The sequence below is a fragment of the Halichoeres trimaculatus genome, unplaced genomic scaffold, assembly GCF_033239565.1.
Source record: "Halichoeres trimaculatus isolate MK-OKI-2021-1 unplaced genomic scaffold, fHalTri1.1 fHalTri1_scaffold_17, whole genome shotgun sequence".
In the NCBI taxonomy this organism is placed as follows: Eukaryota; Metazoa; Chordata; class Actinopteri; order Labriformes; family Labridae; genus Halichoeres; species Halichoeres trimaculatus.
Genome location: NW_027437195.1, coordinates 2,881,100 through 2,991,624, shown reverse-complemented (window position 1 = coordinate 2,991,624; position 110,525 = coordinate 2,881,100). Strand labels below are relative to the sequence as shown.

Below are 110,525 nucleotides of genomic sequence, written 5' to 3'. Positions count from 1 at the left end.
ACTGACACACAGTGGTACACTTTAAAACATCCTCTCACAAACCCAGCGCTAATGTAACACACACTTTATTTTACTCCACTCCACCAAAAGGCACTTTCTGAAAAATGACAGAAAATTGGGTTTGATACCAGCTGAACTTAATGTGTGAGAGATGATATAAAGAGACTCAACACACCCAGGAACATCGAATAGACACACACACACACACACACACACACACTTTAAAATAATGCACTGAATTTAAATTTACCTGAAAGCTTTAAAGAAGGGACTGTGTAGATTTATTCAGTCCCAATATTTGGTCTTTTTTTCCATTCCAGGATGTGTCTGCTGGTCTGTCATGACACCAGTTTCTGGTTCGACTCTGTTTCTCTGCTTGTTTGTAAACTGGAAACTGTGGGGTCTGAGTTTCAGAGTATTGTGTTTGAGTTGCAGCAGATAAATGTTAAGCAGCAGTTGATCATCTAGCGGTTGTTGCAAAGTTAAAAAAAAAAAAAAAGAGGGGAGATGTGGAAGAAGGATGAACAGCTGATGAATCAATCTACTTTCCTTTGTGTAACTTCATCTTCTGCTCTCCGTCTCTTAAATCCTATCATAAAGTTTTTTACGTTTGCTCCTGCAGAGGTAAAGTTCAGCACAAACCTGCTCTGAAGTTCAGCACAGGAGTATAAATCATGCTTCACACTGTGACTTAAGAAGGACGAATGGGTTATGACTGCTAATTAGGAATGGGTACCGAATTAGATACTTTTACAGGTACCGACCAAATTCTGTCAAAAGTACCGGGTACAGATTCACATAAAATCAAAAGGTATCATGTTTAAGTACCTAAACGTATCCTTGTGACTGTGAGAGAGTAGAGGAGTTGGCGACTTTCCACGCCGGGCATGAACACAGCATTGCAAGGTTGTATATTAAAGAATAAATTTGTTAATTAGAAAAGTTATTTTTTTTATTATTATTAAACAAATTGATATTTTTTTACCACGTGAGCACAAAAAAAGTACCAAAAATTGGTACCAGTGAGTACCAGTACTGATTGCCAGGTACCAGGCATCGGTACCGTATCGTTTCAAATGTGAAAGGTACCCATCCCTTCTGCTAACACCTAATCGGTAAATAACAGAGGTGTCTTTGTCATTGTTTTTCAGCTTCTACAAGCCGCAGTTCCTTCAGTGTCCACCAGAGGCTGGCTCTGGAAGTACCAGAAACCACATACACACCAATTAAAAATAGTCAATATTTACAGTGTGGCTCAAAAAATGACTTCAGTCTGAAAAGTTTTTTTCTCCAACAGCACACACAGGCTATGATTACATACAGTTGTTAACTCGTTCATATTGGGAGTATTAGCAATAACCTGGCTGTGCGCAGCCATGTAAACACCAATAACCCTTTTGAAAAACTGAATGTGCTCATATTCTGGTTTTTAAAAATCTGAAAATCCCCTCTGGGCTTTTTCTAAACTGAATATTTTGTCTTTGGTCATGTATACATCAGGAAATCACCATCCAAAGGAGCAATGAATACCATGTAAACAGGAATAACCCTGATTGCTCACGTATGTAAACTGAATGTCTCAGAAACTAGAATATTGGCCTTAACCTGATTACTGACTGCATGTAAACGTAGTCACTTTGAGAGGCTGATTTTTATTTTTTTATTTATTTTTCTATACAACTCAGTGGTTTTGAAGATATTAAAATTGTGAGTTTATCCAATCAGATGCCTACCTAAAGCTAAATCTCTGTGCAAAACATCTTCCTTCTAGGTTTGGTTCCGATGACACTGGGCACTATGACCCACACCTCCTCTGTCTGAGCCAATGAATAATTAGTTACCACAGAAAAAAAAAAAAAAAAGACTTTCCTCATCCATACGGTTTTCATTTAATGTACAGCAGTGGTCCCATCTCAGTGATGGATAACACAGTGTGACAGCTGGAGATGGTCATGGCTGAAGTCATGTATGGGTGTTGATGGAGTCTACTGAGAAACCTTTGGACAAAAGACAAAAGACAACTCAACAAGCACCACACATTGGCTTTTACAAGGCCAGCTCCAGGTAAGTATTGGTGTTCTCTTTTAAATCCTGAACTTCCACATCTAGTGAGGACCACAGCCTGTAATTTCTCTGTGGTGGGAATGCTGTGAGTTAAATTACAGAGAGGCAGAGAAAATATTTTATTCCCCACCACCCCCTGAAATGTTAATCCGCTCTGAATGGGACTTAAGGCCTGCTTTATCTTCAGTGCTGTTGTAGAAATGACCTATTTCTGTAAAATTTGTGAGATTTTCTTCATTGAATTAATATTTTTTTCAGTTTTTTATTAGAATGTGGCTGTGGGGTTTGAGGTGTAGTAACAGAAATCTTTTAAGAGGAAGTAAAAACAGGTCTGATTTAGAATGGACGACACAAGCAGGGTGAATAAAGTCATTATCACTGTGAGATCCGTACCCACTCTCACCAAGCTCTGATAAAGATCTGACTGAAGCTGTGAGGCCTTCCTGAAAACTCCTGCCGTCTGAGTCCACAATAGACTTTCTACTGAGGAAGCAGATAAACCCAGCTGAAACAATGAGGATTATCGCGCAGAGCTTCAGAGTGATAATGTAAGAGACCGAGCCAGATACTGGCACGCATGAAGATGAACACAAAAACACGTGTTTGTTGGCGCTATAGAAATGTAAGATCACGTCTGAAAACAAGCCAGCAGCGTTAATCTTCACCTTAAGGCGACGACAGGACACAGAGTAAGTTTTCCTCACAGATATTTCTAGAAATACATCTCAGAGTTGCTTCGTTTTTCAGGATAGGTTTTTTTTTTTTTTTTTTTTTTTTAAACAGCAGTTTGTGAAACCTGTTTTGATCTTTCTGTGATGGTAATTTTTATTTTACCTCTGCCTTTTTTAGTAACACACTTAAAATACACATTTATCTACACTTTCCTGCAGTTTGTACGTATGTAAACCCACTCACGGCTTTTCTCCTCCCTCTCTGCCATTTACATGGAGGGAGGCGTGGACGTGCAGCTCTGTGCTCCTCTGCGCCTTGACTGCGCCTCTCTTGGCACTGCAGGAAACTTGCAAAGTGCGCTGGTCACGCCCTGTCTGCGCGGTGAAGGCCGGTGCAGGGCAGGTGCACCTGCGCTTGTGCCTGGTCTACGAAATTAGAGCCCCATGTCTCACTTTGTCAGGATTAAATTTCACAAGACAAACACAAATTTATGTAACTTTTTCTAACTTTTGGAACCTATAGAGGGATTATTTGTTTATCAACAACGCCGGATGCGCGTAGAACTCCGGTGCAGAAGCACTGTGGAGTATAATGGTTTGTCAACTGAAAGAAGAGTGGAGGAGTTAACCATCGAAAAACAGATTTTTTAAACTAAATATCATCACTTTAGCAGATGGTAAACAGCTCCAAGGTTTGTGAAATAGCAGTGAGTGGACAGAAGAGATCATCAAGTGGACAGATATTAGGTGGACAGATGTTTTTAGAGGAGAAATCCGGCGTGCAGAGGGGAGTTTAAACACACAACTGTCACTGGATGCTCATGACTGCATTATCCTTGTACACTTACCAGACTGTGACAGACCAGGACGTAAACATGTGTCAATAAATCAGAAACCCTCCCAAACCAAAAAGAGCACACAGACTGCTGAGTCTGAGACCATTATAAAAGAACCAGAAACTACGTCCAGAGAACTGCACCAAATCAGATAGACGGCACATTCAATTGTTTACCCGCTGATGTTGCTGGTGTTTCGGTGCAAAGTGTGACCCTGTAAACTGGTGACTCTTGGCCGTTAATCAGGGATACTGTCCAAGGGTCAACATCTGGTTGGTTTAAATAAAGCCTATGCCGAAGTGCTTAAAGTCACTGTGTGTCGAGAATCCGTTTGAGGCTGGCTGCGGAAAGACCGGAAGTCACGAATGCACCCAGCCGTAAAAACAGACTTTTACGGCATTGAAAACATATTTACAGCCTGGTTCACAAAACAGCTTGGGTCTAAAACGCTGACTTCACTACCAGCACACACTGTATGGTGAGTGAATTTTTCTCTGTCTTCAATTTACAAGTTATTAGGACCGTTTGATTCTCCAATTAGAGGCACTGCTCAGGTCACGTGACCACCAGACACCCTGTAGCTGCTCGAAGAGAAACTCACAGCTGGTGTCATACCAAATGTGGCAGCGTCTGTGGATTGGCTTCGTTTCACAGTTTCAGGAACAGACGAGTGACATCGTGGATGCTTCGTCCATGTTTTATACAGTCTATGATGCTGTCGGCTGAGAGTCACCAGTTAGCATGGTCGCGATTAACTCCTAAACACTGGTTGCTCTGTGATGGTCAAAACTTGATAAGCGTTGTCTCTGTTGTATAGTATTGTTTCTATAAGCTGACCAAAGAACAACCGTACATTTTGATGCTGATGACAGGTAGAATTTGGTGTTTAAAAAACGCTGACTCGTCTGAATGAATGGAGCTGAACCCTGCCTCTGCGGTCAAGATGCGTGCACAGCTTTATGATGACGTAGACTGATAATCCCTCTGTAGTGCAGCAAAGCATTGTTATTTTCCCTCAAACCACTCGCTGAAACCAAACTTCGAGTACTCATTGTCCTGTTTGTTTTATGTGTGTAGACAGCAAAGGGGTTTATAGACCATTGTAGTCATGCTGAAGCATCCCTTAAATTTGAGAGATTTCTTCATATATTTATTTTCCTATATTTTCTTTATTATCAAGCAAGAGACGTGAGAAGCGTCAAAACCACAGAGTAACTACTTGGTTGAAACACAACATTTTAATGAGAAAAATACAGCAGCAGCTCTCCGCCTCAAAAATGGTTTGAACCATCATTACCAGCATCATTCCCTATTTTTTCTTAACATCGTGTTGATGTTGTTAGGTAGTTGTAGGTGACATTTTTACTCATTAGGAAAGGTTACAGGTGGTCAGACAGTACCACTGTCCTCTCTTTGAATTAGGATGGGAGAAGCTAGCTGCTGTCGTGTACATGTGTTAATATTAAAACCAAAGTGATGCCAACAAGAGGAGAAAAGGCAGAGACAAACAGGAAAAAAGTCCATCTCTGTTCACGTGTTTTGCACACTGTGCTTTGTTTTCATAAAACGTGTTTTGGTTTGACAGCTGAGACCTGGGTTATAATAAAGGAGCCAAGAAACTACATCCAGACAGAGAACAGCACCAATTCTATCAAAATATTGACTGCGTTATATTTTAAAACCACTAATAATACTGGTTAATATTTTGATAATATACCGCAGTTTCACTTTGAAGTGAAATCAGCAGTTAATATGGTTTATTTGCAGTCAAACCTGGTTAACTGACGTTGGATAAGAAGACACATTTAATTACACAGCCACAGACATCACTGGTGTTTCAGAGTAAAGTGTGACCCTGTTAACTGGTGACTTATCGGCTGACCATCACTGACACGTTTGGCAGAGAGTCACTCTCAAATAACTCTAAAACTCTATTCCTGATTATACGTAACTAAAGGTGTACGGATCGATAATATCGTTACCAACATTAAAATTGATGTTGAATGATACCAGTGTAAAAAGATTGATACTCTTTTTTTTATTATTTCATCCTGCATGCACTGATTGCTGCGGTTTTATAACAGTCGCAACCTGACTGTGTCTGCTCTGTAGCAAAAAAAAAAAAAGTTTTTATTTCTTCTCTAGTGATAATTTTTCACTTTGCTTATTTAAGAAAAAACAGAAGTGCACTAGAGGAACAAATAAGCCTTACTTTTTTTAATTGTTTCAATAAACAACTCTACATAAAAAAGCAGAGTAACAATGGGAGAACTTTTATTATTATATATTTTTTAATCTTTAAAAAATTTTTTAATTTTACCATAAAGTAATACTTTTTTTGCACTTCAGAATTCCACACATAACAAAGTTTAGGGAATTTTTTTTTACTGTTCTATTGTATCTGAAAATAAATGTTAATCATGACACTTAAGTATTTTGTAATCACCTTTAAACTTTGCCAAATTCTGTACTAGATTTTAACAACATAATCAAAAGAAAAAACACAAAACACCTAAAGGTCAGCAGTTTGATGATACATCAACCTTCAATATTAAAAAATATTGGTATCAGTATCGCTATCAGTATCAGTATCGGTATCAGTATCGGCGATACTGGCCCTGTATTTACTTCCTATCAGATCGATACCAAAATTCCCAGTACTGCTCACCTCTATACGTAACCATTCGTTATATAACTAAAACAGATGCATTATGAGAAAAATTAGCTGTTTTAAGGAGAAATAAAACCTTTTATTTTTTTTGAAGATTTATCAGGTGTTTGCTAACTGCTGCTGTAAAAATGATCAGTTTTAATCTAAAGGGTTTTTTTTCTTGGCTTTCAGAGCCAGTCTGAAGTGAACTCTGGAAGAACTGCAGATTTATTTATTTTTTTTTACACTTCTTCTGCAACAATGGCCTCACTCCATAACAGACTGTCACTTTTTCCAAACGCACAGCAAGAAGGGCAACTAGCTGTACAGATCAAAAAGGTTAGCATATGAAAAAATGATTGCACCACCCACATCACTCACGCACAGGTGACTTCTGGGAATTGGAGTTCAAAAATCAACAGCACTAAAATCCCAAAGAGCTCCAAGCTAAAAACAAAAGAAGCCTAACATACCATGGTCAGGATTCAAAGGGAGCGCAGTCTTTAAACTTCAGACTCATCTGGTTTACGTTGTTAGTCAAAGAGAAGAGTGGGAGATTTTTTCAGCTGAGGTTAAACAACAGCCCAACAGCTCAGCTCCTCAACCAAAACCCATTAACATTCCAGGCTGCAGAGACCTCAGCCTGCTCTCAGAGCAGCATACTCATAAATTACTCTGACAATCTTGTTGACGGAGTCAGATAAACTTGTCCATTGTGTGTGCACTGTGGCTGCGCTGAGACACGTCACTCACAAACACTATTTGATTTGACTGTTTCAGGCTAACGGAGAGCAAAACAACGCAGGACAAAAACAACACAATACGCCCGTGTATAAAACACCCGTTTGGGTCAGACAGCCAACTTTTTCCTGAGCTTGGTTTCTTGCGTCAGGTGGGGGAGGCTTTTGTGATCTTCCACGAAAAACAAGCAGTCCAGTAAAAGTGGAAGGAACACCAGGCTCCTGTTTATTTGCGAGCTGCAGGTGGTTGTGTTGACCGCTCGCAGAAGTCCCCCGACCACTCACGCTCCTTTCTTCTTCTTCACAGACCCTGTTATTTGTTCACTTCTTCCACCACATGCTCCAGCATTCCCCCCTCTCTCTCAGTCTTTTAGCTGTTTTTGCCGGAGCTGCGTTCCATTCTTCTTTGTCTCGAGAAGCGGCGTGTCTGTGACGCACTTCCTTCCATTGTATCAGGAACTGATACCTTACTGCTTGTGAAGTTACTGTCAAGTGTGATTGAAAGGCGCTGCGTGTTGAGTGCAGGTAAATATGTGTCTCCACTCGTCTGTTAGTCTGTGGTCGCTTGATTAAACAGAACTGCTGGATGAATTACAGAAATAGGCCAAGCTGTACTTTAGATTTTCCAGCACAATGACAGAAAAACAAGTAGTAGCTGAAGCTGAGTCAGCAGAGGTCACTTGGTTTATTTTCCCTCAGCAGTAAACAAGCAAGAAAACATTTGGTTGCTATGTGATGGCATTTAATAAGATGCTCCTAACCCCTAATTCAGACCTAATGGTGAATCCAGGACTGCTCCTCTTTTAGTTTGGCATCCAGAAAGCAAACCCAGAAAAAAAAACTGTCTAATGTAGAAAAATTAACAGTAAAGCTTCATTTGTTTACTGTAAAAACAGCTGTGGAAAGTTTTAGGTTGCAACTTCTGCAACACATCTCACCTCAAAGAGGAAAATGCCCTGTTCAGACTGAAGAGTTAGAAAGCTGCATCATAACTGCACAAATATGAGCTTTATTCATTTATTTATTTATTATTCATTTTTTTGATACAAAGCATCTAGAACAAGGGTCTTCAACCTAAGGCTCTGGAGCCTCATGCAGATCTTTGATCATTTAAGTAAGTCAAGATAAATAAGATAATTAAATCTACAAAAAGACAAATCTGGAAGAAAATATAGATTTTAATTCTGTGTGAATGGATTCATTTAACTGACAACGTGCCAGATTAATATGCATGCCTGATATGTGGCAAGACAAGACAAACAGAAATACATTTTTTTTTTTTTTTTTTTTAATGTTTGCAAAGTTTTGAAGTTTCAAACATTTTTTGAAATTTTTGCAAATTTTTGAAATTTCTTTTTTGGGGATTTCTGCTAATTTTGAAATTTCTTTATTACCGAAATGTTTGCAAATGTATTAAAATAATAATAATAAAAACGAAGACATCACATGTACAATTTTATAAACTAAAAAAAAATTCTAAATTCATATACGTAATTATTCTCTCTATTTTTACTGTATATAGACTTTTATATACTTAATTGTCTTTATCATGAAGATAAAGTAGATTTTGTGGCTCTGGACTGTCTTTAATCCAGGTGAGCTGAGGTAAATGTCTCCTAAGAAACTGAAGGTTACAGACCCCTGATCCAGAAAGTTCTCACAGCACTTCACTTTATCAACAATGTCTTATGTTACTGCCTCATTTAAAAATTGAAAAAGAAAAAAAAAAATCCTAAAATTCAACAACCAACACTCCATAATGACTTTTTTTTTTTTTCAAACTTTTCAAAAATAACCAAGAAGTCACATGTACATCTGTATTCACAGCCTTTGCCCAGTACTCTATTGATGCACCTTCAAGGCCCATTTAACCTCCGTTTACATGTGAAAACGTATCCGTCCTTTTCAAAACCTGTTACCACCACTGCTCACATTGTTCCGTGCGTCCTTTACTGACAGCATTGCTGTTAACCAACACATTCACCAACAAACGTGGCCACTGTGGAAGAGATGTTGCTCATGAACTTCTTGCATATAAGACAAAAACGGAGGCAGTGTAGTCTTCAATACAATAAAAGTTAAATACATCGCGAAAGTTCCACCGTTATTGTTTCTCCTTCCTGTCTCACCAAAGCTACGTATCTTATAGTAACAGCAACACTGCCTCCACTGTTTCCAGTGGTACTGCTCCGTTCGCCTGTATCCGTAAGCTTTATGGAAACATGGGAATATACAGGTTGGATGGGGAGCTTCGGTGGACAGACATTTTCAGATCTCTCCAGAGATGTTTGATCAGATTCAGGTCTGGCTCTGACTGGGCCCCCTAGGACCTTCACAGAGATGTCCTGAAGCCACTCCTTTGATATCTCAGTTGCGGTCTTACACCTTAAATACACCAGATACGTCTACAGTCCGACTCTGTTTCATTGCGTGTTGACTGCGTTCATCAACTCACTGTTGTAGTCAAGCTAAATACAAACTGATTTTGACATGTTTTTTTTTTTTTTTTTTTGAAAGTCACTTGGTATTTCTTGGTAGTTTCAGGTTATGACTTCCTGTCCCGCTTGATCTTCCCTACGCTCAGTTTATGCATCACAGCTCCGTGTCCGACAAAAATAGGAGAGCTGGGTATTACCTGAGACATGATGGACCAGCCACACAGACAGGCTGCAACAGAACAGATCCAGTTTAAGTTGACTCATTGTCCTGAATGGAAACCTATCTGATCTTTCGCTGTGATGATGCAGACACATCTGGTGTATTTTAGCCTTAAGAGTCCTTGTCCTGCTGAAAGATGCACCGTCATCCCAGTCTGAAGTCCAGAGTGCTCTGGAGCAGGTTTTCATCCAGGATGTCTCTGTAAATTACTGCTTTCATCTTTCCCTCAATCCTGACTGGTCTCCCAGTTCCTACTGCTGAAAACCATCCCCACAGCCTGATGCTGACACCAGTGATCCAGTGATAAAACAAAAGTGTGGAAAAAGTGAAGGACTGTGAGTACTTTCTGTATGCACTGTAACAGGATCTATTCAAATTCTGGACATACCTCGTGTTTATTGATGGATCCTCTTGATTAAGTTTTCCATGCATCATGGCAGTAATGATCTTACATCAACAAGTCTGTTTATGACGTGGAAAAGTCTCAGATTTTCTTCAAAAGACCTTTTTGTGACTCAGGGGTCAGTGTGGAAAAAAAAAATTCCACCATAAAAGTTTTAAAGTGTTGAGGTAAAGGCAACCCTGATACCGTGATACCATCAGTGAGATTTTTACTCAAAAGATTCAGAACAAAAAGAGAACAAAAAGCTGATTTCAGAGCCTCTAGGAAAACTGCTGATATGTTTTCACAGGCTGAGTAGTGGGACTGCCCCCTTAAAGTGAAGTATTCGAGTCATCTCCTGGGGAGACCCTGAGCAGACTCAACTTTTCCCAGTCATGCAGAACAAACAGCAAACCAGGGTGTTAACTTATCAGTCAACCCTACAAGAACGTATCCTCTCTGCAGCAATCTGCCTCCTGTGATTAAAAACTGTGACATAATGATTTATTGTAATCAGATTATGTCATTATTCTTTGTAGTTTTGCTGGATCTCTCTTGAGGTCATAATCTGGTGATCTCAGTGAGAAACAAACACTGCATGAGGCAGTTTCATGTCTTAATCTGAGTCTGTGATCCTCGTCAGGACTTTGTGGTCTGCCTAAACAGATGTTTTCAACTATTAAAGGAACAGTGTAGTACTGGAAATCACAGTCTTGCTCACTGCCTGTTAGTGGAACAACGGTAGCCTTAGACCAGTGTTTCTCAATCCTGGTCCTGGAAGATCCCCTGCCCTGCATGTTTTTATGTCCCAACTCCAACACACCTGATTCAAATAATCAGCTCGTCATCAAGCTCTGCTCGAGCCTGATAACGAGCCATTCATTTGAATCAGGTGTGCTGGAGTGGGGTCACATCTAAAACATGCAGGGCAGGGGGTCCCCAGGACCAGGGTTGGGTAACACTGCCTTAGAGGACAAGAAGCTTCTCTAAGGCTGTATTCAGACCAGAAAAGTCCTTTGGTCCACTTGTTTGGTCCGGAACAAAAGCGGACTTTATTTTTTTGGTTTGGTGCGGTTCGTATTCAGATTGTACTTTTTTCAAGTGGACTATATTCTGTAAACACATCCACATGTGTGAGGATCGGTGCTCTCATTGGACAGCACTGACAAAGGCGGCACACAGAATACAGACCTGGAAATGGAGGTAAACATGTGTTTGTGCTCTTATTAGAGCTGCTAAATCATTTTCAGTTTCAAGAGCAGCTCCTTCAAAGAAGGCTTAACAACATCGTTTACAATTTAGGAACAGCGAAGACGAATGCGTGCAGCAAGGAGACGCTATGCTCTGTGTGTCCTGACCCACAACATGTTAGCAACAGCGTGGCTAAACAGAAAACGGAGGATCAGGTATGAACTAAAGACGGTTAGGTTACGGTGGCTTTATAGGCCCAAAAGGCGCATGTATCCTGTTGTTAGTTTGGATGGACCTTGGTTTGTATTCAGACCTGCACCGGAGAACCACGAACCGCACCAGAGTTAGTTTGGAAGCGGACCGAGACCACCTCAAAAAGTGGGTCTAGGTCCGACTGTTTGGTCCGCACCAGGGTTTGTTTGTGTCTATTCACACCTGCATGAAAAGTCCTGAACAGCGTGGGAAATGAACCCTGGTCCGTTTAAAGTGGACCAAATAGTCCAGGTCTGAATACGCCCTAAGTCTCACCTGAGGTTAAGTTATAGTTAAAACTTCAATTTGGCCCAGTGGTTTAGATTAGACCTGTGAGTTTAGCCCTCCAGCATGTGGCCCAGGTTTAAATCCAGTCTAAGGACTCAGTCACATTGGCCATCCAAAACGTACCGTGCCTAAGCACGATTGCCCCCCGCAGCGCCGATCCCCAGCTGGAGAGTACGGCCAGCGGTCACACTACCTCACTATGAACCAGACTTTAGCGGGTATCAGACACGCGCACAGCCCGCCTACATCATCGTAAAGCGTCTGTTTACATGAAGTGCGATCTCATCAGAGTCAGCACAGTGAGACACAGAGAGCACTGCTACAACTTTAGAGACTTTTGGACTTCTATTAAGTCGTTCTCGCCCGACACAGCCCTCTAACACCCCCGCTTTGTTTGAAATGATTGTCTAGAGATGCGCTCGCGGTGATTATACGTAAAGGATCGCACACGCTGTCCGCGTGCTTGTGCTCGTGCATGAAGTAAACCGTGCCGAAGCCCACCTCTTCGAAGCGTGCCGAAGCACGAAAGTGAACCGTGCTTGAGCACGGTTCAGTTGCGGTCACACTGGCCATTCCAAACGTGCTTTAAGGCTGAAGCGTGCTTAGGCACAGCACGATTGGCCAGTGTGACCGCGTCCTAAGGTCACTGCCCCACTGTTTACCAAGCTGCCACTAAAAAAAACAGGATCTGGTTAATTTACATGACACTGTAAAAATTTCGCTGTGAAATGATGTTAAAATACTGGAAGCAGAAATGGTCCTGCTGTTATTTTACAGAAAAGTAATTTTTGTTGTGACAGTGTTTTGTACCGCAGGGGTGGCCAACCTGTGGCTGTGACGGAACGTCTCCTCTATATTTGGGCCGATGCCAACATAAAAAGTATGCTAGAAAAAAACATAAAAATGCATAAAAATCATTACAAGCACAACGAGTGCAGCACATCGAAGCTCCGTGATTGTTTACTTCCGTATTTCATCGCAATACCCCGCCCCAGGCCGTTTTGTCCAATGATTGAATGATCTTTGCACACACCTGGGTTTGTTGTCAAATCCTGGGACTCTTTCGAAAATTGCAATGTGAAAAGGAACCACACCAAACCAAAAAAGATACATTGTATTTTGGTCCAGACCAAAGAAAGTGAACTATGGACTTTCCTGGTTTGAATACGCCCTAAAATATTGATAAATTGATGCCAACGTTGGGATCAGTATTGATCAATATTTGGGTGTACACGTTGATACTTAAGTTTCAGTTTCTTTTCTCTAGTACAAATTTAAACACAAACACAGAAAACCTTGCTTTGAAAATTGGAAATGTGTTGATTTTCATTTTATGTCTTAGCATTTATGTGTGAGAGGAAGTGTATTTGTAAGACCACATGTGTGACAAGGCTCTCCATAATACCACGGTAATGTTTGGGGCTCTTGGTCTCTGACTGGTTGGCCACCCCTGTGTTACCTTGAGTGAGGAGGGAACGCAGTGAATACGAGACCCTGCAGTACAGTGATATGTTACACTGCAGGTGGCACAGCTGTCTGTGCTCCACTGCATGGACAGGCTGTCTGTGCTCCACTGCATGGAAAGGCTGTCTGTGCACCACTGCATGGACATGTTTTCAGTGCTTCAAATAAATTAGTCTGCAAGTAGTGGTCATTTTAAGGTAAATGAAAAAAAAGTACACTTCATCATGACATTTTAACAACATCTCATTAACATATAAAACACTGAGCACACTGTAAAAATGATCGGGTACACAGGTACACAGACAGCTGGTCCATGCCATGTGGAGCACAGACAGCCTGTGCCTCCACAGTGTAACCTGTCAATGTGGGTCATATCCTCCTCACTAATGGTTACCAAACACCATCACAACAAATTCACTTTTCTTGTAAATAACAGTAAATACTTACCACTACTTTACTGTAATTCTACAGTGAATTTTTTGCTGTGCTGTATTTTAACAAAATAGGATTTTGCTGTTAAAATTTCCTCATACTTTGCAGGAAGTTGTTACGATGTTAAACACCATGAAACCAATGACGGGAAAAAATAAAAACTAGCAGAAGCTTTTTTTTTTACTTACAGTTGATTTTTCGAGCTAGGTAAAGCCAAAGTGAGTTTGACCATGAATCAAAATTTAATATGTGATCTCATTTCACATGGTCTCTGAAAACTCATTTGACACTATCCATGTTGATCTGACACTGAGGCTCAAACGTCACTTGAAGAAATGTCTCTGGTTGTTTTAAGCAGTCAGGACAGACTCCACACAAAGCAGAGGCAGAGCACTGAGCAGCTGAAGCACTCTCTGCATACCTGGATGTGATTGGCCTTATTGGATGATATGCAGCCAATGAATTCATTTTCTTCTCTGCACAATCCCACACTCCAGAGGTCAAGAATGATCAAATTATCCCTCAGCGCTGTTGTGTTTGACTCCTTTACGTGAGTCACCACAGCAACCAGTTAATGAAATCATGAAGGGATGGTTACTTTAATTCACAGGAGCTGGTTTCTGGTTTTTCTCTCTGAAATGTTCTCCCCCAGTGGGCATCCCGATAAAACTGCTGTTGGAGTTATCTTGAGGAACTCAACAACAGGAAATTAAAGCCTGTTTGCCTCGGTGTTGTTGGAAGCAACAAGTTAAGAGGAAACAGATTTGTTAAAGACTCCAGAGTGGAGCAAAGAAAAGGTCGAGCATGTCCGGGGATTCTGTTTACAAGCTCCTTGAATCCGACATGTTTAGATGAACATCAACTGTGTTAATGAGCCACAAGTACAACAACAAATCCCTCAGTCGGTCAGTCACACTGATTGTTCTTTAACCCTCTGTCCTCTCTCCGAGTCAGCACTTTGCAGCCTGCGTGTGTCCGGCACCTGAGCTGAGAGATAAGCCGAGTGGATCATGTTGAGCTTTTATCCCGGTGAGGGTGTTACAACAGGACGTGAGTGAAGCTGAAGGAGGGGAAACAAAGGAAGGCAAGGGCCCAGTAATAAAGACAGATGTGCCAGGAGGAGTAACTATTTGAATTCAATCATTTCTCTGATAAAGCAAAGAGATTCTTACATCGACAACATATAGATCAATCACTCATCTTTGTTTCTGAGCTTCCTAAATGTCATCCAGAAACCGCAGCTTGTGCCGCCCAAACAGATCCATCAGCATAACTGTGTCATCTGCACTCAAGACGGTGTGGAGGTTGGTGAAATGTCTGGAGAGGGTTTGAGTGTGTGTCAGACGCTCTGTGTACGGAGACGTGTTATACTGGGACCAGAATGAAGAGTTAGGGTAAAGGACGGGTAATATATATTACCCCGAAAAAAACACCTTAGGGACACAAGTAAATTATTTTGGGGGTAGAAGATATAATCTTCTACAACAGATTTGATCTTGTGTGCATGATATTTTATATATTCTTGAGAGGAAAATTAATTATTGTATTACTTTTATAAAATATCCACACAAAACAGTAACTTATAACTACATGGTGATTTTACTGTGTGTGTGTTAAATAATCATCTGTTCCCATTAAATGATAACATTGTGCAAACAAGTTTTCTTCTTGTGCAAGGAGTTGAAATCTTGTGCACACCAGTTAACTAACTTGATTTCACCAGATGATAACTCGTGCACACACTATAATTGTCCTGAGTGCACACTGTAAGCACAAGATAAGCATCTAGTTCCCATGTGATGATTATAGTTTTGTGCATAAAGTATTTTCTTCTGTACAAAATATTAAAAAATACAAATTTTAAGACTTTATGGGACATGTGTGAACAGGCTTTTGTTTAAAAAAACACCCATGCAAAAAGTAGGATTTTTCTTAAGTGGCACCAAAATTAATCTCTCTGTAAATTAATGAAATTAAAAAAATACAAATGAAGCAGCAAATGTTTTTCTTTTTACATCTTATGATGCATTAGTGTTGAAAAATTTGATATGGTAGGCAAAGTGGGATTCATGTGTGTTTAATTTAATTAAAGTTTATTTTTATGATTTTAATATTTTAAACACTGTGTACACACAGGGTAATATATTACCCTGAAAAAAAACATCTCAGGGACACAAGTAAATTATTTAGGGGGTAGAAGATATAATCTTGTGCAGCAGATTTGATTTTGTTTGCATGATATTTTATACATTCTTGAGAGGACAACTAATTATTGTACTACTTTTGTAAAATATCCACACAAAACAATAACTTGTAACTGCATGATGATTGTACTGTGTGTGTGCTTATGCGAGAAGTTGAAATCTTGTGCACACTGGTTAACTAACTTGGTTTCACCAGATGGTATCTTGTGCACACACTATAATTGTCCTGGGTGCACACTGTGAGCACAAGATAAGCATCTAGTTCCAACATGATGATTATGTTTTTGTGCACAAAGTATTTTCTTCTGCAGAAAATATTTATAAAATACAAATTTTAAGACTTAATGGGACATGTGTGAACAGGCTTTTGTTTAAAAAAACAAAACAAAAAAACACCCATGCAAAAAAAGGAGGATTTTGTTTTTAAGTTGCACCAAAATTCATCTCTCTATAAATTAATTATTTAAATTAAAAAAGTACAAATGAAGCAGCCAATATTTTTCTTTTTATGAACATCTTATGATGCATTAGTGTTGAAAAATGTGATATGGTAGGCAAAGTGGGATTCATGTGTGTTTAATTTAATTAAAGTTTATTTTTATGATTTTAATATTTTGTGTAGACACAGAATTAAATTAACTGCAGGAACAACATAAATGTAGAACATTCTTTAACCTAGTTAAAATGTAAGTGTTTTGTTTTTCACTGTAAAAACAGGATAGATTCAAAGATGGTTTCTTTTTGGTGTAAATGATCACACGCTGGCGAAACAAATTCATAAAACAGCAGCTCTTTATTAGTAAATGTCAAACCCTTAAAACATTACAAGCAACTATAAATGCATTCAAAGATTTTTTTCATGACTGTTGAAAAAAATTGACCTAAATGTTACAAAATGTATTAAATATGCGACACCAGGCTTACTATAACCTGTTGAAGGGAACAAGTCTTTTCCTTCTGAGTTTATCCAGTCATATCCTGAAAAAGGGAAGAAACAGGGAGTGAACAGTGCCAGCACTTTACAGAAAGAAGGGCAGAATCCTTGTCACACGAGGCGTTTGTCAGTTTGTATTTTATAATCTTTATTTTGTCAGAGTCTTCATTCATATTCAAATGCCCTGACATGGAGTCCTGGCACTGCTGGGTTTTTTTAAACGTGTTTCAGGAAGCATTTAATGCCAAGATGTGCACATTATTGTTTCAACTGACTCTTCTTTTGCGCCCAAGAATATTTTCAGAGATGAACGTAAATTCGCCAAAGCTGCACACAGCTCCGCAGCGTGTAGAGCCAAAAACCTGATTTTCTTTCTCTTTTTTCTTTCCTACAGCATTACTCTCCTCTTAAAGACTTCACTGAATCCATTTGACACGCGGGTTCCTGAAGGCAGCATCAAACATTTGCGTCACGGGCACCTGTAGCACGTCGACCCCGGCCAGGTAAGCCTCTTGTTTCTTTACCGTAAGTCCTGTGAGAAGTGACGGTGGATGAGGCGCACGAGCTGCGGATAAGTGCGCTGACCTACAGGCCTCCGTCTCTCACCCGACCTGACCTGACCTCCTCCTCTGGCTGCTGAACTTCCACAAGTTTTCAAGGAAGTCCCTGAATGTGCCGTGAAACATCAGCATCCATGAAACTTGAGATAAATCGGAGCGCTGAGGCCTGACTGACAGGCGTCACATCCTGCTGTTTGTTGTCTATTCCAGCTTCTGCGTGATATCTCATTATGTTCTTAAAGATCAAAATTGGACTCGTGTAGGAAGAGAACCTGTCACTGTGCCATACCTTGCTCTGCCCCAAATTGACGCCGGTGGGTGCATCTCAAATGATATTAGAGCATTAATTATAGGACTACGGCAGATTAGATTTCCCTGAGCAATTTAGCAGAAACTCGGTCGCTAGGCAACACCGCCGCCGTTCAAGAAGCGTTGTGGTTTGTGGATGATAAACATTAATATCATTAATTAATATCATTCAGATCAAGATTTACTGAACATCTGCGTGTCTTCACAGAAGCAGCCCCCGGAGCTCTGAGTGGTTTTGTTCTCCACGCACGCTGAAGTCAGGGATCAGTGCGCGGGGCAAAAGGTAATGCAGCGAAAATGACACCCAGTGTCTTTGGAAAGGGTGACATATCGGAGAGCTGGAGTAGCTACAGTTGCAATTGACGTGTTCGCGTTATGAGCAAGCAGTAAAAAAAGCCAGTCCCTCCGCGGCGAGTGGTCACCTCAGAAAACCCCCTCACAGATTATTTCCCTCCACAACTTCCCCGACTGCAGACTGCAGCTGAAACTTTTTGATGGGAGCGACTCTTTCTGGCAGAGAGATGCGCGGCAAACAGCTTTAAGAGAGCTCAGCACAACCAGTTATGGTGATAGAGATTAAAATAGGAACCATAGCAGATTGGATTATACTTAATACGCCATTTCATATCGTGTAACGTGTCACATTCTGGGCGCTGCGCCCTTGTTTATGAGGTGCGTCCGAATTACAATTAGCCCACATTTCACTGAGATTCCTTTGAAGCAGCCGTGCTCGATGCTGTGCAGACTTAACCAGTGGGCCACATTAATTTGACCGTTTGCATTGGATCATGCTGCGTTTTGTGCCATCCCTTTACGCTCCATACCAACACTCCAAATTACGCACAATGCAGCGCAGCCAAATATCACAAAGACACCATTGTATAAAATAGTGCATGTCCAATCTTTTTCTGTGCTCTGTGTTCGCAGAGAGGAAGCAGATGAAAGACGATGGATGTCGAGCTCGCGTGCCTGTAAGCTGTACGTGAAACGGGCACGAGGACACACGCAGCACCCTCTCCTCTCCCTGAACGTGTAACCATTCTGAGCCCAACACAAATGCGGATGTTAGATAATTCTGGCGCAAGTGAAACTTTCACGAGATCACTTTAAAGCTCTAAAATCACTCGTGCTGCGTGTGCGCATGTGCGCCGATCGGCTCTGACCATTCTGGGAGCTCAGTGTCTTCGTGTTTGTGTTTAGAGCGTTTGTGTCGTCGTTCTCCTGTAACTGGTGAGGAACCGAACCGGGAACCGCGCGACGAGCGCTCCGGGTCCGGAGTGCAGTGCGCGAGGGGAGGGAATCCCTCCAGTGTCTGACGCTGCCTTTACCAAGGAAACCCACACGCGCTCTCTGACGCAACTGCCCATTTTAGGAAACATGCGTCAATGGACCAAAGCAAGTCAGACAAATAGTGAACTCCACAGCTGGCACTGACGTCCGTATCAGAAAATAAATCTCTCCACACACATTTCAGATACTTTGACTGCATCCCCGTTTTTCGGTTATGTCTCCGGTGTCCGCTGGGTGCAGGCTAGTCGAAGCGGATCTTTCCTTTTCACTGCCTTATCCAGAAAACGACCCCTCCCTGGATGAAGTCGCAACGCCCAGGCGTGACGTAGGCTGTTTCGTTGGTGTTGAAAAGCAGTTGCAGTTCTCTATAGTGCCATTGAAGTGAGTCATCTCTAGGAAGTGTGGTAAAAAGGAAAAGAAAAAAAGTTAGAACTGTTCCGTGAACAGCAGAGAGCTCAGTTAGTGTGTAGTCGGCAAAGAGACGGAAAATACTCAGAAGATTAGCCAGGCAACAGGCTTTAAAGCGAGTGTTAACCTGCGTGAGTCACTCTGTAACTACAGGTTCACTTGTCTCAGCTGGATTTGACTGCTGAAGGTGTGCTACTGACTTTAGGTTCAAGTCCTCACCTGAGAGGATCTGCGAGTGTTGTGTAGGTTTACCTGCGGCGGGAGAATAATAAAAGCACAAAAAGTGATAGTCTTTACCAGCAGGGAGAGCACATTAACGAGAACTGCCGCCTGTGAGATGTTTTAGGTCAGTGTAGTGAAGCATATTTGCACTTTTGTCTTGCAAACTTTTTTTCTCCTGGATATCCTGAATTAACAGCGTTTCGAGTCAGAGGATTTTCTTGGTGCCTTTCCAAAGCGAGGATCTTAAAGAGAAAAAGGTTTCAGCAGAGCTCGTACAGTTTACTGAAATCTTCCTTTTTCCTGGATCATGTACCAGGACTACTCCGGGAACTACGACACGTCGTCCCGCGGCAGCAGCACCTCTCCGGCCCAGCCAGAGTCCTTCACAAGCGGCAGCAGCACGATCGGAAGCCCGATCTCTACCTCAAACTACCAGGTAACAGCGGGATACCGAGATATGTTCAATCAGTAATATCATCTTATGTTTTAATTGCGCAGCCTCTTGCATTGAAAGCTCCTCTGTGTTTAAGTCTTCATTAATAATTAATCTGCGTAAAAACACTGGTTCTCTGGGTTGAGGAGAAACAGACAAATTGAGAACACAGCGCGCATCTGTGGCTGAAATGATGCCAGGCTGGATGTATGCAAAGTACATTAGACTCATAACAGCTAAATTCTCCAGCTTCTAAATGCAATCGGCTGCTGCACTAATGATAAAATGAACATTTTACGCACTGACCGGTGATTCCCGGTTTATTCAGCCGTTTGTCTTGTGGAGAAAGAAAACTTCCAAACGCATCCTACAGGTTACACTGACATATGTGAGGTGATTTGTGCTCTGCAGTACGAGAGGGACATATTAATACACATTTGAGGCAGATTTCTCCTCCTGTCACCTCGTAAAGCTGTAGTATTTTTCGGTCTTTGCGCCTGTAGCGCTGCGCTGGATACGCGTTTTATGCGCATGTATCATAAAGGCGATAAATCCTTAAGAACGCCTACATCACATACCCTGAGCTGTTTACACAGTCCTCAAGTCTGGGTAAAGATTAAACCCTTAATGGAGAATGCAACAGGCATGCTCTGCTTGATAGCAGAATTAACACGCCATGACTCAGGTGAGTTTCACTCCAGTCCACACAGGCTGGAGCGCGCATGAAAACCTGCCAAATGTGTCCGGTTAAAGTCCGACTACATGTGTTAAATGCAGCTTACTGGACTATCAGAAAATGTGCGATCAGAGAGGAGAATACTGTGCCCTCGTTCCTCACAGGGCTGATTTCCTCCAGCGGGAAGCGGAGAGCGCAGAGCAATGAAACGCTCTGTGTCCCTCTGCGTATCGAGAAAAGGCACAAAATGAAAGCGCTGCTCTCACACAGACTATCTATAAACACAATCCTCTGCAATCTGCCTCCTCTAATCAGTAGAAGTGAGGGCGACAGACATTCCCATTATGATATACATTACTGTAGGCGTGCCACTGTAGTGTAACAACGAGGACGCCTTCCCCATAGATTCACAAATAATAGGATATAAATCCGGGTGGAGGAATGTTGTTTACCCGCTCCCTGTCTTGTGTAAGTGCAATTCTGTGGAAAAATCCTCGTCAGGCTCACGCACCCTGACGGTAAACGACTTTTGGCCGGTGCCTATCATTGCCCTGGTTCCCTGTAATCACACACCAGTTGCCTGTTTCTCATTACAGCCGGCTGGGACATGACCTCAGGTTTATTGAGACATATCAAAACAAGGCATTTATTCCTCTTTTATTAGACCAACAGACCCAGAGTCTGTGGGTCAACCCGAGGCTTCTTTAAATGTGAAGTTTAGCGGCTGCACTGCTCGGCCCTGCGCTCATGGACACACATTCCTCAAAGTGGAATTTAACGCTCCCGTATTGACGCCAGAAATATAATTTTGGTGAACTGCTTGGCTCGTTACAGCTGACTGCTTTCCCCCCTCCTTTACTGGAACTGAGCGCGTTTCACATGTGCTTAACAAATCCCATACACAATGACTCACCAGATAAACAAAGTTCCAATAGACTGCCGGGATATCCGACGGAAAGTCGGGAATAACGGGGATATGGGGACGTGCGTAATTTACGCACACAGGCAGGCAGTCTGCCCGGCTCTTTGTGGACTCCAGAGACGTGAAGGAGAACACATCTGACACCAGTTCCCATACTGGGATCACGAGTTGGAGCCAGCTTTGCAAACACTTGTGACTGAAATTATGTGAAGGAGGATTCACACTCAGAGCTTTATTATTATTATTTTTAAGTCCTGAATTTATCATTTTATTACTATATCTGAAACAGCTTCAATGCAGATATTCCTTTGATTAAAAACTATTAAACATTTTTGAACCAATATTTAGATGACAAATGTGTGCAACAATAAATCAGGTGCTTCAAACCAAAAAAGCTCTGCAGCAGAGGATCTACGCCCCCTCATGAGCCCCACATCACCTGTACATGCACTCCAATGTAAATAATGTGTATGTTTTACCTCCCTGCCAGTCCAGACATGTGTAACACTTCCTCTGCACTGTGTTTTGTCTCATGGTTATTGTAGTAAAGTGAGCTACACTGGACACCCTGGGCTTTCCCATGATTCACAGCATGTGTCACTGTTCCACTCCAGGGGTTACATACACACTGTTCTGCCTATGTGAATTGAATCATTACTATAAGCTCAAAATGTGGAAAATGTGTGAATTTGATAAAGGTGGGTGGTGGTGGTGTGTGTGTGTGTTTCTGCGGTTGTGCTGACAGCTAACAGAAGCAGACTCGTCTTCCTGATAGGATTTAGTCATTTAGCCGTTCCAGAGTACGGACAGGTTCACAAATGTTCTCCAGAAGATGAATCTGAATCCTCACGCGCTCCGTGTTTTTCTTGTTTTCAGAAGTACAGGGTTGACATGCCCGGCTCCAACAGTGCCTTCATCCCCACCATCAATGCAATCACGACCAGCCAAGACCTGCAGTGGATGGTCCAGCCCACCGTCATCACCTCAATGTCCAACCCTTACTCCCGCTCCCACCCGTACGGCCATCACCTGACCAACGGCCCGGGGCTGCTGGGACACAACACGCTGGCTCGGCCTGGGGTCATCCGCTCCATCGGGGACGCCAGGGGCCGGCGCAAGAGGGATGAACAGGTGAGAGAATATGAAAACATAAAATCAACAGAGACCTGTTAGGGATCTTTGTGCTAATTGAGCTATTTTGTGTTCATAACGCAAAATAAATCAGATTTTGTTTAAAAAAGGACAAAAAAAAAAAATTTAGGAAAACAATCAGGAAATACTCGTTAAAAATGTCTCAGTTTCTTTTCTTTCTCCTCATCGTGCAGCCAACCTGTACCAAGCCTTTGTTTATAGCGTCGCTCCTGATTATATTTGTTTGATCAATATCTTATTTCACCTCATGTTCTTTCTTGTCCTCAGCTCACACCAGAGGAAGAAGAGAAAAGAAGGGTGAGGCGTGAAAGGAATAAGTTAGCCGCCGCTAAATGCCGCAACCGCAGGCGAGAACTCACCGAGATGCTGCAAGGGGTGAGTCTCCAACCTGTTACCCAACGCAAACTCATCAAAATGCCTTTACATCAAAATGACACGAAAACCAGAGAAAGTTCCTCTCGTGCGGCAAACCAGTGCTTCCTGTTTCGGTCCAGAATGTGACAAAGTTTGCCTGGAGAATCTAAAAAAACCAGAGCTAAAGCAGCGTCAGAAAAGGGAAAGATGTTGCACAAGCAGAAAAAATAATTCAGTCTTCTGCAGAAGTCTGGCAGGAGTCCAGGTTTTTGATGAGTGATTGAACTCCACACCTAAATTTACAACCTCGCAATACTGGTTCGCCTCTCGCTGCGTCTCTGAGTGCAAGGTCTGAGTGACGAGCTGACAGGCGATGAAAAGCTTTTTGTCTCGGGCAGCTGTAGACAGAGGTAGGGCTGTCTGCAGCGGCCCTGCCTGGCAGACAGTAACGGCAGCTAAATGGACTAATTAGCCGAATTACAGTGAGGTTGAGCTTGTCAGGCCTTAAAAAACCCCCAGGAATGGAATTTGCTGTAGGCAGCTGTCTCCATGAATGCGGGACATTTTGTAAAAAGGGGCCAATTGCTTGTCTCACAATTCCACAGAGGAACATGCTACACACACACACACACATACACACACACACACACATCACAGACATTGCTTCCAGGGAAAATAAAAAAACGCTCCTCCGTCTTCACACGCCTGTTTTTAAAAGGCCAAATAAGGAAGTGCCGCTTTCCTGTGAAACGAGGGATATTTCTGCGTCGTGTCCTCTTTGATCGAACCGTACGGCCTCGACTCTTTGGGCACGGCTTCCTCATACCTTTGCCCGTGAGTCAAAGTTCTCAGACGGCATGTCAGCTTATCTGCCATGTCTCGATCTGACAAACAGCTTTTATGGGGATCTGCCTCGGACTTGTAATGTGACGCATTAATGACACACCAGACACCAATGGTGCAGACTCGATTTTATTAAGCTTAGATCGAAGCAGGAGGCTTTAGTTCACACATTACAGTTTCAGACGGCTCAGGACAGTTAGGGGTTATTTAATGTGTCGTTTGTGCTACTTTGGAGAAACTGGAGCAAAGTAATAGTGCCCTCTTTTGGTGCTCCGGGGAATAGCCTAACAACCTGGCCCCAAACCTTTGAGGAAAAGATTGAATGTTTGCCTATAATTGATTTCATCAGGCAGATATGCTGCATCAAATATCTCAGCTGTCTGAGGCGCTCTGATACTATAAAATGCAGACTGTCCCTAAAAAGAGGTTTTACTTCAAAAAATGTGAATTACCTAAAAATAATAACACCTTTATTTCATCTTTCCACCCACAATCCTTTTCTGTGTCTTAGTCCTGCAGTTTAATTTAATTTCTGTGATTTAAAAGCTCGACCAGCTCATCTGTCACTTGTATAACTCTTGTTGCGCTGTGTTCAGAGTTTGAAGTAAGAAACTATACTGAAAATAAAAGTAGAGCAAAGCAGCAAATTTAAAAAGACAAACACAAAGAGCTCAACCTCTCTGCCTGTTTCTCCTCACAGGAGACCGAGAAGCTGGAGGAGGAGAAGGCCGACCTGCAGAAAGAAATCGAGAACCTGCAGAAGGAAAAAGACAAGCTGGAGTTCATGCTGGTCGCCCACAATCCCGTGTGCAAGCTCCCCATCGACGAGCGCCACCAGTCATCCGGGCACCAGCAGCACCAGCAGCACCAGCAGCAGCAGCAGCAGCAGTGCGCCCCACTCCCCCTGACCATGCGCAACAACATCGGCCCCCGCGCCCAGATGAACCACGTGGTGGTGAAGCAGGAGCCGCAGGACGAGGATGTGGTGGGCAAGCCGCAGCGCTCCGTCATCAAGCCCATCTGCCTGGGTGGCGGCGGTGGAGTCGGCGTTGGGATGTACTGCACAGATGGAGACAGCCTGAACACGCCAGTAGTGGCGGCGTCCACACCGGCTGCCACGCCCAACGCCCCTAACCTCATATTCACCTACCCAAGCATGCTGGAGCCCGAGAGCCCCTCGCCCTCCTCTGAGTCCTGCTCCAAGGCCCACCGGCGCAGCAGCAGCAGCGGCGACCAGTCCTCAGACTCCCTGAATTCGCCCACCCTCCTCGCCCTCTGAGCGCCGCTCAGCTCGGCTGAGAAACAAACACTGTGGCTGAAGGCATCACGAGGATCACCGCGCCCCTTCCCTCCCCTTCAGTGTCTTTAAAAAACTCAAGAGCAACAACAGTCCAGACCAAGCTGACCGTGTGAGCCGTCCCCCCTCCGCAGGGAGACCCACAAGGGCTACGCCATGTGTTTCTTCATGTTCTGCTTCAGTGTCATCTTTTTTTGTAAAAGCGTGCGCACCGGTTCCAAGAAGTGTCACCCCTTCACCATTTCAACTCCAGAGTGTCAACTTGTTTACTGAGCAGACGGTCCTGAAGAAATACATGCCTGAACCTGGCAGATCGTGAGTCCGTGTGACTGACTACAACTAGAGAGCGTGTTCTTAATATATACATATATATTTTTAAAAATGTTTAAAAGCCATGCGGCCGACACTTGCACTCCGCCAAGACGAATCAATAAATCACTAAACGAGGTCAGCGTTCGACTGGAATCTTCAACGAGAGAAAGAGACAATGAGCGAAGACTTCCTCTCAGTGTTTTTTCCTTTTAGATTTCGTAACACGGACCTTGATTCAGGAATCGTTACTTTGAGTGTGTACACATTTCTGACGCTATTTCCATCTCTTTAATTGTATTTATGGCCTGTGCTGATAAATTTTATAAAGTGTTTTGTTGACGACATTGTCTTCTCCTTTATCTGCCTGTAGAAAAGCAAAACGGCCGTCCTGACCGGGCGGCCGGAGCACTCCTCAGTGTTGCAAAGGATACGAGCCAACTTTCAATGACTAGTTCCTCAATACTCTATACCTTCTATTTTTGCCATAGTGGCTTGACTTTACAGTAGTGTTGGTGTGCTTTTCCTCAGTGATTCTGTACCTGAACTTTACAACCTGTTTATGACAAAGTGTATGTGATTTACATTGATGTCAGGGATATCTCTCATACGTAGTAGAACCCCATCGTGAAGAGCGTTGCAGGACTGCCGGCTGTGGAGTGGTCTAGCCAAAGTGTTGCAGAGGTGGTACTGAAAGTTGTCGCTTTATCGTGTCACATATAGAAGGTTTCGTCTTTTTTTTTTTTTCTGCGCAGATGATGTAAAAGTTTGATCAAACTCCTCCTGACACTGGATTCTGCTCTTTGTCTTATGTTTTTTTAGTTTTTGATAAATAAAGGTCTAACCTTTTTCCAGCACTGCCGCTCAGGGCAGGTCAGGTTTCAGAAAAGCCAAAAAGGGTTTGTGTGACACACGTTATCCTGTAATTTGTTCGTCTTTTGTCTAAAAGGAGGGATTTTGCTCAAATTTGAAAAAGCCACTGTGGTCTAGACTGTCGCCAGCTGCCAATGATGTCAACCCTGTTTATACTGTGTTTTGAAAATCTGTCACTTTTAGTAAAGAAATGTTCAAATTCAACTCAGATGTGCTGATTTATGGCTGTATGAACATTCGCTGACGCTAAGGTACTCAGAAGTCTTTGAGCCCGGGCCGGACACAGTTGACTTTTTGACAATAAGGAAGGGAAAACTCTCTACAGCTGGCCTGACGGGATAGAGGGAACATGTTGGGAATAATTCTGAGGTTCTATGAAGCACTTGTTTTGCATTATTTTTACACGTGTGTATCTTTAAAGGGATGAGGGTTTTTAATGCCGTGCACTGAGAGGGACACAACAGCGATACGTTTGGGAGTTCTTTGTTTACTTCAAACATTCCTAATAAATACGCCGCGGGGAAATGTTATCACAGGAATAAGAGTTGTCATTGGAAGACGTTTTGTTGTGCTGGATGCAGAAAAAAAAAACAGACTTTTTGATTCAATACAAGCTGCTGCTACTCTGGAAAGAACCCGTCAGCTGTTTCTGGTGCGATGATGTGGGTTTAACATCACGGGATGTGATTTGCTGTGGATGCAATAGAAATAGTCCCATCCGAACATTAAGAGGTAACCAAAAACAAAACTGTGGGCGAGTCTGGTTTGTGTCTGTTTGTTGAACATAAAGTGAAGCCCCTCGACACACATAGGAAAGCCATTGACTGTAGATCTTCTGCTGTACATGTCATCTCAGTCTGTCGCCTGTTTTCAACTATTTCTTCTTTTCCAAATGCTTTAACTGTTTAAAATGATTCAAAATTAATAAAAAACAGCAATATGTAAAGCAGTGTTTGTTAATTTAAATGAATAATAATAAATCATTTTCAACCTGATGTTGTTGTTTTTTATTTATGGGAAAACACACATGATGAGTTTGACTGATGCTGTTGTGGAGACTCTGAGCTGGTGATGGATCAGACTGACACTCATCCTCAGACACATTCAGCAACAAGACTAACTGTTTAAACATGTTTTTTTAAGATGGATTTTTATTTACTTCTTTGATTTTTTCTGACCTAATAAATTACCTTATAACAGGATAACATCTGTGACATTAATCAGCCTATCACTCAGGAACTGTTGGACATGCTTGTTTCTATCAGCCTGAAATCAGTTTAGTATTCAAATCATTTCCACCGTTCTCTGAATCTTAATCACTGCAAACAAGATGTTGGTTTAGGTTTCTTTAAATTAAAGCGCTGGAACTTGTAGAAATGTTCAGTTAGATGTAGAAGTCTTTGTGGAGCCCTACTGGAAGGGAGGTTTGACCTCAGTGTGCAGTGAGCCAAGCTTCAGATTTTATGCCCAAAAAGCCTGCCCCATAGAAAAATGCCCAGAAATTCTTTCTTCTTTTTTTTTCTTTTTTTTTTTTAAATATGAGATATTTATTGAATCTCTTAACAAATTCACAGAAAAAAATAAATCCTTTTATTTGTCATTTGTTTAATTACTTTTTGTATCACTTCTGAGAAATTGAGCAGGTTTTTTTGGTCAAGTTCTTAGAGACTATGTTTTTATTGAACGCAAAAAAAAAAAAAAACTCTTTTATTTTTGTAAAAAAATTAAATTAATAAAAAAAAAAGATGTTATTCTTACTACAACTTCTTTGAGATGTGTAATGTCACTGAATATAAGTGTGTGGGGGGCGCAGATGGCCTAGCGGTCTAGGTCACACCCTATGAGGTTCGCCCTTAAGTGGGTGGCCTGTGTTTGAATCCAGCCTGTGGCATGTTCCCAGTATCTCATTCCTTCTCCTGACTGATTAAAGGAAAAAAACAAAAAAATAAATGAATACCTCAAACAAACAAAAAACATGTAGGATAAAAGTGTGAGGATGATTCCATGAGAGCAGACATTCTGAAAAGGGCCATAATAAGACTCCAGCTGCCTGTAGTGGAATGATCATCCTCATGGATGTAGGGTTCATGTTGGAAAATGTTTCTAAAAAGTCTTAATAAAATTATTTCTAATGTTGATGAGAAACTCGTTTCAAATATGAACTGTTTGGAAATATACGGTTAAGAGATGGACTCACTCTCCCTCCTCCTCTTCCTCCTCCTTATACTCCTGTGGCTTATTTAACTATAACTACCAACTTCATAGTTAATCATCACAGAAAGAGCTCCTCTCTCCTCAGACCCTCTCATTCCAGGACCTCTCAGTTTTAGGTGAGAATAATCTACAGTGGATCCAAAGCATGAAGTTCTACCAGTATGAGCCTTTAAAGCTCAGAAATACACAGAGACTGGAGCCTCTTCATGTTGAGCTGTGTGATACTGACATAAAACCACCAGAGGACAGACGTCTTTGTTCAACACTGAACCATCAGTTCATCAGCAAACCATGAAGAAAGTCCCTCCATCATGAACATTTGACTGTTTCCTTCATGCAGCGCTCTTTATGCTAACAGAGGAGACGCTCATACACCTGTTTCTATATTTCAGATTCTAGCTGTGGTCATCCTTAATATAAAAATACCTTTTTATGACAGTGAATGGAAAATCATTCACCATCAATTTGATCATTTAAATACTTTACTGTGAGAATCCAGATAATCAGGATTCCATTTATACCTGAGGGTGAACACAGTCCCTACAGTTGCTGTTATTCATGATGAAGCAGAATCAGAATATAGGAATGAGACTGAAATTTGATAAAGGAAAATTTAAGATATTTTTGTTTTTTAAAAAATGACATAGAGCACAGAGTGTTGAGAAAATAAAACACACAACAATTAGCCCACAAAGTAGTATGAGAAGGTAGGTTCACGGGAAGTATATACATCTGAAACCAGGTTTTACTGTTTTATTTCTCTATTTTTACCCTTCAAAATACTCTCTGTTAATTACAAAGTCACATTTTTCAGCAATAGATTAAAAAGAGGCTTAACAGAGCATTTTCCATGAGCTGAGTTTAAAAAGAGACACAATCAGAAACCTTTTTTCTTCTCATTGCTGAGCGACTGCGTTTAAAGTAACACCTCCAACCTGAGAGGAAAAAAAATAAAGTGTCTCTTACTTTTTAATATCATATTCACCTTCTATTACGATGGAACCTACAGGTGTTTTAGCCTGTTGTTGAGCAGGTTCACTAATGACGAATCATGAGGGCATACTGCCCCCATGTGGACACAAACAAGTATTACAACACCAGGCTTAAGCTCTGTTTGATTGACTGTCATGATGAAAAGTAGATTTAGCTTCATTTCTAATTCTGCTCTCACACAGGCATGCAGCTCATAGTGCTTCACATCAGGACAAATAAAGAAAACAATATCACAGTGGATGAGTTTCATGAAACACTAATCATTAAAGCCTCTAAACTACTCCCAATCAGAGGCTGATTAACAGGGTGGTTTAGTGTACAGATATCACATTGTAGGCCTTAAATCCTTAAACCCAAGACGCTAATAGTTATTTTTAATCAGCGAGTTGTAAATTCTCTTTAAACAGAAGTTCCTCCATTTATCTTCAGTGATGAAGAACCCAGCAGAAAATTAAACCAAAATGATGAAAAACATCCTCTTATCATTTCGATAAGCCTCCCTGAGGATGGGAAGGAAGCGTTGAACTCTGCTGCTGATGTATTTTCAGTTTCCACCAACCTGCTGTGTGAAAAATGAAGCTGACCTTCTATTTCTCCTTCAGACTGCTCAGCGTGTTTACTCTTGACTGAGCTGTTTTAAGAGCCCGAGCAGTCAATGTGTTGATTCAAGAGAGGATCAAACAAACCGAGATGTTCCCCTGCAGCCTGCGCTCTGCTCAGTCTCAGCCTGAACTCCTCTGTCGTTCACTGACTTCCTATAATCACCTCTTGCCTGTGATTATTTTTAAAGATATCTTTTGGGATATTCTATGTCTATCTTGTTAGAGCTAAAGCTCTGTACATCCTGCAGAAACTCTTACAGCTGACGTCTGTGAGTAAATATATTTATCAGGATGTGAAAACGTGCTTCATGAACATCCAGAGTTAAAAATAACATATTTAGCAAAGACAAAACTAGATTAAAGTTATGAAATGGAGCAGAAAAGGCTAAACATGGTGCATAAAATCAGGGTCAGAAATATTTGTGGCTAAAAATGTTGTCTGAGTAAGAAAGGTTATCCTGATCAAACCCAGATCCTGATCCTGCCATAAACCATACTGAAATATTTTCCCACATCGCCCCCTAATGGAGAACTTTTTCCTTTGACCACTGATCAGCGGTCAAAGGAAAAATTAGGAAAAATCCAGTATCAAGACACACCTGAGGGACGCGTGGATTTTGATTTCATCAGTCTGTGATGATGGAACAGGGAGGTTTGAGCAGATGGAGAGACCGATTTTTACAGAGACCACTAAAAGAAAAAAGTTCACAGACAGAGCATTCAAATTCTACTTTCACAGTTAATAAATATGTCAGTAAGAGCTGCTGGTTCAAGATCACCAATCAAATGTGGCTTTGAAAACAGCCCTGCTAGAGATTGTTTCAGTAGATGATCAAGGTGGTGGTTCTCCTTCATCTGTGACTTGACTTAAAGATGATGTGAGGTGTATTTTAATTAAACTGTAGCGCCACCTAATGGCCCGGAGTCTCATGTACACTGTTGTGAAGACATGACTCTAACAAGGTGTGTGTTTGTTTGGAAATGAGAGATTAAACTAGTTTTCTTTTTTCGAAAACAACTTTTTACCAACAAGCAAACTTTGTCAGTTTGTACCGTAGTTTAGTAGCCGCTTATATTTAGCTCTTCTCACAGCCCGGTGCTCTAAGACGTGTCTGTAACATGTGACGTTTGTGAATCCTGGTTCTTTCCTACCAGAGCTCATCTACCAACTCCAACCTCACCAATCAGAGCTAATGAAACCTCACTCTTCATTTATTGATAGACTCTCAAGTTTGAACAGACCACTGCAGAATAACTGCTGACTGTGGGTTGGAATCAACATTAGCACAAACAGTTTAGCCCCTATGTAAGCCTTTAGTTCGTCTTTTAGCCTTTAGCTCGTGTTCAGCAGAGAAAAAAACAGATATCTCTTCTCTCTACTAAACTTCTTGTGCCGGTGTGGTGTTGTAATAGAGATTAAGACTTGCCGTAATTCAATCTGGTCCTGTTTGACCTGATCAGGAAGCTAGGAAGTAGCATTTAGGAATAATTTATATTGGTGTGATAATCACATTTTAAAGTGTGGATTAGAATCAGGCATATATCTCAAAGAAAGACTTTTTCAAGATCACTTAGAAACTCCTTACAAGGAGTTAAAGTATTCGGTATGTGGATTAACCTCTGCGCTGAAAGCAGCCCTGATGCCTTGAAGAGAATCTGATTCTTCCGATCTACAGCTGGTCTCAGTTTCCACATCCAGAGGCAAAGAGAGTGAAAATGTAAAATCATCTTGATACGTCAGTAAACTGTGGGACAGGATCCTGAGGTTATCAATAGCTGAAATTCAATCTCAGGCACTGTTTATGAAATCAAAGCCTGAGTTTCTGGGATGTTTCAGGCTGAGTCAGATGAGAGAACAGAAATGTCGTGTAATTGAATCTTGACAGGGACTCAGTTTACTCTGCAAAGAGAAACTTGTGATAACTGAGAGCACTTCATGAGACGTGTCAGCACATTGTTCTATATTACATTAAAGGATGTTACTGATAATACTACACAGAGAGAGGAAGGGTTGGGTCTAGGGTGTTTCCACCATTAAGGAAAAAAAAAGTAACATTTGGTTTTGAAGAGAATCCTGAGAATCAACAAGTTAGGTCAAAATTCTGAGATACAAAGATACAAAATGATGACATCACTCATAATGATCACGAATCTCTCTCTCTCTCTCTCTCTCTCTCTCTATCTATCTATCTATCTATCTATCTATCTATCTCTCTCTCTCTCTCTCTCTATCTCTCTATCTATCTATCTATCTATCTATATATATATATATATATATATATATATATATATATATATATATATTATAATATATTATATATTTTATAATATATTATATATTTTATAATATATTAAATATATTAATATATATTATATTTTATTAAATAAAGTACTTTCTATTGTATTCTCTTCTATTCTATATATATTCAGAACTATGACCTTTATCATAGTTGTTTCACAGTCCTGTGAATGACTTTTTGAATCTTGTAATCTCAACATTTTTTTCTTCATAACTTTCAGTTCTTAATCTCATGATGATAACTTTTATCTCATTATTTTATCATCATTTTAATCTTATTTTACCTAATGCCTCAGTGTTTGCTGCCTCATAACTTTGACTTGAATCCTGTAAGTCCATTCATTCATGGTAAGGGTTGGTTGCGTGCTTCAGGCCTCTCTTCCTGCTGTATCAGGTTTATACAACTACATGACAATAAACAACATCTATACATACAGATTTCTTTTCCTGTCACTGTCATGAACACCATGAACGATTCCATTTCCTGCCCTGAGCTCTGATTACAGATCTTGGACTCAGATGTGCCAGCGTATCAGAAACCTTTATATTCTTCCTTCCTCCTCTTCTTTTTCAGCCTGTGGTTCAGCTAAGGCGCTGCTCTCTCCTCCTTCAGTGTAAAAGTTGGAGAACACGTCCTTCATTTGAACACAACACGTTCACTTGGGAGAGATTGTAAATGTGCTGAGAGAGCAGAGCAGCTGATAACCCTCACAAGGGTAATTAAAGGGAGATTGATTTTAGTTTTGGAAGCTGTAGAAGCATTAAAAGGCCAACAGTAGGGCTAATGAATATAAAACATGGGGGTATTGAGTTGTGTGGCCCAACTTGTTATTGTTGTGCAGGAGAGGAAAACACCAAGTGTCCAAACTGAGGCTGTTAAAGTTTTCTTGATTTCCTACTTTAGAAGAAGCACAGAAGGTTGGTCCACACTCCAGGATAAGCAGAGGACAGTGATGTGGCTTGTTTTATGCTCATCTGCATCCAGAAAACAATAACATAAATACCAGTCTCCATATTTCAATCAGACCGCATTTTAAAATGTTTGGGAAAACAGATGACCTGTGAGTACAAAAATGATTTGAGGATAACAGTAGTGTGATTCTGAGCCTCTGCATGTGGACTGCATGTGGACCACAAACCGGTTGTTCCTGGTCGTGATTCTGATTTCAAATATTTATCATGTCAAATATAAAGACACAGTTATTGTGACTAGAGCAGTGTGTTTTCTTTTTTACCTTCGAAATTCCTGCACTTTTCCCCAGAAGACTCACGTGGTGGTGTCTGTCCACTGACTCAAAGCTGTGGTTGTCCTTCCTGAGCGGCAGGTTGGCCGCGCCCCCTGCTGTCCGACAGTCTCAGGACAGTGTGCCGTTGGACGGTAAACTGGAATCAGGGACCTACGTACGGTCACGTCTGGGACAGGCGCGTGGTCGTCATCGTGTTGCTTCTATAGATTAGCTGACATACAAGTCACAACAATACCACCCGACTCTTCTGAGGAGGACTGCAGGAATTAACATGTCAAGATAAAACAAACAATGAAAAAAAAAAAAAGATAAAATAAAACACTGGTTGGAAGTGCTAATTATACATGATAAATAGGAGTTTAAAATTAAGACAGTCTGTGGTTCTCGTATTCCACATGTGTTGACTCCATGATTGCACACTGATGAGTTTAAATAATTTCAAAAGCTTTACTCTTTTGCACTTATTGAGCATCCTCAAATACCATTTGTGTTTTTTTCTCTCCTCTGAAGTATTTGAAAGTGCATTCAGATTTAATAATGTAGACTAATAATAGTGATAATAATATGGTCAATAAATTAAAAAGTTGTTTTTCATTTCAAGTTAATGTCAAAGGGCTTCAAGCACACATAAAGGATTAAAATAAAATCAAAACACTGAAGTTAATTCAAAGCCTTTTTAAAGAGAGGGGTCTTCAGGTGTTGATCCTGGTCTGTGGGGTCCTGAGGTGGCTAAGCAGGGAGTTCCATGGACGTGGTGAAGCAGCAAAGAGGGCCCCTTCTCCCATGCTCTGGAGCCTGGTTCTGGGAGGATGGAGGAGGTTTCAATGTGCAGAGCTCAAACTGCAGGTTGGGGTTTTCTTAGTGGGGAGTTCTTTGAGGTATGGTGGGGTGTTTTCATGAATGCACAGTGGCCTGTATTTATTTTCTTGTTTAAAGGATGGAGACTGGTGTACAAGTTGCATCACTGCACCCGATTTTGCTGGAGTGTGGATAAGAACCTTTCAGAGCTTTTCCAAAGTAGGGGATCAAGAGCACAGTGATGTGATGTGTTCAAAGGAGGCAGCTACAAGAGCCAATGTTTTGTAGTGACTCAGAAGAGATGGTTCCCATTTTTTCCCCTTTTTTTGCTCAGCTCCCACTCTGTTGCTTAGCTCTGCTCATGGCAGAACTTTGTTTTGATTGTGTGCAGTGTTTGTTTGCTTCCCTGTTTGTTGTGCAAAAATTGTTTGATGAAAATATTAAACAAAATTACGGATACCTGCTTTTGTAACAGAAAAAAATGCACCAATGATGAGGCTTCTCATATTTGCCAGGTTAGGTTAGCGAGTAAGGCTATGGAGTGCAGATGGCCTAGTGGTAAAGGTCGTGCTCCATGAGGTTTGCCCTTGCACAGGTGGCCCAGGTTTGGCCCCACTCTGGCCCTGTTTCCTGCTCTATCCACTGTCCGTTTCTACTATCTAATTAAAGGCATAAAAGCCCCCCCAAACTTAAAAAAAAGTGAGGCTATAAACATTACTAAATTAGGAGCTGTTTGAGAGCCAAAAGAACTGACCCTTCTTTGAGAGCTGAGCCAAAAGAACCAGCTCTCTGAAAAGAGCTGAACTTCCCATCACTATGAGAATAGACAGCCTCAGTTTGGACACATGGTGGTTTTCTACTCCTGTACAACAATAACAAGTTGAGCCAAACTTGGAAACATGTCAAAATGAACCACTTTGGACAAGTGACCAGAAATGTCCAACTATGTTATACAGTTTCAGATTAAATGAACCTTTTGGGCTATTTATCATGTTATTTTATTATGGCTATAGCTCATAACACCTGGATTGTAGACATTTGAGCTGAGAATTTGAGTTTCAGAGTAATTCGTGTTTACTTTAAATTAGATTAAAGCATTAAAGCACACCACAGGGAGTCAACGTAAATCAAAAAGTCAGTCAGCACATAGGAATTTTGTACATTAATGAGAATAGAATAGAATAGTATAGAAATCTATTTGTCATTGCAACAAGCCTGATGAAATTGCAAATTTTAATTCTATTCTTACATTGTAGAATACTGTTTTGGGTATCTAAGATTAAGACCCAACAGACATGAATAACAGACTGCTGATGTTTTGGATGTTGTGCATTCTGAAATCAGAATTGTTGACCGTGAGCGTCAGTTTAAATATCAACAACACCTCACGATCAAATACAGTTCAGTCTTGGCTGCTATGGAGCTAAGTTTGAATTACTGATGAGATTTTCTTTGGTTTCAGCATTAAAGTGCTGTTTGTGCATGTGTGTGTATATATAGCATGTTCAGAGAGTAAAAAACAGAATTTCCCCCAAAGGGATTAATAAAGTATATCCTCTTCTTCTCCTTCTTGTTTTTTTTTTCTTTTTCTTCTTCTTTTTTCTTTTAAAACAGTATCATCTATGTATGGGGCCAGCCTGCTGGAGTGCTCTCACTGAGGTGGTACCAAGGGGCAACTCCCATTCAGTAACAATGAAGCCTAAGTCAAGAATCCTCTTGAGTCTGGCTGCAGAAAGACTGAAAGTCATGTACACACCCAGCCATAAAAAACGACTTTTACAGCATTGAAAACATATTTACAGCCTGGTTCAAAATGGCTACATACACTGTATGGTGAATTAATTTTTTCTATTTCTGTAGTTTAGAAGGTATTAGGATTGTTTAATTTTCCAGTCAGTAGTTTTCACAGCTCAGGTCATGTGACCACCAAAAACACAAACTTACAGCCAGCCTCATGGTGAATATGGCTGTGTCCATGGATTGGCTTCATTTCACGGTTTCAGGAACAGAGGGGTGATGTCGCGGTTGCTTCGTCCATGTTTTATACAGTCTATGGGTGGTACCAACCATTACACAACTGCACCAAACTGACTATGGGAGCATTATTGGAAATGTACCAGAGTTAATCCTTACTTCAGAGGTGAACTTGTGTTTAAGGTGTTAGCTGAGCTCAGTGAGAGCAGGACCACAGTGAAGAAGGAAATCCTTGAAGTCTGGATCACGGGTTTGAAACCATGTTACTATCTCTCTGCAGCTGTCCGTCAACAGAAGCAAGAGCCCAAGGAAATCTGACAAATGTCCATACCTGTATTTTTTTTAAAATGTTTCTATGTTTTTATTTTAAGATCATGTTTTTTTTTTTAAGATTATTATTCAATACCCATTTTTGATTTTGGGGGTTTTAAGAGAGAGCCATGTTTCTGGCCCAGAAACTGCTCTGCAAACTGATGGCATATGATTTCAGCAAGATGCTTCCAGTGATCTCTTCCTTTTTCATGCATGTTACCATCCTCTTTATCTCCTTTCTCCAGGAGAGATCCTGCTCAACAAAACCACCCTATCTCTGCACTCCTGCATGGAAAACCTCTTGGCCGTCCTTCAGGTCTGACAGGAGCACGTTTACTGCTGACTCTCAGCGTATAGAGGCTGAAGTAATGAACTGGATCGGAGTGTGTCACTCTGGGCGTGAAGGCGGGACACATGGAGGAGGGACTTGAGCTTAGAGGGTGACCAGAGCCCTCAGTGCTGAGTCAGGTTTTTATTTCAGGGTTGATGACATGAGGTACTTAACAGGTACCCCACAGCTGACAGCTGCAAAATGTTATAAATGTTATCAGCTCAGAGAGGTTCACCTCAGACAGACCTCAGCACAGACAGCAGAGAGGAAGAAATGCCTCAGAGATGATGGTGAATTCTGCACAGAGGATGTGTGTGTTGGAGCAGCTGTTTGTGATCAATCAACACAAAGTTGCTCGCACACAGTACCAACACAAATGAGAAATGTAAAGGCTGCATGGATCATTACAGACAGTCGATACTCATCTTAGGATAAATTGTGAATTCAGCTCTTTGTAAGCATTTTTATTGACTCGAACTGTTGTGAAGCCAGGCACATTGATTCAGGAATCTCTACACTGATGAGCGGACAAACAGCAGGAATCCTCTCAGCAGATTAAGCAGGAAAAAGGCTTTTGAGGCAAACTACAGCTGGGACGTGAGGAGACAAGCAAAGACAGAGGACATTCACAGCTCTGCAGGCAGCGCTAACTTTCAGATTTAAACAGAGAGAACATTATGTCTATATTTGCAGAAGGTGAATCTGATCCAGATCTATAGGCTGTCACTGTAGCTACCATCTGTATTAGCACATAGATTCTGCCTTAGCTGCTCATGCTGCTCATAACAGCAGTATGCAGTATATATAGAAGGTGTTTCCAAAACTTTTTCTGCACTGTAACTGACTTTTTTTTTTTTTTTTTAATTCTAACAGTATTTTACCGTAATATCTGCAGTCACTTAGTAGTGGCCTTATCGACACACATCTGGTCAAAATTTAAAGACCAGTTAAAAACACAAACTTACATTTTAAAGTGTTGGATAAAAAAAAGGTTTTAAGTACAAACAACAAACAGTTATTTACAAGTAAGTAAATAAAAAAGTCTGTTCATCAGCTGATCAAAAGTTTAAGACCACAGCCTTTATAAGACTAAACCTGCTCTAAAATGTGGATTCAGTGTGATTTCCTGTCAGGTATTCTCTCTGTCATGACCTCCAGATGGCAAAGGCTACAAATCTGTCTCTATTTGAACGTGGTCAGACTGATGAGCTGCATCAGCAAGACCTCTCACTTCATGTCATCTCTGCTGAGACATTTTGGATTTCTTCAAGGATCCTGATGGTTATGGAAAACAAAAGTCCCGAGGTAGACCCAAAAAGCATTTCACCAGAGCTGAGCTGGAGGATCCTGCTAATATAATAACCATCAGACGCCGTCTGAGAGAGAAGAGCTTTAAGGACAAAACACGTCTTCAAAGGTCTCGTCTCCTTCATCGCCACAAACTCGCTGTTTGGTCTTTTTCAGAGAGCAGCAAACATGGGACACTGAAAGGTGAAGAAAGTTTGATTCTCTGAGAAAAAAACTGAACCTTGACGTCCTGATGGCTTCAACGTTACTGACATGATCCCACTGGAGATGTTTTCTCGGCGGCACAGTGGAGGGGGCGCCATCATGATCTGGGGCTTTTTCCTTCAATGGACCAATGGAGCTTCAGGTTGGTCAGGGGCGTCAAACGGCGGCTGGCTCTGTGGAGATGTTGCAGGGGGCCTCCTTCATGACTGAGGGCCCTGGTCTGTGTGGGAATGACTGGGTTTCTGGACTTCTTCAGAGGAATCAGATCACTCTTTGGACCATCCTGATGTTGCCCTGATCTAAATCACTCTGACAACATTTGGGGATGGATGGAGAGGGACGTTTACAGAAATGGACATCAGGTCCAGACAGTGGATGATCCTCCATGAAGACATCTTCATCACTTGGAGCAACGCTCACACAGCCTCCTGGAAACACTCAGGTCAACAACAACAGCAACAGAGGAGCTCCTCCTCATCACTAGGTCTTCAAAAACTTTTATTTCTGTTTTAGTGAGAGTTTTTTTTTTTTTTTCCCGGTCTTAGACTTTTGATCAGCTGATGAACAGAATATTTCACAAAATTGTTTTATTGTTCTGCAAATTTTTAATATCCAACAGTGCAAAATATAAGTTCTTGCAATTTTCAACTGGTCTTAATTTTTTTTAATTTTAATTTTAATTTTTTATCAGGTGTGTATGCTACTGTAAACAGCAAAAGAAATACAGTAATGACGCTATAGTCACCTTTGCAGCAGCCTTTTTACAGAGTGTGTTTCCTAAAACAATCAACTTCCATTGATAATTCAGGAAAAACACTATAAAAAGCGTACCATAAATTTTACAGCAATTGTCACCTCGCTTTCAGTAATTCTCTTGTTCATTATTGGTTGATCCAATGTCCAGTTGTACTGGAACTAATTCAGCTTGACTTCTACAGAATAATGACTTTTCCACACATTCATGTTTGAAACCCACACACAACACAGGCTGCTTTGGGTTTAAAGAGGCTGTGAGGAAATATCAGTGGACCGCAGCAATGCCTTTGGTTAGAGTCTCACACACTCTGTCATGAAGACGGACTCTAACAAAGCGTGTGTTTGTTTTGGAAATGTATAAATTCCAGATCTTCTACTGACAGGTGCTCTCATTCTGTGATGTGAAACATTAGTAAATCCTGGTTATGTCCTGCCAGTCATCCACCAATCAGAGCTAACGTAACCTCACTCTTCATTTTATTGATAGACTCTCAAGTTTGAACAGACCACTGCAGAATAACTGCTGACTGTGGGTTGGAGTCAAAATTATCACTAACAGTTTAGCTCCTGTGTTAGCCTTTAGCTCGTGCTCTATCTCTTCCCTGTTTATCTTTTTCTGCTCTTCTGTCCTTTTTCTGTCTGACAGTTAGGCTCCAGTGTCCACCATCACTACAAATTAATCACAGAATATTTGTCAGCTGGCGTGATTTGTCATAAATCAATGTGGTCCTGCTCGACCTGATCAGGAAACTAATAAGTAGCATTTAGGAATAACCCACATTGGTGCTGATAATGGCATTATAAAGTGTGGATCACAATCAGGGATATATCTGGAAGAGAGACCTTTTCAAGACCACTTAGAAACTCTTCACAGCCCCTTTAAAGACTGACCGATGTGAGATTGGTTCGTTTCATGATCAGTTCAACCCCTATGAGTTTTAGTCTGTCATTTAAAAATGCCTGCACTTAGTAAATCTCTTGAGATGTACTCTTAGTCTAGCTCTGGTGACTTATTTTTCATCTTTTTTAGCTTAAATCTGCTTTGCCTCATGTAACCAGCTCCAGGTGTCAGCAATGCATCGATAAAAAAATATCCCTAAAACTTAAACTAACAATGAACTGAATGCTACCCCTGCATTTATTACAGAGCAATTGGCATTTTCTGCATGGGGCCCTGCTGTTTTACAGCTTCTCCTGTGGAAAAAAATGAGTTTTTTGGGGGTGAATGTTTGTCTGACTGGCTGCTCCACTTGCTGCTGGTTCATTTAAAGCTCTGTTTGAGGTCTATCTGCCTCTGCCGCTCATAAAACTTTGAGAATTTGTTGAATATGTTAGTTATGGGCAGAGCGACTATCAGCAGTCCACAGATGATGCACACAGTGCCAATCAGCTTCCCTGTCAGAGTAACAGGAAACGTGTCCCCGTAGCCCACCGTGGTCATACTGATGGTGGCCCACCACCAGCTGATGGGGATGGTCTGCAGCTCTGACTCTTTAGATTCTCTCTCTGCAAAGTAAATGAGAACAGAGAAAAAGGAAACACCCACGGACAAGAAAAGCACCAGCTGTCCGATTTCGCTGGCACTGTGTCGCAGCGTGGCGCCGAGGGATCGGAGACCAGCTGAGTGGCGTGCAAGCTTCAGGATGCGAAACACTCGCATCAACCTCAAGATCTGCACCACCTTGCCGACATTCTCCAAATCTGTGTTCTCACCTTCGTCCATCGCACCACATGCTAAGGTGACATAGAAAGGTAGAATCGACATCAGGTCAATGATGTTCAGAGCACTGCACAAGAACTTCCTAGCTGATGGTGCGACGGCCAAACGGAGGACAAACTCAGCGGAGAAGTAGAGAACACAGACTGTCTCAAAGAAGGTCAGCACTGGGCTTTCAACCCGCTCCTCATCTGGATCCACCTCATGAGAGTCTGGGAGGCTGTGAACGCACATGGCAATAATAGAGACAATGACCACACTGAGGGACACAACGGCTAAAACTTTGGCTGAGGTGGAGTGACCTGGGTTCTCAAGAAGGATCCAGATTTTCCTACGATTCTCGGCACACCAAGAGCCTTCAAACGTTTCTGTGTTGTCCTCTGAAGCTGAAAGATCCTCCACAGATAATCCTGAGCTCTGGGGCTGCAGATCATCACTCCTCTGATCCCAGCTCCTCTCCTCTGCCATCTCCTTCAGTTCATAGAATTTATTAGTGCAGCAGAAGTCCAGGTGGCGCTCTTTGATCCCCCAGTATTCAATCTCTTGAGAGAATGACACAATGCACAGCCCGTCCACCAGGTGCATTTTGCCCGTGAGATAAAAGTTGAGAACATAGCAGAAAAAACGTGGGTTACGGTCGAAGTAGTACTCCATCTCAGAGGGACTGAAGTCATCACACAGCTCCAGGATTGCCTCTTTGGAGCTGCAGCAGAGAAGGCGACCAAGGCGTGTCTGCGGGAACCGCCTCAGGACGGCGTGCTCCAGCCGCTGCCTGAAACCACCGACGTTGACGGTGATGCAGCAGTCGTCAGGGCTGTGTGGACGAAGGATCTGTCCGTGCACCATGATGGAGCCGCTGTTCAGACGTGTCTGCTGAAAATCTCAGAGGTGTTGTTGCCTGCACACAGAGAAACTGAAATTAGCACAGCCCATGCTTTCTTGTATGTCATCTGATCACATTGAAGTGTTTTATGTCGAGGCCGTCGAGCATCGAGTTGCATCTGGGTTTCTGTGACATCCTGGAGCTGAATGGCAGCTGAGGAGGCTTTATTTACAGTGGACAGATAACTGCACATCATGAGTGGGGTAAGAGGAGCCGGACGATAAAATGAGCCACCTGCAGAGCCCACTGACATCAAACTTTACTCATTGAATTAAAGAAGAAAACCGCTTATGACTCAGCACAGCTTGGACCTTAGAGCACATCAGCAAACCTGCAAACCAGAGTAGTTGTAATGGCGTGTTCTGCTATCATGTGATTGTCTCAATATAAATAATCAGACGTTATAGTTTGTCTCATTTAATGTATTCAACAAAAAATGACTGAATTCAACTAAACTTTAGATCTAACCCCGGCCTATGACAGTGCTCATGGGTAAAGTTAAAATCAACACACATTTTTGTATTTTAGAGGAAACATCGACACATTAAGCCTAAAAGACCTACAGAGAGCTGACAGATCAAAAGCATTTGAAGCAGGTCAGAGTCCAGGCCCGTTGTCCTGCCAGAGAGCAGATCTGACATTCTAAACCAGCATTTCTAGAATGTGTCACACTAGGAAAACAAAATCTAAAAACATTTCTGAGGCTTGTAAGAAATAAAACTTATATTTGAATTATACAAAGTCAGACAGGCAACTCTACACTCTGAAAAAACTGGTCCAGGTTCTCAGGACAGTACTTTTAATTTTCCCCAGTGTAACATGTTAACATGCCATCTCTAACCATGTCAAGGTCAGGTCGCTGGCACTGACAGAAGGATGGACTATTCTTAATGTGTCATTTTCAGTGGCCTGACCTTTTGAATGGCAGGGTTGAAAAAAAAGGCACATGCAGCGTGTTCTCAACACTGTAGAGGGCACTACATTCTTCGTGTTATTGAGGGCCATATAGCAGCGTTTTGGCTCCCAAGTGGGAAATTTATTATCTTTTAACCAGACAAGGGGGCAGTTTTAAGTCTTTTTTTAATCACACAAAAGGGTGGTTTGGTGTGTCTTGCCAAAGGACAGCTTCACTGTGTGCTTTGTCTCCCAACAGGGCACTTTGGTTCAAGTTTTTACCGAGGGAGGGCACTCTAGCATGTGTTTAGGCTTCTCAGAGGCCATTAAAGCGAGCATTTTTCCCTCCAAGGAGACGCTTTTAGCACGTTTTTGCCAAAGGAAGGCACTTAAGCATACATTTTGCCTCCCAACAGGGCACTTTGGTGCAAGTTTTTACCACAGGAAGGCACTTTAGCATGTGTTTTGGCTTTTATGAGGGCACTTCAGGGCATGTCTTTGCCAAACAAGGCCTTTTTTAGCATGTGTTTTGGCTTTTATGGGGGCACTTTAGTGCACGTTTTTGCTAAAGGAGGGCACTTTCGCATGTGTTTTAGCTTCTAAGTGTGAACTTTAGCCTGTGTTTGGCCTCGTAAGAAGGATTTTTTTTTTTTTTATCACAATTTGTACTTCCAAAAGGGCCATTTATGACATGTTTTGTTTCAAAGTGCAACTTTTTGCCCAGGGAGAGCACTTAAGTGTGAGTTTTGGCTTTCTAAGAAGGCAATTTAGAATGTGTTTTTTTTGCCTCCAGAGATGGCACATTAGCGCATATTTTGCCAAAGAAGGGGACATGAGCACATTTGTACCAAAGGATTTGACTTTCTGGAGGGCTGGATCAGAAAAATCAAAGAAAGGTACAAATATTGCGCTTTCAGCACTTAGGAGGACACTAAAGTTCGCGTGTTTTGTCTCCTAAAAGGACACTTCAGTGCAAGGTTTTTGCTAAAGGGGGCAAGCTAAGGACATATTTTGCATGTACGTGCAAATTATTGCCAAAGGAGGGCACTTTAGTGCACATCTTGCCTCCCTAGAAACACTTTGGTGGAAGTTTTTGCTTAAGCAGGGCACTGAACCGTTCTTTCTACTGTCCAAGAAGGCACTTTGGGGTGTCTTTCGCCTCCAAAAAGGAACTTTAGATCACATTTTGCACTTCCAATAGAGCATTTTAGGACGTGTTTTGCATTTTAGGACGTTTTTTGTCTAAATGAGGGCACTATATTGCGTGTGTGTTTTTGCCAAAAGACAAAAGTAATTTGGCATAAAAAGACAAAAGTTATTTGGCATGCATTTCTGGCTTCTAAGAGGGCACTGATGGTGCGGTTTACCTCCAAAGAGGGCACATTAGTGCATGGTATTGCCAAAGGAGGGGGCATGAGCAGATTTGTGCTGAGAAATTTAACTTTTAGGAGGGCAGGATCAAAAAAATAAAAGGAAGGCACATACAGTATGTTCTCAACACTGAAGAGGACACTAAATTCTGTGTGTTTACCCTCCTAAGAGAACACATTAGGGCATGTTTGTGCCAATGGAGGGCACTTTAGCACATTTTTTCCCAAAGCAGGGGACATGAGCACATTTATGCTTAAGGCGGTCATATTTTTTTAACCGATGGAGGGCTCTTTAGCACACATTTTGGTCTCACAAGCACTTCTGCATGCATTTTTGCCACGAAGGGTCTTTGCACACCACTGGTCATTTCCAAATGTTTGTTTGTTTCCTGTATGATCTGCAACATACACACAACAAACCTGATGCGCATGCTCAGTTTACCCAAAATGTGGTAATTGGAGAAGCCATTTAAGATGTTTTTATCCTTCACTATAATAATTTACCTTTTTTTCTTCTGTGGATACAAGTGTGAATATATCATATCTGTGACTTGATTTTTCAAAATAAATAAATAAATAAATAAAACTTCATGACTCACTTTCGTTATCAGACATAACACTAATAACAAACAAATCCTCCAGTCTGAGACAAAGGCAGAGACTCCGCACGTTGACATCAATGACTCAAAACACTCGACCTGATGAAATTTGAACGCAGCCCTTAAGTTGTGACACAGACCTCTGTGATACAATAACTGTCAGGACCTTACACGCAAACACCGTCTTTGTCCACAGTCATCCACACCTGGTGTCTCCCTGCTCCCAGCTCCTGAACAGGGTGCACTCTTATTTGGATTGTGTTACGCGCGGACAGATAGCGTTTCAAATTGCTGCGAAACGGCAAACCAAGGTCAGAATAGACACGTTTCCCTGCAGCAGCAGCAGCACAACTGAGCCAAAGCTCCACAAAGAGTCGTTGGTGAACTTAGAGATAGGAAGGTAAACACACTCTGTGAGATGAGCACAGCCGCACCAGGGGGTCAGCGGGTGCAGGAAAAATGACATTAGTTCATGCATCCCTGTGTAAACTTGGTCACCCGTGGAAAAGAGGAGAGTTTCTTACCTGTGCATGTCGCAGATGTCCTGTGTGTAGTTCACTTGTCTCAGTCTGAGGTCTCACGGCGCGCTGCAGTGTGAGCGCAGCGCAGGGCGGAACGCAGCTTCCAGCAGGACAAATGATGAGCAGCAGGCGCATCATCCCCGCTCACAGGCTGACAAAGTTTGGTGTGTAAAGGCTTTTCAGTGGTCAGGCTGAGCCCTGCTTATTTAAGGTGTGTCTGTTTATCTCTGTTAATATTTAATGTTTCTTTGGGCTAAGTGCTCACATTCTTCTTTTAAGGCAGCTTCTTGTTTCTCCTGACTTTTCATCTTGTTTGTGGGAGTGCCCTGTGACATCTGTGTGATGGGCTGTTATTGGTTCAACTTTATGAGCTTAAAGCTGCAAAATTAAAAGTCAGCAGAAGGAAAGGGCATCATAGAGAAATAACCAGAGCAAAGAAATTGACCTGTAGACTCTGTAAATGCTCAGGAAACACTTTTCAATAATGAATATGTTACTCTAATGCAGAGTCTAATACAGACAATGGGAGATCAAATGTGTGCAGGGCATTAGAGAGGATCTGGTATTGAAAAATGACTACCACTGGTTTAACTTGTTCAACTTTTAAAAATGCTGCATGCTGGCTTTGTTTGGAGCTGAAGTCCTGGAATTTAAAGTCAGCATCTATACGCACTTTGTAAAGCTGTAACATGGAGAGTAATTGAGTTTGTGCACTAAAAAAGAGGTGATATCTGTAAAACAGGTTTTTGAAGAAAGAAATGTAGAATATTTCTTCATATTGACAAAAATAACTCAAAAAGTAGGGGAAGATGGGGTTAGTTGTCACATTTAGTATATTTTACCACCAGAGGGCACTGTATCACAAATTGTGGTATGAGAATTCATGGAAATTTACCAACGCAGTCTTTTAGGGAGTAAGACTCTAAGGCAGTGGTCCCCAATCCCCGGTCCGTGGGTCAATTGGTACCCGGCCGCACATAAAAAATACTCAACTTACATTATTTTACTTTGATTTATTATATGATTCTGAATGATGTATTATTTTGAAAAATGACCGGATTCTCCCCGTCATACCCATCTTTGACTCATTCTTGATGCCAAACCTCCTAAGCTAGCAAAATGGACAAAAAACCCCAACATCTTTAGAAAGTTTCTTTAGCCAGGGTAAAAGAGCTGGTGAGGAGACAGATGAAGAGCCAGTCTGTGAAAATATTGTCCGACTGTAAACCGGTCAGCTGCACAAAAAACGTTGGGGACCGCTGCTCTAAGGGGTTGTTGGGGTTGGTTGTCATCTATGTTCATGTTACATAAACAGTAATCTGGCCAAATATGTGTTTCCTGTTCATGTTCTTCACTCCTTGTGTGTTGAGATGCATTAAAGGGGACATATCATGCTGATCCCTGATTTAATACTAACATATAATACATTTGAAAACAAGACCTTTCACCCCCTGAATTTTCAAAAAAAGAGATATTGTATTTTTCTGATATCCTAGAACAAGATTTGATGCCTCTGAAAATAGGTCATTGCCATTTGGCCGCGAGATTTCGACCTGAGGATCCTTTCTTTTTATTGGAGTAATCTGATAAAGCAGCGCCTCCTCTGTGATGTCAGTTAGTCACACAACCGCCACCGAGGGATACACCCACCAAGAGCCGACTGACTGAGTGCTGGATGCAGGGACTCTGCTCTGCTGAGCAGCTCAGCTTTACATGGTGAATTAGCAGTTAAAACACTGTAGTTTAAGCAGACGTCGTAATACTTGTGAGACTGTGATATTTGCATGCTTATTCTGACATGCACTGTGAACCTGGACCACAATAATGCTGTGGTAATAACATAGTGAGGAACTGACGGTAGAGGCGATCTCTCCCCTTTAAAATATTTTTCTCCATTAAAATAAGACTGTGACAAACAGCCCCACATTGTGAGACAACCATCCCCATGATGGGGCTGGTTGTCACAGTGCTTCAGAGCGTCTTCTTTGTTACACTGAGTTGGAAAACAGAAGGGAGACACATTCAAGCCAACTGGCGCAGTGTGTCGAAGTTGTCAGCATTTGGCCGAACAGAAACGTCGGAAAAGAGATATGTTTTCAAAGTAAGTAAGTGAACATTAATCCCCAGAAAGCGTTACATTACTGTGGGTCCTGTTCACAGAGGTAGACATAACAAACAGCTGTGTTTGTCTACAGCAGATTTTGGGGACAGATAGAGCAAAACACGGTTTTCAAAACCTGGACGCTAGTCCTGAATCTACCTGGAAGTCAGGCAGAGAAGAAGAGAGAGAAAGGTTGTTGTTTTTAGAGAAGAAGCAGAAGACAGTTGTTCTTCCTGTTGTTGTTGTTGAAGAAGAGAAAGAACATTTTTGTTGTGGTACACTAAAGAATTGGTTTTGAGAGTATTTTCTGATGAAGAATGACAATCAAATGAAGAGAAACCAGGACAGACAGAGACTAAAAGGAGAGTAAACAAGAGTTTCAGAGCTGGGAGTCATCAATGAAAAAGTTGGGTCTGAAGGACGATGCTGAAGTTAGCTGTTTTCTGCTCCACAGGTAAAGGAGCAACATACGGTCGGAGAACTTTTCCATATTAACATTTATTGGTTGTAGAGGTCATTGTTTATGGTCTAACCTCAGTGTTTCTCTGTCTGAGAGTTTTCTTTCCTCTCTGACAGTCAGAGGTGGATTGGTGCTTCATTGTTGAAGGTTAGCTCTGTCAAACAGAACATGAGCTATCAGAGGGTGATGTGGCTGTCATGGAGCTTTCTGCCTGTTGTTTCTCCAGATATGAGACGTGTCCATCAGCATCAACACCATCAACATGATGATCAGAATAAATGAGGACATCTTCAGGATCCTGTTTGATCTGCAAAGGCTGAGAGTCACTGTGTGATGGGATGGTTTAGCAACAGATGGACTCGTAAAAACTGAAGTGTTCCTTTAAGCTTTAGTCTACTTTAGCAATGCCTATTAATGGATGTCTTGATGATGAGCAATTTACAGCCCTCTACTCTGAACAGACATCTTTACTCATTTCAGTCTCTGTTGGTAGAAACTCAGTCTGTAAACAAAGGAGAATAACTCTCCTTCCTGGTTTTTACCTGCTGGTGCTGCATACTGACAGTAGATGGCAGAAGGACGCTGTAGAAGAGGAATGTCAGCGCACCTTCAGACTGCAGTTAAGCCAGGAGTCCATGATGATGCCAAGGAAAAAAAGTTTTAAACAAACATTAAACACACATTTTATTATCATAAAGCCTTATAGCAAATACTGTCTTGCATGAGATAGAGTAACAATGATGGGAGAGAATGATGTGCTTTGAATCCTGAACTGATCATCAAACAGTTCAATAAGGACATGAAGCATCTGCTTTAACATAACCAACACACAGATACAACTTCACCAATATTTCTAAAACTATGTTTTGTTCAGTGAGCGTTCATGTTGTCTTGCTGTTTCCTTTCTTTCCAAAGCTCTTTGGTCAGACGTGGCTGTTGAAATCTCTCCTCTCTGACACACTCTGAAGAGGCTCAACATACACCCCTGTGCTGGCTGTTAGGGAGCAAAGCACAGGTGGAGCCTAAGTGTCCTCAGGAAATACTTGTTTAAACAGGAGGAGAGTCCAGTGTTCATATCCTCATCATCTAGACCCTGTTGGCTTGTTTGACCGTGAAGCCAAAGGATTCATTTAAAGACCAGAAGTGTTTCTTAACTAAATGTTAACAACAGAATATGTTGAGTTATAGGAGCAGGTATGTCATGGGAGAAATGTGTAACTGATAATTTTTGGCCTTTTCCCTCTTTTGTTTGAATTCCAGAAACATGAGCAGTAAAAAAACACAATATGCTTCAATTTTCAAATGTCTTTAATCATGATGTTATCAAATATATATCAGCTCAGGCCTTCATCTATCTTAAGTACAGCAGTTTGTGAATGCACCATGTAAAGAAGGCTGTGAGACAGAGTCACCTTCACTTCATTATTCTATACGCTGGAGAGGTCACAGGACTAGGTTTATGGGACTGCTGAATGAAACACTCATTATTCATCAATGATGCAATTTATCCTTGTTAAGAGTTTTCTCTCGTCTTTTAAACTTTTTTTATACTTCAACAAGATTTACCTGTAGCAGAAACATCTCTCTGGGATTATTTTAGGTTTTAAAAACCTACTGAAGGAGCTGTGTATGATTTTCTTAAACATTCAGCATGGCAAACTTTGTCTTCTTTTGTCTCCAGAAGTTAAACGACAGTAAAATCATCTCTGTCTTTTTGGACCAGATGAAGCACTGATTTCCACATTAATACTGGGTTCAACACTGTGTGTCTGTTGTTAAACAATGTTTTTTACAATTTGAAAATCCAGTTTGAGATTAGAAAAGTAGGCGTCAGGGAAACAGTTCAACATTCAGATTGTATTTAGTTTGTCATATTTAATTCATGAATTACATTCATATAAAAATACAAGACAGTTACATTTATTGAAGTACTTATCAATATTTAAGGTTAAGAAAAAGCATTATTTTCAATACAAACTATTAAAGACATCAATAAAGACTTGTTGCATTAACTGTACTATGTTCAGCAAGCAGCCACCGTGTATTACTGTTCCACTTTAACTGTTTGTTCTGTATGTTTATTTTGAGAAAATAGAGGCTAATGCAGGATTTATTTCAGCATTGTTTTATCATAAACTCCACAATCAAAGAATAATAAGAGAACTCTTTGTATATACGCTGTGGTAAATCTCTGCTGAAAGAATGAGGACGAAGCTTCATGTGATCTGACAGTGACACAGAGGGCAGCAGTTGTATTTGCTGATCTCCTGCTCTAGAGCGCAGTGTTTACACACACTGCACATCCAGAACTGGTACTCCTGGATCTGCAGACCTGTCACGATGCATGTGGGGACTTTTCCTTCTGACCTGAGGAGAGGAGAACAGAATCAGTGAATATTGTGCTAAAAGTAACACCTGGTGTCCTAGTCCCTCTGCAGCTTCACGTCGTGACTACTGTTCTTTAATGAATTTACAAAATAAATCTTTTTGTTTGTCTGAAATAGTCCTAGAAATGAAATTCTTACACTAAAATGAAAATATTTAACTCATTGCTGGCCTCACCCCTCCAACGACCCGTCCAGCTCCAGCGGGCGGCTGTCCTTTGGTGTGTACTTGGTAAAGATCTCCAGAGCGAGGTCTTCATAAAGCTGCCGCTGATCAGGGTCTAAACTCTCCAAGGACTCCAGCTTGATGAAGGCCTGCGAGCATGTGCCGAAGGCTCGGTTTGTGATGGAGCAAATGGCAAGCAGAGAGTAGATATCCACCGCTGGGATGATGTCTTCATACTCCCGCAGGTGGAGGCCTTCAGGAAACAAGAAACAGTGAGAATTAGTATCTAAGATACTTAAACTGATCATTTTTGTGGATGACACTAACATGTTGTGTTCTGGTGAGAACTTGCAGCAGCCGGCCAAAATGGACAATACAGAGTTACAGAAACTTAAATACTGGTTTGACAGGAATGGTCTGTCTGTTGATTTAAGTCAAACTGATGTAAAGTTATTTAGAAATTGTAATTTAAAGAACTCAAACTTATGGATTTAGTTGAGTTTAAAGCTGTTAAGTTTACACACAAAGCAAAGCAAAAAGCTGAGAACTGCCTGTATGACACAAGTTCTAGTTATTTAAGTGTGGTTAAATCATGAATATGTTGCTCTGCACAAGTTTGTAATTGTTGTTTTTCTGTCAAAGGAATGGGTTATGTTGATACAGCTTGGACTTTATCTTGGTGTGGTGCTTGGCTGCAGATTTTGGGACTTATGTGAGTTACCATGGCGTTGGGAGGGGACTGATGTGGCTGTGGCTTGTGCGCAGTTTAGTATAACAATAGCCAGCAGTGGAGTACCATGGTTTTTACACCGTGTCTGTGTATTGTAGCATATGCAAAATTTTGATTTACTGAAGCTCCTGGATAAATTTGTGACACTTCTTAAAATAAAAGTTTTTGTGTTCCAAATCTAAAAGAAACGTGAAGTGGATTAACGCTGCAAGACGCAACAAGACACGCATATACTACAACTATTGGCTATCCAACAGTTTTTGACTCTTACACTGCCAAAGAACTTATTAAAATGTTGTAAAGCAGACAAGGGGAGTATTATTTGAAGGATTTTGGATTGAATTTTGAACCAACTGCAGTCCGGACACATCAAAAAAGCATGTGCATCTTGGTTTGTGCAGTAATGCTTTGGAACAGCCTTGGTACTAAACTTAAAAATCGCAATAGCACAAAAATTTCAAGTCTGGTTGTAAGCAGATATTAATTGATTACTGCAGAATTCAAGAATTGCATAGGTGGGTAAAAATGTGTAGATGTGAATGTTTACTTACTAAGAGTGTAGGCAGTTTAATTATATGTGTATAAAGTGTTGTGTATATAAACATATAAACTACTCAGGGTTCAAAATCTCTCAAAAAAAAGAAGCCTTAATAACATCTATACAGTTGCGTTTATGTCTAGACACTTTTGTTTTTACCCAGATTGAACAATTATTTTTTATATAAAAGTAATATTAGTCAGTAAGAGCAGGTTCAGATAAGCATGTGAGCTTCCACCTGTCCCTTCTCACACATTGCAGAAACTCGTTTTTTCTTCATTTTTGTTCATTGAGTCTGGTTTGACAAGTGATACAATTTTCATTAGGCAATGAATTTTGTTTTTCTGTTGTTTTATATTTGGGATAAATAAAGATCAAATCAAATGAAGAAGTCAGACTCGTGCTGTATTTGACTGTAACTACTGAAGCTTTAGTCCCATTCTGAGCAAAAGTAAACTAAGATGATCACAAACTCACTGTTTGCAGCATTTCAACACTTCTTTGAAAAATTTTCTCTGGTTATAAAATTGATCATGTTGTTGGTAACAGCTGTGCAGTAAATCTTGACCACAGTGTAGGAACTTAATTTTTGTCATTAGGGAAGTGTGTAAAACACTGCATATTAATCATAACATCATGGTGTAAAGAGATTTTACATGTGCGGATGGCCCTCTCCATGTAGCCTTCATACAGCTGCCTCTGAGCCAGCAAAAAGAAGTGATAGGCCTCAGCTCCACGCCAGGCGTTGTCGATAAAACGGTTGTCTGAAGAGGTGGCGTCTTCCTCAATCAGCCCAGCGAGAGACGATGTCGCCTGGTAGAAAAAAAAAACACCTGATGAATATGGAATCAAGTGAAGAAAATGATGCTCCTCTCAATATATTCTATTTAGGAGAAATATTGTAAGAAAGTTGTGATTCTGTATTAGATTATTTGATCCGTTACCTCAGACTTCTTCCCTTTGGCTTTGCTCTGCTGTGACGTCTTCACCTGCTCGTGGTAATCTTCAACAAGAAGTGCAGCGAGCACATAAAGCTTCTTTACCCGCAGAGGTCGGGTCCTTTTGTCTGCCTCTGCCTCAGCTATCTGTAACACAGAGCACACACACACACAAACACACATTCCAGAAATGAGTGCAGCTGTAAGGCCTTGGTGGAAGATGAAGAGCGTGATTAACAACCACCAGTGGACTTTATTCCCGCTCAGTTTCTTGTTTGTGATCGTCACTGACTGTCTTCTTCTCTCAAAGGAACATCAATTCAACATGAACAAACTCTTTTAAAGTTCAGGGATAATGAGAATTAAAACTGAACTTACCTTAAACATGAGTTGAGCTGCGTCTAGAAAGTGGTGAGCTTTGCGATACAGTTCAACCGCCTCTAAAATTTTGTTCTTCTCGAGGAGATGTGAGGCATATTTGGAGAGAAGGGATTTGATCTCCTTCATGTTGTGTGTCCTGGCAAGTTCCACTGCTTTGTTCCACTGTGAGGAAACAGCAATTATTCAGAAAACAGACATCAAATATTTGGCATTGATTTCATAGTTTGTTCTCTAATGAATCTGAAATAATCACATTGTTTGAAAATCTAACGAATAATATGAAAAGCTTTAGTAGGCAGAGATGGCAAGTAACAAAGTACATATACTCTGTTACTGTATTTAAGTAGATTAAAGTACTTTGTACTTTTAGAAGTATTTATTTATCTGACAACTTTTTACTTTTACTCAATTACGTTTTCAACATAAATATCAGTTCTTTCTACTTCTTACATTTCCCAAACAGGCTCGTAAATTTATATTTAAAGTCTGGGCCTATATATTTTATGTTTTTATGCACTGCAACATCAGTGTCAGAGCCGGCCTGCCGCTCTGCCCACACCTGTTACAGTACTAAAGCTCGAGCAGCTGGTTTTTGGTTTGTGTTTTTCTAGGTTTTCTTGTATTTTTGTCCTCTTGCGTTTCTCTGTAATTCTGTTCTTGACCTGTGTCTCTGTGTTAATCTTTGTTTTTCTTGTTGAATGTTCAGTGTCTCTTGTTTTTGTCTTTAGTTCATGCTTCTTGTGGTTTCGATTTGTCTCTTGTCTTGTGTGCGTCTCTTTGGAATTATTCTTAGTGTTTCTGTGTGATGTATCTAGTATCTGTCTGAGTTTCCCTGTATTTGGTTCAGTTCTCCTTGTGTTTCCCTTGTGGTTGATTGCTCCTCATGTGTTTCACCTGTGTCTTGTTCCACACCCCTGGTTAATTACCCTTCAGTGTATCATGCACTGGGTCCCCCTCATGTTTTTCCCTGGGTTTTTCACTCTTTCTTTTTCTTCCTTCCTTTTTTCTCTTTCTTTTTTGCTTTCTTCTTTTCATTTCTTTATTTTATCCGCCCTTCCTTCGGTCTTCCTTTCTCTTCATTTTTCTTCCTTCCTTTATTTCTTTCCTTTTTTTCTCTTCTCCTTTTAAGATGTCTTTTTTCCTTTCTGTCCTTTTTCCCTTTTCTTCCTTTTTATCTTCCTTTTATTCTTTCTATTTTTTACTTCTATTATTTTCTCCCTACTTCCCTGAAAGTTCTTCCTTCCTTCCTAGTCCCCTTCCTGTGTTTTTTCCTTCTATTTCTTCTTCCCTTCCATCTTTCCTCTCTGCCTCTTAGAACCTAGTCTCTCACTTGCTCTTTCTCTTACCGTATGTATTGTGGACCCTGTGTGTGTGTGTGTGTGTGTGTGTGTGAGAGAGAGAGAGAGAGAGCATGTTATATGTGTGTTAGGTGTGTATAGAAACGTCTGTTAGTTAGAACTTTCCTTGTTACGGATATTGGTCACATGGGTTGTTTTATGACTAAGGAGAAACACAGGCGGGCTTATTCCTGTGAATTACTGACCTAATTACACGTTTCATAGAGTGACAGCCTGTTCTTTTCCTGGTCAATAGCACGACATTAGCACAGCAGGGGAACCTGCAGAGAGGAGGCAGTTCTCTCTCCTCCAGCGTTATCTCAGACTCCATCCCTGAACTGTTACAGCCAACATCCATCAATCAAACTCCAGCTGTTGTTACTCTTTTTTACTCAGCTGCAGCTTACACAGCCTGTTCAGAGATAGCTCCACACTTTGAGAACAAACCTGGCTGCAAATGAACAGCTTCTTATTTGAGGAAAACATTTACATCAGTGGGGTGTACTCTGAGAGCAGCATTCACACTTCAGGGCTAAATATCTCAGGAAGAGAGTGGGGTGAGAGGACAGTGGGTGTAACACTGACTGCTGTGGTTCAAAGATTTCAGAGCCTGTGTTTGATCCAAAAATCACTGAGCTGCTCTGCGAAACTGGCGCCACAGTCCGTCTCTCACCTGGTTCAGATGGACACAGGTGTCAACGGCAGCTTTGGGCTGGTTACACTTCAGGTAGGCGTTCACAGCCTGCTCACACATGCCCACGGTGGCAAACATCTGGCCGATCTCCTGCAACAGAGACACAGAACAGCCGTGTAGATCCGTTTATGTCTGGAAACTAAACTTGAAGCACGGAAAGAAAAAGGCTTCATGGTTCACCGGTAACAGTTTGTGGTTCTCTGGTAGCACAGTGCTCAGGTCCTCAAGGCCGCTGTAGTCCTCCAGCATGTAGTAACACTCTGCCAGTCTCTCCTGGTTTCGACCCTGACGGTAGTACTGCACTGCGTTCACCCTTCAAAAGAAAAGATTCATGTTTGAAACATGATGAGGATTCACTATTCTGTCATTCAGTTTAGTCATAAACATTTATAACACCACATAATTCACAAACCTGTTGCATAAAGCTAATTAGTTGACTTCTGACTTTTAAACATGTTTTATCAAATGTAGGCCTGTCACGATAACAAATTTTGCGAGACGATAATTTTTCAAAATATTATTGCCAACAATATTATTGTCAATATTATTTTGATTTTTTTTCCCATTTTTTCATTGATGTAATTATGATAAATGGGATAATAAAGTGAGTACACCATATCAAAAGCAAGAAACTTTAATTTCTTAAGAGTATTTAACTGTAATTAAAAGGTCAGGATCTTTTAAATAAAATAAATTAAACAAAAAATATAATAAATGTAACAAACAAGAAAGAGAAAAAAAGATACAATGAAAATGAAATGGACTCTCTTTTAGAAAAAAAATACATGTCAATAAAAATAATTAATACTAATCAAAAACAATAAAACATAGACCCTGTCTCTAGAGAAAAAACGGAATTAAAAAAAAAAAAAAAAAACCCAACAAAAACTATAGCCTAAATAAAAGGGAGTTTATACAGTTCCTGAATTGTTTGTAACATGTACTTTTTCCCAGTCAATCTGTACTGTCTGTCAAACATTTTGAACATTTCTGGCTTTCAACCGTATTGAAGGGCTGCGTCTCTTTGGCAATGTATCTGTCTTTGAACGCCCACCATTTGGTGCTTTTATTTCTATTTACTTTGCTGACCAAAAGCCTCAGTAAGAGCGGAGTGTCAAAGAACAAGACTCCGCTGCACCTCCCCTTCTTCTTCTTCGTCGCCACTAATTTCAAACAAATGCGACATATCAGTGTTCATTCTGATAAAAAACAAAATATTCCCACACTGGGACTGTGGCAGGCGGCTTAAGATTCGTATCTTATTAGCGTGGGTTTCCTCCTTACCCCTCAGGACACTCGCTTCAGCTCTCTTCGTGTGTACGCTGGAGCAGCCCTGTCTTCACCCCAAAGATCGCATTTTTGACAGATGCTCACTCCGCTATAAATCCGCTATAGAACCTATGCACCCCGATGTTAGGAAAGATAGACGTAGTGAGCCATCGTCTCATTCAGCCTCTTTGGTCGAAAAAGAGGAGGAAAACAAACATGCATCCACGTGTCAGTGTATCGAGGCTGGCAAACTTACTGAGGACGTTTTTATTTATCGTTCGGTTAATTGATTTATTGATTATCGTGACAGGCCTAATCAAATGTATTAATCAACATAACAGCAGAAGAAGCCAAGTTAAATAAAAGGTCAATACCACTTCTGTCTGTCAGCAAAGTAGTCTCCAATTGCATTGTACGCCTGCTCCATCAGAGTATCATCACAGTCACCAGAGCCTGTTTTGAGCAGCTGAAGCACTCTGAACCAGTCTCCCAGTTTCATCCTGAGGCCGATGGCAAGGTCCCTTAAAAAATCAATCATCCAATTGAATAAAAGTAAAAAAGAGGTGAAATATTTCGATTTTTTCCAATCTCTAATTCTATAATGAAACATGCTTCAACATATATGATTACCTGCGATCCATATCCAGGTACATCCTCTCAGCTTCCTCAAAGCTGCTGAAGTAAGCTGCCACCTCCGCCTGTTTCATGGGCTCACTCTGCAGGTTTCCCAGGCGCTTGACAAACTCTATGCCCTGGTAGTCTTTGCACCGAACAAAGGCCTGCTCAGCTGTTTTTAGGTCCAGTTTCTGGAGGGCTGCCTCAGCCAGAAGTCGCCTGAGAGGGTGATAATGAGGAAGGGGCTCATTAGAGACTCATCAGTCAGGCAACATGGGGATAATATTTACACACAACCTTTAATGCCTGCTCCATGTTGCTGTGTAATAGTGCATAAACATGCTAAAAATGTTCAGTCATAATCCGTCCTTGTTGAACTTAATAGTCCTATGACTCCATCAGTACGGAGTGAGGGCAAATTTAATCCTCATGTCAAACTGGATCACGCTCTGAGAGCAGGAGGGGAAATTCTCTGATGTTGCCAGGTTTTGAGAGATGCTGCAAGAAGTGACACACTATCCAGAGAACACACAGTGATCACACTGCTGCTTCAAATAACATAAATCTCATACCCTGCTGTGACCCTCCCACTGCAGCAGAGCTCAGATAGGTTTAAATAAAATTCAGGGACAGCAGCTGGAACTTAGAGATTACCTCATCCGTGTTTGTTCCTATCCAGGGGTGTAAATGGACAAATTCTATAGAAATAACCTTCATCACGGTGTCAACACATGAACCAAAATCCCTCAGTCTCAACAAACTAGTGTGTCAACCAAATTAAGAATTGGAAAAGTAGCCAGGCTTCCTCATTTCTTTGTGTCACAGCCTCATTTTTCTTTTCTTTGTTTTAAATCTCAGGGTTTCATGCAGGAAAAGCTGATGTTCTCTGTTGTTTGCACAGTTTACAGGAGGATGATGATGAATTTAATTATGATTAGAAGGCACCAAGCTGATTACATCATATACCAACTAAATCCTCACATTTAGTTACTCTTATTATTAGAATAATAAAATTAACAAAGAAAGAAAAACATTCTGTTTGCAGGCTTTGGTTTCATGACTTTGGAGACACTGTGTGCAGCAGTGACCTGCTGTTTCCACACTGTGCGTAATAAAACAGGGACTCCACAGGCAAAGAAATGACTTACCAGAGTCTCGGGTGTGGATTGTCTTCAATGAACTGTGAGGCATCTTCAATCCCCACTTTCTCAATCAGAGCACGGCTGTCTCGCAGGGAGCGGATTTCAAAGTTGATGAGGTTGTCTTTATTCGGCCTCTCTGGATCCTGTCAAAGACGAAATAATGACCCGGTGTTTAATTAAATTTACAAACTGCATACTGCAGACTGAAGCACTTTCAGGGTTTAGCAAAGTTCAGCTTGTGTGAAGAGTCTCTCTAGATGCCTGTTCACACCTCAGTGGAGTAAATAACTTTAATTTGGCCATGTAAGCTGAAAAATATGAACAAACAATGATTATTTAGTTATTCAAATTTTACCTCCTTCAGAAAGAGATTGAAAATAAATCCAAAATTAAAAAGTGGTGTTGTTTCAGAATGAATGTATTAATCCTCTACCTTCATGATTTCATCAAGCAGGACAGATTTGATTTCCAGGTCCTCAAAGTTACAAATGTATCCAGAAGTTTGTATTGGTTCCTGTTTTCAGAGAAAGATATTGTTATATTCCAGGCACAAGGGAACAGTGTAGTTTACCATCGTACATCAACACCTGAGCACTCACCTCTGGGTCCAGGTTCCTGAAAACATACATCCTGGTCTTCTCCATCATAGCAAAGAGATCAGGATTATCATTCGCCCACTTCATGTCCCAAACATCTTTACGCTCAAACTTGGATGGATCGCCTGCAGACGCCTGGCTTCCTGTTGGGTCGTCCGAGGAGGAACGAACCTCCAGGTCCAACAAAGTCAAGACACCTGCGATGTCAATGGTTGCCAGACGACTGTGGAAGACAATCATTATTTTTTACTATTTAATATGACAAAACTCATCATGAACAATGCTTAAAGATGCATTGAGGAGGATCTGTTTTAATTGGACTACCTCGCCACCTTCTGGCCCGGAGTCCCCGCTTACTGTCGTGAATTACTTTTAGCGAGATGTGTGTTTTTGAATTACATGAAGATTGGATTGAAACTAATTTTTGTTGTTAAAGTCAACTTTTTACTGGATGCAATGCGCCGAGGTAAGGTATTTATCAGTACAGTTAGTAGCACTGTGGTTTGAAACGCGACATCAAGCAAACGTTGTAGCAGCAGGCTATGTGTAGTGCTATCGGCAACCCGGTGCTCTAAGGTATCTGTGGGCTAACGTGACAACAAGTAAACACTGTCTGTTCGTACAGTGGCTGTCTAGTTTATTAGCTGTCTTTATTTAGCACAGCTGGTAGCCCGGTGATCTAAGACATGGCTGCAACGTGTAACGTTAGTGAATCCTGGTTATGTCCTGCCAGTCATCTACCAATCAGAGCTAACGTAACCTCACTCTTCATTTTATTGATAGACTCTCAAGTTTGAACAGACCACTGCAGAATAACTGCTGACTGTGGGTTGGAATCAACGTTAGCACAAACAGATAAGTTTGTATTTCAGCCTTTAGCTTGTGCTCTATCTCTCTCCTGTTTATCTTTCTTCTGCTCTTCTGTCCTTTTTCTGTCTGACAGTTAGGCTCCAGTGTCCACCATCACTACAAAATTAATCACAGAAATAGTTTTCAGCAGAGAAAAACACAGATCTCTCTTCTCTCTACTAAACTTTGTCCAACTTCACCCTACCCAGAAGCTAAGAAGTAGTATTTTGAAATAACCTGTAATTTGTAATACTGATGCTGATAATCTCATTTTAAAGCATGGATTACAATCATATATCTAGAAGGGAGACTTTTTCAAGATCACTGAGAAACTCCTCACCGCCCCTTTAAGATAGCCAATAACATGTATCTGTACACTGTTGTTTTTCTTGTATAGAACATTAATAAACACTTGCCTGGAGTTGCAGTTCAGGGAAACATAGTAGGCTCTGTTGTTCAACGTGTATTTGTTGATGAGAACCACATTTGGGAGGCTGTATCGATGGATGGTGCCAGACTCCCGCCCCTGCAAGTTACGCAGCACTTAGTGACTTGATTTAATTTTCAATATTTAGATTGAAACAACAAAAATCCAAGCAGGTGTGTTCTTACTACAATCAGAGTCTTATCTGTTGCTGTAATGCAGCAAATGGGATCTCGGGTTGCCTGGAATAGAAAGACAGAATCTTTACTAATTCACACCACTTGTCTCTGAGAAATACTTTACTTTCATTGGCTGAATCACTTTTATTAGAGAACAGCTGGTAAAGATAAAATAAGGAAACCTTTGGAGGCCTTAAAGCAAAACTCTCTGACTATGCTTTTTCTGTTATGCTTTGTATTAAGATCAATTTAAATCTGAACATGTGACTGACAGTTTTAACAAGATCTAAAAAGTGACAGTAGAAAGTAAGCAGTTTTTTTAATCAGGATTTAATGTCAGTACCTTATTAACAAACCAAAATGGAAGTCTCAAACTCAGAATCAAGAACATCGACTTTCTGTTCAATATCCAAGTTCTGCTGCTGATCCCGAAGTGTCAGGGAGACTAATTTGGGAACCTAACCGATCATCATTAAAACCTGGGTCTCTTCATAGATAACTAATGTCTCTTACTGTGAAGGCCTTTGCAAAATCTGGAGCGTTGTCATTGGCTCCAGAGGGGTTGCTGTCAATGTGGTAGACCCTGAAAGAGGAAGTGAGAACAAATGAGAGACAGCCAGACAGACAAATAGTTGTCCTTTCCCTTGAGGTGAGCTAAGGTCCAGGTGCTAGCACAGTCCTGGCAGAACATTTGGTCGTACCCAGCCTGTCTGGAGCTTCAGTGGCCTCTGGTTCAGATGAATGAATCCTTTTACAACCTTTAAAGGAGCAGTTCCCTCCACTGTACCCTCCTCCACAGCTGACTCACTGAACCCAGCCTTGGGATTTTTACCTCCATGTAACTTTCCATGATCTGCGTGGTGCGCTCTGACATTTGTTTGCTTTCTTGTTCCAATCTCTGGTCTGGCTTTGTTGAATCAGTCATTTTGCAATCCAGTCAAGTAGCAGCAGTAGTTCCTGTAAATGTTTAAATCACTATTTTTCACTCACCTTTCTCTTCCCTCCTTTTTAGTTCTGGTCACTTGGTTGATTTCCAGGGCAGTTAACTTCTTTGCCACCCTGTACTGCCACAGGTAGAACGCCTCCTTAGATGCAGCTATCACATGTGTTTTGGTCATGGTGACAAACAGTGGATCTGACAAAGTGCATGAACAAAAGGATTGGTTAAAACTTTAGATAAGATAAGACTCAGTCAATTCTAAATCCCCTTCTCTGCCTGGATGTTAATATTTTGTTTGTTTCCAGATAGTTTTGGGTGGAAAGTAAGCATGGTTATAAAAGTGACATTTTGTGTTGATGATCGCAAGTGGATGCTAACCAGAGGGGCTACAATAGAGGACATAGCATGGAGGACAAAAAAACACAACCAAAGTGAAACAAAACGACAAACAGATAGTTTTTTCCTAAGCGAGGATAGGCTTGGCTTCACTTTCACTCAATTTTAACACTAAAGGGCTCTAATTTCGTGGCGCTGCGCAGGGGTCGCCAGGCTTGCGCCCCCTGCGCAGTGTTAATTTCGTGCGGTGCACTGCCGTGAGCTGCCAATTTGACAATTTGGTAGACTGTCCACGCAGAGATGGGTGTGACGGCGCGCCAGGGGGAGTTGATGGCACACCAGGGGGAGGTGTTAGCAGATTCATGTTGGTGCAGTGACAATTTTGTGCTTAAAACAGCGCATAAAGTGCACTGAAAGCTCGCCAGCTCCAACCTGGTCTATCCTCAGCACAAAGTGGAGCGCACCCTCCGCAGCTGTAATTTGGTGATAGGCGCACATGTGCGCACATGTCAACAAAGCCTCAGAGGCAGGTTTCCAGAGTGTCAGACACATTTTAATGCAGTAAACAATCACAGCAATCACTATTTAATATAACCATCTGAACCAGCATATACATTTATATCTATATTAACTGTCCAGTCACATCTGATGTCAGATTAAAGCCGTTTGTCATAATGGAAAGTTAACCTGACGGCAGCTGGAAGTTTGATGCACATCTTACAATTAAACAATAAACAGCCTAACATCTGATACTGAGTATATATCTGGCTTCTCTCATTTCATTTAATTCAAAGAAAAGAGGGAGAGAAAAGACGAAGAAAAAAGAGACAAAATAAATGTTTGTGACTCAGGATTTACCCGTGATTTCCCATATTTCTCTGTTTTAGTCTTTATTTTTAACGTGATCTAAAAAGATGGAGTACATTATTGTGAGGAGGATGAGGCGGAGACACCGGGAGAGTATACAGTATATCACCAAAGGCTCTGCTATTTGGTGATGACAAACCAGGAGTGCAGGAGGATCAAAAGTATTCTGAATGGATAAGCCAGCTGTGTAACTGTCTCTTCATTTTGTACTCCTATTAATGACAAAGGAACAGATTAAATCTGTCCCGGGAGCTGGCCCACACGGTGACGCGCTTCGTGTCCTCTGATGTGCCCCGCTGTCCATTCTCCTGCTGCAGGGACAGCAGCTCTGACCGTCTCCGCAACCGGGTCTTTCCAGCACACTGTTTCCACGATGCTGGGGATCACTCAGACCAATCAGATGCTGCGCCTCGGCCGTAGGGCATTTAAAGGCGAGGAGAGGCGCTCATTTGATTGGTGAAAACAGCGCCCGGCTGTGTTAAACCCAATCATGTCTTTTCTCCTCCCTCTCTGCCATTTGCATGGAGGGAGGCGTGGACGCACTCCTCTGCGCCTTGACTGTTCTCTTGGCACTGCAGGAAACTTGCAAAGTGCGCCGGTCACGCCCTGTCCGCGCAGCGAAGGCCGGCGCAGGGCAGGTGCGCCTGTGCTTGCGCCTGGTTTACGAAATTAGAGCCCTTTGTGTTAAATTACTGTGACTTAGCCAAGTCTGTTGCATGGCTCTCGAGTTGCTCCCACGTTGAAACCCGATGTTACAGGTAGTTCTACTAGCGAGTGTGTTGACATAGTTTTGGTAAGAGGCCGTGGGTAGGGTAAGACTTCTACTCAAACCCTCTCTCATCCTCTCATTATTCACTGAGATGAAATACCTGAAACAAATTCAGAGTACTGGGGTTTCACTTCTGACTAAGAACTGTCGTGCCTCTCAGCAAACATCGAGCATGTTAAGTGGAGACGGAACACTAAATATCTGTGAGATGTAAAGGAGCCCTGTGCACACTCTTGATTTGCTTCTGGGTGCTGAGGCTCAATGAAAAATGTGTTTTTGGGCGCAGAATGCCAAACACCAGCAGAATTTTCTCCAGGCAAGGCGTAAACTCTCACATTAGCTTGAAGAAATACACCAACGCTATGGTACATCAGGACTTTGATCATCTCACAGCTGTACATCCAAGACATTACTACCACGTCTGTGTGCACTTTGTCGGGACGCTTGCGAATAACACTGGTGGTTGAGCATACTGTACGTTAATTCATAAGGATATTTATCAGAAGGGTGTGATGACATAAGAAATACGGAGTAAACTCACCCATGTCGATGTATTTGGAGTCAAGAGGAGTCCCAATGGAGTTACACAGAATCAGGACAAACTGAAAAACAGTCAAATTAACATCAGTCTGTGTTTGATCCTGTGTTAAAACAAATACTCCTCATTTTGAGTGTGAGGTTTTGTACTTTACCCTTGACTGACACCCAGATTCTAACTCTGCATCCTCCTGAAAGACAAAAAGACACACATGAGGAAAGTGGACGTGTAAAACTCAAATGGATCAGTACGGCATGCTTCTTGATCTGGATATCTATTTTAGGTTCAGTGATGACTACATGATGACAAATCATTTTCCCTTCTCACGTCTACCATTGAAGACCAAAGAGTTCTGAGACATTTGTACCTGAGGCTGAGTTTCATCCGCCTTGCTGGCTAAGATGCAGAAATCTCCTGAGGTTGTGATGGACATCAAGCTCTTGACATATTTGACAAACTTCTCGTTGTTTTTGGTGTCCCAGAATACCACACAGTACTCCTGCCGCTCTGGTTTTGTGTATGCATACACCACGGTGTTACAGCAGTAGCCCCACTGTTAGAAAGCAGATTGAAGAGCTTAGAGAGTTTTAGGTAATAAAAGTGAAATCAAATCACATGCACATACTAGTAAAAAAAGGCTTCACATTATCTGTTTTATTCCCATTTCTCAGATGAATGCCTCTTATTCTCTAACATTTTGACCGTGTGCAGTAAATACTACACTTCAAACATATACGCATTCTCTGTCTATGGTTGTAATGAGAAGTGCTACCATAAACCTTCATTGAAAGCATGTCACTTTTTGATCAGTGTTAGGAATAACAGCATTAATGATAACTCTATTACTTTTTCCAGTGACACGTAATCAAATAAACTACTATTTCAACTGTAACAATGCCGTTACCGTTACCGTTGCCGACAGTGAAATTAGGCGCGTTACTATGTGTCATGTTGACACGTCTTTAACAAAGAGCTGATGCTACGGTAAACTTTTCATCAACAAATATCACACAGCTACCTGTGTCTGTGTAACCTGCAGTCAGAGAGAATCTCCTGCAACGTCTTTGGATCTAACTAACTCCAGGGAGAAAGGGGGTGCTTTTCCAGGTTTGAATGTAAAACACAAGTAGACAACTTTTTTTTGACTTGAAAAAATATGAAGCCCCCTTTCCACTGAGCAGTCGGGTTAAGATCAGTGCGGTTTGGTACAGGTTGGCTCAGCTAAGCCTGGTTCTGTTTGTTGCTTCCACAGCCAACAGTGCCCCCTCGTGGAAGGTGGCATGTAAGCTAGATGCTGACAGCCGCATCAGTAACATAACAGGGTGACGCCATAGCAATGTGACACAGTGTACCTCGCAAACAAATCTAACAAAGAAGAAAAACGAGACACAGTAAACATAGAGCAAACATGGAAGACTTCCAGCACTTTGCCCACTTTGTGATTGTCATGTGGCTCTTTGATACAAAGTGCAATCAAGCTTTGTTTCAACAGTCTGCAGTGATGCAGCTCCACCTTCCGAGATCGAATTGGTTCAGTCTGGCACCCCTACAGAAAGGTCCCAAATAGTGGGACGGCTCGTCTCAGTTATTTGAGGAGCTGTCCTGGGATTAGTTAGTGGAAATGCTGTAAAATATGTGCCGTGTCAAGACTATCCAAACTGAACCGTTTAGTGGAAACAGGGCTTTAGAGATGACAGGACCGAACTTCAAAATAGGGAGTAGAGCAGGAGACAGGTGTAATCAGGAGTGTGTCACACCTGGCTCGCTCAGCCAGACACAGGACAGGAGCTGCAAATTTAATACGCACAGGTTCAGAGCGGTCTGTGGGGTTAAAACTGGCGTTTTCAGGATGGAAGTAAACAGACACCACTTCAACGTCATAGATGTAAAAGGTAAGAGAATACATGTGAACATCATGTCCCAGAGCAAAACCTGCTCAAAAGCTGACTTCTTTTGCCAAATTGAAGGTTTTTAAAAAAAAACTAGCACAATAATTACTTTCCCTAACTCATTATATTAATGAAGGAGTAATTCTGTCACTAATTCAATTACTTCTGGGACTTTTAGACTTTACCTTGTAGTCTGGTCTTATGTTGGCAAAGTAGATGTAGGAGTCTACTGCCAGACTAATGCGTAGTCCTCCTCCCTCCCAGGCGACTCCTGTCATCTGCTTCCCAGGGACTTTAAGAGTTCTCAAATGCTGTTTGGAGACAAAAAAGCATTTCAGTTTAAAATGATGTTTTGCTTTCAGAGCTGGACGCAAAGCATTTTTCTCCACCCTCACCTCTCCAAACGGTGTGTAGAACTGCACAACGTTGAATTCTTTGTCCAGATTTGAAGATCTGAGGGAACCTGCCACCGCCAGAACACTGCCACAGTGATTCCACTGGATGCTGACCACGTTCATCATGGTGTCAATACACACGGGGTCTGTGGAAAAGAAGCGCGTTGGTTAACATTCCTCTGCAGAGTAACCTGGAGAAGATGCTGCAGAAGAGTGAATTTTTCTTCTTACTTTCATCATTCTCATAGCGCATGATCTGGCACCTTCCATTGTCGAAACAGATAGCCAGACACGGGCAGTCTGGTTCAACGTAACCCCCGCTCCCTGCATACCAGTGAAAGCCGGCGATACTGACAGCTCCTGTTGCATTGGTGAGACAGCTGATAGACATTTTCATCTGAAAGATGGATGCATTAATAAAAAGTCAACATTTGTTAATATGCAGACAAGGCAGCATTATGAGGGTGGGACTGAAAAGTTCATAGCCTGACTAGGAAGAAGTTACGCTGAATGAAACTTGGCATGCATTAAATTCAACATTTTCTGACACTTACAGCATAGTTTATTTTGAGATTAACTGATGCTGATGTAGCGTTTGAGGACTTTCAAAAGTAGAACCAGAGCATTAAATTTGGCACTGTGGTTTTATCAAACATCTGCAGAAAAAGGGGTGAACCCCAAAGGACATTCACATTGGCATGGGTGCTACATTAGGGAATGATGCTCCAGCTTTATCAACCATGAAAAAGTGGGCAGCTGAATTCAAGAGGGGCAGAGCCTTGAAAATGACCCAAGGTCCGGATGTCCTGCCGCAGCAACAACTCAAGAAAACATCAACCGTGTTCATCACATAGTGATGGATGACAGACGTTTAACTTTTATTCAGATAGCTAACACCATAGCCATCTTCCATGAATGAGTTGAGAACATTCTGCCCAAAGAACCTGTCATGTCAAAGATGTCATGCCTTTTGACAGCTGATCAAAAGCACACCAGGCTGGTCATGTCACAGGCAAACTTGGCTCTTTTTGAAGCAGGTCCAGCCAGTTTCCTCAAACATTTCCTCACCCAAATGAGTGTTGGGTCCATCGCTTTAAGGCAGAGACCAAACTGCAGTCAATGCAGTGGGAACACCCCTTCCTCCCCCTCCAAGGAACCGTACCGTGCCTAAGCACGCTTCAGCTCTAAAGCACGTTTGGAATGGCCAGTGTGACCGCAACCATGCCGTACTCAAGCACGATTCCCTTCCGTGCTTTGGCACGCTTCCAAGAGGTGGGCTTTGGCATGGTTTACCTCATGCAAGCGCAAGCATGCGGACAGTGCGTGCGATTCACAACATATGATTGCCGCGAGCGCATCTCTCAACAATCATTTTAAACAAAGTGGGGGTGTTAGAGGGCTGTGTCGGGCGAAAACGACTTAGGACACGGTCACACTGGCCATCAAAATCGTGCCGAGCCTGCCCCCCTGCAGCGCTGTTCCCCAGCTGTAGAGTACGGCCGGCGGTCACACTACCCCAATATGAACCAGACTTTAGCGGGTATCACAGACGCTCACAGCCTGCCTACGTCATCGTGATGCATTTGTTTACATGAAGCGCGATCTCATCAGAGTCAGCACAATGAGACACAGAGAGCACTGCAACAACTTTAGAGACTTTTTGACGGTTTGGATGGCCAGTGTGACCGCGTCCTGAGATACAAAGGGCATTGTGTTTATTGATTATCTCTAGAAAGGAGACAAACTATCAACTGAGACTTCTACACCAACTTGCTGGGGGAGCTCTGAGAAGCAATCAAGCCAAAACAGCCCAGAAAACTGACAAAAGGGTCCTGTTTCACCAGGACAATACTCCTGCACACAAATCAGTGGTTGCAGTGGCTGCTGTGAGAGTCTAGGGCTTTAAACTTGTTGATCACCCTCCATGTTCTCCTGATTTGGCACCATCTGACTACTTTCTGTTCCTGAACATGAGAAAACACTTTGGCTGAGAAGTGGTACTGATGATGAGGAGGTCATATCTGCTGTTGAGGACTTTTTGGTGATCAGGATAAGAGCTTCTATACCACCAGGATCCAAGTGAAGAAGTCTCAGCGGAGACTATGCTGAAAAACAAACCATGCCTTAAGTGTCAGGAAATGCTGAATTCAATGCATGCCAAGTTTCATCAGTATGGCAGAAATCCTTCCTAGTCAGGCTATGAACTTTTCAGCCCACCTTTGTATTTGTAAGACACTTTTTATTAAGTGAGGCAGTTAAAGGTGCTTTAAAAAGTAAAAAGTAAATTAGTTTTCTGCTACAGGATATTATTTCTCTGTTACATGTGGATAAACGATGCAAAGAGCTTCCTGAAGGAAGTAACAGCACTGGTTTCATTGTGAGTTGTATTTTCTACCACAGTTCTTTTCTGTATTTCACTAGAAGTTAATAAGAAAAGGCAGGAATTTTTAAGTCTAGGAGTAAAGAGCTTACTTTCTCAAATCCACTTTTATATTTGGCTCAGTAACGACGTAATCTCTGCGTAAAGCTTTGCAGAGCCTGATGCTTACTCTGAAACTCTGCTACCGTTGAAACTTCTGCCTTCAACCTTCATTCCTATATTTATAAAACTGCTATCCTATCAGGCAGAAAGCCACCTGGCTCTCAATGCTTAAAAAATGTTTTATGCACCTAAGTTCAAGCACTTACTATAAAGTTTCCTTGATTGTCATAGATCTGGACTTCCCCGTTGGCCATGCCAAAAAGGAGGATCTTGCTGTCTGGCGACCATGCCACGTGAGCGAGCTGATTCCCCTTTAGCTCCTTTCCCCAAATACGGTTTCCTATAAAAACAAATGCATCAGTCCTTCTTCACACGTCTGTACTCTTTTCCTGTGTTTGAGGAAAAGCAATCCTTTTCCTTAATTCAGTTCTTACCGTCAACAGATCCAACAATGACTGCTCCATCTTCATACACAATGCAGATCTTCTGACCATCAGCGTTCCAGCTCATGCTCCTCACCACAGACTTGTTCCGATTGTTGATCATCTCCTCGTACCATGCACCTTCAGAAAAAAGTAAAATCTTAAGAAGAAAAAAACAACAACTTTTGAGTGAGTTTGTTTCATCAGACAGAAAATGACCATCACCTTTGTAGAGCATCCAAACAATGATAAGACCATTCTGGTCACTCGTCGTCAGCTTCTCGTGCTGTTCGTTCCATGTGACCACCTGTACTGCTCCTGCAAGTGTTGTAAAAATGAACAGTCAGAAAACTCATGTGCAGCTTCTTCAGCCTTTTCTTTTGAAGTTTCAGCCGCCAGTTGCAAGTAAAACAAGAACAGGTTGGTTTAACTGCTGAAGTAACTCACCACTGTGTCCCTCTAATGTCTGGTTCATTGAGAGATTACTGGGTGCAGCAAGGCCTTTGAGTTTGGCATCATCTGATGACAAAGGTGAAAAAAGTGAAAGAAGAAACAGCATGTTTACAACCCGAGCAACATTCAAGTGCAAACTAATAAGAGAACAGATTAGGTAAATTACTTCTCAACTCACAAGCATCATTCACTACTACAATACAAGAACAGACTGTCATTTCTTTTACTGTGCAGTGAGTAGTCTTTCCATTTTGTTTGACGGCATTACAACCTGTTTACTCTTACAGGATGTCATGGTTTGGTTTTGGGGTTTGTGTTTTGTGTATTTCTGGGTTTGGGATTTTCTTGTGTTTTGTTTTTCTTGTGTTAATCTTAGTTATTTTTGTTGTGTGTTATATGTTTTTCCCATTTTAGTCTAAAGGTCTTGTTCCTTGTGGTTATGGTTTGGTTCTTGTCATGTGTAGGTCTTTTTGTTATGTTTATTCTTTCTCATTCTCTGTCTTAAGTTTTCCCATGTTGGTTTAGTTCTTCTTATGTGACCCTCATGTTTGACTCGTGTTTCACCTGTTTCTTGTTCAACACCTGTGTAATCGATTGCTCCCCTGTCTTTATAGTTCTTGAGTTCTTTGCCAGTTCATTGTTTGCTGTCGCCCTTCATGTGCTGCTGGTCATGCCTCTTGGTTTCTACTGTAAGTTTTTTGGTTTTAGCTTTCGTTAAATTGTTTTGGTTTTGAGTTTTGGATTTTTGAGTTTAATTTAAATAAAAACCTTTTTTGTTACAGTTGCATTTGGCTCCTCCACCTCACTGCTTCTTCCGGACTCTTAAGAAAACCATAAATCATGCATTCAACTCCAACTTCATCGTCCCCTGAAGGAAAATTTGCTTTTCAGGCAGCAAGGAAGAACGCAAGAACAATAGAAAACACAATCACATCCAAACACCACACTGAAATGGACGAGTACACAGACACTCTAAAGGCTAACTGAAGGCAGGGCCGTCATTACAAAAACAGAACGCATAAAAACTGTCACCTTCCAAAATACAGTTTCAGCTGTATAATGGCTTGCGTTATGAGTATTGTTTTTTTTTTTGTCCTGCTCATTTTAGTCTTTAGCAATCTAAGTCTTCAGCCAGGGGGTAGGGGTGTAAACTGAGCATGGAGAGGGTGGTCAGGGCACTGAATGATGTGAGCTTAGAGTTTACCCTCCTGCAAAAGATTGTGAGCAGATCAGGCAATGTGGCACTGGTGATTTCACTGGCAACTTTGACAGTGTGTCCTAACCTCTTTGGGATGCTGCCAAATCAGGACATGAAGGCAAAGGTCAGGACAGATTCAACCATGGAGGGATAAAACAATGACATTAATCTGCTGCACACCCCGGACTGATTGAGCCTGCAGAGGAAGTGCAGTTGCATCTGTGCTTTTTTGTAGACAATGTCTGTGTTTTCATTAAAATACAGCTTGTTGTCAACAACCACCCCAAGTTATTCAAAAGTGGCAACACGCTCCACAGTCTCCCCCTAAATTACAGTTAAAAGTGGTGGGTTTGAATTCCTTCTAAAATTGATGCACGTGTCCTAAGTTTGTGTCAGATTTAGGCTGAAAAAGGAATCATCACGCCAATGAAAAAAATCATCTAAAATCATTAGGTAAATATTTTAAATATTTTTTGAGGCAAATACTTTACGTTTCATACTACAGCTATTGCTGATATGGCATTGGCATTGAGTAAACCCTGATAAACAACCCCCCCCCCCCCCCCCCCCCCCCCCCCCAAAAAAAAAAAAAGAATATATAAATAAAATAAAATAAAAAAAAAATAAAATAAATAAATAAATAAATAAATAAATAAATAAATAAATAAAAGTTCAGTGGAACAATCTCACTTAGGTTCAGCAAGTTTTGGGGTGTTTTTATTTATCCAAATACAAGAGATTTTTCAAATTTGCTGGGTTTATTTGCCATCCATTAATAAAGTATTAAATCTTTTTTTTTTTTTTTTTACTTCTTTTTTTTTTACTGTTGCAACTTTTAGAGGATATTTCTTAAAAATGTCTCTTAAATCTCTTTAAAATGAACACACTTTAGCCAAATTTCAAAATTAAGAGGGAAAACAAACGAGTGGCTGATGATCTGTCACAGGAGCAAGCAGTGGCAGGTATATGACCAACATTTTTACTCATAATCTGTAGAATGTGTTGAAAGCTTACTAGTTGTTGAATTTTTAAACAGCCCGGAAATGGTGTGGACAGTGCAAAACGAGTCAACAGGTAGCTGATATTTAGAGGCAGTCTGAAAGGAAGAACTGGGTGTGGGAAAAAGGAGTTCCCTGCTTGTTCATATTCATCAATGCTGTGAAGTGGATATGAAACTGCGAAAGAACTTGAACACGAAATGGGACGCATCCTCTCAGCTTTACTCACCTGTCTGAGTTTCAAGCTTGAGCACTTTAAGGAGGCCGTCGTCTCCTCCACAGGCAATGAAGCCTTGATCTTTGTTCCAGGAGACGCATTTTAGATGGATGTTGTTGGGTATCGCAATCTATAAAACACGGAAAACTGCCTGTTGAGGATCGCGCATTGGCTCATGAAGTATTGATATGTGGTTTAGGAGGTGGTAGCACAACAGGGTGTCAGGCACTCACCTTCTTACTGAGGTAGATAAACATGGCGAGAACGTGATGGGCTGCAACCTGTCCAAAACACAGTTTAGAGTGTTGTCCGTTTTATTTACATGAAAAACAATGTAATGTTACAGGTAAGCTAAATGTTTCCATCATGCGGCCTCTATCTGAAGAACTTAAAGTCAGTTGGTACCGTTAGCTTAGCTGGTTACCTACCTAAACGCACGACTTAAAGCAGCTCGGTTGCCGTAATAAAGACGCTTAACGTTCAGTGTGGCCTCATACCACAAAAGCTAGGCTATACTTAAAGTCAGCAATGTAAAATAAATGGACACAATTCATTGGTGAATGTAAATAAAAGGCTATGAAAGTCCGAAACCCATGATATAAAGCCGTTGCTTCCCTCGGTCTCCCCTGGTAACCGTAAAGCGGAAGTGCTGGTGCGAGCGCTTTCTGGTCATTGTAGTTTTTTGTGTCCGGATTTTTCCGCACCGAAAGAAGGAAGTTTCTGAGTCTTTTATTTACAGTGTGGATTTTTCACCAATCATTACACAGTTCATGCACTTAATAAAAAAAGAACCACAAGACAGGGATTTTTTTTAATATTTTGCATTTAATTAGTTTTTACTGGCAACAAAAATATGCAAGTGACAACAGCAGAGTTATGACAGTCACTCTCAAAACTGATTGACTTGTTCTGAGATATCTTTTGTTTCTAAGGAACTCATATAAAGGTGCCTATGTATAAAAATACACATCAATGGTACACAATAAAAGATTTAATAGTAGTAGCTGTTTCAGAATATTAATTATATATATCATACTCAATGCATCTGGAATATCGAGACAACTTGTTTTTCTCACAAACACACCAAAAAAATGATACACTTGAGCAGGTTGAAAATTATCCTGGGCCTGTGTGTGTGTGTGTGTGTGTGTGTGTGTGTGTGTGTGTGTGTGTGTGTGTGTGTGTGTGTGTGTGTGTGTGTGTGTGTGTGTGTTGCATTAAATAAAGACTGTTAATAAGCCTTTTGACTGATTACAAATGGATCTCAACTGATGATCTCGTGGTTTTAAGACTGAGTTTAAAAAGTCTTGAGTAATCCCAGATGAACCAAATTGTTTTCAGTCTTCCAAAAAGAAGAAAAGAGAGAAAAAAAAAGAAACAATATTGTACCAGTCTGTTACGATCAATAATTATCATGCGATAGAATTATTGAAATATTTTAGATATCAAAGGGATGGATTACAGTAATTCACTGTGATGTAACAGCGCCATGAGCCAAGTGGATCAGGCTTCTTTGTGTAATGGAGCTGCATTCAGGAGGGTGACAACAATGAGCTTGTTGTTTCAGAGATTAGCGATTGTGCTGCGGTTACGGATCGAGGCTTTTTTGTTCTACATCACCAACTGAAAGTTCCTCTGGAGCACTGGATACCCCATAAGGATGAGATACATAACACATTAGCCTCAATTACATTCATCAAGACACTTAATCTCTTCTCCATGGCTTCCCAAATCACGCATATCCAGCTTAACTGATTTACACTTTGGGATTTAATGTGGCTTGGTTACAACGGTACAGGTGAATGTAAACATTTCCATCAGTTATACCTCATCTAACTGTATGAAACTTTATGATAGCTGGACAAATTATCATTGTAAATGCAAATTATACATTTATTAAACAAAACCTTGTTATCATACACTGCATCAGCAACAAGGAAGTAATTGCCTGTCATAGAGATCAAATCAGAGAAATCTTGTGCTAAAACTTAAGGAGGGTAGGCAGATGAATCCAGCCAGTCAATAACATGTATGTGTCCACAACATGGCTTCTGACATCTCTTTCTCTTCTCAATACTGTTGTTGGCCCTCCATGATGTTCACTTTTTCCATAAGTTCAGCGAGTGAATGTGAAGTCAAGGAGAAAGATTTCAAGAAAGTCAGATGTCATGATAACTGACTCATGCTGACACTGACAATAACACAACAAACTCAACAGAATGAAATTCAGATTCAGCTTTCTGTAATCAAAAACACAAATAAGATTAAATGTTCTAAAGCTGAAACAAAGTTTATTCTCATTCAAACAAAGTCTTTCTCTGAGCCTCTTAAAGCAAAAGGATATGTTTTCTGTTCAGCTCCTGAATGGTCGACTGTACTTTCTTCTGGAACAAAATCTGAGCTTCACACATGCAGGCGTCTTCTGTTATTTCACTCCTCATTTCCTCTGAAAGAGCAAGAGAAATATGAGGGGTAATGGGTAACTTGCACTGTGTTGAAGAGAACACAGCTGACTGGCTGTTCTCCACTATAGAGTTGATGTCGCTCAACATGAGAACACTTTGGAGTTGATAAAATCAAGTAAACTAAAAGTTTTTCCAACTGATGGTTAATGAGTGAACAGTATGTAAGACATCCAGTACAAATATGATTCTCTTCAGTGGTTAAGATTAGAGATTGGGTTAAAAATGTTTCACTCTCTCAGCCTTGTTGATCACAACCCAGGAGTGTTTACTTACACTGGCCAGTTAAGGATAGACTGTTGTTTGTGCAAAATACTCACTCATGCATTAATAAACAATGACCTGAAAGAGATACAATCACAAAAGATGACATGCAAAACAATTACAACCATTTATTTAGATCACTGTCATCTCGCTCTTACTAAAACTTCTATCAATTTGCACTTGTTTGTTAAGACTTCCTCACAAGTGTAGAAGGACAGGTGCCTCTTGTTCTTCATGCAAGCTGGATTTTAAATCCAATCCCCTGCGCTCTGGGAGTACTTTTCTATCCTAGAAGCTGCACCCTCAAGGGGAGCTGTCAAATGCAATTTTGCTCCACCAACTTTCTGCAGTGCAGAGCCTGGCATGTTTGTGTTTTATTTTTAAATTGAACCGACTGCTCTGTGCTGTTCCAATGTCTTCCTCTCCGGATCGATCCACTCTGATCAGCTTGACTGTGTGAGAAATTGAAAATAGACTTGGCACAGAGCAGAGAGACACTCTTGGGACAGCTTTTAGAGGCTTCCAGTGGAAACAGGAGCATTGACTAGTGTGGGCAAAGATCAGCTCCAGAGCACCAAGCCAATTCAAAAATCCAAATTTATCTTATTTAGCCAGAAAGAGAAACAACCCTTATGACAGAGAGCAAAAATGAGCAAGCTAATCAATACAGCACCAAGAACAATTATCATCTCCCTTAAAACTGTCTTGAGTATTTTGGTGAGGTTTTAATTCAAGATTAACCAGCTATAATAAATAATCTTTGTGTATCTTAGCAGAGATTATTCAGGAACACCTGAGCAGGACGTGGAGTCTGGTTGCTTTTAGTTCTTTAGAGGGCTCATGAAAATCACGCCAACGTCTGCCACATTTTTTGTTAGATTAGTGCCAGTCCGACTGAGCCAAATAAAAATTCTACAAGACGGCTCACATGGCAGGACGATATTTAAAGGCTGGGTGACAAATTCTTGAGTCCAGAGAGGTGCAAACCATTAACATCTCCAAAAGATACTGCTTTCAGTTAAAAAACATCCAGATGCTCACGTGAACATGTTTTCTGATCTGCGTTTAACACATATCCCACTCGACACTTGCAGCTGTAGGAGTCCCCGTTGTTGATACAAATGTGCTGGCAGTCATGTCCCTGGGCACATGCATCTGAACCTGGAGAGAGACATTCATAGATTAGCTGTTTTCTTTAAAAAAATCCTTCAACAAAACCATAGACTGTATATAGAGTGGACAGCATGACTCTGCCTTTTACCATTGGACAGTTTTGAAGCCAAAATACCCCCATAAGATGTGCTGCCATTGTGCAGCCACAGTCCGCACAGTAGAGAGGGGGGCGGCGTCATGGATGGGTCCACCTCAAACTTTTCTTTGTATTTCTTTTTTTTTTTTTAATCAGTTATAAAGAGGAATATTAAAACATTTTGTCCTTTTACGCTTGGTTGTTATTGTTAGCTGCCCTGTATTTATAAAATGAGCCAAGTTTGGCTATCTTTTAGCCTGTTGGTGGAAAGGTTATGAATCATTCAGCCTCATGTTACACTGGTAGAACTAGTGAAATATTTTGGGAAAGACTGTTGATTTTTTCCATTTATTTAACTGTGGTTAATGTTGCTGCTCTTACAGCCTGTAATACATGGAAAGTTAAGGCAGCGCAGCCAATTGGTGCGTTAGAGCGCTACTCTTTGGCCAATACCATTGAGAGCCATTGACGTCTAATGCACTAAATTTTCAACAAATATTAAAGGATTAAAAAGCAACCAGATCTGCTTTAAAACATACATAGCAAAAGTAATATATCTATATCTATACAGTTATAGTTATTTACTAACTATTGTAATTTAAGGCCCACCCAAAATTGGTTTGGCCCACCCGAAATTAAAATCCTGGCTCAGTCCCTGGTAGAGACTATGAGGGACTAGAGTCTGATCTCTTCATGGCTCTCTTACTATTCTGGAAAAAAAAAACTACTCAGCAAAAAGAAAAAATAAAATAAAATCAATCAAACTTTTGTGTCTAATTTTTAGTAAAAGTTGTCTCATTTTACTTGATAGGAGTCGACAAAAAAATTAAAGAAATCACATTTATTACTGCCCTGGAGGTCAGGGGCTGATAAACCAGGTTGAAAGAGTGCCCGCCCGTATGTGACGCTCCGTGAACAACAGCAAACACACCCATAAACAAACAGGGATAATCTGATTGGTCAATACTAGTCGGCCTCCTATTGGTTGATCCACAAAAAATTTCGAGCGCACACAGAGATCTGTGAGCAAAAATTCCCTCAGCGCGAGAGGAAGAATCGGAGTGTGAGCGCAGGAAATCTGTGCGAGCAGCATTATATCCGAGCGCAAGGACACAGTTTGAGCACGCGCAGCATTATAACCGAGCACGAGGAGACAGTTTGAGCACGCGCAGCAATATAACTGAGCACGAGGAGACAGTTTGAGAGTTTTGAGAGACAATATCACACAATCTGAGCGTGAAATCAATATAATACTGCTCTCAAATCAATTTAAAATGCTCTTGATTTAAGATAGGAAATTCATTCCATATCCTTAACCTTAAGACATTTTTCTGTGCTGATCATGTGGCTCGTATTAAATCTAAAACATTATTAAACTGAAAATAAGACAAAACACTTGAAAAGATATCATTTTTACGGTGTACTTTAGAACATGAGCTGTCAATCATAGTTGCATGTGATGTAAAACCCTGTTTTTAACTTAAATAACTAATGAAAAGGATTTTTTTTCAGAAAACTTGTACACAATGCAGCCTAATAATATCTTTATATCACCACAGCATATGTAGGAAAAATTTCTGCGTTGTAGTGTTATTTTTTGTTCACAGCTCATCTAGAATGGCTGTGGAGACAGAGTTTTTGGCCTATACTGCAGCCAGACACCAGGGGGGAGCAGTTTGTGTTTTAAGACCTCACTTTAAGCCAGTGTTTCTCAATTCCGGTCCTGGGGACCCCCTGCCCTGCATGTTTTAGATGTTACCCTACTCCAGCACACCTGATTCAAATGAATGGCTCCTTAGCAGGCTCGAGCAAAGCTTGATGACGAGCTGATCATTTGAATCAGGTGTGTTGGAATGGGGTAACATCTAAAACATGCAGGGCAGGGGGTCCCCAGGACCGGAATTGAGAAACACTGCTTTAAGCCAAACGAGAAGTCCATTGTGGTTTACAGTCAATGGACAAAACATGGATATAAAGATGGTCAATAACTTGAAAAAAAGAAATGAACAATCTTACGTGAGCATGTCTTTTGGTCCCTGTTCAACATAAAACCCACTCGACACTTGCAGACGTAAGAGTTCCCATTGTTTGCACAGATGTGTTGGCAGTCATGTCCCTGTGCGCATGCATCTGAAGCCAGACCTGGAAAGACAGGATCAAATGTCAACAGGAAACTGTCATCAAATAAAAACTTGGGAGAGCTTTGGATCATAGTGCCCCTTCAAAGAGGACATAAATCATCTCCGTGTATTCCAAAAACATAAGAAGAAATTACTAATAACACCCACAGTGTTTCCATTAAACTATCTGGAGCTCCAGGCATTGGTCAACTGCCTCCAAGAATCTAAACAGTTTGTCCTGTACAGTTTTTAAAGCTCTGAAACAAAATGTGGTCACTAAAAAACACCAAGAAATAAACCAGGAGCTTACGTGAGCAGGTTTTCTGGTCTGCATTCAAAACATATCCTTCATAACACTTGCAGACATAAGAGCTCCCATTATTGGTACAAATGTGCTGGCAGCTATGTCCCTGGGCACACACATCCAAACCTGAACCTGAACCTGAAAAGAAGAGCTTAAAAATCCATGACATCATCTCATGACATTAAAACACTGATATAGGTTTTCACACATTGTTCTCCAAAGATGCTGATGTCTTAACCCTGTCAGCCAAATTATCACTCTTTCCCTCCCATGCGTGTTCATAAATTTCCAATGGCAACACATCATTTGCATAACCGTTGGTGTGTCCAGCAGTCTACTTTCCACATACTCTGCCTCACTTTATCCAGAGCCTTTAGTGCATCAGTTAACCTCATTTTGTAACTCCGAACCAGTTGCTTGTATGAATTTAAAGTTGCTTACGTGAGCAGGTTTTCTGATCAGCATTTAACACATATCCTTCATAACACTTGCAGACATAGGAGCTCCCGTTTTTGACACACATGTGCTGGCAGTCATGTCCCTGGGCACACACATCCAAACCTAAGCCTGGAAAGAAATACTCACATCTCAATGACTTAGCCATGTTGAAATAACAACATAGGGTTAGGTTAGGTGTCTTAGAAGAGGCACAAGTTAAAGGCCTTTCCCCCCCCTGTTTTGTCAAACTAAGCATGCAGCCAATATTTAAAGATGCTATGAGGAGGATCTACCTCGCCTACCTCAAGTCAACTTTTTACCCACTACAACGCAACAAGGTAAGGTATTTATCAGTTCAGTTACGTAGCACTACAGTTTGAAACATGACATCAAGCAAATATTGCCAATATTGCCACTGCCAATCATCTACCAAGCAGAGCTAACGTAACCTCACTCTTTATTTTATTGATAGACTCTCAAGTTTGAACAGACCACTGCAGAATAACTGCTGACTGTGGGTTGGAATCAACATTAGCACAAACAGTTTAGCTCCTGTGTTAGCCTTTAGCTTGTGCTCTATCTCTCTCCTGTTTATCTTTCTTCTGCTCTTCTGTCCTTTTTCTGTCCGACAGTTAGGCTCCAGTGTCCACCATCACTACAAAATTAATCACAGAAATTGTTTTCAGCAGAGAAAAACACAGATCTCTCTTCTCACTGCTAAACTGCTGGCGTGGTGTTGTCATAGAGACTTAGACGTGCTGTAAATCAATCTGGTCCTGCTCGACTCAATTGGTAAGCTAAGAACTAGCATTTCAAAATAACCTACATTGATGCTGATAATCTCATTTTAAAGTGTGGATTATGATCAGGTATATTTTAAGAAGGGAAACTTTTTTGAGATCACTTAGAAACTCCTCACAGCCCCTTTAAAATCTTATCCTTCATCAAAACTACAAAAAAACAACTCTATCTGTAACTTAAACCAAGAGCTTTAAGAGCACTAAAAGTTTTTTTTTTTTTTGCAACTGCATGTGATGCTTTAAAGAATATGCAAAGTGTTGAATGGAGCCATTATGACAAAACAAGCATAAAACACATCAGGTGCTTACGTGAACATGTTTTCTGGTCAGTATTCAACATATATCCTTCATAACACTTGCAGACAAAGGAGCTCCCACTGTTGACACACATGTGCTGGCAGTCATGCCCCTGGGAACATGCATCTGAACCTAAACCTGAAAAGAAAGCTCACAGACTCAGTGTCATGATATCACATACTTTTTGTAGATTTTTGGAGCTATACTTGCTTGCTTTAGAGGCATGTCCTAACCTCCTCATTAAAATCTTTCTGTGTTTGTATTGCATGCAAAACTTTCTGTGTTTCTTTTAGACAATCTTCTTCACCATCTTTTGCCCTGCATTAAAGCTTTGAACCCCAAGTGTAACTCACTTGCTTAAGACTTGGATCACAGCATGGACCCCAGATATTCAGAATGAAGGAAATCAGGTGCTTACGTGAGCAGGTTTTCTGGTCTGCATTCAACACATATCCTTCATAACACTTGCAGTCATAAGAGCTCCCATTATTTGCACAAATGTGCTGGCAGTCATGTCCCTGGGCACACACATCCAAACCTGAACCTGAAAAGAAGAGCTTAAAAATCCATGATGTAGTTACATGACATCAAACACATTCACATGGCTTTTAGTGAAGGCCAAGTTGCACTTTTGTCAAAAAGAAGGACATGCAAAAACTCTGCCACTAAAATATCAAAACGCTCCTGGCCTCTTTCACCCTTGTCCTGGCGTTACAAATAGAAGAAAAATAATGTAAGGCAAAGGTTTGTACAAAAACTAGCCACCATTCCAACCTAAACTTTGACTGATCAGTCTTTGCTACTCCAAAAATGTGCTTTTGTAAAGTATAAAGAGTACAAGACTACACCATGAAGAAGAACGGAACAAATCAAGAGCTTACGTGAGCAGGTTTTTTGATCCGTGTTCAACACATATCCTTCATAACACTCGCAGACAAAAGAGTTCCCACTGTTGACACACATGTGCTGGCAGTCATGTCCCTGGGAACATACATCTGAACCTAAACCTGAAAGGAAAGCTCACAGGCTTGGTCTTAAGACATCACTTTCCCAACAAGTTTAACAAGCTACCATTGAGATCCCCAAACATCTCTGCGCTCTAGATCTGCTTTTTCATTTCATCACAGTCTTGAAAAATCAAATACAGAATACCAAAAAAGGGTTTAAGTTCTTACTGGAGCACGTCTTCTGGTCTGAATTCAACATATATCCCTCTCGACATTTGCAGGTGTATGAGTCATCACTGTTAATACACATGTGCTGACAATCATGTCCCAGATCACAAGGATCAGATCCTAAAAAGAGACACATCCACGTAATATAACAGCAATAGTTCAGCAAAGACAGAAGGAAAAGCTTGGCTTAAGTAGGTATAGGCTTAATTTTCAGTCACTTTGTTTACATGCAGGCATTAACCCTTTCATGTCCCAAATATTAGCATTAACCTGGTTGTGTACAGTCATGTGAACACCAATAACCCTTTTTTAAAAACTGGAATATGCTCATATTCTTTTTTTTAAAAAAACTGAAAATTTGCTCATGTATACGCCTATTAGGATACACCCATCAGAAGAAGGATTAAAGTTCTGTTCCCGAGGAATCTTGGTCTTTTGAGTCCAGGAAGTCCTAGCTGTAAAACGGCAAAACAAAAGACCTGTTGTTGCTGCTGTTGCTATGGATACCGGTAGAAGAAGCGGAAGTGACGCGCACTGCATCATGACATTCTCCATGCGTAGAGATGTTGTCCATGTGTTGCTATTTTGATTGGGATACTGTGTTAACAGGGATAACCCTGTTGGCTAATACATGTAAATTGAATTTTCCCAGTGTTTCGGAATATTGACCATAATCCAAATATTGACTGCTTGTAAACATAGCCAGTGTTTTGGACTCGTGCTTTGGATCTCACAGCCAACCACTGACTTTTCATCATTTTTTGTCCAGCATTGAGTAACAACTACTAATGAAGTTGACCACAAAGAGCTATGACAGAGAAGTTCAAAGTGCATCATCCTCTCTGAGATGTGTTAAGGATTTTTCAAACTCATCACAAAATCAATAAAATAAGAATAGCTGTTGAAGAAGAACACAACAACTGTGGGGTCAGGTGAGGTTTGGTTCAAGGTCTAACATTTGTATTATCTTTCTGTGGATGAATAAAACATAAATTGGGTTTCAAGCTACGCTGATGATGATTAACTGTATGTTTCTGGATCCCAAACAAGCTTTAGCTGTATAAAGAGGGAAATCATAAGTTTGCATAAAAGTTTGCAATGCAACATAACTACAACTAAATCAAGCCAGACATCAATCACCTACGGGAAAATACAAAAAAAAAAAAAAAAAAAAAAAAAAAACATTGTGTGTGTATCAAACAGTTTGACACAAAGAAAGAGGCCAAAACCCCACGGGTTACTCTTGACTCTGGCTTCTCCTTTAAGCAACACAAGCACTCATTTCAAAAGTAAAGGTTAAAACCCAGTTCTTACGTGAGCATGTTTTCTTGTCTGCATTCAACATATATCCTTGATCACACATGCAGAGCTGGGAATTTCCATTTTTGACACAAATGTGCTGACAGTCATGTCCCTGGGTGCATGGTTCCAATCCTGGAATGAGACACTTCAACAACTCAACACCCACCAAGCTGAGAGTGTAAGTTAGGAATTAAACAATGCAATCAAGATTTCTACATAAACTGTGCGTTTTAAGACATTTCCTTTCTTTTTCAGGCTGTGTTAGCAGTAACTGAGTGGACCGAGCCTCCCAGTGCAGGAGCCCAGTATCCTAATTTTCTGCTCAATTGGAATAAGCTCATTATGACTTGAACACATCATCACGCCTCATTAACTCTTGATAAGCAATTTCAACCTGGATTTGTTGAACAACTACACCACTTACTGCAACTAATGATGAGACACTGGACACTGAAGAGACGTGCATATCAAAACACAGTTAAATCTGAGGCTCTTACGTGAGCAGGTTTTCTGGTCTGCATTCAACATATATCCCTCACGACACTCGCAAAGGTATGAATCCCCATTGTTGACACAAATGTGCTGGCAGTCATGTCCCTTGGTGCATTCATCTGAAACTGGAAAAAGATACTTCCACAGCTAATGTTGAGGTGTATGTAAAGTCCCATTCAGCTATTTTATCAAGTTAACACCATTATAAAAACAGTTTGTTGATGACTAGGGCAGATAATAAAGTCTGTGTTCTTACGTGAACATGTTTTCTGGTCTGGGTTTAACACATATCCAGACTGACATCTGCAGACATACGAGCCACCATCCCTGACACAAATATGTTGGCAGCCATGCCCCTGGGCACATGTATCTGTATCTGTATCTGTATCTGTATCTGTATCCGTACCTGAAAAAAACACCCACAGTTATGAATGAGCTCATAAATTTAAAGCTGCCAGATTGTAGACCCATAATTTCAAAATATATCTAAAGCTTCAGTGAGGGCGCCATCTCTGGACAAAGACGTTAAAAATTACAGCAGGAGTTGTTGGTTGTGTTCCATAAGGTATCTTTGAGTCATACAAAAACACCACTGTTAACATCAGCCAATTTTCTGACCAGTTTAATTGGCTAAGGCCACCAAGTGGGAGGACTTAAAGGTAGGGTCTGCATAATTTTCCTAACAAAAAAAAAAGAAAACAAAGAAAAAAAAGTCAACTTTTACAGGAATAATCCTGCTCAATCATCACTTCAGTGCCTCTATACATGTGTGTCAGTGTCTGTGTCTGCCTCAACCCCCTTCTCTGCCTGGATGTTGATGTTTAGGTTGTATCGGGATGTTTCTGGGCGGAGAGTAGGCGTGATTACATCAGCCAATCACAGAGTGCCCAGTGCCTAAGTGACCTTGCATGTTGATAATAGCGAGTAGAAGAAGCTAATCAGAGCAGCTACGATAGTGGACGTAGCACAGAGGAAGAAAAACACAACTAAACGAGGGTGAAGCTTGGCTCCACTTTCACTTGCTTCAGGGATGCAAGTTAGCTTTTTGCTAACCAGGTATGTGTCAGATACCCGTGATTAGCTTGTGCTTATACACTAAATCAGGTGTGCAGCTCTTAAATCTCCCCCATGAAGAAACGTGATGCTACAGGTGGATAATGGGCTTGTGAGTATGTTCACATAGTCTAGGTCAGAGGCTGTGGGTGTGTGCTGCAGCTGGCACTGAGCCAAAGAGGAGGAGGAGCCCAATTTGAATGTTGTGTTTCCTAACAAGTAACAAGAATACCTGCAGGCCCTACTTTTAAGAATCCATCAGGTCTGATATCATCCTTACAAGTTCAGGGGTTTAAAACTTCTCCGAATAAAGCAGCAACAAGCAGCAAAAAGCAAAACTTTACAGAACTAGATAAAGAGGTTCTTACTTGAGCAGGTTTTCTGGTCTGAATTTAACATATATCCTTCATGACACTTGCAAACATATGAATCACCATTGCCGACACAAATGTGCTGACAGTCATGTCCCTGGTCACATGGATCAAACCCTGGAACAAAGACTTCAACAGCTCAAACTTACACCACCAGATTAGTTCAGCACTCAATGAACAAAATATTTTGGCTTTACCAAATGCCCCAAATCTTTTTCTTTCCTCAACCGATCACACATGTTCTGTGAATAACAAGCAGGACTGTACCGTAGGGTCCTTACTTGAACATGTTTTTTTGTCTGCGTTCAACTTAAATCCCACTTCACACACGCAGACATATGAGTCATCATCGTTCACACAAATCTGCTGGCAATCATGTCCGCTGGCACATGGATCAGACCCTGAAATAGACATGTCTGCATGTTACAAATATCGCATGAAATATGTCATCGAGAGGCCCTACAACTCTGTCCATTCTAAGTGAGAAATGTCTTAATTTAGTATAACTTAAAAACATATCAGAAACCTCAGGCACTGCAACAAAATATGGAACCAAAATCCATCTGTAAGGGTATAAACACCAACATGCTTTCCTGCCCGTATTCACCACAGACCCCTCAACAGAGAAAGGGACTGCTGGTTTTTCCACCAATCACATAAATGTATTTCAACAGGATCAGCAGATAAAGTCTACCTGAGAAGTCCAGGTTCTGTAGCGAGCAGGTTTTCTGGTCTTCATTAAGAACATATCCTGTTCCACATTTGCAGGTGTATGAACCATCAGTGTTAACACATATGTGCTGGCAGTCATGTCCCAGAGTGCATGAATCCAAACCTGATGACAGAACTGTAACAAGTAACATCAAGTCCTTTCGGTCAGACTATAGATCTGACAAGACCTCTGAACCAACTACCAATGAATATCAAAGCTGAAAACATAATGAAAATCTTGAGGAAATGGTAAAATTATTAATGTGCCTAGCAACCTTTTTTTTTCTTGAATTCAAAATTTAATTTTACTTCCTCTCAAAGTTAAAATAACTGAAAAGAGGATCTTCATCATCTCGCATTCTCCTCATCCCTGACCTTAATGCTTTCCTGGTGTACGACAAATAAAACTTCTGTCATGTAAAAATCATGCTCTGGTTCTTACGTGAGCAGGTTTTCTGGTCTGCATTCAACACGTATCCCTGATAACATTTGCAGATGTTCGAGTCATCAATTCTCACACAGATGTGCTGGCATTCATGGTTTTGGCTGCATGTGTCTGAACCTGTGAAGAAAGACTTTCACATCCATCCAATGAAGTCTGACTTTACAACATGTGAAGCTCAGAGTCAGTTCAGCTTCACCCTAATCTCCAACCCCAGCCCTTAACTCAACCACTTACCCTAACCCCACCATAAGGATGGAATGGAGACAGACACATTTGTCATGAAGTTGGGACTTTTAACAAGGCAGGTGTTTGTTTTGGAAATGAATAGAGAGGTCTAAATTAATTTTCTTCGTTCAAGACAACTTTTTTACGAGATGCAACACCACAAGGTAAGGGTCTACATCAGTTAGGTAGAGCTACATTTTGAGATGTGACATCAAGCAAACTTTGTGAGTTTGTACTGTAGTTAAGTCACCGGCTATATTTAGCTTTACTCACAGCCCAGTATCTGAGACATGTCTGTGTAAAGTTAGTGAATCCTGGTTATGTCCTCCCAGTCATCTACCAAGCAGAGCTAACGTAACCTCACTCTTCATTTTATTGATAGACTCTCAAGTTTGAACAGACCACTGCAGAATAACTGCTGACTGTGGGTTGGAGTCAACATTGTAAGACTGAAAATGGGATATGCTAATTCTAACCAAATGTTAATTAGATTGTTTACTTAAAACAGTTCGAAAGACATGTTTACAATGATTTATGATGTAGACACAACTTTAGATTGTTCTCTGGTTATTGCTGCACTGTTGTTTACAATTATCAGTTTACAGTAATGTTAATTTACTGGTTGAGGTATTACGCCTAGGGGGCACTGCTGATAAGGAAGGAAGGGGGAGAAGAAGTAGAGAGGGAGAGATGAATGGACGGTGCTGAGAACGTTCTGAATCTGTGTTGGAATGATTTATTCCTTCATACACACCCACGTCGCTTACAACATTAGCACAAACAGATAAGTTTGTATTTCAGCCTTTAGCTCTTGTTTTAGCACTGAGCTCGTGTATTAGTCTTTAGCTTTTGTTTTAGCCCATAGCTTGTGTTTTAGCCTTTAGCTTATGTTTTAGCCCTTAGTTTGTCTTTTAGCTGTTAGCTTGTGTTTCAGCCCTTAGTTTGTCTTTTAGCCCGTAGCTCATGTTTTAGTCTTTAGCTTATGTTTTAGTCTTTACTTTGTGTTTTATCCTTTAGCTTGCTTTTTAGCCTTTAGCTCGTGCTCTATCACTCTCCTGTTTATCTTTCTTCTGCTCTTCTGTCCTTTTTCTGTCTGACAGTTAGGCTCCAGTGTCCACCGTCACTACGAAATTAATCACAGAAATCATTTTCAGCAGAGAAAAACACAGATCTCACTTCTTTCTACTAATCTTCATCAGCCAGCGTGGTGTTGTCATAGAGATGGGAGTAGCATTTAGAAATAACCTATATTGGTGCTGATAATCTCCTTTTAAAGATTGGATTATGATCAGGTATATATCTAGAAGGGAGACTTTTTCAAGATTACTTGGAAACTCTTCACAGGGACTCTGAAATAACACAATTTGTGTGTTGCTACTTCCTCATCCCTATTTTCTGTTTGTGTTGCTTTGTGTCTGTGTGTGTTGAGTTCATGTGTTTTTAAAGTTGTGTTGTGTGACAGTGGAGTCCATTGTGTCATTTTGAGCCCATTTTGCATTTCATGTTAGTTTGTGTGCATGGCTTTGTGGTCTTTGTCTTCTGTTTTGGTGACTACAGTACTCATGTGTGGCTCAGTTGTTGGGTTTTTTCTGGCAGTGATTTTAACAGTTGTTGACCTGTGTTTTCCACTAATCTAATGAAGGTGTAAGTTATAAGTCTGTGGATGTTACCATGAGGTGATCATTCTTGAAGTCCTTTAGAGTTTGTTGTTTCATGCTTAATTTAAGCTTTCAAAAATTTTATGCACCTGTGTGTCCTCATTCAGCCGTGTGTTAAAGCCACAACCTCAACTCCTCACAGTGTTGATTAGCAAGACAATAACTTTCCCATTGGTTATAGGACAATAGAAATGGTCATCTTCCTCTACAAACCTGTATCACCGCTCTGCTGCCCCTAAACTGGCTCACCCAGTCCATAGACGCCTGGTCTAAGACACCGTCTGAGACAGTGTTTTTGGACCTTCTAAACAGGAAGTGTAGCTGTTAGGATTTGTGTCCCTCTGTTCAGGCTGTCCTGTAATTTGTGCCAAATGGTGTTGCATCTGATCCACTTAGAGCAACCCAAAACATTAGTGACAAGAGCCGGTATGCAGAGTGTCCACAGGACAAAATGCCTAACCAACCAACACTCAAAGAGAGCCTCCCAAATTCTTCACAACAAAACGTTTCTGCCTCTAATTAGGCTTTTCCCATCCAATCCCAAACTGCTTTCCTGGCAGGGCCCATCATAATAAAACTTGAGCCATGTGAAACTCTACAACAGCACATTCCTGACAGCGAATCTCACAAAGACACAGCTGCATTTACAACAAACATCATCAGAGAGAAAACACTGAGGTAGAAGAAAAGTTTCTTACGTGAGCATGTTTTCTTGTCCTGGTTGAGGGTGTACCCTGTACGACACTTGCAGTCGTACGAGATTTCATTGTTGACGCAAATGTGCTGGCAGTTGTGTCCTTGAGCACAAGCATCCAAACCTGCAAAGAAACACTCCACTGTCTGATTGGCTTAGAGGAAATCAAAGAAGCTGTGTGGTGGATCTGAGGTGGTAGTTTGTTGGTTATACAGTTACACAGTCACGTGCTGGTTAGAAAGCTTGATTTCTGCTTCGAGTTAGTCAATGAATTCTGTGTTACATGAAGCAAAGATACACAGTCATGTTTCAAACGTAGCACAGGATCTTGAATTTATATAAGAGTTAGTAGTTTACCCACAGAGGACATCATGCAGCTTAGATCATGCAAAAACAATTTGCTCAAAGCAAAAAGCTGTGCTGTATGTCCTGTATGGAAGTCAGTGTTTAAATGGATACAAGTTAAAGGGTGACTCTGCAAAATCAGGAAGAAATAGCTCATGATTTACTACAAAATAAATTTAAATTTAAATTTAATTCAGATATAAATGAGGTGTGTATACATGACACTTCTCTCTTCTTGTTCATCTACATTACTCTCTTGATCCTTCCAGTTTTCAGTCCTGAGGTTTTGTTTTTCCCTTCTGAGCCCTTCTTCTGATCCAAACCCCCTGTGTGTACAAACCTCTTTCTGTTGTGTCAATCGAATTGTGCGGTTGCTTTTCAAGTTTAACACATGACACCTCAATTCTTCTCACAAGCAGGATCATTATGTAATGAACCATGAAATGTCTCTTTCTGAATTTTGCGGGGTCACCCTTTAGTCTCAGTCAGGAACCAAGCCTGGCTGAACTCAGTTCTGAGGTTTCACTTTAATCTGAAAAATAAGTTTAAGACTGGTAGAGCAAAAACCATCATCACTGGGGTGAACTAGTGGACAGATGAAAGTGTGTGACTTAGGGGTGCAGATGGCCTCGGGGTTGAGATAAGCGCCCCATGAGATTCACCCTTGAGTGGGTGGCCTGGGTTTGAATCAACCTGTGGAAACTTCCCACATCATTCCCCACTCTTACCCTGTTTCCTGTTCTATCCACTGTCCTATCCACTCTAATTAAAGGAATAACAAGCCAAAAAAACTGACTTACAAACAAGTAAGTGACTTTTTGAGAAAGACTTTTCAGTGAAAGTAATATTCAGATTGTGTGCTGACTTGAAGTGAGTTATTCTGCCTCCTCATTTCAATTAACTGACTCAAGTAATATGTGTCAGTTAATATTAATTTTCCACCACCTGATGAATAGGGCTGTAACAAATTTTGAGCACAAAATTTTACGAATTAAGAAAACAGTGGAATAAGTTTCAAAGATGCACAAAAAAAAATCAAGTAAAAAAAAAAAAATCAAAAAGCCTGAGTTTTAGCGCATGACTGTGGATACTCTGCACAAGATATTCAGTTTCCCTAAGTCTGGCCCTGATAACATGGGATATCTATTTATACAATAGCTCCGTATCACAAACAGTGAGTTTTTGTAAGGTTTAACTGAAGACGCACCAGCCTGGATCAGCCCATAACTTTGACATACAACAGTCACACTCAATGTGACAAACTATTAGTTAGTTATGTTTGATCAGAAGTGTCAAACTGCCTGTTTCAGTGTGTTTTCCCTGCTGCAACATGATGTGTGCATCAGACTGACACGATAACTGACAATCATCATCCTCCTCATCAGCTGATGCCTGCATGAGCTTTAAAGCTATTGTACTCGTGCTAAGCTATTAGCCCCTTTGTGGTTATTGCTGGTGCTTTTTAACAGCTGGTTGTACGTTTTTGTTCTGAACCAAGCGACAAACTTGTCTATAAATACGAGACAATGCTCAAGTGCTCATATCTGCTGTTTCTCTAGTGATGAAAAAAAGTCATTTTCACAGCAGAAATAAACCTATTTACAGCCTGGTTCAAAAAATGTCTCCTGTCTGAATCGCTAATTTCACTACTGGCACACACTTTACAGGGGGTAGTTTTTTCTAACTCGATAGTTTGAAGATAGATAGAAGATCAACCTCAGTGTTGGAAAAGGTGCGTTTGATTTTTTTCACCCAATCTGTCCTGTTTGTGAAATAGCTATTGTAGACAACCATCATGATTTATTATGATAGAACATTAATTCCAAAGGCAAACGCTAGGCTATTTATTGTGCTGTAATATGAATATATTGGAGACCCTAATATTATTCCTAATCCTATAGATATAGATAATGATGTCAGTTATGTCAGTCAGACAGAAAGAATCAATTCTTTCAGGGAGTAGTAAAAAGATCATACTTTAAAACTGAAAATGCAAACAAGCTGCTTTTTTGAATGTGACTCTTTTCTGATATTGTGAAAAAAAGTTATTTCACATCGTAAGCCCTAAATCACATTTCGTACTGTGAGACGACTGTTTTGTTCCACCCTTACTGACGTTCTCTTTCTCCGACTTCGTCACTTCTGGTTAAACAAGCTTCTCATTATGTCTCCTCTTAAAGTGAATAAAAAAATCTGGTTTGTCTCAAAGGCAGGACTGAATAGTGCCGTGCAGAATGAGTTGCTGCTGATGTCAGAGCGCAAAAAGCCCAAATCCTGTAAAAAATAAGCCGCGGCCATGGCGTGAGGCACAAGCTGCAGCGCAGAGTGCAGAGAGCGGCGTGCTCACTGTGAGGAGTAAAGGCAGCACCATCTCAGGTCCCAACCATTTCAACGCAGGTTTACAGACGTTCCTCTGACTCTGCAGATCAACCTGTGATCAGCAGTTTATCTTCTTCTTCTCTTACTTTGTGAGCGCATGGCTCATTGCACATGCTCAAAGTAGACTGCGCTCTTGTCACCATGTGTGTGGCGGCAGTAGATGAACGCATTCATTCAGAAATTTAAACCACAACAAGAGACAGTGATCGGTTTCTTCTGTCCTTGTGTGTAAAACCAAAGAAGAGGATCAGGGACTTGAAAATGGAGAAGTCCTGGATGGTGCTGCCCTTATGATCACAGCTGTAGTTTAGAGATGATCTGACGTACCGTTGTTTTCTTTATCCTGTTTTTTTTTATTCTTTCCATTACGGTCTCGGTCTTTTCTGTGGCCTAGGACTAGTCCGTAATCAGGGTTTGCGCCATCTACTGGAAAATCCGCACTCCCATTATCATCATCCTTACCGCACAGGGTTTCCCTAAACTTGGAGGTGAGCTTCTCAATGACCCCATAGGTCTCCACATAGAAGACGTGGTCGTCATGGGGTTGGCTGGCCATGAGACGGAGGGACGCCATGTCAGCTCTGTCCACTCCCACGGCGTAGATCTCGATCCCTGCCGTCCGAGCTGCTGCTGATACTTCCTCCACTTTGTCCTGGGGCCTCCCGTCTGTCACTATGATGGCCACTTTGGCGATGTTCATGGTGTTGGCTCGAGCTCCTGCCTCGGCGGTGAAAGCTTTCTCCATGGCGGTTTTGATGGCCATGCCCGTCATGGTGCCTGAAGCGAGGGGCTCGACGCGGGCCAGCGCCTGCTTCAGAGCGGACTTTTGGAAATGAGTCTTCAGCAGAAACTCGATCTTCACTGTGCTGGCGTAGTTGACCAGGCCGACTCGTGTGGCGTCCGAGCCGACCTCCAGGCTGTCCACCATTTCCTGGAGGAACTCTTTGGCTTTTTCAAACTCAGCAGGTCGGACGCTGCGGGAGCTGTCGATGATGAACACCAAGTCTATGGGGCGGTTTCTGCAGTTGGACCTTGTAGCTGTGGAAAGATGAAATGTCAGGTGGTCATACAGGAACTGTGCAGCGTCACTGCCTCTGAAAACATGTCACAGTGAAAGCAAAGCACCTGCACTGGTCCTGATGGCTGAAACAGAGCCTCTTGGGTCTCGATCAGGCTCCCATGATGCACTTGGACTGCCTCTCTGCTGCAGCTGTGAGGCCGGCTGGCTTCTCTTTGGTGGCTGCTGGTGGGAGGGCTGATGGGGCCTGGAATTAGTGGCACCAGCTTTAACGGGAAGGAGGGGAAGGCAGAGGAAGGTTACAGAGAGAAAACAAATGGTTTAATTCAAACAAAACACACAAACTTTTGAAAATTTCATAAATACTAATAAGTAAAGCAAAGATTACACTTCTTTCTAGGTTTTATCCTTTAACTTGTTGCTCAAGTGTTCGGCAGAGCACTTTTTGAGTCACTGTGCCACTGAAAATATGAACTGAGTAAAACCTAAGTGGGTAGTCTCTTCAGTTTAAAAGAATAATTTTTCTGATTTTTGTGGTTTCTGATCTCCGTGCTCCAACAACACAAAAATATATTATTATTTGGGATAAACCTTTAAAAGATTAAAAATAAATTAACTTCAAATCCCTTACATTTAAAAAGTTTAAGGGCAATTGAAAGATATATCAAATAAAAACTTTAGGCCTGTCTCTGTTATAAGAACATTCTCTAGATTTTATTTCTCAAAAAATATATAATAAATAAATAATTATAAAACAACAACAAAAAAATATGTTGCCTTTTCAATGATTTTTTTTTTTTTTTTTTTTTTTTGGAACCTAGGTAAAATGTCAGACTAATAACAATGAATTTAGAAGCAGAACATCTACAATTAGCCTTTTTTTCAGACTACATGATTTCAGTAAACTGATTCAGCACTCTGAGGTCCAGAGGACACTTTACAGTTATTTATTTATTTTTTTATTTATTATTTATAAACTTTTTTTTCTGTCTGCCTCAGTCCACCCCTGGCATCCCTGGTTTTATTCGGATGTTCAGAAACAAAAACTCGCGAAGCACCCTGCGTTCATTAGTGATTAAGATAAACTCTTTTGCTTTGCTGTGATTACGAAAGCATTAATTAAGAATGATATTTCAATGTGAATGAAAAACTTTTTGTAACATGAGTTTATAATTTTTCTCCAAACATCTCCTATCTGGTTAAAAAGTGTCGCGTAAAGCACAAACGGTCATTGCGCGCGCACAGTTCCCACTGCACGTGGATTTCCGTTTAATGCAAAGATTAAAGTTGAGTATGATTTATGTGGACTTTCACTCACTCACCTCCAGGATCAGTTCTGCGTCTCTCCTGCGTCAGGGAGCCGTACTCACCGAGCCGAGCGCCCTGCGCGCCCCGCGCGTCCTGCTCACCCAGCTGCACCTCATGGAAAGTTTCCGCGCTGGGTTCTTCGTCAGAGGTCCGTTCGCTAGATCCGATGTCTCTAAAGCGCTCATGGACCCTCGGAGGGACCTGCGGGGACATCCGTGTGACTGAAGGACGAATGGAGTGAATCTGTCGGCGCTGGGACCCGAACTCAGAGTAAGTCCCCAGAGTTCCCGGTGTCAGGATGGTGAAATAACACAGCAGTCCCCACAGTGATGGAGTCATGATGCCGCTCTGTCCTTTGGTCCACTTCAACAGCTGAATGTGGCGCATTTATATGAGCCCGTTCACGTCTGACGAGGCGTGGAGAGCACAAGACCCAATCCAGGGTCATCTGGAAGAGGTGAGGAGAGCAAGGTGTGCCAAAACAAAGAAACATTTCACAACGAAGACATTCGAGTCAAGAAAGTTTAATGTGATAAGTACGTAAAACGTGAAACAGGCGAAGAAAAAAAATGCAGAAAATAAAGTTGAGCACACATGAAAAGAAAAGACTCAAACTCATCTGCTCTTATTTCTTTAAAGTGTAACATTTGTCGTGATTTGGCACTGAATGAAGTTTAAATGATTGACAGTTTTAAACCTGTGCAGCATGAGAGCCCAGAGATCTTCAACTTGAAGCTCTTCCTCGACAAACTGATAATAATAATAATAATACTAATACTCCTACTACTACTACTACTAATGATAATAATGATAATAATAATAATAATAATAATAAAAATTAAAAATAACGGTGATGAAATTATGATGAGACTTCTGATGGTTACAGATTAGACTGAATTGAAGTGATGCTTTTTCAATGACATCAAATGAGACTCTCTGCAGTAAAAGCTGTGATTTTTAAACTGTAGATTTGCTCTAAGGTTGTCATCAGACAAGAAGACTGACAGCACACCAAACAAGCAGCATTTTTTTTTTTTTAATTCTCCTGCTGTGAAAGTTCACAGTGGGTGGGTAACACTCCTGTGGTTGAAAGGAATCAGGTCTTATAAATGTACAGGCAGGGCTGCTCCTTGGGGCTCTTAGCAGATTTGTTGTGAGGCCTCCCTCAGAGAAAAACACTAAAGGTGAAAAACAGATAATCGGTTTCACCATCAAAAGTTTGGAATGGTACCAAAATGACAGATTCATACTGTCCTGGTATAAAAATATGTAACCAACTTTACTACAGTTTATTAGGAAGCACAATAAGATACATCATCTTAATCTCGGTAAATATGAGCATTATAAAAATGTAATTCAACTTAAAAATCTGAATTAATAAGAAAGTATGAGAGCTTGAGATAGAAAAATGATAAGATTAACTGAGTGTCACATATCAGCAACTATTAAACACCAAGCTTTATTAATTTCCGCGGGGGGTGTTTTTATGAAATACTTCACTTTAATCTGAAATAATAAGACCCCTGCCTGCTTCTTCAATATAAACTTTGACCTGAAATAAAGAAGTAAATTAGACTTAAGATTTGTGATAGGGCTAGGATAATATGCTCTCCTTTCAATTCGATCCTTTTATGAATTTTTGGGGTGCTGATTCAGTTGAAATTGCAATTCTCTGATATTTCTGATTTTCATGATTTTAAGTTGTCTTTTTTTAACACCAGACCACGTTAAATGATGATGATAATGATGATGGTGATAATGATGAGGATGATGTCAACAGACTATATCAGGAGCAATATTTTCCCAAAAAATGCACATCATGTGTGAGTCAGAGAAAAACATTTTGCCCCCCTATTGGATAAAATTGATAAGCTTTTTCAAACTCAGCATATAAACAAAAAAAAAAAAAAAAGGAAACCATTATCAAAAAATTGTAAAACAAAAAATCCAGATACAAATGTGAACCGATTTTTTCTCCCCTAGTCACACTGACTTTTCCTGCTCCACCCCTTTGTCCCACAAACTCACCCATCCTCTGTACATCAGCCTGCTCCGCCTCTTTCTGTGTCTGTACCTGTCCACCTTCTCCTCCAGTTGCATGTATCTTCATACCATCTAAAAGCACAAATTAAGTTTGTTTACACTGCTGTCTTTTACAGCAGCTGAAACTTGTGAGGAGGAAACTTGACATCAGTCACATGAGTGTGTTACTTTGTCATACTGTTTTATCTCAGTCATTCTTTGTGATCAGAGATATTGGGGCCGGTCCATTAGGCCTTTGACAGAATCAATATATTTTCATCAGGGTAATAACTTAGTTAATAACCTAGTCATTTGGGCCTGAACTGATTTTCAAATTATTATTTCATCTCAGATGTAATATTAGTAAACTGTGCATCAGTAGAAGACACTGTGAGGAAGATCTGTTTAACTTGCACTGCAGCGCCACCCTTTGACACACTGTCATGAAGGCATCCTGTTGAAGAGGTGCTCAGTGCTCTGTGACATGTCTGTAATGTGTAACGTTAGTGAATCCTGGTTCTGTCCTGCCAGTCATCTACCAATCAGAGCTAACGTGACCTCACTCCTCATTTTATTGATAGACTCTCAAGTTTGAACAGACCACTGCAGAATAACTGCTGACTGTGGGTTGGAATCAACATTAGCACAAACATTTTAGCTCCTGTCTTAGCCCTTAGCTCGTGCTCTATCTCTCTCCTGTTTAACTTTCTTCTGCTCTTCTGTCCTTTTTCTGTCTGACAGTTAGGCTCCAGTGTCCACCATCACTACAAAATTAATCACAGAAATCATTTTCAGCAGAGAAAAACACAGATCTCTCTTCTCACTGCTAAACGTCATCGGTCAGCGTGGTGTTGTCATAGAGACTTAAAAGGAGCATTTAGTAACAACCTATTTTTGAGCTTGGTTAAGACTGTTTTGCCGTAAACATAAACTGTATAATTGAATAATTAATGGAGGTTCTCTCCCTGACATCACCTGTGTGTTTCTGAAACAGATTTTTGAAGATAATCAGCTTGCGCTGCCATATTGGAAGTGACGTGGGCTTTGGGTCACACCAACAGCCTTAGGGCACCTGTCAGTCATGTGACCTGAGCTGTGCTTCTGATTGGGCAAACTTGCAATTTCAATGTATTTCAAACTGCTGAGTTTGAAAAAAAATCTCCCCCAGTACAGTGTGTGCCGATAGTGAAATTAGAGATCCAGACTGGAGACGTTTTGTGAACCAGGCTGTAGATATGTTTATTTCTGCTGTGAAAACAGCTTTTTTGGCTTGGTGTTTGTAACTTCAGGGATTTCTGGAGCCAGCCTCAGGAGGACACTGGAGAAACAGCAGATTGAGCACTTCAGCATTGTATCATATTTTTAGACCGGAGGTTGCCGCTTGATCGTATATCAATCTGGTCCTGCTTGACCCGATCAGGAAGCTAAGAAGTAGTACCTCCAAACAATCTATACTAGTGCTGATAATCTCAAGTGTGGATTACAATCAGGGATATATCTAGAAGGGAGACGCAACACATGCGTCCACAAAAAAGCAAAACCTATGAAGGCAAACTGCCTACCACATTCTGCATGTGCTGTAAGACATGCTAAAGAAGGAGGAGGAAGAAGTACCCCTTTATTTTGTGAAGGCACAGGACAATCAATGAGCTTTGTAGCATGCTGCCCTCTAGTGGACACCCTGCAAACTGCTGTAACATTACAGTTCTTCTCAATTGTTTAAACACATTTTCTGAAAGTATGCCTCATTCTCTCAGAACTCTACACACAAATTAAAACAACACACTTACAATGGATAAATCCCTTAATTTGCAAAATGAAACTTTACAATCAGAAGAGTGTTACTATTTTAAATGGTGTTTTGTTTTGTAATGACACACAAACCTCCATATGTAGAGACATTGATAAAAGCAGCTGAACACTGATGAGATCAGTGTAAAAACACTATGAGGAATGGACACTCTTCTTCTAAATAAAAACAATGAACACAGTGAACATCCCAACCAACACAAAGCTGAACAGACAGTGGTCTACAGACAAAACAACAGAAGAATTTACTGTAAACAGTCAAATAAAACTATGCTCATCTTTCATGATTGATCAGGAGACTGAGACGTTCCCACTTGAGACCACTTCCTGTTATTAATCTTTCAGATCTGCTACAAACAGTAAAAGGTAAAATACTGTAAATAATTTAAATACTGTGGATACAGAAATACAAAGTAAGAATACATTTTCCAAATGAGCAGACTTTGTTTTCACAGTCCTACAGTCCACAGATCATTCTGTCCTACTGTACTCTCTGAGTCCTGTGTTGACCTGCAGTCCTGCAGTTTTTCACTGAGTAGTTTTTTTTTTATTTTTTTTTTATTTTTTATTTTTTATTTTTTTTAAAGCTGTTCTCAGTTCAGAAAGTCCTGATGATGGATGGTACAGTAAAACTGCTCACATCTGTACCCTTTGCCCAGCCTCCCTCATTGGCAGACCATGGTGGACACCTCTGGCTCTGCCTGTTTCCAGTGTTGTCATCCATCGTTCCAAAACAGAAAAGCTCACCTGTTGTCTTTTTATGCTTAAGCTCTGATTGCTGATTGTAAAAATGTGACAGGAGTTTGCCCATGTGATGAGTCAGAGTGCACAGTAATGTTATTAACTTTAGAATTGTGAATGACAGAGTGTTATTTGTGGGGATAAAAAGAAATTTTCTTCATTACATTGAGCCAAATTCAGAGATCTGTGTGTAGTGTTTTTTTTTAAAGTGTGTTTTAGAAACTGCAGTTTGAGTGTAAAGCAGTAATTGTGTTTGTAGTATAGCAGAATTGTTTCAGATGGTTGGTGCACAGGTCACATGTTGTGGTCACTGTGTCTCAAGTACCAGAATGTGTGTAAGGGATATGTACCTTTCACATCTGAAACGATTTGGTACTGATTCCGGCAATCGGTATCAGTACTCAACGATACCAATTTTTGGTACTTTTTTGTGTTTATATGGTAAAAAGTATCAAATTGTTTAATAATAAAATATCGTTGTTGTTTTTTTATTTTCAATTTAACATATTTATTCTCAAATGTATAACCTGCTGTGTTTATGTCCAGTGTGGAAAATCGCCTTCTCTTCCACTCCTTCACAGTCACAAGGATGCATTTAGGTACCTAAACATGGTACCTTTTAGTTTTATGGGAATTGGTACCAGGTACTTTTTACAGAATTCGGTTGGTACCTATAAAAATACCTAATTTGGTACCCATCCCTCTGTGTGTAAACAACTGATAAAAACTGTAAAATCTTTACAAATCAATTGCAGTTTGTAGAAAAAAGTCCTTGTTGGATGTCAGAGCCTAGAAAGACTGATGCTGTGTCTTGTTTATCTGTGAATAAATCAGAGAAATTCAAATCACCACGATGTTCATGATGGCGTTTTCTAAGGACAGGCTTGTTTCTGTCAGTGCTTTGCATCAAATAACAGGTTCTGAGGATGCAAATGAACCTGCGTGACTTTACCCAGGAGGAAGTTATATGAGAGCAGCTGTCCAGAAGTCTGTTCATTCTGACGAGAGAGGAACATGTGCACTCACATGTTTCCCTCCCGTCTATCCACCATGTCCTCCTACGTGTTCTTCATCATTGCAGGTGCGCTCACCTTGTGTTCAGGGGAGAAGGGTCCTGTGCATGCATACTCACCAGGAGACATCATGATTGGAGGACTCTTCCCTCTTCACATACACACCAACAGAAACACAACACACGGCCCATCCTCCTGCAGTAGGTAAGTGTTTTTCCCCTCACACACGTATGTGGCTGAGCTGACTGGAGTTCACTGTGTGGTTTTTTTTTCAGGTATAACATAGCAGCGTTCCTCCACAGTCAGGTGATGATATACGCCATCAGAGAAATAAACCAGCGCACGCCCAGGGTCCTACCTAACATCACCATCGGATACGACATCTACGACACCTGTGGAGACGTCAGCCTGGCCATCAGAGCAACGCTGCAGCTGCTGAGGGCTCAGTCAGACCCTCAGGCCTGTTTGGTACCTCCAGACTTTCATCCTGCCTTACCTGAATCCAGAACAAAGGCGGTGATCGGGGAAGGGAATTCAGAAGTGTCGATTGCTGTTGCACGGGTTGTTGCTCTGTCCTCTGTCACACAGGTCAGTCTTTGGTTACTGCTCATTTATTTGTCTAACAATAATAATCCATTGTAACCAGTGGCGTAGCCAGAAATCAACCTGCAGCAGGTCCTGGTAAAAAAGTGAACACAATGAATTTCATAAATGGTGGATATTAAATATGTATTAAAATAGGCAGATATGAAATGAATGAAGAGATCAGGAATGCAAACAACTTATTAAGTCAATTTAACCCTTTGGCTCACAAGCAGTTTCTGGTCAGTCTTTGTTTTTGTCACTGTCTTCTTATCTTTCTTTGTAAAGGGAAGAACTGCACCTTTATAGATTTAAGACAACCATGGCTATATGCTAACTCAATTATGTCCTCATGCAGTGTAAGGAAATTTAAAAGCCATAAATCATTAGACAGAAAGAAAAACTTGAACTGAATTTTTCAGATTTTATTCTTGCAAAAATTAGAAAACAAGGAATTAGTGTTTACAACACATTTCAGATACCCTCAACCTAAGGAACACAGAAAGAGTACTGGTGATGGCACAGCATTCAAAGAATATACAAATTGTGATGTTTGGATTATTTTTACTCACCCTGGACTCATTTTTCACTGCATTATGGTCATACACCTCAATGGGCTCAGGTGAAATTCAAAGGATTTTTGGAGCGTGAATACAGGGTGTGTGTCAATCATTCAGGGCTTGCTGACAGCAAGAGAAAGTTTTTTTTTTTTTTTTTGTAGTTTTTACAGAATTTAGCCGGAACACCTTGGTGTATTTTCTTATTTTCTTTTGATGAAATTCTCCATCTTCTATGGTGTGTTTAGAAATGTTTCTGGCATCACTCTACTTGAGGTACGCTCTAAAACTTGAAAATTTGACAATTAAGTCAGTCTTTTTCAGTTCTTGGGTTAGACAAATGGTTTGTAAATGCCAGTCATTTCAAAATAAGCAGTATTTGGGTATGCTGGCAAGTTTGGGTTCCAGAGAACAGATTTAAACCCGTTTCCACCAAGCGGTTCAGTTCGGTTCATCCCACTGACTAATCCCAGGACAGATCCCCGATAACCGTCCTGTACCGTCCCACTCTATGGGACCCTTCTATTGAGGTGCCGTACTAAACCAAACTGATCCTAGAAGGTGGAGCTACAACACTGCAGACCATTGATTGGTCAAAAGAATCATCATTTCCTGTGTGACAGCTAGGGATGGGTACCTTTCACATTTGAAACAATTCAGTACCATTGCCCGGTACCTGGCAACCGGTACCTGTACTCAACAGTACCAATTTTCAGTAATGATAAAAAATATCATTTATTTAATGATAAAATCTATTATTTTCAATTTACAATATTTATTCTTCCACTCCCTCATATTCACAAGGATGCATTTAGGTACCTAAACATGGTACCTATTGATTTACATGAATCCCAGTACTTTTGGCAGAATTCAGTCGATACCTCAAAAAGAACCTAATTTGGTAACCATCCCTAGTGACAGCAGCTGCTGTATTTCTCAAACAGGACCAGACTGATCCAATCCATACCAAACCGTACTGATAAAGCCCTTTTTCCACCAAACAGGGCTGGTGGAAAACAGGGCTTTATTAAAAAAAAAGAAAGCAGCTTGATTGGTTGGGGCCCAGGCACAGCCAGGCCTATGCATAAATACACCACTGATTGAAATTAAAAGAGGACGACTACTGATTGTATGTATGTTTACAGTCTTTGACACCTCTACCCATCAGCCAAAGTGATTTTAAATAGCCCAGCATCAAAAATGGCAGGCTTCATGGTGACACCAGAAAAGCTTTCAGTCTTGTCCAAAAGGTGATAAAAAGACATAAAAGCATGAAAAACAGTATTACAACATATACTTTGTGTGCAGTGAGTGGAAGAGATGTGCAGTTTTTTTAAGTATGTATTCACATTTGCTTACAACAAGGGTTTCCATTATTATCTACACAAACCTCATGCAGAACTTTTCTAACTGGCTGATCATGTTTTTACAGATAAGTTATGCATCAACCAGCCAGCTCCTCAGCAGGAAGTTGAAGTTCCCCACTTTTTTGCGAACGATATCCAGCGATGAATATCAGACAATGGCCATTGCTGAGCTGGTGGAGAAGTTTAACTGGAAGACAGTGGCTATTGTAGGAAGTTACGATGCGTACGGGAAGTATGGCAGTGATAATCTTTTGGACATCTTCAGGAAAACGGATGTCTGCATTGAATTCACTGAAATCCTGCCAGATTACTTCAATCAGAACATTGACAAAGCTAACAAGAGGCTTGATGAGCTGGTGAGCAGCATTAACAAATCCTCCGCTGAGGCCATCGTCCTGTTCACCAAACAATCCAACGTCTACGTCATCATGAAAGCAGCAGTCGAACACAAACTCAACAGAACTTGGATTGCCAGTGATAGCTGGTCCACCTCTTCAAAGATCGCTTCACTTCCCGGCATTGAGTTGGCAGGCCAGGTTTTTGGATTCATCTCGAAGAGGAATGAAGTTCCTGGTTTTAAAGACTATGTCCTTTCCATGTTCAATGGAACCTCCAATGCCATCCTGAAGCATTACCTGACCCTTTATCCACCCTGCTTCAACCAGTCAGAGCCGAACAGGGAAACTAACTGCTCACGGACAAACAGCCAACAAGGATCAACGCACTGTATGGACGTGGAATCCTTGGCAAATTACATTGACCAGGATCTATCATTCAACACCTACTTAGCGGTCAAAGTGATTGCTGAGGGTCTGAGACGCCTGCTCCAGTGTGACAGCCGCCGCTGCAAACGTGACACCAAATTCACAGCTTTGGAGGTAAATTTAACGGTCCTCTCTGATATAAACCTTCCTGGGATATAAATCCTAGGGTAGAAACAATATGCTTTTCTCCTGATTTGATTCTTCTTTTGAGATGCTTATTCAAATACAACGCACGCTATTCACGATTTTTACAATTTTTAGTTCACTTCTTTAACACCACACAAAGTGAAAAAGCTGAATGATGATGATGATGATGATATCTACAGACTATATCAGGAGACATATTTTCCCAAAACTGAACATCACATGTGAGTCAGTTTTTAAGATTTATTCAAGGGATCTGACATCTCAACTTTTTCCAATCCAGCTTATAAACAAAGACCAAAATGAAGGATTTAGATTTGAAGAAAAAAAAAAAAAGAGAGAGAGAGTCTGGGCTGTGGCTCAGCGGTAGAGCTATTGTCTCTCAGTTGGAAGGTTGGGGGATCCCAGCTCCTGAAGCCACATGCCAAAGTGTCCTTGAGCAAGACACTGAATTCCAAATTGCTCCCACTGTTGGTCAGTGGTGTGTGGAACTAGATGGTTGATTAGATTAAAAACAGAAACAAATGATAGTTTCTCCCTAGAACTCCCACTACCATCAGTGTTTGCACGTGGTGTGATTGAAGCGCTTTGAGTGGTCAGAAAGACTAGAAAAGGGCTATGTAAGTACTGCTTCATTCACCAGTTATTACCTGTTTGACTTAATCATGGACTACGGTGGTGTGCACAGGTGATCACACCCTCCACTTGGCCCAATTGTTGAAAAACACGTGTCCTTAAGCGCTCTGTAGGTAGCTTAAATGTGTCTGAAAGTGCCCTCTTAGGAACCAAAACGCACGGAACTGCCCCCTTGGCTGGTCAAAACACGATGAACTGTCCTCTTGAGGCGCAAAACTTAGTTAAAGTGCCTGTGAAAACACGGTTGGATGGACACAATTTAAGCCCCGTTACCACCAAGCAGTTCACTTTGGACCTGTACGGTTTGGTACGAGTTGGATCGGTGAGCCTAAGCGGCATGTAAGCCGGAACCAGTTACATAACAGCATTACCCCATGGCAGCGCAACACAACGTATCCCACTAATAAATCCAACAAAGAAGACAAACGCGACAAAGTAAACAAAGAGGAACAATGAAGACATCCAGCAATTTGTCTTCTTTGTGATTGGCATGTGGCTCTTTGATACAAAGAACAATCAAACTTTGTTTCAGAGAAGGCTGTGTGCCACCAGGAGAAATACAGCAGCTGCTGTCACACAGGAAGTGACCATTCTTTCCACCAGTTGTATTTAAATATCTAGGGTGCCAATTGAAGGGTACAGGGACAGAGCAGTTAGGTTTGGTTATTTGGGGGTCTGTCCCAGGATTAGTCAGTGAAAATACCATAAAATGCGTGCCATCCTGAGACGAACTGAACTAAACCATTCAGTTGAAACGGGCTATAGTGTCTTCTTCAGTGGTGAGAACCCTCTGCTTATTACTTTTTTTTCTTTCTTACTTTATTCTATTTTTTTTTACTCCTGCGGTTCAAAAAGTTTGTGCCTTCCACTCATGGGCAGTTTAATCAAAGAAAAGCCATGATAGCCACTCTTGATGGCTTGAGGACCATATTTTGAAGCCTTGCATTCAGCAGCTGCCATCTAATCTCTTTGGTTTGAAAAGTGATCGTATCTGAGGAAGAAAATGTTTGATTGTTGAACATACTGTGTGCTGACGGTCTTTTCTTCCTGTTTGTTTTTACAGCTTCTTTTGGAAATCAAAAAGGTCAACTTCACCGTGAGCAATACACACATAGACTTTGACTCCCATGGGGACCCCAGTTTAGGGTATGATGTGGTCTTTTGGGACATGGCTGAATCTCAAGATGAATGGCTGAAAATGATTGGAGACTACTGGCCACGTGGAAAGATAAATGTCCCAGATGAACTTGTTAAAAAAATGGGCAGTGTGCTGGTAAGGTCAATCGATACAATCAGACTTTTATTCCCTGAAGCAGGTCACACATCTTATGAATGAATGCTTCCTTTTTTCATAGGTAACGACTTACAACTGCTCAAAAACATGTAAACCAGGGCAGGAACTGAAACTGCAAGGCAAGAAATGCTGCAGGCACTGTGTCCCCTGTGCAGATGGAGAGTTTTCTCCTGGAAACGGTACGGTATTTTAACCTCTAACAGAGCGATAAGGTTTGAAGGAAACACACAGATACCTTCTAATACTTCCTGATACGTGATAATACAGTGCATGTCCATATAATACGTACTACATGATTGCTACAATTTGATCCACAACTTTAAGATGTGATATGATAAATGTAAACAAACTGATATATAATACAATAGAACTACATCATATATTAAAGTATAATGTGTGAGCAGTTGAATTAGATTTTCCATAGAGTGAGCCTTTGGAAACGAAGTCCCTCACCAGCTCTGCTGCTGTTGCCTTTCTCGCCATCACAGATAAGGGTTGGTATAAAAAAAATCTGCTTTAAACTTGTTAAACCAACACATACAATTTTTTTTTCATAATGTGTAGTTTGCATTTTTGTTGGTGTCCTGATATTTTATACGACCTTTCCAACCTTTTTTTTAACCATTTAAAGAACTATTAAACTGTCAAATGGTGTAACCACAAAAGCATGAAAAGTATTAAATAATTCACCTTCCTAGAAGTAATGCAAGTGTTCTGACAAAATAAGCTTTTTTGTTATGAAGTGTCATCTTAAAGTAAATTTAAAACATTTTATTTCTAAACTTGATAATATGGCTTTTGTTGTACTTAGTAAGTCAGTACTCTGTAGACAGTAATGTTTTTGGGTCAGTTGGTTTAAAGTCATTTTAAGGTATTTTATTTTATTTTATTTAAATTATTTTTTTAACAGTGTAGTAGCCTGAGAAAACCATATTCATAGGAAATTTTGGGGCAGATTTTGTTTTAATGAAAAACCTTGTTTCAGTCACACGTCTTTCACCCATATACATATTTAGACTGTACCTGAACTCCTTTCTGTGGATCCATTTGTTGTGATGTGTATGAACTGGTAGCCCCTGGTGCTGCTCTAAGTTTCCTAGATTAGCAACTGTTTTCAAGGGGGTTAGACCAAGTTTTCACTGCCACACAATCAATACAACACAATTCAATAGGATACAACAGGGATTCCCAAACTGTGAGCCATGACCCCTGGTGGGCTGCAAAAGAATTGTGAGTGGGCCAACAAATCACTTTGTGTGTGGGTGGGGTGGAAGTTAATATATGAACATAAAAATATACAAAAAGTTTCAAATTTTAAAACTCAGTAACATTGAAAATGATTTATCATTTTCAAATCTTTTTAAATATATTTTCTTTCTTTCTTCCTTTCTTTCTTTCTTTCTTTCTTTCTTTCTTTCTTTCTTTCTTTCTTTCTTTCTTTCTTTCTTTCTTTCTTTCTTTCTTTCTTTCCTCCTCTCTTTCTTTCTTTCTTTCTTTCTTTTTTTAAGAATTAGACATGTGACAAGCAAATGAGACAGGAACTTTTGTTGTTATTGGCCGTAGCACTTTGCAGCAGGATTACATTGCAGTATTCATTTCAGTCCTTCATGTTCAATCTTTAGTAAAAGAATGAAAGAAGTGCTCTGAGAATGCATCATATGGACTCCATTATGCCATTATGGCCAAATTTATGGTGTCGGGGGTTGGCTGCCAGAATTTTTGAGACTTGAAAGTGGGCCCTGATTTGGTAAAGGTTGGACACTACTGGAAAACAACAACATCCATGGGTGGTCCCTGACTCAATTTATGAACAAATCTACTCCTAACATGATTTGCTCTGCAAATCTTGGAGCTTTTAGATTGAAGTCAACTTGTTGACACAGGTATGTTGATAAGCAGTGTTGGGCAAATTACTTTAAAAAAGTTGTAAGTTATAGTTACTTGTTACTTTCCCAAAAAAGTAATTGAATTAGTAACTGAATTACTCTTTCATCAATATAATTAATAGGGGAAAGTAATTTTTGGGTTACTTAATTTAAAAACCTTCAATTTTGCCAAAGAATTTAGTTCTACATTGAATTAGTGTTCGTATCCTGACGTTAATGTAGAGTCTATACTTCCTAAAAATGCCAGTTTTCACCCAACAGACTGCTCCTGATGCTCCAGACTTGTGCATATAGCTCCTGCCTATGTCTGACTAAGTGAGCCAGATTGTATATGCTCCCAATTTAGGAGGAATTTAAACCTGTCTGCCACTCTCCTCCCTTATTTTTGAGTCTGGTCCTGTCAGCTTTAATGTCTTTCAAGTTAAAACAAGTCAGTTATTTGTGCCTTACATTCAAACCTGGAAAAGCATCCACCCCTCTCCCTGGAGTTGGTTTAATCCAAAAACGCTGCAGGATATCCTCTCTGACTGCAGGTTACACAGACACACACAGGTGGCTGTGTGATATTTGTTTCTGAAAAGTTTTCTTTAGCATCAGCTCTTTGTTAAAGACGTGTCAACATGATTGTTCTCATCATTACTTGTGTGTGGCCTTTCCTCGTATTTATTTGAAGTTCCTCTCTTGTTCCATTTGTACTCAGAAGTCGGAATTTATGAGTTCAGAGTGGGAATGCCCCCCGAGGTCGGAATTTCTGACTTGTAAGTCGGAGCACCCACACCACCCCTGAGTTTCCAGTTGGAAATTCCGAGTTTGGGTGTGAAGAGTGATTAAGCTCCTGTTTTATTCTTTTTATTTAAGAATCTCTGTCTTGTTTGTCCCGATAAATCAGCCATAGAGAAAGTATTATTCCATGTTTATATACAGAAATATTGCTGTTAAGGCAAGTTTTTCTGACTTAGCAACTGGAATGCTGAATTCGGAGATGACATCACTCCAACTCCCGACTTCCCAGTTCTGAGTACAAATGGAACACAGCAATAGTAGCGCGTCTCGTTTCACTGTACGTAACGATAACAGTGTTGCAACGTTTGAAATGGTAATTAATTAGATTACCCATTATTGGAAAAAGTAACAGCGTTCATGACATCGTTATTTTCAACACTGTTAATCCTAGCACTGTTGATAAGTAAGCATTTTGTTACACGGATAGATTTGAACACAAATTAAAAAAACAAGGAGAGGGGCAGAGGGAGAAAATAAGTTGTGTGTGATGGGCTGTGTGTGTATTCATGTGTCTGTGTGCATGTTAGTGATGATGTGTAGACACTGGTAAACTACCTGTTCTGGTTTTTCCAGTGTTGCATTAATTTGCATTAAAAGTACCACAGACTTCACTCTCACACTGTTTCTCTGTGATGGTGTCTGAATGCTGTATTTTTAGAACTTCCTTATTTGTGTATTAGAAAAACAAATGTACCAGTGTAATTGTCACATGGTAATTTCCAAAGAAATATATAGACTAACATGTTTTTCATGTCCTTATTCAGTTGACTGTATATTCCTGTTTCTTTAGGTGCAAAGTGTGAAAGCTGTGAAGAGAAGATCTCCTCTCCAATGAAGGATACCTGTCTGGACAAAAAAGAGAAGTTTGTGCTCTGGTCAGATCCCTTCATCATTATTTTGACTTGTTTGTCAGGTTTTGGGATCATCGTCGTCATGGTGTTTGCTGTTTTGTTTACGATCTATCGCAGCACTCCCATTGTTAAGGCTGTTGGAGGTTACTTGTCTTTCCTGGAGCTTTTGTCTTTGCTCTTCTGCTTCTGTCTGGCGTTTACCTTCCTTGGAAAACCCACCAAAATCCGCTGCAGTGTGGGTCTGCCTTTCTTTGGCATTTCCTTTTCCCTCTGCATCTCCTGCATTCTGGCCAACCTGCTCCAGATCCTAGTGGGTTTCAGCTTTAAGACAGAGTTAGGCTCCTGGGTGAAGAGGCTCAACAAGCCCATGGTGTTGGTGCTTATCATTTCTGGGATTCAGGTGGGGCTCTGTGTGCCCTGGTTCTACTTCTATCCCCCATGTCCTCATGACAAGGTTTTACAGAAAGAGATCCTGAAGCAGTGTACCAATGGCTCCACTGCATTCTTTGTCTCAATGCTGGGCTACAGCACTGCCCTGGCTGTAACTTGTTTCATTTTTGCATATAAGGGCAAACAGCTGCCAGATTTGTACAAAAACGCGAGTCTGATCAGCACCAGTATGATGCTGTTTTTGATTGTTTGGATCCTCATCATCCCGATTGACATCGGCACGTTTGGAGAGTACAGGCGGTCCATTCAGAGTGTAGCCATCCTCGTTTTCAGCTACAGCATCCTCTGCTGTCACCTGGCCCCAAAGTGTTACATCATGTTGTTCAGGAAAGAGATTAATAATGAAAGGGCCATTACTGAGTACATCAGGAAGCATTATGAGCGCAAAGATATCCCTGTGGTGAAGTCATAACCTCTTATACACATACAGTGGGGAAAAAAAGTGTTTGATACACAGCAGGTTTTGCAAAATTTCCCACTTACAGAGAATGAAAAGGTCTATAATTTTTATCCTTGGTACACTTCAACTTTGAGAAAAAGAATCTAAAAAAATCCAGAGATGTCTGTTGTATGATTTTTAAATGATCAGTCAGCATTTGATTGAATCAAATAAGTATTTATTACACTGGAAAAATAGAACTTAATACTGGGTACAGAAACTTTTGTTTGCAGTTACAGTGGTCAGAAATTTTCTGTATTTCTGGACCAGGTTTGTACACACTGCAGCAGGGATTCTGGTCCACTCCTCTGTGCAGATCTTCTCCAGATCTTCAGGTTTTTGGGATGTCACTTTTAGCTCCCTCCAAAGATTTTCTGTTGGGTTCAGGTCTGGGCCACTCCAGGACCTTGATCTGCTTCAGCAGCCACTCCTTAGTTGCCCTGGCTGTGTGTTTGGGGTCATTGTCAGGCTGGAAGACCCAGCTACGACCCATCTTCAGTGTTCTTGTGAAGGGAAGGAGGTTGTTGCCCAAAATGTCACAGTACATGGCCCCCATTCGCCCACCCTCAATACGGTGCAGTTGTCCTGTCTTTGCAGAGACAGAACAATGTCTCAGCAAAAACAGTTGTCCGAAGGCGTTCTATTTCTCCGTTGAATCAAATACTTTTTTATTGCAATAAAATGCAAATTATTTAAAAATCATATGATGTGCTTTCCTGGATTTTTTTGTTTCTTTCTCTCAAAGCTGAAATGTACCTCGGATAAAATGACAGACTTCTTTAGAAGTAAAAAAAAACCCTTCAAAATCTGCAGTTCATCAGATACTTATTTTCTCCACTGTAAGTACATGGGTTGAACAAAAAGGTGACACCAACATTTGACTGCAATTTTAAAAAGACACACACAGAGTATCTTTAAATAAATCTATCTATCTATCTATCTATCTATACATATATATATATATATATATATATGTGTGTGTGTGTGTGTGTGTGTGTGTGTGTGTGTGTGTGTGTGTATATATATATATATAGAAGTGTGTGTATATATATATAAAAGTGTGTTTGTATATACACACACAAACACACACACAGAAATATATATATATATATATATATATATGGATATATATATACACACACACACACACACACACACACACACACACACACACACACACACACACATACACACACACAAATAAAAACAAAAGTAAAATGTTTTACATTGTGACAGAGTTGCAGCAAACACTGAGTAGTTCAAGTTTAACACAAATTGTACACAGACGTGTAACTCCCATGACTCGAAAAAAAAAAATCAAACTAACTAAAAAAATGTTATTGTCATTATATTTGCTTGGTAATGTTATTCACTAATGTGGTAAACATCCAGCCTCAACAGGTTTTAAAGGTGTGTCTACACTATGTAAGAATAATACTTGTGTTTGAGAAGCATTACTACAGACAGAAAGGTTTTATTACTGTCTATAACACCAAGCTGGCTGCTTTTCTGAGTTTCCAGACTTGAGCTGACCACAGGCTGCCTCCATATAATAATGGACAGAGTGAAGGAGTATCAGAAAGTGTAATTACAATTTTTTGTACATTTTGCTGAATTTATATGATGTCATTACAGCGTTTAGTTTTTTTGTGAATGATGTTTGAAAATTCTACCCATAGTTTCATTAAATTCATTGTGTGTTGCTGTTACTTAATCAGCTATTTTAGCATGTGCTTATTTTCCATTAGCCTGGGTTTTTATCAGAAACTGCAGATTTAAAGGACAGTCTCTGTCAAGGACAAATGTGAGGTGAACATGCATTTTTAACCACAGCTCTATATTTCTTATACATCTGATCATATAGTCTACAAATTGGACCTAACATACTCAATAAATTTCAAAGTGTTTACTCATGACTCATTCTTTGACTGTGTATTATATGTACGTATCATTCTTGCAGAAACTAGACTTTGCATTAGCAAATGTTAGGTTACATTTCAAAACACAACAGAAATATAGATGCATGCAGAAAATGTTTCCCCCCTCTGTTATAAGATTGTAGAAACACATTGATAGAAACTACACTACCAGAACTGGTCTGAAAGAATCCACAAGTGAGATGTTTCTGGTTTTTTATTTATTTATTTATTTGTTGTAGCTTCTAAAGATTTTTAATAAAGAAATCCTTACTCAATCAAATGAGCTTTGACATGACTGTTAATCTATAACTTAGATTGTATTAAATCATTTCTGAGAAAAATCTCTTATTTGTAGATGTTTTAAAAAGTTAGCTGCAGTTGTTTGTCTGCCACATGTTAAAATAAAGTACAACAC

General features: G+C 40.8%; 5 protein-coding genes across 6 annotated transcripts; 2 read left to right on the top strand and 3 right to left on the bottom strand.

The window, feature by feature from the left end:
* Window positions 1-19,315: 19,315 nt before the first annotated feature.
* Window positions 19,316-27,409, top strand: fosl2 (FOS like 2, AP-1 transcription factor subunit). Of its 2 annotated transcripts, XM_074692552.1 has the most exons (5): window positions 19,316-19,464; window positions 19,872-19,991; window positions 22,463-22,717; window positions 23,006-23,113; window positions 24,636-27,409. In XM_074692552.1, exons 3-5 carry the CDS (start codon window positions 22,478-22,480, stop codon window positions 25,212-25,214), a joined length of 927 nt encoding a protein of 308 aa, XP_074548653.1. In that variant the 5' UTR covers window positions 19,316-19,464; window positions 19,872-19,991; window positions 22,463-22,477; the 3' UTR covers window positions 25,215-27,409. The 2 variants fall into 2 exon arrangements, with proteins under 2 accessions (XP_074548653.1, XP_074548652.1); XM_074692551.1 differs by having other exon boundaries at window positions 19,316-19,991.
* Window positions 27,410-38,774: 11,365 nt separating this feature from the next.
* Window positions 38,775-45,554, bottom strand: kcns3a (potassium voltage-gated channel, delayed-rectifier, subfamily S, member 3a). Its single transcript, XM_074692493.1, has 2 exons — window positions 45,440-45,554; window positions 38,775-42,067 (listed from the first exon to the last, which is right to left on the bottom strand). The coding sequence occupies exon 2, from the start codon at window positions 42,013-42,015 to the stop codon at window positions 40,714-40,716; it is 1,302 nt and encodes a 433-aa protein (XP_074548594.1). The 5' UTR covers window positions 42,016-42,067; window positions 45,440-45,554; the 3' UTR covers window positions 38,775-40,713.
* Window positions 45,555-49,291: 3,737 nt separating this feature from the next.
* On the bottom strand, window positions 49,292-72,378 carry wdr35 (WD repeat domain 35). The gene is made up of 29 exons (XM_074692340.1): window positions 72,172-72,378; window positions 71,977-72,024; window positions 71,756-71,873; window positions 69,325-69,396; window positions 69,103-69,195; window positions 68,890-69,018; window positions 68,662-68,795; window positions 66,205-66,370; window positions 65,974-66,119; window positions 65,764-65,889; window positions 64,057-64,242; window positions 63,844-63,879; window positions 63,693-63,753; window positions 61,230-61,374; window positions 60,753-60,822; window positions 60,249-60,302; window positions 60,053-60,162; window positions 58,791-59,010; window positions 58,625-58,705; window positions 58,198-58,334; window positions 57,065-57,268; window positions 56,809-56,955; window positions 55,346-55,478; window positions 55,145-55,255; window positions 53,132-53,296; window positions 52,760-52,900; window positions 52,472-52,628; window positions 50,560-50,800; window positions 49,292-50,364 (listed from the first exon to the last, which is right to left on the bottom strand). The coding sequence occupies exons 2-29, from the start codon at window positions 71,998-72,000 to the stop codon at window positions 50,214-50,216; spliced, it is 3,558 nt and encodes a 1,185-aa protein (XP_074548441.1). The 5' UTR covers window positions 72,001-72,024; window positions 72,172-72,378; the 3' UTR covers window positions 49,292-50,213.
* Window positions 72,379-72,698: 320 nt separating this feature from the next.
* On the bottom strand, window positions 72,699-93,192 carry LOC141806081 (uncharacterized). The gene is made up of 18 exons (XM_074691311.1): window positions 92,868-93,192; window positions 91,653-91,811; window positions 90,855-91,565; window positions 87,808-87,927; window positions 85,224-85,343; window positions 84,765-84,917; window positions 84,352-84,471; window positions 84,068-84,187; window positions 82,903-83,022; window positions 82,652-82,771; window positions 82,167-82,286; window positions 80,559-80,684; window positions 78,584-78,709; window positions 78,149-78,280; window positions 77,735-77,860; window positions 75,511-75,630; window positions 74,090-74,189; window positions 72,699-73,868 (listed from the first exon to the last, which is right to left on the bottom strand). Exons 1-18 carry the CDS (start codon window positions 93,190-93,192, stop codon window positions 73,814-73,816), a joined length of 2,973 nt encoding a protein of 990 aa, XP_074547412.1. The 3' UTR covers window positions 72,699-73,813.
* A 5,283-nt stretch (window positions 93,193-98,475) lies between these two features.
* Window positions 98,476-108,164, top strand: LOC141806732 (G-protein coupled receptor family C group 6 member A-like). The gene is made up of 6 exons (XM_074692396.1): window positions 98,476-98,642; window positions 98,714-99,026; window positions 101,010-101,822; window positions 103,552-103,761; window positions 103,844-103,961; window positions 107,242-108,164. The coding sequence occupies exons 1-6, from the start codon at window positions 98,476-98,478 to the stop codon at window positions 108,162-108,164; spliced, it is 2,544 nt and encodes an 847-aa protein (XP_074548497.1).
* The last annotated feature ends 2,361 nt before the right edge of the window (window positions 108,165-110,525 follow it).

Excerpts from the sequence above, each read along its gene's own strand:
- LOC141806081 (XM_074691311.1), bottom strand. The coding sequence starts at position 93,192 with ATGACTCCATCACTGTGGGGACTGCTGTGTTATTTCACCATCCTGACA. Across the intron at positions 91,566-91,652 it reads AGCCATCAGGACCAGTGCAG|CTACAAGGTCCAACTGCAGA; the intron begins GTGCTTTGCTTT and ends ATCTTTCCACAG. Across the intron at positions 84,918-85,223 it reads AGACCAGAAAACCTGCTCAC|TTCTGTCATCAGGTTTGGAT; the intron begins GTAAGAACCAGA and ends TACTTGTTACAG.
- kcns3a (XM_074692493.1), bottom strand. The coding sequence starts at position 42,015 with ATGGTGCACGGACAGATCCTTCGTCCACACAGCCCTGACGACTGCTGC.
- fosl2 (XM_074692551.1), top strand. The coding sequence starts at position 19,863 with ATGTACCAGGACTACTCCGGGAACTACGACACGTCGTCCCGCGGCAGC. Across the intron at positions 19,992-22,462 it reads TCTCTACCTCAAACTACCAG|AAGTACAGGGTTGACATGCC; the intron begins GTAACAGCGGGA and ends TCTTGTTTTCAG. Across the intron at positions 23,114-24,635 it reads TCACCGAGATGCTGCAAGGG|GAGACCGAGAAGCTGGAGGA; the intron begins GTGAGTCTCCAA and ends TTCTCCTCACAG.
- LOC141806732 (XM_074692396.1), top strand. The coding sequence starts at position 98,476 with ATGTCCTCCTACGTGTTCTTCATCATTGCAGGTGCGCTCACCTTGTGT. Across the intron at positions 101,823-103,551 it reads CCAAATTCACAGCTTTGGAG|CTTCTTTTGGAAATCAAAAA; the intron begins GTAAATTTAACG and ends TTGTTTTTACAG. Across the intron at positions 103,962-107,241 it reads AGAGTTTTCTCCTGGAAACG|GTGCAAAGTGTGAAAGCTGT; the intron begins GTACGGTATTTT and ends CTGTTTCTTTAG.
- wdr35 (XM_074692340.1), bottom strand. The coding sequence starts at position 72,000 with ATGTTTATCTACCTCAGTAAGAAG. Across the intron at positions 66,371-68,661 it reads ACAATCAAGGAAACTTTATA|ATGAAAATGTCTATCAGCTG; the intron begins GTAAGTGCTTGA and ends TCCATCTTTCAG. Across the intron at positions 59,011-60,052 it reads TCCCTGAACTGCAACTCCAG|TCGTCTGGCAACCATTGACA; the intron begins GCAAGTGTTTAT and ends TGTCTTCCACAG.